This window comes from Ostrea edulis, chromosome 2, assembly GCF_947568905.1.
Source record: "Ostrea edulis chromosome 2, xbOstEdul1.1, whole genome shotgun sequence".
Lineage (NCBI taxonomy): Eukaryota > Metazoa > Mollusca > Bivalvia > Ostreida > Ostreidae > Ostrea > Ostrea edulis.
Window position 1 is genome coordinate 70,984,326 of NC_079165.1, and position 144,179 is coordinate 71,128,504.

Consider the following 144,179-nt stretch of genomic DNA (forward strand, 5'->3'; position numbering starts at 1 on the left):
GCACTCTTTTAATCTGTTTATCCATACTTTATTTGTAATATTACATACCTAGGCCAGTACAGGAAAAAGCGTAGGAGGTTCATTTTATTCATAGATAAATGAAAGTTGTATTGCATTTGATACGTCTTTAAGACTGCAATGTAAAACATTGCTCACAAATGGCTACCCGCCCCCTTCCACATTCCATTATAGAAATCATCCTTGTCGTATACAAATCATTTCTACTCCATAACAACCTTTGAATGTCTTGATGGATGTTAATGAAACTTGGCAACATCGTTCTCCATCATTAGAAGGCGTCTTGTAAACAAGAAGGGGAAAATGTAAATGTAAGATCAAGGTCACAAACTGATAATAACTAGAGGTGCCCTATGGCAGAAAAAATAATTTGTGACAATGCCAACGTGGGGTGTATTCTTTTGTGAGCATTGCTCTTAGTACCTCTATTTTTATTTTCTCAGATATTTATTTTTACAGTTCAAAATGGATAGATCAACAGAATATCCCAAGTAAGTCATGAATTAACAAGAGTTACCAACTCCAGGGTGGCATGGAAAGTATAAACCTTAAATCAAAAGAAAAATGAAACAGACTATTTACAGCAGATAATATATAATAATAATAATAATAAGACCTTTATTTAACCAGGATTACATATTTAGCGATAACGCTAGTTTTCAATATGGTCCTGCATATAACATACATACAGACAGATATTAGTAAAATAAACACAGATTAAAAGAAGTAGAATACATATAAACTTAAGAAATAATTATGAATGTAAGATAAATAGAATACAAAATGAAGCTTAAAAAGTATGGTGATAATCTCTAAGATAATTTCTCTTAAAACACGCAACACTCGTTGAGTTTCTTATGTTTTGACTCAAGGCATTCCACACTGTGCTCCCTGAAATGCTGAAAGATCTTCTATAATATTCTGTTTTTGCCCTGGGTATATACAAAATATTTGAATAAGAATTTCTAGTTTGCCTCTGACTGACTTCTGATACATATTTAAAAACATTTAAATAATCTGGCATTAAACCATGTAAAACTTTATACACTAAAATGACTTTTCTATAGACAAAGTAATCTGATAGAGGCAACCAGTTAAGTTCTGTAAACATGACATTAGATGGTGTTTCAAAATTTCTGATGTTAAGAATTACCCTTGCAGCTCGTTTTTGCAATATAAAAAGCTTATTCACATTTTCAGCATTTCTTGGATTGCTCCATATAGTACAACAATATGTAAAATGTGGAAAAATCATAGTATTAAAAATCTTCAGCAGCGCATCGTTTGACATAAAATATCTTATTCTTCTTAAAATGCCAATTCTCTTGGAAATCTTGTTCATAAGTGATTCTATATGACTTTTCCAGGACAAAGTTTCATCAATAATAATACCAAGTAATTTTGACTCCTGAACACATTCTATGACATGGTTATTTATCACTAAATTTAATTTTCGATACTTTGATAATTTTTGTGCCGATCCAATAAGCATACATTGAGTTTTAGACAGGTTTAAGCTTAATTTATTTTCCTTAATCCACATTATACTGCGCTGAAGATCTTCATACATCTTTGACTCAATATTTTCCACTGACTTATCTGTTTAACAAGTACATGCAACAAATAAGAAACATTGACAGAGAATTGAACAAGCAGGCAGACAGCCTAATTATGTGAAATAAATAAGAAAAATGAAGACAAAATAAAAATGTTACGGTTAGTAATAGCTGATCTCAAGAAAAACAACCAGAAAGAAATAACTGCATAGATGCATTAAACAGGGTTGAAAGTCAACTGAGTATAAAATCAGTGAAATAATGTTGTAAAGTCAACAGTGTTGTCATCATGGTTAACAACATGTATGGAATAGCAATGGGACTGGAACCTATATTTTTCTTATACGTGTATTTTATACAATTTACAAGTCTCCCTTACCCTCACCCTCCCAATTTAGTTTTACAATTGCTGCTGTAAGAGACCTACTAGTAGGTCGTTTACACAGTGACCGTTCATGCACAATCCCAGACACTCGCAGCTCCGCCGTGGTGATCTAGGGGTAGAACGTTTGCCCCACATGCGGAAGATCGGGGTTTGAATCTCGGCCGCGACAGACCTAAGTCGTTAAAACATGCAGTGATAGTTCCATTGCCACACACTCGGCATCAAGTGTAAATGTCACGGGTCCTCGGAGAAGACCTTAAAAACGGATGCCCCGTGTCACAGTAGGTGTGGCACGCTTAAGAGCCCTTACTGCTCAATGGCCGTAAGCGCCGAGCAAAGGTCTACATTTGTTGCCCTTCACCGATCTTGGTGACGTCTCCATATGAGTGAAAATTCTTCTAAGTTCAAGGACCATAACTTAGTGAAAAATCAACGGATCGAGACGAAATTCGAATTTGACCTGTAACTGGTTATGTCAAAACAATGTACAAAATATCAAATGGATATCTGTAAGCACAACAAAAAAGTTTCCGGAAAAAGGATAATTGATGTTATTTTTCTAAGTCCAAGGAACATAACCTAGTGAAAAATCAACGAACCCAAACCAAATTCAAAATTGATCTACAACTTGTTATGGCAAAGCAATGTACCAAATATCAAATGCATATCTGCAAAAACAGAGAAAAAAGTGCGGAAAACTGATAATTCATGTGATTTTTCTAAGTCTAATGGCCATACCTTTGCGAAAAATTAACGGACAAAAACCAAATTCGAACTTAATCTGTAATTTGTTATGGCAAAGCAATGTACCAAATATCAAATGACAAGAAATGTTTGTAAAACATATTTGCCCCCCCCCCCCCCAATGGTGCAAAATAGAAAAAGGTTATATATGCATCATTTAATTGATACATGTAGTAGTGTCAAACTAATTCGAGATATGAAGCAGACAACATCTTCCTATGTCCAGAGTGGATTGACCATGTGACCTGAAAAACAATAAGGGGCATCTACTCCTTATGTTGTACCAGTGTACCAAGTTGGGTGTCAATCAAGCAAATGATTCTTAACATATAGGAGATAATATATTATTATGCCCAGTTTAACCCTTGACTTTTGACCATGTGAACCCAAACTTAATACGGGTTATCTACTCCTTATGTTCTTAAGATATCGAGCAGACAGTATCTTTCTATGTACAGTTTGACCTTAAAATCAATAGAGGTCATCTACTCCTTACGATGTACCAAGTTTGATGTCTTGTCAAGCAAAGGGTTATCAAAATATTGAGTGGACAGTGATGTCCAGTTTGACCATGTGACCTTAAAATCAACAGGGGTCATCTTCTCCTGAAGATGTACCAGTGTACCAAGTTTGATGTCTGCCAGGCAAAGGGTTTTCTAGTCATTGAGCGGTAAGTATATTCCTATGTCCAGTTTGACCTTGACCTTTGCCCATATAACCTCAAAATCAATAGGGGTAATCTACTCCTGAGGATGTACCAGTGTACCAAGTTTGATGTCTGTCTTCTCAAAATATGGTTCTGACGATATTGAGCGGACAACATGTGGTCTACCGACCGACCAACCGAGCGACAGGTGCAAAGCAATATGCCCCTCTTCTTTCAAGGGGAGGGGGCATAAATATCTGCAAGCAAAACAAAAAAGTGCGGAAAATCTGATAATTCATGCGATTTTTCCAAGTCCATGGGCCATAACTTAGTGAAATATCAACGAACCAAAACCAAATTCGAACTTGATCTGTAACTTGTTAAGCAATATACCAAATACTAAATAAATATCTGCAAGAACAGAGAAAAAAGTGGAAAAGCGATTTGCAGGACTGACGGGCAGACGAACGGACGGAGCGCAAACCTCAAGTGACTTCGTCAGTAAGGGACTAAAAATTGAATGATACGTGTTTGAATGAACAGTTATTATTCAGTATGAATGATATAGTGAATTGGCAAAATAATACTTGAAACAAATTTTACTTAGTAGGTCTTTTGGACAAAGATAAAAGTAGAGTATAAAGATTGTAAACGAATGACATAGATATGTTCGTATAAAGCCTTGACAATAGTCCTCCTTCCTGATGACTTGAGAACAGATAAATGATGCTCAAAATTCAAGGGATGATTTTGTCTGGGGATTACTCCGTTTATCTGACCAAAGTGACCGGTTGATAGGGAATGCTTACTCCTCCTAGGCACCTTGTTCCATCTCTGATATTTTCAGGGTCCTGTGTTTACCCAACTCTCTATTTTGTATTCCTTATAAGTGTTGCGAGATTGATCACTGTTCATTATCTTCTCCTTTCATGATACCTAACATTCAAGAGTATAAAACAAGAGATGTTTGCTTATTCGGGTAGCATTTAATCATACTTATAATAACATTCCAAGTCTTACGTACGTGGTTGCAATCTTAGCTATTGATACTGTCTTCTGAAGAACATAACTGATAAACTGTACACAGGAACAAGTGCAAGTGAAGTTGGGATATTGTTTCATATATAAACTACTTTGAGCAAAGAAATATTAAGGAGATACATCACTGCTTGTTCTCAGCAATTTGAAAATGGACACTCTTACAGATATTCCAGATATCAAAGGTAAAGTTGCATGCCTCCATAACATTTCATGCAAAAGCAACCGACAAAGTATTTCAACCTGCATTGTCTGTATTTCAAAACATAAAAGGGGAAAGGAAACAAAATTAGTTACATCGATTTTGTATATGCTAATTAGAAAAGCCAGCTGCTACAATGATTTTAATGAAATTTTTGCAGCAACAGAAACAAAAAGAGGAGTATGGTTCCATACAGAGTTTGTTTGACATGGAAGAATAAAACAGTCCAGAGGGTGTTTGGCTCTGCAGTACTGACTGAGAGCGAGAGAAGTCAACTAAAATAACTATAGTAACCACTCTAACAGATTTCATGGACTATCTTCTTTTTCTTATTTGGAGACGTCTCCCGAAAATATCATGGAAAGATACGATAAGGCAGTTTATATAAAAGATCCTTTACCCTTTTTGCTATATTAGAGAGTGCACAAATTCAAAAAATGGAAATAATCATTATGTTCATTTGACAGTCTCAAATCTTCCGGTAGCTATATATTTATGTCTACAGTAATTTAAAATATCCGAAAATCAATATGTAAACAAAGAGAAACTCCTATTTCTTAAATTAAAAAAAAGCTATGAAATTAATTTTCATTCATTAAATAAGTAAATGCAATGTATTCGGTGTAGGGAAAGTGATAATTGTCACATTTGTACTCCAAAGAATTCACCAACAATTTCATAACCAACACTACAAATGTTTATTGTTATACCTGTGTAAAACAGTCCCTATATAACTCCTTACAAAAAAGTCCAACATTACGACTGTTCTGGCGACTGTTGGACCTGGAACTGTTACAATCGACTGTTTAAAAAGATTGTTGACCGATGACGTCATATGGCGCTAACTCGGGGTTATTTTTTCATGCCGTTTGGATAGAGAGAAATGGCGGATGCACATTTTGCGACAGCAACGGAAGATGAAATTTAATTAATTCTTCAAAGTAGGGACAGAAATAACACAAAAATTATTTGCTCATCATTTTCTAGAATCAATTGTATATTAAGATGAAGTTTACTTATTTTTATTTTATTCGTGTTAAAGCTGTAAGTCAAACGATTCGTGGGTCTGCTGATTGGTTTACGTAATGGCGAGGTTCACTGATTTGACTGATGATGAAACTGGGTCCTCGGACAACAGCTGTTTTGTTTTACCCTCGAACGGATCGGTTGCCCTCAGCCTACGGCTTCGGGCAACAGACCCGTTCTTGGGTCAAACAAAACAGCTGTTGTCCTCGAACCCAGTCAATAACTGTATAATGTTACATTGAAATCAATTTATGACAGAGCAATATCGATATTGTTATTACTGGGCACAGTGGCTTAGTGGTAGAGCGATCGCTTCGTGATCGGGAGGTGACGAGTTGGAGCCCAGCCCGTGTCGCGGCAGGCGTTGGCACGTTATAGAACCCTCATTGCAACGGCCCTGAACGGTAAGCCTTCACCTCAACTGCTGATGTCTCAATATGAGTAAAGAATTCTTGAATGGACGTAAAACAAACATTAATAATAATTTTGTGTGGGCATAAAAAAGGACTACAAGCTGAAATACTTTCATAATGACAATCATACATGTTGTATAATGTTGATAGTATGTAGAATACATTTTTTTATTTTTATGCTACTTTTACTTTTGGGGCTGAGAAATCCTTATAATGAAAGGTGAAGATAACGAACAGTGATCAATCTCATAACTGCTATAAGAAATACAAAATAGATAGTTGGGCAAACACGAACCCTTGGACAAACAAGAGGTGGGATCATGTGCCTAGGAGGAGTAAGCAGCCCTGTCGAACGGTCACACCCGCCTTGAACCCTATATCTTGATCAGGTACACAGAGTTATACGTAGTCAAAATCAGTGTGCCAAGAACGGCTGAAACACGTCAGACAGCATTTGACCCAATGGTAGGTATTGGCAAACTTGATCGTTATAACGACCATATAATTTATATGGACTCACTATTATGTCTACACTCAATAAACAACATGAATATTGACCATCCATATATTTTAGATATTTTAAACCGATACTATCTTTTAACTATACAAGGTAAAATAGTTGAGTTCTGCTGGAGCCCAAGTCACATTGGTATCCATGCCAACACTAAAGCAGATGAAGCGGCAAAAAATGCACTTCAATATGATACTGTAAACTTTAAAATTCCCTACACCGATTTGAAATATTTCATAAAACTGTATGTAAATTCTCTTTGGTAAATCTATTGGGATTTCTATGACACAAGTAAACTTTACTTTCAAAACAAAGTAGACGAACCGTGTAACATCGTAATTTTAAAACACCAAGACGAAATGATTATTTCAAGAATACGCATTGGACATTCAAAATTCACCCATTCTTACTTACTAAACAGAGAACTTCAGCCTGAATGCATATCTTGTGACTGTCCATTAACTTATACATCACATTCTTTTAGAATGAAGTGATTTCACGCCAAAACGAAATATACTTTTTAATAATGTGCGATCAATGAAAGAACTTTTTACAAATATTGACAATTATTATATTATACAATATTTACAAGAATGTGATTTTTACAGGAAAATTTGAAATGTTTTATAATACAACTGTTTATATACACGAAATTACCTTTTTTTTTTTTTTACCTGTCTATGTATTTTTAACTTTTATGTCCGTCGGTTAGGACGTTCAACCGTCTTGGCACGCAAAATTTTCGAAAAAGAGTAGGCTCACTGGGGGCCGTCAGGGAAACTAAAACTCCCACAACCAAACATATTTCAATTAGTTCACAGCCGTAAAATGGCTGAAATATTGCTAAAACGGCGTTAAACCATAATCAATCAATCTTTCTGATCAGTTTGATTCATAATATTGTTAAAATTGCATCACATGACATAAAAGTGAAAATATATAGTTACCGTCAGGCTTCCTCTAAAACATACCAGGAAGCAACTTTGGAGCCATGCTATACAAAACCTTACGTGTATATTGCAGATTTTCATCCTGATAATCTCTTCCATGCAATGAAAATTCAATATTAGTTTTTCATGACAAAAACATCTTATTCAGTAATATTATTTTGAACTCTTTAGCTGATATTTTATCGTATATTTTTGTCTTGTTTCTTTTTAAAATTAATCGATGTCGTTATAGGGAACTGTAGATCGCATGTATTATAAACACTTTCTAAAATCTTCAGCGAACCGTATGCGCATCAGTTTTTGGGGTTTGTTTTTGTTTTGTTTAATATCGCCTTTTGTAAAGTAATGTTAACCGGTCTTTTTTTCTTTTCTTTTTTTTCTGGTTTAATATCGCCTTTTGTAAAGTAATGTTAACCGTTCTTTTTTTTTCTTTTATGGGGTTTAATATCGCCTTTTGTAAAGTAATGTTAACCGTTCTTTTTCTTTCTTTTTTTTTTTTTTTTTTTTTTTTTTTGGTTTAATATCGTCTTTTGTAAAGTAATGTTAACCGTTGTTTTTTTTGTTTTTGTTTTTTTTTTTGTTTAATATCGCCTTTTGTAAAGTAATGTTAACCGTTCTTTTTTGGGGGGGAGGGGGGGAGGGGTAATATCGCCTTTTGTAAAGTAATGTTAACCGTTGGTAGGATGTAGGTTTTATTCCCACAGGAATAATTTGAAATATTTTTCCAGACGTTTCTCGGCAAATCAAATTCCTGTATTTTACATGAAAGTGCACATGACGGCTCTCTGTGTGCAAGTAATTTAACATTGTCCGCCTAAATAAATTTCAATGCCACTATCATTCCTTCGTTCAAATTCACGCGATCGATATCTCCAGCAGAATTTCCTTAATCTTTTTTTCAAAATATTTGATAATTGCCCTTTTCATCGCATTGTTAAGTTTTTGCTATATAGCTGTGATCTTTGTTCGTCCGATGGCGTAAAGGAGGCAGATATCATTGGTATTCATAAATATCATACGTAATAATTGATATATCAGCATCGTAACTGATCTATCAGCTGCTAAACATCAAAGGAAAAACACGCACCAATGAACCATCAAATATACTTCAATGATAAAAAAAAAAAACCACTTTATCGACATCACTCGCGAAATAAAGTTACATTCACTTTTATTTTTCTATTGATAAAATACATGTAAGAACTCTTGATTAACGGACTACACGTGAATTCATGTCCACGCGATTTGACGTATATGAGTCATATTGCCATATTAAGTACTCGCGTAACATAAGAAATCCACAGCACGTTCCCCAGCACCTACGCCAGACTATGTGTAGGAACCCATTCAAATGATTCAAATATATCTCATTGTTACCCGCACTGTCGTGGACTGAGTCTAGACTTTCTATTTTGTATTGCTTATAGGAGTTATGATATTGATCACTGTTCGTCAGGGCCGTAAATTACATGGAGGCGGAGGAGGCAGCTGCCTCCTCCAACTTTTGAGCCAAAAAAAATTAAAATTTAAAGTTCATTAGAATTTATGTTGTTTCCAATAACTAAGAACATGATACCTCCCTTAAAAAGCATTCCAAATCTTTCTTTTAGAATGAGTTAGTCAAGTATCATATTAGAAGGCCCTAGAATCAAGGATTTTGCACGAAACGTGTTCAGTGTGCACAAAATGTGCTCAGCGTTTGGGGGCATGGGCGGCCCCCAGACCCCCGCCTAATTTCCTGCCTCCTCCAAATTGAAGGTTAATTTACGGCCCTGTTCGTTATCTTTACCGTCCATGAGAGGTTTCTCATATAACAATGTGCGTCATGACCCTAAAACAAGGTCATGGATGAACAGTTAAGATTTTCCCATGGTTATCATTTGTGATGGATATACATGTATATTAGAAGTTTATACTCGACATAAAAGTTAACGCTAATGGGTTGACAATAATGAATACTAGTTCTGAACCCAGAACAATGACAAGATCGACGGCTCTGGGCTGTACAGGAACTCAGTGGTCAATTCAGTGTCTTTAAAACTAGGACAGTGTAATGCATTATTTATTCTTTTTATTGTTTGTTACTATTATTCTCATTATCATCATTTATCAAGCACCCGATTCTACAAACAAAAAACAATCATTGACGTCGTACAAAAAACCCATGATACAAATAAATGTAACCCAAACTGAGTCTACAAGCATGAAAAATGACATGTCACTTATTGTTGTAAATCTGTCATCATTATCGGTCTAACAATCATAAATCTAAAAATATGTAGTAGAATGCTTTAAGGTAACGTTTAGAAAACATCAAAATCACTGATTATTTCCATGCTTGCCTGTATTTCATTCCTCGTGTCGGTTCCCGGAAGGCAACATACTTGAAGGCAAATGTTTTCCGTTTGACAGGATCGACGTCTCCTCACTTTTAATATAATGGATGTTGTGTTACAAAGTCCTCAGTGTTTCTTAAGGTACAGCGGATGTTCGTATCACTGTCACTAATGCATTTAAATACTATACAAGCAATTTTAAATTTGATACGATAATGTAGAAATGAAGAGGTAGTCGATGTAAGATCTTAAAAGCTTTTGTAGAACTCTGTCGCTTTTCACTTTAGCCAAGGTTTTGCAGCTCGACTTTGTAATAAATGTAGCCTTTTTGTGGTACATTCTGGTAATCCGTGTAGCATACTGTTCACATAACCCAGATGATAAATTAAATGAGACAACACGAACTACTTGCAAGATATTATACAATAATTGACATTTTTTAGGTCAGTAGGATGCGTTAGCTACCTAAGAAGTGCAATATTCACAGAGCCGGGAGAGTGAGGTGGCTGTTGTACTTCGAGGGTAGCTAAAGTATCCTACTGACCTAAAAAAGTCAATAATTGACTTTGTTATGATGAACAATTCAAAACGGACGGTTTAAAATAACGAAACTGACTACGGTGTACGAGAGCTTTTCAAACGATACCAGATCAGCCATCCTTTGATCAGGTTCGTTGTTACTATAGTTCCATAAATGTTACTCCATTTCGTGATGAATGTCACCATTTCATTACAGGTAGTGTGCAGGACCTAGTCTAAAGATCCCGTGGGGATCCGGGTTAGAATTGGTCCTCTGTGCCCCATGCTTGTCGTAAGAGACGACTAAAGAGGGTGATCCTTCGGATGAGACCAGCTGCAATAATGTAGCCCTATCCCATTTTTTTTTATTCTGACGTTTTCGGGATAAGGCTACAATTCCATAGGATCTCCGAAATGGTGCAAAATAATTTTATTGATAACCGATAAGCTCTGTGTATTAGTCCCAAATGTTGTTTACACCAAAAGGAGTACCAACTTTGTGCTTGGGTATGTCTAATAAAGGTGTTTTTCATTAAACATCATATACAGCATTCAAAATTCTTCGTTTGCTCCGCCATGCTTGTTATCGCGAGATCTCGTTGGTGGATCTACTGAAACATTGACAATCTGCGCGAAAATGTAGTTACTCGAGCCACTCCGACAAAGAAAGGAAATTCATATGGTTGCAGAAAGAATTTACACTCTCGCTGTTCGTTTTTTAACTTGATATTAAATTTAAACCTTTTTAATACAGACGAAATAGCTTTCTCCTCCGTACTTTTCCATTGATGTAAATACTACCATATATGGCATATGCAAATAACTTGACAATCGAAAGTTGAAACTTCAGTACATCAAACATGGCGCACAAATATGAATCGAAAATTGGAATCTATCGAAATGGTTGAAAACCGTAGAATAGAGCCTCACAAATCGTACGTTGCAGGTTGTAAATTTATATATTCACTAAGAAACATATAATATCATTTTATTAATGTAAAGAAAGTCAGCAAATGTTTAGAATGATTGAAAATGTTGCGGGAGTGAATAACTTCCGCTTTTCCACCATTACGGAGATCCTAAGGAGTTGTAGCCCTATAAAATTGTAGATTACTTCCCCCATTGTTGTATTGACAAGATATACACTGTAATTATATGGTAAGAAGGTAAAGTTGGAATCGCAGGGGTATCTTTTATTAGATGCACAAGGATCACGAACCCACTCTCACCTTCGTTTCTGAGTTCATGCAGTATTTTGAGTGGTAAATTTCTTGTTCCCCTATTCCTTCACCATCACCATGTCTGAAATTAGGTGAAGTATATAACGCTCATTCTCGAGATGTACACGAAAAAATATTTTCATGGAAGCATTCTTAGGAAGTGTAAATCTAAGCGTGTTTAAATCATGGTCGTAGAGGTACGGTGAAGCTATGATAGGGAAACGAAATTTTGTATGGGAATATAACGGGAGAAAATATTAATCTTTTTCTAAAGAACAACAGGACCATGCTTAGTCACATTAATATGCAAGCACCATCAAGAAGTGCGGATATAAATTCAATTTGTGGTTCTCAGGGGGTAAGGTGGGGCCACATTACGGGATAAAAGTCATAGTAAAAAGGTCATCGAAATGTTTTCATATGAACCATTAGGCTTTTAGCAGTGATGTTAAAAGGCAAGAATCTTCAGATAATGCAGTACATATGTAAAATCAATATCCCTGGGGCTGCAATAGGGGAGCAACATTTTACATGGGAATATATAGGGCGAACTTCTCCTCAAGAGTAGTAGGGTCGTGGTTTCTCATATCAATATACCAGCATTCTCAGGTAGATTCAAAGTTCAAATCATGTCCGAGCTTCAATAGGTGATCTAAATTTACTGAAGAATAAACAGGAGAAACTTTTAAAAACTTATTCCCAAGAACAGCGAGACCAAGATATCCAAGCATTCTCGGATAGTGCAGATTCAAAACAATGCCCCGGGGTAGGTTTTGGGCCACAAAACGTATTCAAACTTTTACACGAGAATATACTGTGAACAGTTTGAAAATCTTCAGAGGAACAGTGCCGTGATTATTATGATGGCATCATCCTCTGGTAGTGCAGATTAAAGAACAACGCACGCTAACTCTGGAATCCTGCCTACATTTTCAACTCGTTTATTTTTAAAAGTTTTTCATTTTCATTTTAATTTGGTAATGCTATTTTTTTCTAGATGCAAGTGTAATAAATTAGTAATTGATTATTAACTTTGATACCAGTGTTAATGACCTAATTGCTCTTAATTTCAACTTTTGATTCAGGGGTAGAAAATTATGTTCCTTAAAACCGAGCTTTAAAACGTCATATATTTTTTAATGCTAATTGATATAACTGAATAACCATTTCATTTGTAAAATTACTTTATATTATTGAGTAAAAAGTTATTAATCTTCATTTCTCACACTTTAACCTTATTTTCATTTGCAATTGATCACAGAGTGAACATTTTTGTTGTGTATTGGCCTGTAAGAATACCCCCCCCTCCCCCGTGAAACAACAAACGTTCTGGTCTAAATTTGCTAAATGACGATTTATAATACCTGCAAAATAGAAATTTGTGTTTCACGGGGGGGGGGGGGGGATATTTTCCGTTTTCCATTGATTCCTATAGTGAAATACGTGATTTAAACACAAATTACAGAGTTATCTCTAAATCAACTTTTAAGAAAATTCATATAAGTATCTATATTAACATACAAAATCTTATAAAAATTATAACTTTTAAAAATTGACCAGAAGGTATGCGGCGAAACAATACTATCGTTCGCAGTTCTTTGTTTGAAACATTGTCTTGGGAGATGGGGAAAGGCAAATATATGGGAATTAAATTTTATATGAGAATATATATTTGGAATAATCTTAAAAATGTTCTCAAGAACCACTGACCATGACTAAGTCCTATTAAAATGAAAGAATTACAATGTAGTGCAGAGCCATATTTGATGAAACCATGATCCCTGGTGCTAGGGTGTGGTTAAAGTGGGGATTCAAAATTTTACAAGATGATATTTGTAGGGGAAAAAACCAATACAAGAGTAGCAGGGTCAGGCAAAATTATATTTGATAGGCAAACATTCCCAAGCGGTGTAGGTTCTAGTGGCGGACTTTTGGGTTAGAGTGGAGCTTAAATCCGGGGTCAAATTTTTACATGATTGATTGATTGCTTATTGTTTAACGTCCCACTCAAGAATATTTCACTCACATGGAGACGCCACCATTGCCAGTGAAGGGCTGCAAAATTTAGGTCTATGCTCGGCGCTTATGGCCTCTTTATCGTGCCACACCTGCTGTGACAGGGGGCCTCGGTTTTTGCGGTCTCATCCGAAGGACCACCCCATTTAGTCGCCTTTTCCAACAAGCAAGGGGTACTGAGGACCTATTCTAACCCGGATCTCCACGGGACACATGAAACATGAATACTGGGGAAATCATAAGATGGGTTATAAAAGGATTCAATTTTTTTTTTTGTAGGAATAAAGAGTGAACTTTTTTTTAATCTGAAGAACAACAGAATCAGGGTGACTCAAGTGAGCGTTGTGAGCCATGAACCTCTTATTTATTTACTTATTTTTGGGTCACATATATAATACGTGCATGAATTTACATGTTTACTTTTATTTCTAACAGGCAGTATCTACTGTTTCATGTAGATATCACTGCATCAATTGTGAAAAGGCGTTCTTTAATTTTCCAAATTCTTCGAAATCATACAACAATTATTTATGCAATTTGCGTCATTCCTTCCCATACCATGTGACGTATTCATGGAGTACATTTCATCTCGATAGATATACACTAGACTAAGTATCAATATACGAACACGGCAGATGAAATATAATTCATGGAAATTAGATCTAATCAATTTTAGTTTCATAACATTATGAGTGTAAATGATCAGAGATTTACATTTTTCACACATTACGAATTTTTCTGACTTTATGACTAAAAGCATTATTTGATAAATGTCAAATATTCAGGACAGAAAAATTATTCTTCCAATTATCATTACATGTATTCAAGGTTATAGTACAGCTACTGAATAAGATTGAAATTCGTTCTAACTGCACATCTCCGTCCTACATTTACTGTAAATAGGCGATGACTTCATGCGGTTTAGTTTTAAAATACCATGACCGGCCGTTATCTCTTTGATCTTGAGGAAAGTGTATATCGCATATCATCAAAAGAGTGGCATCATATGCGATATCCAACTACTAATTTTCCACCGTTTCACAAAGGAGGCAGGAGGAACCATGCAATGAGACAAAGACAAGATTCAACATTTAATTAAGATAGAATTTGTTGAATTCTTTCACAAGACCAAAAAAAAAAAAAAAAAAAAAAAAACAGAAAAAAAACCCAACAAATAAAAGAAAATGTTACAATATCCATAGCATTGAGTAAATCACATGTTTCAAATATCGAATCATTTTATAGGTGGATGAAAAAGGTGAAGATAACGAACAGTGATCAATCTCACAACTCCTATAATATGCAATACAAAATTGAGAGCTGGGCAAACATGGACCCCTGGATGCAATTTTTTTTTATCAAAATATGGGAAGGGGTCAGTGACAATGTCATGAGATAAATTAGTTACATGATTGACAACTCGATGATGTATATAAAATATCATTTCGTCATTGCACACTCGGGAGGCCCCGCCATTTGCTTTGAGGAGAAATCAACAATAATAGAAATAATTTAGCGAAGACGAATGTCTAAAATACTTCTAAAAAGGTTAGGGTCACCATTTAAACTAAAGTTCAACAATCTAAAAAAAATTCTAAAACATGAAAACTGGACAAATAAAAACTCGGAATCCATCAACCACGTGTTGAAGCATTTGGCACATTGAAAGTCCAAACCTCTGAATAATAGCATCGACACTTATGTTCAAGCTCAGTTCAAAGATATCAGACGTCCTCTAGTAGGTGTAGGACAATTTCGGCTTTCTCAAAATTATAAGCAGTTCCAAGTCAGCAAAACAGTATGGGTAGCGAAAACTGATCTAGAACGTCAGAAATATTTTAATAAATGTAGAAACTTCTGTTTAAAAGATCCAAATATTGTAACTTCCGCCGATGGTACTACCAAAATTGTTGCTCCTCGTGCCCATAGAAAGAAAATAGGACAAGTTTAAAAAAGACGAAATGTAAAGACTAAAACTATTACAAAGAAATGTAAAATTTAAGTTCAGAAACTTATACTCAGGAATTCATGCAGCACCGTTTCCTGTAGTAAGGAAGCCCGAAAGATAGGTCTGTTGAAATTCAATTTTTTAAAGACACATTTTTATGAGCGATATAAATATTTCCTTACAATTTCTTGGGTTTTTGTAATGTTTTATTTTAAATTTACCTTCTACTTACCTTGATATGCATGTAACTAGCATGCTATATGATGACTAGTGCTAGGTTGGTAGGATATGGATATTTGCTGAAATTGTTCATTCATTTACCTATTTATTTTTATAACGAGATTTAATCTAAATAAAAAAGCACCGTTTCCTTAGTAAGGAAGCCCTTTTGGGTAGGTCTGTGGGAATCATGTGTCTCAACACAATTTTATGAGTTGAATAATTGTTACAATGGCTCTATATATTGCGATCATCCAAATTGCTTTTGTTATTTCATGCTACGTCAATGTACATATTTATTGATATATCAGCTTGGAATTATTTGGAATGCATTGCCGATGTTATTAAGTTTTATATCAACAAATATATATCGCCGATTCTTTCTTATATCTGCACTTTGCATATCAAATATGTTTTATATATCGCAGTGATTTATACACTTAAGTGTTATAAATATTAAACAAAATAGTTGTACTCATTTATATATCACAATTTGTAACTTACTGGCTATTTGTAGTTAGCTTACTAAGTACGAGAATTCTCTAAAGGGAAGTAACTCGATCAGATTTACGCTTCACAATAATCGGTTTTATGGAAACTATTCCTTCAAATCGTTACCAATCTTCATGAAATTTAATGAGTAACTCGATGACGTATAGATGAACATATGCTGAGGTAATTTCGGGTCCTTTATTGGTCATTTAATTGGTAATTTCGGTGATTAGCGGTCATTTCAGTGATTCTATGCACCCATTTTCTCCCCTACTTAAATGGAGAGCAGCATTCCGGGAGATAACTCTTTGAAACATTCTAATAATCTAGTAATTAAATATTTTTTCCATTTATGGTATGTACTGTTAATTTTTATGTTTTTCCTTGACTTTATAATATTCATTTACATTAGAATTTGTTTAACACCTATAAAATAAAACTAAATAAACTATATTTATATAAAGATATGAAATAAACAATTATATATTGGTTAAACTCACTGTAGTCGTTATTTCAACCACTTACCTAGTATATTGGATATGAAATGCTGTCAGTGTATTTTATATATTTGTTAAAACCTAAATTGATCCTTATAATTCATATCATTACAAGAAATTCATATCTTCACTTACGCATTACTGCTGCACCCAACTTTAATATTTTATCTGTAATTCCAAAGTTTAACTTACATGTATCTATGGCTTTGTCCTTAATTATAGATACAATCACAGCGAAACATTACTATTCTTTAATTTTAATGTATGTTTAGATGATATAGCAAACAAATATTTTGAAAAAGAATTGCAGTTATTTTATACGGCCTCAAACTTCCATAATTACTGCGATGCATGAATGCCAATTATTGCTATATATACATGTATATATATGAAACCAGGTTTTAATAATAGAAAAACGTGAAGAAATTCCAAAGTACATTTTTCATCTCATGTTACACCCTAGATCATAAAAACATATAACAAAATGGAATGTTCTATGTACCCGTCTGCACGATTTTAGTGATTTGCATGTTTTGCTGATGATCATATCATATTCCATTGTTTATCTATAGAACACTTACCATGATTGTATTTCCTGTATATTATTCTTAATGGCAATTCTATGTTGTAACATGTATTAGATTATAAGGAGAAGAACTCCTTAAGTTGTACGAACTTGCTTCTGATCCTTTTGTATAAATTATATACAATATACATGTAATACGATCAAATCAACTACATAATCGTAAAGAGAGATTAGCAAGTGTTCTTCCCTCTCTACACGGGTTCAAATCATTGGGTCAAATGCTGTCTAACGTGTTACATACCAACTGTTAGGACGGTCTTTACATACTACTTTTGACTACGGATTACTCCGTTTAACTGATCAGATATCAAATTAGCTCGAAAATTTTATCACACCATTGTGGTATATTAAATGATAAAATTTCAATGTTCTTGATGATGGACAATCAGTATTTTTGTTGAATAGGAAAAAAAATATACCGTCAGCTATTCATTTGTTTTGAGCTATAAATTAACATTTTCTTGTCATCTTTACGTAGATAAGATTCTTGCGTAATATTCATCATAAATTTGTGTAAGCCACAGATTTTATTAACGTATAAAAAGGCTCTTTAAAAAGTGGGCGATGTATCGTTCAATTTTTGCCGTTTATTTCAGTGTACATGTATGACAAGGGAAAATGAGACCGACATACTGAACGGAATCTTTTCTGTTAGCAATGAATGAAATCAGCATACCTTCATAATATCTAGAAAATCGCAGTGTTTCACATGTCATGGGATATAGTATATTCATTATAATTATTGCTATTTAAATTGTATTTTCGTCAAATTGACTTGGGTTTATTCATTCATTGTATGAGAGTTAATTTCCTTTGATAGTATTTATCCTTATTGGAATGCCCGGGAGACTAGGGTTTTTGTAGATTTTGTGAGTTAGTGAGTGCACATGTCTAGCGCTAACTGTACTATCGCGCATCTGTTTTTACCAATAGAAATATTGATACCTCCAGAGACGGACCTGAACTCTATTGTTTTTTGTTCATTTGCTGTAAGTACTTACATCTTCAGAATTTTCTACGCGTTCTCACACGGTAAGACTTTACTATTTTAATATAAAACTATTTGATTAATCAATTTATCTATAAAAAAAATGCATAGTAAGATTATTTTCACATTATAATTCCGTGCATGTTTGGACGTATGCGAGTTAATTTCTATACATGTAGACCACCACGTGTATGTGTTTATGCTCATATCTATACCGTAATTCGATTAAACATAACTTCAACATAATTTGCATTAATATATATTCCATGGTATATATATCACTTACTCCATATTTTGTCGACATTTACATGACATAGCTAACAAATTATTCACATGCGTCATCGTCACTCGGAAGTATAGTTATGACATCATCAGTTTACTTTAATTTCAGATTGATCAGACATAGCTGCAATAATGTAGCCCTATCCATTTTTTTTTTAATTCTGACGTTTTCGGGATAGGGCTACAATTCCATAGGATCTCCGTAATGGTGCAAAATAATTTTATGAATAACCGATAATAAACTCTGTGTATTAGTCCCAAATGTTGTTTACACCAAAAGGAGTACCAACTCTGTGCTCGGGCATGTCTAATAAAGGTTAAATACAATGTACAGCATGCAAAATTCTTCGTCTGTTCTGCCATGCTTGTTATCGCGAGATCTCGTAGGTGGATCTAATGAAAAACCTAAACATTGACAATCAGCGCGAAAATGTAGTTACTCGAGCCACTTCGACAAAGAAAGGAAAATCATATTGTTGCAGAAAGAATTTACACTCTGCTGTTCGGTTTTTAACTTGATATTAAATTCAAACCTTTTCAATACCGACGAAATAGCTTTCGCCTCCATACTTGTCCATCGATGTAAATACTACCTTATATGGCATATGCAAATGACTTGACAATCGTAAGTTTATACTTCAGTACATCAAACATGGTGCACAAATATGAATCGAGAAATTGGAATTGATCGAAATTGTTGAAAACGGTAGAATAGAGCCTCACAAATCTTAAGTTGCAGGGTGTAAATTTATATATTGACTAAGAAACATAGAATATCATTTTATTTACGTAAAGAAAGTCAGGAAATGTTTAGAATGAGCGCAAATGTTGCGGGAGTGAATCACTCCCGCATTTGCATCATTACGGAGATCCTAAGGAGTTGTAGCCCTCTCCCTAAAAAAAAAAAAAAAAAAATCAGAGAGGGCTACATTATTGCAGCTGGATCAGACACAAACTACATGACAGCAGCAGGGGTGTGAGTTTTCCTCTTTTCAGAGGAAATCCTCTGATTTGCTCAATTTTCGAAAAAATGAAACACTCTGGATTTGATCTAAAGTGGCAGAAAATAATATTTTTCCAGGTAGGGTGAGGTGTTTTCCTCCCTTTTTGACCAGTTTTCCTCTGATTTCTGAGGAATTCAGTCACATCCCTGCAGCAGTATAATATTTCATATTTCTTTCGATCTAAGTAGCTGCAATTCATTGCGAGAGGGGATATAGTAACAGGACGGCTCGTGTGTACGTGGAGTGAGTGTGTGTCACACTGGACTTGTAGGCCACATCTATTGCTCAATCCCGTGGGGATTCGGATTAGAAATAGGTCCACAGTACCCCTTGCTGACGTACGAGGCGACTAATTGGGGCGGTCATTTTACATTGTAGATTTTGGGGTCCAATGGTCAAGGTCACTACGGGAATTACTAGAATTTTTATTTTTTATTGCCTTCATTGCAAGAGGAAGTCCCGCTTTGCCGAGTTGTGTTGTTAAAATAAGATATATACTCAGTAGTGTAATTATTTTAATTATAACAAAAGAAAGATTTCCATAACCCACTTGGGAACGATCCGCCATGCACCGCTTTATAGCTATGCTGATCCCGCAGATTCTCGCTCTGTCGTGTGCATTACGTCATCTAATATATTTTCGAGAGCGCTGGTTTTTGTGGTATGCAAGTTTTTTGTTATTTCTTGCGTTCATTATATAACGTGATACATGTATAGATTTATTATTTCGACCAGAGGATCACTATAGAAGCATAGTGTGATTTGCATTTAATCGGCTTTGCTTTAAGTGCGGCGACCGGTCGCGCTAGCTCAGTGGTTGGTCATTCGCTTCGTAACCGGGAGGTCGTGAGTTCGAACTCCATTCGTGTCATGGCTGGTTTTAATCAGACTGCAATAAACATAATAGTAATACGTTTTAGAGGTAGCAGAGGAACAATTACGAAGAACAACAGACAATCTCAAACATATGAGAATGAGAAATAAAAACAGAGATTTCTTAATATTTTCATATCTTGAGTTGACAATAGATTAGAAAACTTCAGAACATTTGGTCTTTCATAAAAAGAGTTGTCTATGTATTTTTTCCTTAATTGTGAAAAAGTTGGACACTGTAAAATAAAATGGAAGTTATCTCTTATTTTTCCTTTATTACAAAATGTACATAGTCTTTCATTCAGAGGAATACCATAACATCTTCCTGTCTCTATGGGTAAACGGTGATTTGAAGTGCGAAATTTCATAAATAATTTTCTTAATTTTACAGGCAGAGTAAGTACATATTTCTCTAAACCAAAACAATGTTTAAAAAGATTATAAACCTGGCCCTTAGAAGAGTCATCAACATCAGAAAACCACTTCTGAATAAATTGATCTTTCAAAATCAGATTCACTGTTGTAGATAACCATTTAACATTTACGCAATAACCTTGCTCATTCCAAATATTTAAAAGTCCACACATGTTTAAAAAATTTTGAACACAGTCAATCCAAGGGTTTTTACATCCAACTTTTTCAAATTGGGTACAAAAATATCTATAAACAATATTAACAATTTTATTTTTTGAGTATAACAATTTTGCCCAATATGTAATCATTCTTGAATAAACCTTGATATACTTCGGAAAAAGCCCAGATTCTCCATATATCATCTAATTAAGAGTTGAGCTTTTCAAATTAAAAATAGTTTTCAGAAAGAGGGTTTTGCACCGAAGCGGGAATTTTCACTAATCGGAGCTCTGTGCCAGCACTCGTGATGTAGAACTGACCTTCATTTATATTTATACTCATTGCGTATTTGCCATTTAAATACCTGAAGGATTCCCCAGTACTAGGGACAATCCTAAAACATTTTATGTGTCAATACATTATGCATGTAGTCTAAAGATAATTTTTGAAATCGTGAAAATTAAATTGTCTTCTTTTTTTCTGAGTATCAGATAAAATGTACATGTATACGGTTACATGTTACGAGTGTATCAAATATTTCATATTCTATACTACTACTACAGTCCAGAAGCTAAGTACTCGTATGTATTATTTTCTACAACCAACAATTGGCATCTGTACATGACTGACCAGAAAACAAAATATGGGAATTTAATACGCATTAATAAAGTTCAACATTATTCGAAGTACATGCACCTGTAAAAATTTATTCAATAAGCAATTTGCTACTGGAATACATATAAACTCAAACTGCTTAACGGTTATTTACCTTGTTTGGCCTTAAAGTTTTTCTTCCGAAGCTTTGCATAGTTCACAACGGTTTTTCGTATAAGGCACCATGCCTTTGTCAACAACTTTCATTCAGAATTCAAAAACATACAAGTTCTCGTTAGCAACCTTGACTATTAAAACACAGGTATTGCATGCTGTATTCGGCTTGTTTGTTGAGAGTCCTATTCAGAAACTAAACAGTGTCTAGGTTGGAAGCTTATTTCAAACTCGGCACATGGTAATAAACAGAGATTTGACATGAAACATATATAAAAACTAGAAGCGTGTTTCAATAAAATAAAAAAAAAATCTAGATGGAAAGCGTAACATGAAAAAAAAAAAATGTGCTCGTGAGGCAGTCGAACCCGGTCGTTTTAAAAATAGAATAAGAGTTGACGACCTTACCCACTGGACCACGCAGTAGACCATACATTTCTAAGGAAAATTAACGTACAGGTGAAGTTGAAAATAATACTAGTGAAGTCGTTTCGATTTTTTTTAATTTACAAAAAAATGCCCTCGTGTAACAAAATTTCAAAGCGATAGTTTTTTAGAGGAAAACTCGAAGAACATGTCCATGCTAAATTTATTTTGTTTCACAGAGGCAGTTTTTCTGAAATTCGGGGATACCCCTCCATTTTAACGCTAAAAATCATATAAATCGCTTTTTGATTCATTTAAACTCGAAAGATTTTGGCTAATTTTGCCAATACACGTCTTTTAAACTTATTTTCAAAAATTATTGAATCAAGAGATACGTTCCAATTGGTTTTATCATATATTTGAATAACTTATTTTCGATTTTTCATGCAACACCTTTAGGGAAATTAACATGAGACGTGCAACACCTTTTAAATGTACACGTTCAATTATATCTCAGACGTTGAAATAGGCTCGGCATTTAGAACTGAGATTAAGGTGGCTCACCACACCCAGAAATAGTTTCTCAAATCAGTACGAATTGATTTAATTATAAAAGATATGATGATATACAATAAGTATGTATGCCAAAAACTATACAAATTTGGATGAAAACATGATAAAAAAAATTTCAACACGTATGAATAAAAGACTCCGGGGAATTTGAACTCGAGATCTGCGGTTCACCATCCCAATGCTTTAACCACTAAGCTACGATGATATACAAACAAATCGACCGAAACAAATAATTTCACAAAACATTTAAATCGCCATCTTGTGACGTGGTGTCATACGGAGTATTAGCTTTAGTGTAGTGAGCTACCTTCTTAAAAACGGAGGTCCCGTGTCGCGACAGGGGTTGGCACGATATGAACCCTTACTGCTACGGCCCTGAGCTCTTAACATAGGTTTAAATTTCAGGTTCTTCACATGCAGCTAGTGACGTCTCAATATGTATAGAAATTTTCGTTAAAAAACAATCAATCAATCTTAAGGTTAATCTAGCATCAAAGGAAATATACTTAGTTTCTGATAAGCACAACAACTTTTAGCTATCAACTCTTTCAAGATTTTAGCATATAAGCTGATCATATCTGTACGTCATGCAGACGCACACTGCCTATCTATGCTAAAACACCTGTCAAATACTTAGTTTGGCCTAATCTAGTGTCGACGTTTTGCCCTGGTAACCAGGATTGATAAGCCTATTAATTATTCTCGTTCCGTGTCCCTTGTCGGAAACAAGTTCCGTGTCCTTTCTTTAAGAAAAGATAATGAAAAAATACATTGACTGTTAATCAATCTGAAAATATAGTTCGTACCGTTTTATTCAAACAAGACTACGCTCACGTATACATGTATATTATGTGTATTTAACGAAATTACATTGTGCTGTTAACGTGCATATACAGTGCTAGATGTCTTGTGCCATCATCTGCGAGCCTTTAGAACTAACAAATAAGGGGACACCATTGTAAAATCCTAAAATAACAAAGGGCCCACTGGCCTTATCAGTCATCTGAGTATTAGTTAAAAGGACCACTTTCTCCAAGGGGTACGAAATTTATAATATTAATTGTTCTCAATCTGATTAATATAAAAGGCAAAGATAACGAACAGTGATCAATCAATATCAGCTCCTTTCATCCGCCTACGTAGATCGATAGACAAGGATCTGAAGTAACCAAATCGAAGGTCACGTCCGCATGACCTTTCGTTTGGAATATTAATGAGAACTACCAGCCAATCAGATTCTGTTATAAAGATAAACAATGTCCCAGTTAATTCGTAAACAAGTCACAGTAATCTCTCTCCTACGAAGTTTATTCTACACTATAAAACTGCATGTGCTCGCATATGGCTTTTCAAAAGTTTTATCTAATTTATTCGATTCACACAAACAACAAAACGTACGAGATAAAATACCACAAAATTTGATAAAATTGTCAATTATGGTTCATGTATAGTGATGGTTACAATTTGAATAGTTGTCAAGATGGCTGATGAAGTGGTGTTTCGAAAATCTTCCTTACCAATTGTTGATAATAAGGAAGGAAGCACTTATTCACTGTTTTAGCTCTTTGGATTCTTTAACCTTTTGTACCGACCAAACAAAATTCTGGCACACCTGTATCGATGTCGAGTTTAGAGCGCTGCTAATCGACCGTTTGTTTTTATCTATATTTTTTTCGTCAGTCACTTTTACATTTCTATCCATGAATTTTCTTGATTCCTCTCCATCGGAATTTTTAACAGGACGAATAGAACAAAACTTGCAGGGAATGCAGACATTGTTTACATTGCATGCTTTGACAGATGTGCAGCCTCAGATCATGGGATCAGTCATCTTTAATAACGTATGTAAATTGATACAAGGGATCGCTGGCAGGAATCTGACAGCGTGTATTTGATTGGCTTAACTAAAGCTCATGCGCACATGACCCTCAGATCCTAGTGTAGTGATCTATATGAGCGGATCAAAAGATCCGATTTTAATAAAATTGAATTTTCCTGTTCTGTGTAACTAAGATAAATTCTACTGTTCAGCAGCAGTATTAAAACAAGATGTGTTTTTAAAACACAAATTCATGTGCCCGAAAGTGCCCAAAGACTATATTCATATAATATAATAAACGTTATATGAACACATTATGACCATTTTGGACCCACCCTAGAGTCAGAGCACTGAAGTTGCGAAATTTGAGTTGAAAATGTTCAACTTTTATTCTTCCATTTTTAATGTTTACAATGCTTAAGAAAGGTATTTTTAATGTTTACAATGCTTAACAAAGGTATTTTTAATGTTTACAATGCTTAACAAAGGTATTTTTAATGTTTACAATGCTTAACAAAGGTATTATTAATGTTTACAATGCTTAACAAAGGTATTATTAATGTTTACAATGCTTAACAAAGGTATTATTAATAGTTAGGAAGGTGAAGATAACGAACAGTGATCAATCTCATAACTCCTACAAGCAATACAAAATAGATAGTTGGGCAAACACGGACCCCTGGACACACCAGAGGTGGGATCAGGTGCCTAGGAGGAGTAAGCATCCCTTGTTGACCGGTCACACCCGCCGTGATCCCCATAGGAAACATTTGGTTGGTTGGTTGTGTTTAACGTCCCGCTGAGTTTTTTCCCCCACTCGTATGGAGACGTCACCATTGCCGGCGAAGGGTTGCAAAATTTGGGGGGGGGGTATGACTTTCTTTGCGAGAGTTAAGGCAAATATATCAATATAACAATTAGAGTATGAATTAAGCACATAGCAATTGAAAAAAATCTGACGGCTGATTAATATAAGACACTGGGGAGGGAATCTTTCATTTAGCAAGTAAAAGCTGAAACCGCTGGCTGTTTTATCCCCACACGCGATTGTGATTTTTCTAATAAAGTCCTTCACGGTAACTGTGGACCTGCTGTCAACGCATGCGCATAAATACTTCCGCAGGGCAAATTTCATTTTACGGAAAACGCTGCTTTCGTTTTGATCAACTCATAGATCTTGCAATAGTACGTTGTTGCAGTGTGTACAGGTGTTCTAATCGAGACGATGCGAGAGGAAAAGAGAAGGGGAGACGTTTTTTAAGGTGAATTGAAGGATATTTGCTTCATTTTCATTCAAAATTCATATCAGAAACGTAGCCACATGAAGGAGGGTTGCATGGTTAAATGATCGTTAAATCAATTTCACTTTGTAAAATCAATCTCAGACGAAATTTTTATAGTTGCCACATAAGTACAGATCTTTACATATGATAAATTCTACGCAGGGGAGGTTGCTTCATATTTTTTATCATATAAACAGTGGCTAAGATACACTGTGAAAGTCTGTTGACATGAGTTGAGCGAATGTCTGTATGTATAAATGCAGATTTTAACTTTGTATACATATTTAATTTTAAGATTTCCTAAAGATGCACATAAACGTTGAAATTGGTTGAGGCACTGAATCTGGATGGATTTGTACCCATGCTGAATGAACATTCCTATATATCTATGTGTGTTCTGGGCACTTTGTGGTTTGGCACAGTGATGTCAGATCCCTAGAATGAGAATTATTTTCCCACCATGTTCTCATAAGGATATGTCTGTTGATGCAGAAATGCAGAACCAAGCAACCAGAAGGAATATTCAAAAAGGTAAAAAGTATAGCATTAAAGAAACTAGTCAATTTATAAAAATATTTCATTTGATGGATAATACATGTACATATGCATGTATTTCAAGAATGTCATGATTCAAATTAGCATCTGATTATAATTTAATGATTCTGTACTTTTGTTTATCATAAGACAGTAATTCAAGTAAGTGATTAATTTAGAATTTAAGCTGAAGAAATTCAAATTATTGACTTATTACTTGATTTTTCATTATGCAACACATATTTTATCTATATCTATATATATATATATATATATATATATATAATCCAAATAGAAAGAGTTGATATCACACAGTCAAAATAATTCAATAAAAAAGCAGGAAAATATACAGTTCCAAAATATATTTAAATCACTAGCGCTTTCTGGATTTTAACATCCATCCTCAGGTGAATACAAATTTTAAATTTTAAATTTTAAAATTTGTATTCACCTGAGGATGGATGTTAAAATCCAGAAAGCGCTAGTGATTTTTATATTTTGGAACTGTATATTTTCCTGCTTTTTTTTTATTGAATTTTATATATATATATATATATATATATATATATATATATGTTTATTCACCAACCAAGGACCCTTGAGAGACATGTACAGTTTAAGTAGCAATTAGTTATAACAATATAAATAAATAACAATCATTCAGAAGTACTAATTCTGTCAGATTTCACTTTTCAAAAAAAAAAAAGATTTCACATTTCTGCACTTCACATATCATAATTATATATGAAATACTGACCGAAACAAGATTTGAATTAACAAAATGAAATATACAATAATAAATAACCGAATTCAATTGCTTCAAACATCTAAGGGCAGTACCAGTTTCAGAGACAGTGGATAATGATAATGTTATGTGAATACATATGAAATGGTAATCAATATCAGTATAAGAGTTTAGTAAATACAATATGCAAATAGAATACACATGTAAATGCAGGATCCAGTTGTTCTGAATGTTTTATGCCTACAACTTTTACTATGTATAAACTACCCCAAAATCAGGTGAAATTGTATATTGTTTTAGTCAATTACCTACATTCTTTGAAGAAATATATTTAGAAATTAATTATTATCATATCCATGTATGACTTTTGTATTTATTTGTAATAAAATGTGATCATTTTAAAATTTTACATTATGTCCATTTACGTCTACATACAAATATTACCTTTCGAAAAGAAAAAGATGGGGCATATTGTTTTTCATTTGTCGGTCTGTTTGTAGACCAAGTCTTATCTGCTCAATATCTCAAGAATCCTTGGCTTGGCAAACATCAAACTTTGTGAACAGGTACATCTTAGAGAGTTGATAACTCTATTAATTTTGAGGTCAGATGATCAAAGGTCAATCCACTCTGGATATAGGAAGACATTGTCTGCTCAATATCTCAAATTGTTTTGTCACTACAATTAATAAGTAAGTAAATGATTTATTATAGTGACATGTGTTTTATACATTACAGAATTGAAAAATACATTAAAATGAATAATAGGAATTTAAACACCCGGCCCAATATGTCACTTTTAACAGAAAAAAACCCATTAAATAATAAATACAGTGGTACATGTATTACGCATGACTTTTACTATTATGGTATATGATAGACTCACTGTCTGTAGGTGTATGCGGAGAACAGGAAATTTGCAGTTTGTCTTGGAAAATTTAATAATAAAAATTTTGTTTTGTCTAAATCTGACATATTGATCACAGTGGGGTTAAATCCGATACTGGTAAAAAAGATTACTCTAAGATTTGAATAAGAGGAACAATGAAGTAAAAGGTGACATTCATCTTCTACACTATCTGAAGAACATGAAGTACATAAATGATATATAACCCTGATAAGTTTTGCACCATGTGGAACATACATGTTTCTGAAACATATCTTGTTGAATTTATATCTGCAGTAGAGCTACCTGGTGCCTAAGTGTGAAAAGACGGTGTACTGGATAGGTACTTCTGCTACCCCTGGTGAGAGGGCCTGACCTAAATGTCTGATGTCATTGGAGCATATAGATCAGTTTCTAGCCACATTGGTGAGACGGAAAGTTGGATTGTATGTTTAAGATATTGCTGAATGCTTTGGTATGTGTTTAAATTAGTAGCATTGTCATGGAATTTTTCATTTTTTAAAAGTGTTTTTTTTTTTTTTTTTGCAAAAATAATTAGAAAAGTTTCATACTGTAAACGGAGTTATCCGCAGTCAAAATCAGTGTGCCAAGAACGGCTTAACAATCGGTATGAAACACGTCAGACAGCATTTGACCCAATGCGAGGTTGTATTGACGAACTAGATCGTTATAACGACCATAGAATTTGCGAAATGCTGACTTCAATCGAGACTGTTGAAATCCCTGTACCATCAACTTGTTTATCAGTAGCTTACCTCGATTTAAAAACTGACTATACCCAGAACAAGCTCTTGCATATCGAATCAGTTGAGATATATAAACACCATATGCAGGTGATAATGGAATATTGCTACATAAATGTGGGAAGTTGACGATGGAGAAGCTGAAATCATCCCGTTTGTCATACAGTTGAGTTGTTAGTTTGCCGTTAATGTCTACTTTCAATAAAATATCCAAGTATAAAGCAGAAGTGGACGACTCTGTGGTGTCCTTTATTTCCAGCTCACAGGGATATATCAAATCGACATATGAATGAAAGCTATCATTGTTAATAGACAAAACGTCATCGATATATCTAAAAGTCGAATTGAAGGTCACAGCGAGAGATTTATTCTTCTCACGTAGAAGTTTTTGAATAAATTCTGCTTCATATGAATATAAAAACAGGCCAGCTAACAAAGGAGCACAATTCGTGCCCATGGGAATTCCAACAGACTGTTGGAAGACCTGATCACCAAAGACCACGAAGATATTGTCAATGAGGAACTCTAGCATATTTTTTATTTCAACTCTAGAGTATTTGTGCGTGGAATCAGAGTGGTGTTTAACAAAGTAAGTTTTTGAATGACTGATCACTAGATATGAATATTTCCGTTTTCCGTTTTTGTTGAAGAAGCAACTGTCTATGATGTCAAAAAGTCTAGTCTTTAATTTATCGTGAGGAATGGTCGTGTATAGTGTTGAAAAGTCATAGGTTTTAATGCTATTGATTTGGGAAAAATTCTGTGATTTCAAGTTTACTAAAAGTTCTTTAGAATTTTTTAGAATCCACATTTGATTAACACCACTTCTGGCATATGTAGTCGCACAGTAAGTTTGAAGTTTCTCCTTCACAGCTGTTAACATTTTCGTGAGGAGCAAAGATAGGGGCTTGGTAGAGCACTTACTGGATCCAGCAATGTATCTTTGTTTGTAAGGGTTTTTATGTAGTTTAGGAATCCAGTATAGGTACGGTAACTCATAGTCATTCGACCCATTGACTGGAATATTAAATGTGTCTAAAACTGAAGCATGGTTTTGAAGAATTTCGTCTTTTGAAAGGGCAGTTGGAGTATAAGTATGATTACCAAAAGTGGAATTAATGCCAAGTTCGTTTAAAATACAGTTGTAATAATGAGCCTTACAAACAAAGACAATGTTGTTACTAGCTTTGTCAGCTGGAACCAAAACATATTCCTCATGTAACCTATCTAATTCTTTTATCACTTCTGGTTTACTAAACACAGAAGGATAGATGGTACGTACTTTTGTTTTCATGTGTCTAATGCGGGATTTTAATTGGAACCTATTCAAAGGAACATGTCTGTGTTTTATTTTTTACCAAATTAAGAGTTATTTTAGATTATAAAGAAATATTTGTTAGAAATCAAGCAGTCTTGTTCATCAAATTCTGTCTTTTTCATTCTTGTAAACAGACTTTTCTTCAGATAAGACCAGAGCTTTCATCTTCTTTTTTTTCTACAGGATTCTCAGTCACACCAACTTTCACCTCACTTTCCATGATGTCATGAGCTTTGTCAGTGATATTCCACATCTGAAACATAAACATCCATGAATTATCAATTTTGTGTGCATATGTTTTGCACTTTAAATGATTAAAAGTGTTTGTCATTAAATATCATATGTTTTTAATAAATAAATTTAATAATTAATGTATTGACTTTTTTATGTCAGTGATGCTGAATGAAATTCAAAATAATGGTTACCAGTTTTGGGGAACAACTCATTTTGCAGCTTTCAATGCTGCATGGAGCTAGCCAGATCAAGATTTTTTATTAGGATCTGAGGATGACATATTTTTGATTATTTTCCTCTCCCTGAACTCCACGTCCTATTCATTACTCAGTTTGGTGCATGGCTGCAGGACTGTGCTAGACTATATTGAATCCAAGGAGTTTTAAAAGTTAAATGTACCTGTAAATACCAGTAGAGTTTTAGAACAAAATACATTATAAATAGGTTTGTTGATCCAGATCAAAACTTATCTCTTACCCAAAAGGACATTCATAGTATGCATAGCATACTTTTTTCCTCTCTAGCAAACATGTGCACACTATACCTGGTTTTCTTCATGGAAGCCAAACAGAATATTCTGTCAGATGTAATCCAAGGATTCATATCTTTAAAAAAAATCATGATTAATAGTCTAATTATAGATGTACATGTGTGTTCTGCTCAAATCCCGATATATATGCGAGTGGTTTGTTTATCTTGTTTTTAATTCATTTTCTTTATTCACTTTACTGTGTTTGGCATTTTCTAGGCTATAATTAATATATACTGGGTATGTCTCTGTATATGTGTATATTAATTTATATATAAGTACACATGTGCAGTGTAGATTATTAGTAGTTCATTTATTAGACATGATTTTGTGTAAGTAATCACTAGGCCTATAACATTAAATTAAGGGTGAAATGTTTTCATTGACAAACAGCATTCAAGATAATATAATAAATAATTCTATATTTAGAACATTTATATTGAAGGTTTATTTTTTTCCTTTAATTCACTGCGTGAGTCAATGTATATCTTGTTTGCGCTATAAAAAAAATGGTAGACCTATATGTAAAATTATTATAAAAACATTGATTACTGAAATTGATACCTGTACTGTCATTATTTGTGACAAATCACCAGCTTCAAAGTGTTGTACCACCTTTTCTAGTCTTCTGTGGTTGTCTATCCGTTCCCCTTCTTCCGTTAGTCTCAAAATCATGTGTCTATAAATTTCTTTAAACGACAATATGAGCGTGGCATCAGACAATAGTGTTAAATATGAAGTACAGTGTGTGTGTGTGGGGGGGGGGGTCATTTCCTGAAATATCTGGGATGACTCCTCCACATGCATACATTTTTAACTTTATCTGTATTTCAGCCATAAGAACATTGACGGTTTTCATCTTTTTGTGTTAGAAATCTCCCGGTTTGCCATTTTTGTTGTCAATGTAAACACGGAAATTCCAGTGTATACCTATGGGGTAGCAAGTTCAATGCACATTTCTTAAGTATATTTCTAAAAATATATTACTTAATTGTTATCAGAACGCAACATCAGAACCCCAAAATACATATCAAAGGTAAAACACATACACTTTTACATAAAAACCATTTATTCTCCTCTCTTGAAATATGTACTTCGTACGATAAAAGGGTTAGGGTTAGGGTTACCCATAACCCTAACCCTAACCCCGTACTTAGTTAAATATAGCTTTGCCCTGCGGAAGTAGTTATGCGCATGTGCGAAAGTTATCGTGAAACAGTCTATACACAATTCCTAGCTAGGCCTAATTGGTTTCTTGTGAATTACTAGACTTCCCATAATAATTTGTCTCTGGCATTTTATGCTAAGCTTTACTCATGGCATGCTGCCTTAATGACGATCACAAGTAATTGATTCCAACATGTGGCTAGTAAATAAATGTAAACAAGTATGGGGCCTCCTAATTCAAAAAGATGAAGAAAACATGGGGTCATCAGCCTTAATTTTGTGTCAAAGTGAGCGGAAGTTCACTTTCTAAAAATAGCACATTTTCCGGTTAAAATTGCAAAATTGAACCATACCTTACACAAGTGTTCATAGAAAAAATTCTTGATGTTGGTTTTCAAATATTTTAGTATGAATATACAGTATGATATAGCAATTGTATATTTTAGGGAAAATTTTTATTAATATATACCCAAAACTTGTTCCTATTCTAATTCGAATTTCCTCTGTCTAATTTTAAATTTTTACTTTTTTGAGCCAAAACAATAAAAGTTCTTATGAAAATTATACAATGACCATATATTTACAAATTCCTATAATTTTGCCTAAAGATAGGCTGTTTCTTATAGTTTATTCCTCAAGAAAAAAAATTGCAGGTCATCACCCATTTAAGAAAGTAATTTTACTTAAAATAATGAGATTTATTTCAAATTCAAATTTTAAATTCATTTAAAGCGACTACATTTACAATATCAAAATCTATTAGTGTTACAAGCAAATTATCAGTCATAATTTGCTATGATGCTTTGAAAAATATGATTTTTTTTTTAAAGCAACAATCACAAGCTAGCTGCTTTCGTGGACTAGAATTTTCAAGCAGTCTAATCCGAATTTTCTCCATCAGTTCTTTTTCAACTTATTTTTAATTATAACTTAGTTTGATGCATTTTAATGAATAAAAACACATTGTGTTGAAATTGAATCATTTTCATTTGAAATGAAAATGGAAATTTAATAGGATAATTTCATTTGGTACATGTACATTAATTTATATCAAAATTCAGAGAACAATATCACCACCGTGTACATCATTACTGGTGCAGTTTGCACATAATTTTTGCAGTTACTTTCCAATTCTTGCAATAATCTCTCTTTCTCTCTCTCATAAACAGAACATGTTAAATTGAGTATTATATATAGTATACAATAAACATTCATATTTGTTAACATTCATACATTGCTATTGTAAATGCAGAATTACTTTAGTTTGAAATTTTGAAACAAAATCAAGAGGAGCATCCATTTTCCAAGGATTGACTTCTACATTTTTAATTTTTGCTAAACATATTTCCATTAACATTTTCGATTTCTGTTATTTCTGAGTCTTTTGCTGTTATAGGTATTTTTGGAAAGGTATAGGTGGAAAACTTTTCTTCACCACACACGGCAGCTGTGTAATATGAGAATATCTGGCTGGAAAATGAATTAACACCAAAATATAATACATGTATTCATTTAAGAACTTCTTTTCTCAACTGAACAATCAATTTGAATATTGGGCAGGTAGTAAAAAGTAACAAACCTAGTCCTTTTGATTCCAAGTCAAAGAATACAAGAGGAAACTGTTGTTGGCTGGAGTGCTGTTTGACAGTTGGCTCTGGTGCATGTACCATTGTCATATCAATCTCATCAAATGCAATCTCACACTTGAAATTTTCTCCTTCTTTCATCTCCATCAGTACTGTTGATTGCATCCTAAATTTTGATAGTCGTCATTATCTAGATTTAATGAAATGTTGTGATGAGAAGTCTACATTTTTAATAAAAGAAATGTATAAAGTTTTTTTTATTTGGAAATTAACTCTTCTGCCAGTTCTCCACTGTGAATTTACCCTAGGGTTTTCATATACCTTGTGAAAAAATTAGTTCAATAACTTAAACATGCATAGAATGTTTTAAATATTTTTTTGTTGTTGCAATTTCAAGGTAATAAAACATTGAATACTTATGAGCATCTAAATGCTTATCGTCCTTTATACAGTAATTTAGCCCATCCAAAACAGTGGGCATCTAAGTGACATTGGACACATCTGATCAGTTCACCATAGAGAGAATTGTCATTTCAATATAAAATGAAAAGCATTCTATCCCTTCATTTCATGAATGCATTTTCACATCTCAAAAATATTTATAATAGTTAAAATAATTGATTCTTAAAACAATCACTTATTTTAAAAAAATAAAAATAAAAAAGACTTCTGTAATTTGTTCATGATCAAACCCATTCCATTCAATAAGAGCAATTAAGATTTAATTTTTTTGAAATCCACATCATACATTATAATTTACTAATTTTAGACCTGACTGGGACACCATCCTTTTTCTCTTTAATTATAAACACATTTAATATAGTGCTTTTGTTGATAATGATCAACCCTATTACTTTTAATAAGAGCCAATTCTTAAAAAATCCACATCAGATGATGTACTAATTTTAGACCTGACTGGGACACCATACTTTTTGATCTTGATAGGTTACGGTGATACATCTCTCGACGTTGTTACACCGCGCGAGCGTCAAGTAGCAAATAAATAAATAAATTTACATGGGGCCACACTTCACTATGTCAGCGAAAGTGACTACTGGTTCTTTGGAGGTTTTCAGTTTGTCGATGATATCTGGGGGTACTGCATTCCAGTCTCTGATGGTGTTTGGGAGGAAGCTGTATTTCAAAGTGTCTATTCTTGCATAAATTCTGTTGTATTGATCTTGATGCATACTTTTAGTTTTCCGTTTTGGTTTCGAGAGGAGCTCGGTTGGTATGTTGGCTCGGTTGTGTAGGCCTTTGCAGAATAGCACTAGTCTGTTGTTTTTCCTCCTGTCCTCTAATGGTGGTAACTTCAGGTCGTTTAGTATTTGCGTCATGGTTCCTGGTTCGTATGTATAGTTTGATGATATGAATCTAGCAGATCGTTTTTGCACGGTTTCTAGTTTGTTCTTTAGGTATTCTTGATGTGGGTCCCATGCTGAGCTGGCATATCTAGTAGTGGTCTAATTAATCCTTTGTAGGCTTGTAGTTTTACTTCATGAGGGCATGATGATAGGTTCCTCCTAAGTAATCCTAGGGTCTTATATGCCTTGTTGCAGGTTTCCGTTATATGTTTTCCCCAGTGCAAGTTGTTGGTGATATGTACCCCTAGATATTTTATGGATGTCAAAAATTCTAGGCTTGTGTTTTTCAGGGTATAGTTGTAGTCGATGTTTGTTCTCTTCCTGCTTAACGTCATCATGTTGCACTTGACTGGCTGGAATCTCATTCCCCAAGCTGTTGCCCATTTACCTAATTTGTTGATGTCATCCTGGAGTTTCCTACAATCATCTATGTTGTCTATTTCCCTATAACAGACACAGTCATCTGCGAAAAGTCGGATATTTGATGTTACACCTTCTGAAATGTCATTTATATGGACAAGGAAGAGTATAGGACCCAGAACTGTTCCTTGCGGTACACCTGATTTGACATCTGCTGTTTGCGATTTTTCGCCATTTACCACTACGCACTATTCTCTTCCTGATAAAAATTGGTCAATCCAGTTTAATATGTTGCTTGGAATACCATATCGATGTAGCTTTGTTTTCAGTAATTCGTGAGGCACTGTGTCGAAGGTCTTTTCAAAGTCCAGGATGAAAACGTCAACTTGTGTCCTGTTCTCTAGTGATGTTGCCCAGTCATGTATGATGGAAACTAAATGAGTCTCACAGCTATGGTTTCTCCTAAACGCATGCTGCCTATTGTTGAGGATGTTATACTCTTCAAAGTGTGTCATCATGTTTGAGCATATGATGTGTTCAAGCATCTTACAGCAGATGCAGGTCAATGAGACTGGTCTGTAGTTGCTTGGTATAGATCTATCATTTTTCTTGAAGAGTGGACAGATGTTAGCCTTTTTCCAGTCTGTTGGAATATTTCCACTGTTGATTGACTGCTGGAAAAAGTGTGTGATGATACCTGCTAGTTCGCCCGACAGTTCTTTTAGTACTCTGGGGTTGATTCCATCTGGACCCATTGCTTTTGTAGGATTAAGGTTTTTCATTATCTTTTCTACTCCTTTTGATGTTATGTTGATTTTACTCATGGTTGGTGCTCTAATCTTGTTGTATGTAACTGATTCGTATTCTGTTTTTGTGAATACACTGGAAAATTGTTCGTTTAAAGCTTCTGCTTTCTGAAAATCTGTTTCCGCTGTATTACCAGATTTGGTTTGTAATACTGGAATCCCTTGTTTATCTGCTTTCTGGTTATTTATATATTTCCAGAATGGTTTCGAGTCTTTTCTTACATCACCAGTCATGTTGTTTACGTAGTTATCATGTGATTTCTTCACTTCTTTCTTTATTTCGTTTCTCAGTTCTTTCCACTTTTGCTTAATTCGGGTGTTTCCTGTTTTCTTATAGTTGGCATGTGTCCTGTTCCTCCTTTTGATTAAACATTTGATGTTGTGTATCCAAGGTACTGATTTTCTTCCCTTTCGCCGTTTTCCCTTTTTCTCTCTAGTTATAAACACGTGAGCACTAGAATTGGGTTTTGAGAAAATGTGCATCTTTAATGCACGTAATTATCATTGTTTCATTGACGATGTTTAATTTGGTTGATACATAATTACATCAGTGTACCTGAGTAATAAAAATTCATGTGAATGTGCGTGTACTTACACTGCACTGACTAGTAAAGAGTCATGACGTACAAGCTACGTACATGTAGGTTATACATGTGTACACAAATATTTTGCAGGCCTACGATTTTATAGAGTATATACAGGAGTTGTATTGGCCTTACGGAAGATAATAATTAAAGATTTACTATTCCCAAAACAACAGATGGTGTACATTTCACTTACATGTTCTTCGTGTGCGACAGTATTATTATCATTTGACATGTCGCGTCGCCTGTCAGTGCCAGGTGTGGAACGATGCTGTTGTTGTCTTTATCGGAGGAAAACTCAGAAAATTGCATAATCATGCTGTAAAAGAACAATGTTTTTCTCCCATCCTTTTCACTGGACTTTGGTTCTATCTATTTGCGGTAACAGACTTCATCCTTTTCACTGGACTTTGGTTCTATCTATTTGCGGTAACAGACTTCATCCTTTTCACTGGACTTTGGTTCTATCTATTTGCGGTAACAGACTTCATCCTTTTCACTGGACTTTGGTTCTATCTATTTGCGGTAACAACTTCACAAACTGCCCTTGCCGCCCTGCTTTTTCCATGTTGTTTACGTTCGCAAGAGCTAAGATGGTTGTCGTAAGTTTTTTCGTGCGTTTATCGAAGCATTGAAAATACAATGAATTCTGATAGGAATTAATACAAAATTGCTATTTCTATTTCAATAAAATCATTTATTAATTGTTTATTCTCCAAAAACTAACAACAGAAATTTTACGTCACTCAATCTATGGAGACCCACTTACGTTAAAAAACGCTGACAAGTCTCCATCCTTAAAGTTACTTGAAGAAATGACAAAAGCCAAATATGCAACTAGAGAAGGCTGTCAAAAAGGCACAGTGAACTACAGCTCAGTACAAAAGCAAATCAAATGTCTGTTTCTGTCCCATTTGTATCTGCTTGGAAATTTAACAGCAAATGTGCGTTCTATAACTGTAAGACCGGCCTCAGAGTTGTACCAAAAGACGCGATAACTGATGCCTTTATTATATTTGGTATATTAGTACCAGTATGTTGTAAATGCTGTTTAAAAACATTTGTGAAATTGTCGGGGAAAACTGAATCCAAATCAAAGCATCAATACTGCATCATATAGAAAACATCATTCCACTTTATGGTCCGTATTTGTTTTACACCAAAAGCATCTGATGTGTCTCATTCACATCAGCTAATATGTCAATGCAAATGCGGAGCACGTACTACTCATAGACACTCGACGTTTTAAATATCTTTTGGCCGAAAATTGCAAGTGATGCAACTGGTAAAAAATAAATCAAGACGGCGGCGTGGTTATAACTTGTGGATATTTAGTTTATAGGAAGCAACTTTTCTATTATAGATATTCAAAACGTCAAATGCCTATTTACTATTGGATATTGCGAGCATATATGCAGTGTCATTTGGTACCTTAGGTACTCCAGGCATCGGTGTAATCATGTGTGTATGTAAAACGTATACGGTACCAATTTTGATGCACCAGATGCGCACTTAGACAAATAATGTATCTTCATGTGTGTATAAATACCGCTCAATGTCTGATATACATGATGCTGCCTGTGGAACAAATTCTGATGATGATTGTGATTAAATATTTTTCTTTGAAGTATGATCTACCTTATAAGCTTGTTTTTAATTTTGAATATTTTAGACAGCATTTTAATACGCGGATTTTAAAGGGTTTTTACCACGATTTTTAATGTAATTAAAATCAGAAGGAATAACCTTAATAAAGTACGTTTCTGCTGTTATATTGTTTCATTACTCCCATTAATTGATACAAACATGCATTTTATCTGCATATATTCAAAGCTTCCGCTTCTCAAATCGTCACTAATGAGCTATCTAGTCACGTGATACGTCATGACGTCATACGTGTCAATGTGCTGCAGCAGCTATGTATGTGTGTGTGAATAGATTCTATTGAAAGTCATAAATTATACAGAATGGATAATTAATGTTCCGACATCGATGACATCCCGTTAGTATTTAAGATTCCGCCATACATATTTGAACCTGCCGCTGAGCCAAATCTTTAAGAAATTCCCTCAGCAAACATTTATATTAGCCTAATACGTACATCGGCATTGACGGACTCGGACAGAAAGGATGGAATTTTCAACTTTTGGTATATATTTGAATGACACATTTCGTTTGCAAACATTTTGACTGTGTTCCCTTGTAGATCGTAATATTTTTAAAGCATTAGAGGTCTGTATGTGTAGAGTGTAACACGCATTAGCCAATGATAATCTAATTAAAATCAGTTCTTCTCTAACCGTTACACTGGAGAAGGTAAAGAAGATTTGCTTTTAATTAAATTGATACATTGACCTACAATTTGTCGAAGGAAACAGTCGATTTACTGATATCGATTTAATTTATAATTTTATTTTTCAAAGGGGGAGGGATTTTAAAATTACCAATCTGATGAAAATCTATCGACTTCTTAAATCGTATGGTGTGTGTTTATGAGGGAGAGAGAGAGGGGGGGGAGAGAGATGGGGCCAATATTCGTAACCTCTACCTTATAATCGTCCCTCTCATTACTTTAAAAAAAAAATATAGGGGGAGGGGGGGCTGTCATTCATTATATTGTTGCAATTTTTTTCACTACGTTGGCACGCACCGTCATTTTTTAAAAAATAAAGCCGCCGTATTTCAGCATTTTTGATGATTATTAACTGGCATTTTTTCGACTTTTTCATTTTCTTACTATTTTAATGGGAGGTTGGGGTTAGACCGTGTAATCATTTCGTACACGGTGTCAATACTCAAAACTTCAAGCGTAGGGGCGGGGGGGGGGGGGGCAATATATTGTTGCATATGAAATCAATGGTGCATGTATATAAAAAGTGTATGCTACACAGAAATTTCTGTGGTTACCAGACCCACGGCGACTTCAATGATTACCTCAATACCTGGTAGGCTATAAGAGTTCTCAAACTGAAGGCAGTCTCTGATTATGTCCAGTCTGAAGGACAACGAGTCTATTAATTTATAAACAGAAAAGTCGATATCATGAATTAAATGGGTTAGAATGCAATGTGTAAGTTTGTCATTGAAGATGGTTTTCCGTTGGTTTGAAGTATTTCTAAATTTAGTCCTAAGCTCACAAAATTTCTCCGACTTGCCTCGTTGGTAAAAGTAAAGAAACTCTTCTTTTTTGTGCTGAATATTACAGCTATATACTGTACAGCACAATATAATGGAACTTGTAACTGTTGAATCTCTCCATTTTGTATCAATAGCCTGCTGTATGTGCTGTTCACAACTTGTTTAAATGTTTTCATGCTTGATTGACACGTATGACGTCACATACTATTGGCGCGAAAATCTCTAACGAGAATATGCATATCTGGCTTTTTGCACTTTCGATAAAAAATAATCACTAAAGCACGCTTTATATCGAAAAAATAATAATCAAAACACCACATTTTCATGTAAATTTACAAGCAATAAAAATCGTAGTAAAAACCCTTTAATAATGCGGATTTTAAATTACCGATTCGCACCCGGTGCCCAATCATGAATAGGCTTATTGTTCGTCAAGTTCACCCATCTTCTTTGTACTTTCCTGGTCCAGTGGTTCTTGAGAAGAAGATTTACAAAGATTGTACGTTTAAATTTGCATGTAAAACTTTAGCACCCTATTGTGGCTTCAATTTGCCCCCGGGGTCATGGTTTAAAAAACTTGACTCGGCACTATGTCAGGAACCTTTCATGTTAAATTCAGCTCTTCTGTCCTAGTGGTTCTTGAGTTGATTGATTGTTTTGCTGTTTTCCGCCACACTCAGCATTTTTTATACGCCCGTCATTAGTATTATGTTATGGCGCTGCCCGTGCGTCCGTCCCGGGTCATGTTTTCCGGACTTTTTTCCGTAACCGATGCATATACAACTTTGAAATTAGGTCATAATATCTCCCTCAAGAATTGTAAGAGTGAGTTTGTATTTCAGCTGGATTAGGCCATCGTTGACCTACTTTGGGGCTATAAGTAGGTCATACAGTTTTCCGGACTTTTTTTCGTTACAGATATTGCCCTAAAATTTACACATAAGCTTTCCTTCAGAGAAATACAACTTCAGTTTGCATTTCAGCTGGATTGGTCCGTCCGTGACCTACAATAAGACTAAAATTGGGTCAAACAGTTTTCCGGGGTTTTTTTCATTATGGATACAGATATTGCCCTGAAATTTAGTCGGAGGTTTCCTCTTGGAGGAATACAAGTTCAGTTTAGATTTCAGCTGGATTGGTCCATCCTTGACCTACTTTTTGGAAAAAATAGGTCAGACTTTTTCCGGACTTTTTTTTCATTATGGATAGTTATTGCCCTGAAATTTCGTCGGGGGCTTCCTCTTGGAGGAATACAAGTTCAGTTTGCATTTCAGCGGGATTGGTCCATCCTTGACCTACTTTTTGGAAAAAAATTAGGTCAAACAGTTTCCAGGTTTTTGTTTATTACGGATACAGATATTGCCCTGATATGTAGTCAAAGGCTTCCTCTCAGAGGGATACAAGTTCAGTATGCATTTAAGCTGGATTGATCCATCCTTGACCTACTTTTGGACTTAAAATAGGTCAGACAGTTTTCCGGGCTTTTTTTCATTACGGATACAGATATTGCTCTGATATTTAGTCAAAGGTTCACTGTCCGACAGGCGTATATTGTACTGTTTGCGGTACTCTTGTTCAGTTATATGGTGGCGCCCAGTTTTTATTGGTGGAAGAGAGAACCCAGATACAATGTACCCGGGAGGAGACCAACGACCTTCCGAAAGTAAACTGGGAAACCTTCTCACCGGCGCGAGCGGGATTCGAACCCGCGCCGACCAGAGGTGAGAGGCCGTGAGGTTTTGAGTGCGATGCGCTAACCACTTGGTCACGGACGTCCTTCTGAGAAGAATGTTTTCAAATGACCCCACCCTGTTTTTGCAATTATCTCCCCTTGAAAAGGGACATGGCAATTTCTTTGAATAAACTTTAAAGCCATTCACCCAATGGTGTTTTTTGCCAAGTTTGGTTGGAATTGGCCCAGTGGTTCTAGAGAAGTCAAAAATGTACAAAATTTACAGACGGACGGACAGACAGAGGGACAACAGGCGATCAGAAAGCTAAAAAGGAAACTCGAGCTTTCCAGCCATTTTCTGTTGCTGTTTTTGGAATAAGAGGTAATGATTGTGTAGATAAATGTAATAAATTATCGTAGAAGAGAACCGCAGCGAATACATTTGCATTATACATTTCCAGGAGCGCAAATGACGGGGATTCTCAGGAGTATTATTCCGTGTAATTTCACATTTACAGACGTCATAACTTTATATACAGAATTAGACCTCGTGAACGTATTGAAAAAAACCTATCTCTACAACGGTATGCATTTTAACGAGATACATGATTATTGTTAGTTCCTTTGAACGGGTTACACAATGTAGAAATTCATCCCCTCGGTTGTCCATCCGTGTTCCTGACATCCCTTCCCTCGAATAGACAATCCATGTGCACGGATTAGACTAGTGAGTAAAACAGCAATCCATTCCCTATCAAAAAGTATATAAAGCATTATATAATGGCCAAAGACAACAATTTTGAAACAAACTGTCCCTTCCTCAGGACAAACGAAAAGGCTTTACGTAAGTAAATGTTAAGATGCACGAAAAAGCATTGTTTGGCTTACTAATCGATACATTTTCTAGGCAGCAAACTAGGAGACGTCTTATCGTCCAATGCGCGAAGTGAATGAGTGACGCAAGTATTCTCAAAATAGGACAAGTTAATAAATGGTGGTAATCAGTGCAAAAATTTAACTTATACCCGGTGAGATTTCTTATTGGGCAATGTTAACCCCTCCCCAAAAATTAACCAGAACCAAACAAAGTGGACCAACTCATAAAACAAAGGATTAGCGGTCTAAAAAGTAAATTAATCATTAGGCATCCACGCACTGTTCATATGTTAGGAGGATGTAGAATCACAAAAGACCTGATTATAGAGTTTTATTTTTATTCTAATAATTGCCTAAGTCCATTTATGGATTATTCCGTTATGTAATGCGTAGGAAAACTAGTATTATGTAATCTATTAGATTAGCGTATAAAACTCACAGGGTTTTAAAGTTTGAAGTAAAATACGAAGTTGTGGACATGATCAAACGAGTAAATGGAGCTCAGATTCTGGTAAAGGTTTCGCCCATATTCATCCTGGTGAAGTCAGTGGGTTTGTTGATACGTATCTTGAGGGCCAAATAACTTTCGTCTGTGAATCCAGAATTTTTCCGTTCGCAGTCTCTCGGTATCTGACCACTTGGGCTATGATCAATAACCCTTTATTGTACTTTTCATTTCAAGTAAAAATACGACTTACTCTTCCATGTGTTCACCGATGTCCTTAAAATTCAACATTAAGGACGATACCATGCACATTTTCTCATTTCTGACCCCATTGATTTCGTCTCTGTAACTCGAGGGGAGTACTTAGTTGTGTCCCCCTTTTTCGGGGATTTGTCTTTAAATAGTTATAAGATTGATCACTGTTCGTTATCTTCACCTTTCATTCAGGTCGTAATTTTTCTGTTTTCAAAAGTTGATCCCGTAATGCATGTAGAAATACTCCTTATGTATCCAACTGATGACTTCAAAGTTTTCTGAAATGTATAGGTGGTCCCTGAATTAGCATATGTTTCATAAATTACCTTATTGTACAATGAATGCTATATATTCCTCATTGTACACCCCACCTCCACCCACACCAACACATCCCGAGCATAAGTAGAGAAGCTAAATGAAGAAGTGTTAAGGTGGCTCACTACACCGTGAAATAGTTTCTCAAATCAGTACGAATTGATTAATCATAAAAGATATGAAGATATATTATAAAGTATACATATCAAAAAGGCAGAAAATATGCAAAATTGGATTTAAAAAAAACCATGCTTTTCAAAACTTTATTTCAACACATATGAAGAAAAGACTCTGGCGGATTTGAAGTTGAGATCTGCAGTTCACCAAACCAATGCTTTAACCACTGAGCTACGATGATCGACAAACAAAACGATCGATACAAATAATTTCACACCAAAAAAAAAAAAACAAGATGTGTTTGTGAAACACAAATGCCCCCGATAATGGCCAATTCCGAAGATGGCTAAGGTCACAGGGGCAAATATCTTGGTACCTGTAGAGAGATTTTGTCAAAAGAAATGCTCATGTACACTATTAAAGCTCTAATATTTACCATTTAGAAGTTATGATAAATGTAAAAAAAAAAAAAAAAAAAAAAAAAAAAAAAAAAAAAAGTAGGTCAAATGTCAAGGTCAAAAGGTAACGGAAAGGTCTTGTCACAAGAAATACTCATGTGAAATATCAAAGCTCTATCACTTACTGTTCAAAAGTTATTAGCAAGGTTAAAGTTTCAGACAGAATGACAGAATTACAGAATGACAGACAGGACAAAAACAATATGCCCCCCGATCTTCGATCTCGCGGGCATAAAAACAAACAGGGCTATGAAATCTAGAAAAAAAAATTCTGTTTTGAATATCTAAGCTAAATTCTAATATTCAGCAACAGTATAAAACAAGATGTGTTCTTAAAACTTCACTTCCATTGAAAAGTGCATCCACTGATGAAAGGCTTTAAATAATAGGTGTATTAACATTAAAACATCAAAAGATATGACTAATTTGAACTCATCCTAAAGTCATAACCCTGGGTTTTGATTGAAATTCACCATTTTTTTTTTGTATATCCTTTTCTGTTATTCCTAATTGTGCATTTAGATTTTATACAGTATCAGCAAACTTACATATAAATTCTATATACTAAGTTTGGCCCCACCCTGGGGTCAGAACCCTTACTCTGGGGATCATCAAATTTACAATTTTGGTAAAAGACTATCTGCTCTATCCATTTAGTTTCAACAGTACTAAAGATGTTATTTAAGTGTTTTACACATAAACACTATATAACAAGTTTGGCCCCACCCTGGGGTCAGAACCCCTACCCCGGGGATCATGACATTTTCAATTTTGGTAGAGGCCTTTCTGCTCGCCATTACCATTTATTTAGTTTTTCTTACACGTGTGCGGTTCTTGAGAAAAATATTTTTGAAAATCGGTCAATTTTGGGCAGTTTTAATAATAAATCCACTATCATATCAGGGGCTGGTTCACGATTTTTGATAAAACTATTTTTCATTTTTGATGGTAAACATTAAAAATATAACTCATTTAATATTGACAGCCAAAATTTTGACCTTCTGAATGCAAGAATTAAAGCAATATTTTAGCCTTAAATCTGTGTCATGTAAACAAAGACTCGAGTCTTTTTATGTATACAAACAAACAAGTGAAATATTGATTTTGAAATATAAAGCATCTTTATTTTGCATAGTCACAAATTTAAACTTTTAGATGACACATTTACCCCAAAACTGCTACGAAATGTGAAAGATATAATAAACTTAGATCGATATCCATTTCTTTTGAAAATTGCATAAACAATAACATACCACAATCTTTGTTTACAAAACAAATAATAAACTCTCTAAAATGAGCTTCTTTGATAATGTATAACCTTAATTTTTATGTGAACTCTTTTAAACGCATTAGACAGTAGATTTTGATCATTAAAAGTAAAAAAGAAAATTTTGGGGAAAATCGTGAATCAGTTCATCAAAATTAGAATAACATCAAAACCCATCGTCTAAGTATATTAGTGCATTCTTGCCTTCTGACCTTCATGTATGTAACATGCTGAACATTACACTAAGACCTGAAATACATGTACTTGCGTCTGCTATCGATTTACCACGAGAAACCCAAAGTTTGTGTATGAAAGGTGAAGATAACGAACTCTTGTAAGCAATACATAATAGAGAGTTGGGCAAACACGGACCCTGAATATACCAGAGCCGAGATCAGGTACTTAGTAGGAATAATCAACTCCTGTCGACCGGTCACACCTGCCGAGCCCTATATCTTGATCAGGTAAACGGAGTTATCCGTAGTCAAAATCAGTGTGCCAGTTTTTAAAAAATTGCATAATTATACATAATTGGTCTTCCCTTCGTAGGCGGGTGGGTATACGTCTGACTGCAGTGATCGAGAAACTTTCGAATGCGGGAAAATGTTACGCACGCCAGAGCTTGTGAATATATTTACATACATGTACCTGTCTGACAGGTATTTAGATATAAATACACTTCACTTGACATTACTAGGTCCGGTGTAAATAAACACGTGTTCGATGGAAACACGTGTTGGTATATAACTATAATGTACTGTCCGGCGTTTTGAAGAATAGCAGGAAAACGTATGTTAGGAACGTGTTCGATTGCCTATGCGCAGTAAGACACGTACAAGGCGTGGTCATAGGAAGGCCTATATAAAATATCGATGTCATTAGTATAGTTATTCTAAACCAGTACCTAATATCAATGTAAGAGAGTTTACACCGAATGGGGCACATAATTAAAATACACAGGGTCTGCTCAGTAGGCAATGAGCATACCCCAAGTGAGGGAATCTAAATTGACAAGTGGAAATTGTAATTATTATGATGCTTATTTCATTTCTTTTGAAGGTGTTAAAGAAAGGACGGGAGCTCAGCCTGATGACTCATGATGACTAATTTACTACCATTATTGATTTTAATTATATTCAAATTATTTTCATTAAATTTTTATACTATTTATCCAGCTTTCTATTTGAAATACTTGTACGTTTTGCAGTATTTGCAAAAAACATTGCGAATTAGCTTGAATTTTAATGATAATTTTTATATACATCAACTCTTGCTTGTAGTATTTTGTTTCTTCCTCTAAATCTTATGCTTTCGTATCTGTATATTCTTGCATGAAATGTGTTGTTTTTATTTTGTATTCTTTTGTTAATCTGTGATACATGTATGTTTGTGTATATGTGTACATGCGTGCTATGTGTCTTTCATATATGTGGTAGTCAGTTAAAAGCTCTACAGAGCTTTTTAATTTGTTGATGTATATAGTGCCGACTTTAAATAAAATTTACTTTACCTTTACTTTACATGGACCCAAGGTCACTTAAATGGGGATAATGTTATGGAAGTCATTATAGCGAAGGGGGCGGATGAAATGAGGAAGTCGCAGATCTGGCTGAGGAGAGCTCTTGTGTTAGAGGTTCAGGTACAGTTGAGATGAAGGACTCGGGGAATCAAGATCATTCCAGAGGGCATAACGGAAAAGAAGTCATTATCACAGAAATATCGAATGAAGTGGGTCAAGGAGAAGGGATCCAAGATCAGGAACTAGACGTTTTACCTGACAGAGCCACGGTGCCAGAGAGTTGCGTCCAAGCTGCGAAACTTCCTTTCAATAGACTGAAATAATTTATCTAAGGGGTGTTTTAGAGACTGTAAAGATGTTTACAATAAGTTTTTCAACAAGTTTTGCCTGGACATTGAGTCTCAGTTATCAAAATAAAGAGCGATATTCCAATCGAAGACATGGTTGGCCTTTATAATAAGGATATCCGTGATGTGATCAATGACCACGCACTATTGCGATCGTTAGGCATAATTCACAGTGGTTTACAGAGGAACTTTATATGCTAAAACGAACTAAGCGAAAAACAGAACGCACATGGCGACAAACACGTTTGAATGTACACCATCAAATATATATGGAGTCAGTTCGAACATACAGCAAATCCTTAACTCAGTTTAAAAAGGAATATTATTCACACAAAATTCTCAACACACCAGCAAACTTCAGAGGGCACAAAACAGCTGCAAGATTAATAACACGCTAAAAACAATCCGACCATATTACTCCTGTTCTGATAGATCTTCACTGGCTCCCAGTTAAATACAGAATTCAATATAAGATCCTTCTTCATACTTTTAAATCTCTCAACAACCTATCTCCAGTTTACATAAAGGATATCCTTACAGTTTACAATCTCACACGATCACTAAGATCAGAATATCTGCATCATCTCCAGATACCACCTCGGACACGTACGAAAACATATGGGTATCGACGTTTGTCAACTTTGGAAAGGATCTGTTCAATATTAAACGTAATAGTGTTGAATTGTGTTTTGAGTTTATAGTTGAAGATATTTAGGATGATGGGTTGCTTAGAATTGATTTCCTTATAAACAACGGCATAGGAGAAGCAGCAATCTATTTGAATGCAAGTACAATAGAACTAGGACTTGACACATTGCAGTGTATTCTATATAGAGTCGACCTCATCAATGCTAGCTAATGATTCCACCACTCAGTGAGAAGATAATAGATGTCTTATGTACAGCGCGATGAGATGGGAAGCAACTCGCCCCAATGACTTTTAGAACCTGGTCTACATTTCTTGGAGAAAGATTCACTAATAATGGCTAATGCATAGTGGACACTACAGAAGAGGTTGCTAGTAAGGTAAGAATAATGAATCCCTTTAACAAGACCGTCCAAATTTACCAAGAGACATGGATTGACAGATCCGAAGACTTAGAAAAGAGATAAGTCTTTGGACCTCACTACTGAATCGACCCTTCGACAAGTAAGCACCATTTGAAGATACTTCAAGCATCATTCCAGAACATTTACAAGACCTGTTTGCCAATGCAGCTAACGATAAGAACCCAGAAGAAAAACAGATAATCAAGGATACTAGTATTTTATTGAAATTTTCTCTAGGTCCGATTCTAATCGGATTTAGGTTTAACTGATGGTAGTTAAATACAACATAGATACGGGAGACACAAAACCAATCAATCAGCCACCAAGAAGGGTACCCCTTGCCTTTGCAAAATAAAGGAGAGAAAATTATATCCCAGATGGAGGAAAGCGGGATCATTAGGAAATCTGTCAAGATGTCAAATTTGTCAGATCGAGGTAGGTGTTATGACATTTTGTTATTTAATTCAGTACTTGCATAAGCTTGTTCAAGTCAGTTGTCATGTAGTGTATTTGTTACAAAACTATTAAACGCCGGCTGCCAGACAAGCTGTCTGGCTTATACCAAAGTTACGTTTGTTGTCTTGTAAGCAAAAGGGTCGCATTCACGAAAGTGTATATTAGACTAAATACATTGCCACTGTTCTGTACTGATATAGTAAGCGGATTAACCCAGTATGTCTACTCGAACACTCCACGGTATAATTAAACCTCCGATCAACAAGCCATATATATATAGAGCGACCTCCGAGAAATCGCCATGCAGGGTGAAGATCGATTGTTGGTAAAGAGGCCTCAGGTGGGGGTCGAGTAGAATGATATTTTGTAGCCGTTTTCTATAATATCAAGTATGAAAGGAGCCGTTCCTAGCAAAAAGGACCCTTATCCAAAAAAAATTTTTTTTCAAAAACGTCATAATGAAAAAATGTGATCATTTTTTTCCTGCATACTTGTAAAGAAAAAGGTCATGATTACCAATCACGAGTTGGTTGTCATCTTTGATTGACTAATATTTCAACGACAATCAACATTGCTCTATTTTGAGGGATTTTATCTATAGTTCATACTTTAGAACTAATATACTTAAGGGCCCTTTTTGCTAGGAACGGCTCATTAAGGATATTAAGCATTCATATTTCTCCAACTGTGGATAACTCTTAAGCCTGTTTTTAATAAGTATGTCAGCAGTACCTTGTTCATATTGAAAATACTCATCATTTACATATTCAGTTACTCTTGGCCTTTGCTGCTGTTGATGAAGTGTTAGATACTTACTGCTTGACGGTGGGACAATTGGTTCTCCAGCAGTGACTAAATAAGCCACAGGCAAAGCAAGCTCCGGGACCTCCCCGGATCCCCGAGAAGCTATTGGATAGGCAGCGAACTGTTGCATTGTGTTGAACTGTGGGGAACAAAAACAAACTGCGTACCAGGAGCAGTAGCTTGAATATTACCAACATTCATTTTTTGGCTCCGTTCATTCTCTTGCCGAGCTTCCATTTCTTTAAGGCACGATTTTCAGCTCTGTTATTGCGACTCTCGTCCTCGGAATCGCTTGCAACGGGTATTTGATTCGTAATTTCGCAAAGAATCCGAACACCTTTCATATGTGTCATCAATTTTTACCAATTTATTTCTACGCTTTACTTTGTCAGACAAAAAGGATAGAAGCTCTATAGCGTAGTCCTGCTTATTATTGTCAATAGGGATATTAATTCATTTCATTGGGATTTTCTTTATTAGATTTTTTTTTATACATTTACCTAACCCTAACCCTAACTTGGGTTATTCCCGAACTCTATAAATACTATGTATAACTGAAAGTAATATTGTAAGTACGGCAGGCCTGGTAAGATCGGGTAATTCCTGATCTTACTTAGGATTTATGTTAAGAAATTACAATTGACTGAGGGTTATTCTCTTGGTCTATTTGTAATATAAATAAGGTTTGTTCAATAACTTTATACATTTGAAGGAAATCTTATGGGATTTTATAGTAGCTGATCAGTAAATAATTGGGGGAAAGTCTGCTATTCTAGCTTAATTGACAATTCCTAAATAATTCCATTATTTTATTTATCAGAATATTTTAGTTAGACTTTCTTTTAAGTTAGTAGTACATTCTGGTAATTCTAGAGTGTTTACACTAGACGGATTATTTCTATCTAGTGTTAGTCAAGTCCCCCCCCCCCCCCCCCCCTTATTTAATACTGTCAAAGGTTGAGCTTTATGTATGAGTCTGGATGATTCCCGTCTCATGTAGTTATTTATATCAATTAATTACGAGCTATCTGTTTGTAGTTATTCTCGCTAATTTACAGAGTAATTACGCGGGTAATTTCCGTTTCGCTAATTACCAATGTGCGGGTTATTCTCGCAAATTAACAGAGTAATTACGCGGGTAATTCCCGCTTCGCTAATTACCAACGAACTTGTGTAGAAACCATCAACTCGGGTCCGTTACAGAAGTTTAAGTCTGACGCTTTCGTAAAGTGGCGTTTTGAAGGTAACCGAATTCAATTCACACTCGATTCTGAAATAGATCTGTCCTCAAATTCCCAGGGCTATTTCACTGATAAAACAACATTCTGATAAAATAAACGCGTGATAAAAGCAACGCTGACTTAAAAACATTATTGTTCATAGGTCAAAATTAATATCGAATGAGAAAACAACACACAAACTTCATATAGTTATACATGTTAAAAGTAGGGCAAGTGTCAAAAGCATACACTCGATCACATACAAATACGATCCTCTCAACTCAAAAATAGGTATCCAAAATACGACATATAACCTAACATTATTTTGACTTACACATGTTTACAATAAAAAAAAAAGTAACAGTAAATATTCAACATTCAAACGCAAAAAGTGTAACAGTAAATATTTAACATTAACATCGGATACAGCTCCGATAAATTTTCACACTTCTTCGCTTGCGCCACCTCTTTTTCTAAATCGGACATTTCACTGGTCACATGAGTTTTCAGTTCATGAATGAAATCGATGGTCAATCTCTACCCAGAGTTATCGTTCCTTACACTCACATCTACCTCTGTCACCGCTTCAAAATCAGAAATGTTATTCCACATGTAAATCCACATTTTTACAGCTATTAAAACTAAGAACTATGTACTTTATATAATATTGGGAAATGTAGGACAAGCAACTATTTGTAGTTTTCCCCATTACTATGCATTCTACATGTACCTATCTATAGGCCTGGTGCAATAGAACAACCCAATATCCGCGTTTCAACCCATGCTTCTTGTGTCCCAAATAGACTTAACATCTGCTCAGTATTTATTTATTTACGTATATTTTTGTAACTGAAGTCGAAACCTTACTTTATTTGCGCATACGTGCCATTTTACAAGAATCTTGTAAAACCCTCGAGACGTTGACAGAGGTGTGTGTGAGAGCAAGGAACGACAAATCTGGGTAGAGATTCATTGATGGTATCAAGAATTTGTTTCAAAAGATACTTCGTCGGGTCGAGACCCCTTTCACAATTACGTATTCACTGATTGAGCGCTAACACATCGAATGACCCAAACAAAAACAAAAGCGCGAAAAGCTCCATAGTATCTCAATTCAAGAGGAAATAATTCTATTCTAATTCACCAATTCAAACGAATAGAAATGCACTAGTATACTGTAGAACGCCATTTGTTTATTATATAATATACACGCTGTACAGTCACTATAGATGTGGTAATTATAACAATGTACATTTGTCATTCCGTAGTTACATTATATGTGGTACTGTAATTACATTATAACGATAATTAAGGAAGTCAGCGAAATACCAGTTCCACAAGAGCAAGTATATTTCCCAAAGCAAAGCCATATTGAAGCATTACAGATGTAATATACGACATTGATAAACTGAACGACTGATAAACAAAGACTAACACTTCATCTAGCTCTGTCTGAAATACCGTATGCTACGCTTACTGTCGTGTAACGCAACCGGATATTTCGTCTAAGCGCTACCTATGATATATTTATCAGAGCAGCATATCGGTCCTTTATGACCTATAGTGTTTATTTTAAAAGCATGTAATGTAGATGTTGCTCACTGAACAAAGAGCCACACCCCTTATAAAAACCTTTGATTTACGGCGCAGAAAAAATGCGCACGGTTGAGGCCTTATATCGCTGCATTGTTGCATCGCCGTCTCATAAATTTAATATCAAAATACTCCTAACACATTTTCTCACTATATGGCTGTCCAAATATGCCTTCGAATATTTCATTAAACTCCGTACGACCCGAAAACTCACAGCTTCACATGATTTCGTTTGTTGACGTAGCCATGTTTTAAAGTAGCCGGGGCTTTAGAGACGGAGCAAAAACTGTCAATGGTTGACAAATTTTCAAAATCTTCTTCTAAGAAAAACTACTTGTAAATTAAATGAGAGGTTCTGATTATGCTTGCATACATGTGATAATTTTTCAACCGCGAATCTGTACAGTGCTTTAAAAAGTAACTTGGCATATAGTGTTTTGTGTAAAAATTTATAAAAACCATTTTCTTTAATGCTATTGAAACTAAATGAATATTTAGAAGCAGCTGGTAACCCTTTACCAAAATTCTAAATTTCCTAATCCCAGGCAGGGATGGGGTAATTGAAAAATGTATTATAATTAGCTGAATTTAAATAAAGTAATTGGATGTATTGGTAATTAACTTTGCTTTCAATTACAATTAAATGAATGTATTTAAATACATTCCAAAAAGTCGATTATTGAAATTGGTGGAAGGATAATAATGGTGTTAGACTGTTTGTCACTGTTATTTACGCAATGCCTACAAAATGTAGATGTCTCATCATGTCTATATGCTTGCTGCATCATGGCCACAGTACCCAGGGCTATATATAAAATTAAGGGCTAATTTTGTTTATGTGTGAACTTCTAAATATGCACAGGTAGATAAAAAAAAAAAGGACACCAGTAAGTGTTCACTTCATTCGATATTACATTCAGAACTAACCATGGCCTGAATGTACTGGATGAATTTCATGTCCCAGAAAATGCATCTGGAAATTTCAAAGTTAAATTTTTATCAGAATTCCTAAAACGTTTGAAAATGAATCCAAGCAGGCTTCGCGGCCAAGTCTCCCAAGACATTTTGAAATAAACTTCAGTAATTGTGCCATACTCGGAGTTTTATCTGATACAAAGTTAAAATGTGAATTCATTTCCATTCATTAGAGTTAAAACTAACAAATTATCAAATAAAATACATAGGTCATCACACTTTTTAAGATATGAGACGTACATAAACAGAATCATATATCGCCGTCAGAAAATTGCAAATTTCCTTGAATAGCGTTATTAAAATTTCATACAAACTGGTTATGATGATATAGTAACATTCATAACAATTTCATGAAACTGTATCTTCACAAAAATATACAAAATATCTGTAAGAAATAAAGGAAATCATCGCATAATAGACTTGATAAAGAAATCAATAGAAACTGAGTTATTGCCCTTGGATTCAATATTTTGAAACGTATCATTGATTATTCATCTATAACTTAGACTTTTGAAATATTTCATTTTTAGCAAGATTTTTTACAATAACTATAGGAAAAGACTCCAACAAAATTTATGTTCCTATCATGCATAAATCGAAATAAATCTTTGATTTTGCAAAATCTTATGACATCCAGGAGGGTGGAATTACTTTGACCCCATCCCTGATCCCAGGGGTAGGTGTTTTTTCGTATCAGGGTGGGGCCAAAATGATCATAGTGATTAAATGTCTTTAAGAAAATGAGATGGTTCAAGTTTTGAGTCAAAAAAAAAATTTAATAAGTTACATATTGAAACTGGGAAGTGGGTCAATGTATATAGAAATGGAAGAAAATGTCAGATTCGTTACAAATACTGTAAATGTATTACATTTGGCTGTGTATTCTATTTAGTGCTTTTGGCGGAACGCAGTTTCCGCTAAATCAAGTACATCGCTAAATGCCATCCCTAAATCTAGATGTTTAAAGTAATTCAGGAATGCGCTAAATCAAATCTACGCTAACTTGTTAAAAAACGATTTCCGCCAAATATCGTACACGCCAAATATAATACGTTTACAGTATGCTGTTAAGGTGTTTCATTATATGTGAGTGAATGTGTTAGTTTGAGCGAGGTCTGATAAGCACCCTTATTCTTACATAATTAATAGTGTACTCACTTATAAATTAACTTGATTGAGTGTATAATGTACATTGCTTAACGTCCCTCTCGAGAATCTTTCACTCATGTGGAGACGTCGCCATTGCCGGTTAAAGGGCTGCGAAATCTAGGCCTATGCACGGGCTTATGGCCATTGTGCAGGGAGTCGTTTTTTGCGATCTCATCCGAAAGATCGCCCCATTTAGTCACCTATTACGACAAGTGACTCATTCTAACCCGGATCTAAAAATTAATTAGATGAAAATATATTTAACAAACATAAAGACTGTTTAAACGTGAGCAATGTTTATAAAACAGACTGCAAAAGCAGTCTGTTCTTTCAAATGTTATACATTGTAAATATCTCCTTTGTATTTCATAATCAAACAAACATCAAGACATATATTTGTATACTGTGGTCAATAATCAATTAATGGAGGATATTCAATGCTTTGTAGTTGGATATGGAATTTATTTCACGAATAAGACAGTCAGTTTTTCTTATATTTTCCCCGAGACGAGTGCAAAGCACAAGTGAAAATATTTTTTAAATCCTGTCTTACGAGTGAAATAAATTCCAGATCCAACTGCAAAGCATTGGAGTTTCTGTTTATTACATTTTCTTTGCTTATTTCAAGTCTTAAAGGTTCACAACATGACGTCACTATCAGTTGAAATATCCTTTTTATCCAATGGATGAATAATAGTAAAGCACTGTTGAAAATGTAATAAAGACATACATATATATATATATATATATATATATATACACGTTCTACACAGCTGTCGACTGTAAATGTCACTTCTCTCTCTCTCTCTCTCTCTCTCTCTCTCTCTCTCTCTCTCTCTCTATCATGTTCACAGTTCATCGGGATTCTTCTTTTTTTTCCCTCTCCGTATCTTTAAAATAAGCCGGGTAACGGTTTTCGGGTCAATCTATACATTGATTAGTCAAAGTAACAGGGTATTTTATTTAAGTGGCAGATGGTACATTGCCTTTCAAGCAGTTTTTGTATTTCAACTGCACCCCTATTTAACCGAGTATGTCTGCATCTAGCTGGAGAATATTCTTACGTGGTTTGATTATAACGTCGGTGGGTGTAGTTATTTTCGTGGGTTCATATTTTCGGAAGTATGATGTAACCTCACCAGGTTAGTTACTATATTATATGATCTATCCATACAGATATTAACCACCTCAGTTTTAGTATTATTTTATGCCCTTTTCTAAATATTTATTGTTCTTTTTTAAAAGTTTGTTTTACACTTAAAGCACTTTAGGGTAATTGTCTTAATTAGATACAGCGCTTTATAAATGTACAATAATAACAATATACACATTGTTTATTAGTCCCACTGGATGTCGTACAAGTGATTATGCCCTGTCAGCTTAGAACAAAAGTTTTGGCTGTCGTTGATATACAATAGTCACTTATAGCTCAAATGGTGAACTATTATGTGAAATACTTAACTTGTTTGTGAACTTCATAATTTATTTCGATTTTTGGCTTTCAAAGAAACTTTTAAAGATATCAATTGATAATTTCATTTTTAAACAAATCAATGAATTTAAAACCTTTTGTTGAATGAAACATACGACTCGTTTAACATTACTACAAATTCGTTATGGTTTGCAACTGAAAAATAACAGCATTAACTATGAAACACCATTTTTTATGATAATTTGATTAATGAAATACCATAATCATTCTGAAAATCTAAAAAAGAAATGAAATATCAGAATTGCATTCATACCACCTAAAATGTCTACAATACTTGACGATTTTGAAGGTCATTTTGCCCCATCAGCCCATTAAATTTTTATCACCCCTTCCTCCCCTACAGAAAGAAAGTACGGAGAGAAATCAATTTGAGCCTAGCTATAGACGTCTTATTACTTTATTTCAACATCGTTAAAAGAATTTTGGGCTATAAATCTTTAAGGCCCGACAGGCAGTCTCTCCCCCAGAGGGCGCGTTACAGAAACGAGACTTGCACCTCTGCTAACACTTCTACATCACGTGGATCTACAATATGCCCGACACGTCATTGAAAACAAACGAGTCCAGTGTTTTAAGTGAAAAATGTAAGATAACGGTTTTGAGTTAAAACCTACTGATGATATTACGTGCAGCTAATTTGCTTGAGTTGTCTGTATGAACCAGAAGTGTCCCAGCGGGACTAATGTCTCCAGCACATTCAATGGATGGTGGGAAATAGGAATTTGTGCTCATTGAAGAATAAACACATCCTTTTTACGTGAAGAAGAATTCTGCTTTCTTGAGAGCAATTGATGTAAATGATGTAAACTTATAGGAGTTATGAGATTGATCACTGTTCGTTATCTTCACCTTGCATGTAAATGCAATAATACATATTCTGCAGTAGATTGTTACTCAGAATATTAAGATATCTATTATATAACTTTTGAATATTTCTTCACGAATAACTACTATTCAACATACAATGACAATGATTTATTTGCACAATAACAATTACTAACAAAGACACATATATTACAGATTATATCATAGAAACAATAATATTCAAATTACAATCAGTGATTTGAATGCATGAATATGGCACCAGACAAAATCATGAACCAGTGAAGGAAACATCTTTTATTAATAAAATTATCAACAGACAGATGGGCACACAGACAAATGGGCTGATGCTTCCATTATACCCTCTCCTATACTTATGCAGTAGTCTGTGAGGGGAAAAAAATCATTTCAAAATGTAAAAGAAAATGACTAAATTAATGAAGTTGATTGATTGATTATTAGAAAACTCAGGTGACCTATTGTATTTGTCTGCGTCGTCCGTCAACAATTGAACATTTTTAACCTCTTCTTGATAACTACCATTCCAATTCTTTTCAATTTGGTATGAAGCATTTTTGGACAAGGGGGACATGTGGCCTTAGGGACGGGGCAAAACCTGCCAAAAATTGACAAATTTTCAAAAATCTTCACTACACTCGCACATGTGTAAGAAAAAATACATGCAGAGTGATGTAGAGCAAGTAGGTCTCTACAAAAGTTGTAAATGTTAGGATCCCTGGGGTAGAGTTTCTGACCCCAGGGTGGGGCCAAAACTTAGTATTATATATGTGTAAAATATCTAAATATCTTGTTTAATGCTATTGATACTAAATTCAAACTAAATAGATATTTAGAAGGAGGTCGACCTTTACCAAAATTGTAAATTTCATGATCCCAGACGGTAACAGTTTTGGTTTCAGGGTGGGACCAAAATCATTATATTGTGATTATTGTCTTTATCATTGAAAAACTGTTATGGTATAAAAACTAACAGCATATCTAGGAAAAGTGGGATAGGATGTACCAAAATTATGAATGCTGCAACCTTAGGGATTTGTCTCGAGGACGGGTCCAAATTAGTCATATCGTGTTAATGTTCTATATATTACATTATGTAATGCCTTTAGGGCATTTCAGTTTTAAGAACACATCTTGTTTTATACTGTTGCTAAATATTAGAATTTAGCTTAGATATGCAGAACAGAATTTAATAGCCCTTGGCACTACTAACCAGATGGCCGAAAAGGCCTGTGGGCCTCTTGTATATTTTGTAGGCGTTCGCATGATTACTACAGTAATCAGGATTACGTCTCGTTGTCAGACGCGGCTCATCAGATCTGTCAACGAGACGTGGCCCAACTCACTATAATAAATATAAATCTATCATACATTTTAGTAAGATAAGATTGATTGATTGAATATTGTTTAACGTCCCTCTCGAGAATATTAAACGATCGTTACTATCATCAGTTTAATACCAGTGATTGTTTAACGTCCCTCTCGAGAATATTTCACTCATATGGAGACGTCACCACTGCCGGTGAAGGGCTGCAAAATTTAGGTCTATGCTCGGTGCTTATAGCCATTGAGCAGAGAGGGATCTTTATCGTGCCACACCTGCTGTGACACAGGACCTCGGTTATTGCGGTCTCATCCGAAGGACCGCCCCATTTAGTCGCCTCTAACGACAAGCAAGGAGGTGCTGAGGACCTATTCTAACCCGGACCCCCACGGAATAAAATGATAAGAGAAATCAACGTGGTTTGATAAACATAACAACAGTTTCTATATTACATGCATATTGGTTTCAACATACTCGTATTTTATTCTTTACAACAAAAGGAATGGCACAAGAGAAATTAATCCAATATAAATTTAGTTACCAATTTCTATCAAACAAATTATACCGGGTTATTTCAAGAATATTGGCTTGATAAATTTCCAATCTAATTGAAATCAGATCCTAGGATACGCTCACAATCGCTATATAAGAAGTCTGATGTTAATTAGATTGGATAAATTTCTAAACTGGTTTTATAAAGTTAATTCCAAACTGTACCGAATTACCGGAACTGTTCATGAGCGATGATAATTAATCAAAGAGAACATGAAGGGAGAAAAAAAGTTGCAATGAGAAAAGAATTGTCCTTTGAATTTAAGCTACACGCATAAATATATTTATCATCAGTTATTGTTAGAAGTGATATAAAACCAATCAAGAATTTGAGTATATAATTTTAGTACTATAAATTATACTTCTTGTTTGAAGTAAATGTAAATAGTGGTATAGGTTTATAATTTTTTTTCTTTTTATAGGTAGTCTAAGGGAAGTTTTATGGGATGTAAAGGCGATTCAGTCAAGGAACTGCTTCATGCGAAAACATTGTTTGACGATCTGGGAAAGAAATTCTCATTTGCGACGGCAGTGTAGTTTGTTGAATCAATCTAGAGGACCTGCAGATAAAACAAAGCTCTACCACTGGAAAAATCTCAATTATTGCAAGGTTCCCAAGGGAGGTAGCACTTATTGGATGCAGATATTCTTAGCTCTGAACAACGTAAAAAACATAACTGATCTATTTGGCAAAAAACGATCTCTACAGCATTCCTATACCATGGCTACAATTTCATGGAGAAATACAGCTGTTACCGACGTCATATTTCACGTCACAAGAAACCCGTACTCTCGTTTATTTTCGGCATACATTGATAAAATATTTCTTCCTGGATTTTGGCAACTTGCCATGGATATCAATAAAAGAAATGGGAAACGTTGCAACCAACCCGTCAGTTTCGAAGAATTTTTGAAATTTATTTTGGTCTATTACTTGAATGAACCACACTGGCAGCCGATATCTGCTCTGTGTTCCTCGTGCACAGTTCCGTATAACGTCATCAGCAAACAGGAAACATTCAACCAGGATGCTCATTTTATTCTTGATCAGTTGAACATTTCGCAAAATTTAAAACAATATTTCTTGAAAAATCTTCAGGAAAAACATACAGAAAACTCAATCAAAGAGATAACCAAGGTCATGTCTGAATATGCTAGAAAAGCCTCGTGTATATCATTTTTACAATTTATCAAAAGATTATGGAAATCTTTCCAGATTCAAGGATATATATCTGATTCCATTCCGTGTCCAGTGCATGAATTTAGGTCTCTAAACTTTTATCAAATTGACGGCATTGTGAGGGCATGTTTGAAAGCCACTAGAAAAATTCATATGACGGAGACAATGTCAGACAAGCAACGACAGAGGCATCTGGCGAGGGCATTTACATCTGTGAGCTCCAAAACCATAGACGTCATTAGGATGACATACAAAAACGACTTTGAAATATTCGGTTATTCATACGAGTTACCGACTGGATAACGATTGTTAAAGTGATACCTGAATGATAAGATTTTTATATTCATGTAATGATATTGAGACTTAAGTATACATCAAGCGAAAATTAATTCATATTAATAAATGCATATACGTACATACATGTATGGTTGTTTGCCTTCGAGAGTTTTTCCACTCATATTGAGCTGTAGATGAAGGGCCACAGTTTTATTCTCCGCCTGTCGCGATTTGTAAAAGTCTCAACAGAACTAGCCGCGACTCTTGCTTTTAAGGAGGTATTCTACATCGTCATAATGGCCGACTTCCTTTTAAAACATGGATAGAAATATAAATATCAGCAATATTTGTTGAGTAGCTCAGTAGGTTAGCACGTCGACTGCTGAACTGTAGATCGTGTGTTTGAGTCCAGCAGGGGTTTTAAATTTTTTCCAGACTGTTTTCCACTAAAACTGCATTTTTTGACTAAATAAAGTAAATTTGAAAGTTTGCAATTTCAAACTATTCTTGTACATATTTTCTACATTTCATCCATATCAAATTTCTCTGATGTATCATACATCCTTAAATACCAAGCGTTTCACTAAGGTTGACGCGGCCGAGACACGAGCGAAATCCCAGCCCACGACCTCCCACGAAGGAAACTTTAACAACTGAGCTACGGCGACATAATGTAGGTACGCCTGTGTATATGTACACGTGTATGTACGTATATATGGTATAATGACACATTATCTTAAGACGTAAAATCATGTATAGAGTGCATAGGTGATCAAACAGCTTACATTGCTGACTAGAAAGTTCCAGAAGTTGATTGATATTATGTGATCTGAAAATATATCTAACTTAGCGAAGGTATAACAGCTAGCAGTTCAATATCTTAGCATGTTCTTGAGTTAATCTGTAAAGTTTCAATTGACAAACCGGCACCAGCCTTTCTCATTCTTTTACTAAATTGTCACCAAATAGTCTATCATCTACTGCCTAAAAACCACCTTTGTCACAGGTGAATCTCCTGATAAATGAGAAATACACCTTTGAAAAATATCCTGTGGAAAAATAATTTTTTTAAAATCCCATCGAAAACTTACAATAGAGAATTATCTTAGAAATGCAAATACCAACAAGACCTTTACGCTTGTCTTCGCTTCGTTATCAGAAGTATGTTCCATTACATTAGGACCTACAACCTGTGGTCACGGCTGATGTTGACACCATTAAAAACGGTACATTTTTGTACGTAGAGCGCCTAACATGAGCCGGAATTTGTAGCCCTTACATAGAGGTGGTAAAACCCCAAACAATTGAAAGCGAGGATGTTTGTTTTTAAACAGCAAGTGAATACACAAAACGTCGTGTATAGTTGAAAATGTCATATTTATAGGATTTTCCATGGTTTATGGCTGGATATGATTATCAAACTCGTTGTATGTTTTCTATTCCCTTGCCAATGCTCGGTGATAGAAAAACACAAATCGTAATCATTTTCAACCACAAACCATGGGGGTTCTTTTTATCACACATCTTATCCCAACAGACCATTGAATTCGTATTTCCAAAATATCCTGTTTTGTTTATCTTCACCCGAACTACATTCGCAACGATAACATCACGCCGCTAAAAATCGTTCGTTTGGAAATATAAATAAAAATGAATATTTACTGCCACAATGTTAAATTCATGAAAGGTGAAGATAACGAACATTGATCAATCTCATAACTCCTATAAGCAATACAAAATATAGAGTTGGGTAAACAAGGACCCTGGATATACCAGAGGTGGGATCAGGTGTCTAGGAGGAGTAAGCATCCCCTGTGGACCGGTCACACCCGCCGTGAGCCCTATATATTGATCAGGTAAACGGAGTTATCCGTAGTCAAAATAAGTGTGCCAAAAACAGCCTAACAATCGGCATGATACACGTCAGACAGCATTTGATCCAATGATAGGTTGTATTGGCAAACTAGATCGTTATAACGACCATAGAATTTGCAAAATGCTGACTTTAAACAAGACCCCTGCACCATCATCTTGTTTGTCAGTAGCCTGCCTCGATTTAAAAACTCACCATACACAAAATAAGCCCTTGCGTATCGAATCAATTTGCGAAATGCTGACTTCAATCGAGACTGTTGAAACCCCTGTACCATCAACTGGTTTGTCAGTAGCTTGCCTCGATTTAAAAAATGACCATACGCAGTACAAGCTCTTGCGTATCGAATCAGTTGAGATATATAAACACCATATGCAGGTCATAATGGAATGTTGCTACATAAATATGGGAAGTTGACGATGGAGAAGCTGAAATCATCCCGTTTGTCATAAAGTTGAGTTGTTAGTTTGCCGTTAATATCTTCTTTCAATAAAATATCTAAGTATGAAACAGAAGTGAACGACTCTGTGGTGTCTTTTATTTCGAGTTCACTGGGATATATTGAATCGACTGTGATATGAATGAAAATTATTATTGTCAATAGATAATACGTCGTCGATATATCTAAATGTCGAATTGAACGCCACAGCAAGAGAGTTTTCTTCTCACGTAGACGTTTTTGAATAGATTCTGCTGCATAGGAATATAAAAACAGGTCAGCTAACAAAGGAACACAATTCGTGCCCATAGGGATTCCAACAGACTGTTGGAAGACATGATCACTAAAGACCATAAAGATATTGTCAAAGAGGAACTCCAGTATATTTTTTATTTCAACTTTAGAGTACTTGTGCGTGGAATCAGAGTGGTGTTTAACAAAATAATTGTTTGGATTACTGATCACTAGATGGGAATATTTGAGTTTTCCATTTTTGTTAAAGAAGCAGCTGTCTATGATGTAAAAAAAAAAGTAGTCTTTAATTTATCGTGAGGAATGGTCGTGTAAAGTGTTGAAAAGTCATACGTTTTGATAATGATTTGAGAACAGTTTTGTGATTTCAAGTGTACTAAAAGTTCTTTAGAATTTATTTTAGAATCCACAATTGATTTACACCACATCTGGCATATGTAGTCGCACAGTACGTTTGAAGTTTCTCCTTCACAACTGTTAATATTTTCGTAAGATCATTTTTAAATAAGAAAAAAATTACATTTTAGAACGTTTTACTTTGAAGTTGTGTGATTACTCATAAATATGTCAGTCATCCGAATCTGTGTCATAAACAGAGTACGCGCGGTCTTTCTTTGGATTTCATGTGAGAATGTTGACAATGAATTTTCCACCATGTATATCGTAATTCAGAGAATTTTTATGTTTTCTGCGACATGGAGGGTCGTGGAGCTTCCATTGTTAGATGTGCTGTTTCTTACATCTGTATAATTAAATTAAAACAGTAATTTGTTATGTATAAATATAAATGGATTAGACAACAGGCATTGCCTATATAAACTGTATTTATGATGAAATCGTTTTGTGTGCAGTTGAATGTGGCGTTTATCCTTTGTTCATTTGGTGCATGGAGTTGGAAAGTTGATATCCACTAGATAAAGGGGTAAATATGTGAAAAAGGATCTTAGTGTTTTCGCTTCCTAACTAATGTGGACTATGGAGTTTTCTGACTCTCAGAAAAAATCACACAGTAAGATATGATCAGTTATGACAAGGGGGTGGGGTCAATAAAACGGTTTTCATTTTGAGTTTTAAGAAACGCGATTTCAGTTCATGTCACCTAATGTGGGTTTTTTGCTTTCAATGTAGTTTTTCCCTTGATCATTAAGATTATACGATCGATACAAACATGATCATCCTGATCCAGTTTATATGCGCATTATGTCACACTTTGTAGGAACACCTACTTTGGGATACGAATAATTTACCGTATGAGTGATATCCACTGAATATGATTGATTGTACATGTATATTGTTTAAAGGGAAAGGCAACCCCAATTTTTTTTTTACATAATAAATGATAAGATTTATTAGTCATATTGTTCTGTTGATACATGGCCTAGATAAGCCTCAGTACTAATTTTAAAACGTTAAAAATTTAATTCCCGCCATCTATAGAGGCTGCCATGAAGCGGAACTCTTTTGTATTCAAGACCAAAAAAAAAAATCAATAATTTTGACGTCACACCGTCTATTCCGGTTTGGATGAGATTCTAAGATCATCAAAGATGTGGTAGATTTTAAGAATACATTGTAAATAGGTGGATGTCGTCCTGTCAAGCAGTTAATCGCACTAATGCGAAGGGGAGATGTGAAACAAGGTTTTTTTCCCGAAATTCCTGACCCAACAAGGTTATTTGAAAAGAAAATACTATGTAAACTGTGGATCCATCATTTGCGTAATGACAAGTTGAGGTTTGAGACATGTACATGTATGAAGAAACGAGTACCATCTGCCTGGCCTGCGACTCGACTGAACGTCTTCTTTTCTTAAATTCCTCTTGCGAAATAACGGGCTCAAATCTATACGACTCCAAAATTAACTGTTCGTGACTTGTCATGTTTACAGTGCTGCTGATGAAATAAACCGGAACCGACGGTGTGACGTAATAAATTAAACTTCAATGGCCGCTCTCATAGCGGCGGGTAATTTGAAATATAAGATATATTAATATTGATTTAATTGTTAAGCAAGGATTTTTGTTGTTAAAGACTGTCATTTACGATATCAGTAAGCAATACTTTATTCATAAAGGCAACAATGTGGTTAGGGTTGCCTTTCCCTTTAAAGGGACTTTCGAGAATATTTCACTCATATGGAGACGTCACCATTCCCGGTGAAGGGCTGCAAAATTTAGGCCTATGCTCGGCACTTACGGCTTTTGAGCAGGGAGGGATCTTCATCGTGCCACACCTGCTGTGACACGGGACCTCGTTTTTGCGGTCTCAGCCGAAGGACCGTCCCATTTAGTCGCCTTTTACGATAAGCAAGGGATACTAAGAACATATTCTAACCCGAATCCCCACGGGATCCACTGAATAAAACGGTAAATATGTGACAAAAGGAAATAACAGAAAATGTACACAAATATGTAGGTCAGTGATGAGTGGAGAAAATGATAAAAAGCAACTTTCACCCTCCTGTGACGTCATAAGATATTTAAAAAAAATCAATGATTTATTAAGATTTATGCATGATATTACCATAGATTTTGATGGAGTCTTTTCTAATTGTTATTGCAAAAAATCGTGTTAAACATAAAATATTTCAAAAGTCTCAGATATAAAAGGTCGGTAATATGTTTCAAAATATTGAATCTAAGGGGAATAACTGTTTTCATTGAATCCTTTATCAAGTTAATTACGCAGTGGAATTTCCTTATTTTTTTAACAGATATATTGAATATTTTGTAAAGAAACAGTTTCATAAAATTATCATGAATACTTTTATATCGTTTTAATCAGTTTTTGTAAAATTTAATGATGCTGTTGAAGAAAAATTGCAGTTTTCTGACATTGACATATGATTTTGTATATGTATGTCTCGCATCTTAAAAAGTGTGATGACCTATAAATTTTATTTGATAATTTATAAGTTTTAACTCTGATAAATTTAAATAAATACACATTTTAAACTTTTATCAGATGATAATACGAGTATGGATTTACCTTAAGATGTATTTCTTGACATTTAGGTGATCTATTTTCTGTAAAGTGAAGACGTGGCAGAGCCGAAGATGCCATGTTGATCTTTTTAAACACGTTCATTTAAAAACGCTTTTTTGTTTTTGTTTCAGTATTGAATTATTATTCGCAATTCCACAAATGAATTATTTATAGAATATACACTGAGCATGCGTCATTTGCAGAATGTCCCTGTGAGAGAAAGGTTGTTGGTCTGACCAATACACATACCACTACCTTTGCATGTTTAAACTATGTAGTTAATATATCATTATAATATATTATTATTGTTTGTATATGTCTTGGTATTCCAGCCGCAGAGGATACTTCTTTGACATGCGTTAATTTGATCTTATTAAAAGTAATGTTAAATAGATGTGTTGCGTAGCAAAACAATTCGCTTTGAAGTCTTCTGTTTGGGAGCATTAAGATCATGCAAACTGATTGTATTATCTCAATTCAACCACTGAGTTTTTATTCCGTCCTCATTCGGCGTCACTTTGCACCCCCTCCCATAACCATCAACGTTCCGTTTTCTGTTTGTCGTTCCTTCGAGATGTTAACTTTTATCAGTCGGGAAGTTCATCGAAAGAATGATGTCCATAATAGTTTCTGAAGATTTACTTAGGATTATACTCTGGTTTCCGCTGGTTGGGCGGGGTTATCGCGTTATGACTCACGAAAAGCCTGCTTGTTTTTGTTTTCGTATGAATTATTATGAAGGAAAGGTGCACGATTTGCTGTAGCCCCTTCGTTACGTAGGTTCAACCCCTCTTATCTCGAGGAGGAATTATTGACTCGTAGATACCAGTGTATTATACGTAGGATTTATTACCTTTAATTAGACTTTGGTTCCTCGTGTAAAGATATATAAACGCATCACTTTGAAATTGAATCTCATAATTAAGAGTTGTCCTGTGGAAGATTACATGTATTCGCATGTAGACCATCAAACGAAGTTTCCAAATTAGAAATATCCCACCAAAGTTTCGACAATTAGAGCCATGCTCACTTTAAGGATTGTCGCATTAGCAATTTCACTTTTGGTCGGCATCACTGTGGCAGGGAAAGAGGTGAGGTTTTATTTTGGGGAAAACTTTACTTAACTAGCTTGCCTTCTTAATGATAAGGTATGCTGAACACCTCTTCACAAGAACAGTTATTTTATCTCCTACCAGCCATTTAAAGAATTCAAATTTCAAAGAAGTTCCGTTTGTAATTTGAGAATAGTTGAAAGAATAAGGACTTTCATTGTAATGTAAATGCTTATTAAATGATATGAACTGAACCATCTCTGTGATACAAATAGAAAGCAAGCACTGCCAAGAAAGACTGAAATAGTAATGTGCTCATTGTTTGATCGTCCATTGCTTCAAAGCCTACAATTGTACATGTCTATAGATTCTTTGAGGTGCAGCAATGTGTTTATGCTTTTAATTAAGGTGAATAGGTACTACCTCATTTTAAGTTATAGACCTGTTCTTTGTGTCTTATCATGACTAACAGATCAGAAATAATTATGACATCAATTAGGCATAAATATACATGCATTCATAATGGCACTGGTACATGTAACAACTTTAATATATTTCATGTTTTATATCGGAATATTTGGAAGTCTATTTTTGTTTTTCGAACGAATGTGCTTACAATGTTCATAAATCGATTTTGCCCATGTCTAAGCTTTATTATGAAACCTTAATTAATATATGGCACATAACGAGTTCCAATTTCAAGAGATGGAGATGTCAAGGATAGGAAGGGAATCGTCAATGAAACTGAAAATTTCAAAATGGCCATCAAAACGCGTGAATTTTTCAGTGTTGTTCGATCTCAACAAAATGTGGTATGTAGGGGTAGTTGAAGATTGCGAATAAAATGGTGAACTTGCCATTTTTAAAATGACCGCCAAAAACGCGTCAAACATTTTCTAAATAAAATTGTAATGTACATGTAATGGGGAACCCCTGTCCAAATTTTTACAGGGGTTCTGAAAATGCTTTAAAGGCATTTCCAGCATTTCACAGTTACAATTACATGTCAAAATCAGACAACATTTTTTCCCGTACATATGAAAATCCACCATTTGAGAGACTGATGGGAGGGAGCTCAGTAAACCTGGTTATACAGTTATGACTTCTGAAAAAGCATGCTTGTATGTAAGAAGCAGCAAAAACTAGAAACTTGTGTATAACCACCATTGTATTCTGTAAGCGATCTGCTTTGACATACTTGACTGTAATGAGTAGTTTAGAAATAAACTCAGACAACGCATTTTCGTCAGCATTCTTTAATTTTCAGCCTTTGCCGACTGCGCAGTTTTTCAATAATTTTTTCTACTAATTTGTCGATAGCTGCACAATCAATCACGTTTATTCCAAAGGAAGAAAACCATATTAAATTATGATATATCACAAGGAGGACTTTGTCATCTGTGGATAAGAGAAGTCGATTTTTCAAAAACAATTATTATCGTTTACTTTCAGAATTCAACAGCTTGTAATAATTACATTAAATGCCTGTCTATTTCTAGACGGTATATCAACCAAAGTCCGATGGTAAATTGTTGCATTGTACATGAGAAGAGGAATATGTTTAGAATAATCAAGGCTGTATTGTCGTATTTCTTTAAGTTACTTGATAATCCCATTATCGACATGTATAATTCTTGGTTCTCATAATTACCGTTGTTTTAACTCCAGTGAACTATTGTATAACATACTAGTATACCGTTGTTTTAAATTAACAGGTACGCGAGCTTCATTAACAGGTACGCGAGCTTCCGTGGTAAAAATTAATCGACACATGAAATTGTAACTTCTTTTGTAATTTCATTTATACAGATAATTCTGAATACGCACTATAAATGTTCACTACCACTCATATTTTTATAACTTTAATATGTGACCAAATCCATATGTATGGTTCTGTGTAATTCATTTCAGAATCAAAATCCTTGGGTGTTCAGGCGAAAGTTTATATAACAATTTATAAATGTCTAATACTTTACTTTAAAAAAGGACAGGCCCTGCCATGAAGGACAAACGATATGAGAAAAATTACTTCCACGTGGGACAGGAACAAAAGTTCTATAAGTTCATTAGCATTACTTAGATATAATGTCCAGTTCCTGGTGACGTTAAGATTGCAATGTTTACCCAATTTAGTTAAATTGATAAAAACAAACAAATCCAGCATGTTACATACCTTGACAGCTAGATACAGGATGGTGAGAGACACGAGTGTTTGTTTGATCTTTCACATATTTTCACCAAGGACAATAATACGATATTTAAATATGCGTATTTTATTGTTAAACACATATTGGACATCTTTTTATCTTGATTTAACCTTTTTAAATAGATATGTCAATCTAATTTAGCAACAGGACTTCATTTGCTCTTGGAAACCATGTATGTGTCAAGTATTCTGAATAAAGAAGAGTTTATCTTGACCATTTAATGGAATATAAATTTTCGTGAACCAACTTTCAAAAGTAATCATCTCCCTGACCCTCTATAATGACTTTTGTAACAAAGATGACGTCACAATCAAGATTCATAACACAATATCAAACAATAATCACGAATGGGTCACTTTCTGCACTTAAAAAAACTCTACAAACGTCAAACTCTAGGGGAATTAATATTTCAAACTGAAAATAAATGATCTCACAATTAAGTTTGTTTTCAATGATAGTAATTCTGTTGTTTCAAGATAACGGAAGATGTGAGAAGAAATAAACGTTTGCGGACAGCAGTTTACGTGTATAAATTATCTACTTTTACAATGAGTTTGCTTTCGATATCTTTGCCAATTGAAATGACAACCATTACCCAATGAATGTGAACAAGGTGCGTATGGATCGCAATGTATGTATTGATGTTGATAAATATATTTTAACAGCTGAGAACTCTTAACAGAAATGAAAATAAAATATAAATATGAAATAATAAATTTCATTTTTGAAAAATACATGAGGGTATGATCAGCAACGCTTCACGCCAGCATACATTTAATATAGTGCTAACGCGCTTCACAAAGTACGCTGGCGTAAAGCGTCGTAGATCATGTCCTTGTGTATTTTCAAAAATTAAAATTATATCTTAAATGGAAGAACACATAGCAGCGATATACTGTAGAAATTATAACACTGCAGCCAGTATCTGTTCGTATTATAGTTTTACTGTTAAGTTTTAGTATATGTGTTGTATTTTCCATTTGACTTAAAACGATACCCGAATCAAATTGAATTCAAAGGTCAATTATGTTCGTGATGTTTTCATTTCAGTTTCATTTCACTCTAACCAAGGAGGAACTTTCACATTACTTTGGAACCACTTTAGTAGAGCAAGGTAAGATAATTGAATTTCTTTCATTCAATTTAGATTCTTGACATCAGAACATATACTGTACCCCTTCCTTGAAAGAAAAACTGGATAAAGTATTCTGCAACAAATATGTATTCATTGTCGAGGATGACAGTAATTACAAAAGAAATATAGGAGAAGAGATTCAGTGATTGTAAATATGCCATAATGAAGGGAATACATTTATGAAACTTTATTTATCCATAAACACGAGTGGATGTAGGTAACTCCTTATCCATAATCGAAAATGTATGCTTCTATGCAATTAAAGTGATCTACTTGTTGTTGAAAAAGAAATAGAATTAAAATAGAAATTTGCACATTATGTAATTTTTTATCGGACCCAAATACAGTAATGCAAGGTGAAGATAACGAACAGTGATCAATCTCATAACTATTATAAGCAATACAAAATAGATAGTTGGGCAAACACGGACCCCTGGATACACCAGAGGTGGGATCAGGTGCCTAGGAGGAGAGTATCCCATGTTGACCGGTCACACCCGCCGTGAGCCCTATATCCTGATCAGGTAAACGGAGTTATCCGCAGTCAAAATCAGTGTGCAAAGAACGGCTTAACAGTCGGTATGAAACACGTCAGACAGCATTTGACAGAATGATAGGTTGTATTGACGAACTAGATCGTTAATTTGCGAAATGCTGACTTCAATCAAGACTGTTGAAACTTCTGTACCATCAACTTGTTTGTCAGTAGCTTACCTTGATTTAAAAACTGACTATACGCAGAACAAGCTCTTGCATATCGAATCAGTTGAGATATATATAAACACTATATGCAGGTGATAATGGAATATTGCTACATAAATATGGGAAGTTGGCGATGGAGAAGCTGAAATTATCCCGTTTGTCATACAGTTGAGTTGTCAGTTTGCGGTTAATGTCTACTTTCAATAAAATATCTAAGTATGAAGCAGAAGTGGACGACTCTGTGGTGTCCTTTATTTCGAGCTCACAGGGATATATCAAATCGACATATGAATGAAAGTTATCATTGTTGATAGACAAAAGAGTCATCGATATATCGATCTTGAATAGATGGTATGCACTGATCGAATATTTTAAAAATATCATATCCTATAGGACGATAGGTTTTTCGTGGATGAATACGGTAGTTGAAATCATGTATCACTCTTCGGAAACGATCATTCAAACAAATTCCATGTTTCTTTTAAATGAGAGATTACATTACACATATAATAAAGATTGTTGGATTCATTTTCATACTTATATTGAACTTCAAAACTATTTAATAACATATTTTAATTCCAACATGATTTTCCTAATAAGACTTTTAAAAATTGTCAGAATCAAATCAAATTATTCATTTGAATTTCATCACCACATAAGTGACATTACAATGGTTTATACTTCTATGCAGAGGTATGAACTTAAGACACAAAGATGGTCCATACAGAATATTTGTCAAGTATGGCATGCTTGCGAAACAAAATCTACGAAATAGTGTGTTACTATAAAGTGAAATTTGGAGAGTCTTGGGAGCAACAATCCTGTGAATATCCCAGTACCGACATAGTCGATTACTTCTATGTTAAAACATCACGATTGATTAGGATATCTTGGTCAGGATATAGGGCTTAGGGCGGGAGTACCGGTCGACAGGGGATGCTTACTCCTCCTCCTAGGCACCTGTTCCCACCTCTGGTGCATGTGTCCAGGGGTCCGTGCTTGCCCAACTATCTGTTTTGTATTGCTTGTGGGAATTATGAGATCGATCACTGTTCGTTATCTTCACCTTTCATTCAAGGTAACCTGCAACATTGCATCTCTGTTTGTTTTATATTTGTAAAATTTGTTTTAATGACGAAATAAGAGGTCCACAAGTCTTATCGGTCACCTGAGCATCAGATTAAAATGTCACTAGCCCCAACGGCTATGAAATATGTTCATGTAAATAACTTTCTTGTTCTACATATTTTAGCTATAAATTCTAATATTATAAACAAGATGTGTTCTTGAAAAATAAATTCCCCCGAAAGTCCCCACACTGTTGAAAAACTTTACATGATATGTAATATTAACACTATTTGGACCCGCCTTAGAGTCAAGACCCTGGGTTTGAAATTCACAATTTTGGTACATTCTTTCTTTCTTTTTCTAGATATACATTTAGGTGGGGTTTTTTTTTTTTTTACAGTATCTGCAAAATTGAATAAGAAGTCTTCCAAATGATAAAGACAATAATCACTATAAAAAATTTAAACCATGCTGGTACCTTATCCTCTAACCCTGAGATTATGAAATTTACAATTTTGGTAGAGGGTTTCCTGTTCTACATGACTTTTATATTAGTTTTTCTTACAGATGTGGCGTTGTAGAATTTCAAACTTGGTCAATTTTTGCCGCACCCCTAAAGCCCCGGGAATGCAAGAGTCCTGAAATTTACAATTTATTTCCCCCTTCTCCGAAAGATGCTTCATATCAAAATTGAAAAGAATTTGAAGGGTGGTTGTCAAGATGAAATTTAAAATGTTCAATTGTTAACAGACACACATTTAAATCACTATGACCATTTATGTCTAACCCTAGTTTCAAAACCCCTACCCTTGAGATACTGAAATCTACAATTTTGACTGTCTTCTTCTAAATATCCATTTAGTTTGAATTCAGTATCAATTAAAGGGTTTACTGCACTACATGACTATGAAAGGTGAAGATAACGAACAGTGATCAATCTCATAACTCCTATAAGCAATACAAAATAGAGAGTTGGGCAAACAAGTCCCGAAATTTACAAGTTATGTCTCTCTTGTCCCATATATGCTTCATACCAATTTGAAAAGAATTGCAAAGGTAGTGATCAAGAAGTTAGAAATGTTCAATTGTTGACGGATGACGGTGGACACAAAACAATAGTAACTCAGGTAACCTAAAAACGTAAGTCAAAGAAAACATTGGCTGGGAGACATACCAGCATCAAGAGAAGTTTGTTGACATATGAACTGTTTGTTGACTAGAAAAGCGGGGTATTAATAGCGGTCTCCCAGCCACAATATTGTAATGCGATAAAATACAATAACAATCTTTCCTGGAAACAAACGTGGTGCATAAAATTACATTGAAGTAAACAGCTTTCCACGCACTTCCTGTTGTCCGAAAGGCACTGAACTTTCCGGAAATTTATAATTACATATACAAAGATGTTTTTACAATATCAATAACTTTAACTTTTTTAATATAATTCGTATTTTGCTACTTCCATTTCGTGCTCAATTTGTTTGGACGCCGCTGTAGTAATTTCACATTACATGTATTTTATATTGAATATCAATTAGTGGAAACATTGTTTGTTACAGAGGCGTTCGGTGTTTAGTGTGAATACATGTATATGGAAACGTTTTGAAACAGGTCAATTTAGTGTCAAGGACTAGTTCGGTAACTAAACAGAGCACTGGATCATGTTTGTTTCAAATGTCATGTACATGCAGTTTTACATCTAAAAGTTCCAGATTATGACTTCATTCCCGCACACACAATAATAGAAAGAGGGGCAACGGCAGATTCCCGAAACATCACGCTGACGGCCTTCGGACAGGAGTACCAACTGTACCTCACAAAGAATAAAAATCTCATGTCGCCAGGTAAACAGCCCTCTTCTGTGTAATGCATTTGTGTGTAGTTCTGAGCTATTGAAGTTTTATCAGAATTCATGTCTTACCCCCAACAACCTGATAAGAACGGGTGCACCAATGATAGGTTTTTCAAATAGAAATGAAATTTAATCCCCTTTCGAACGCAAGTATATTGCCCAAATTGAAAATTCCCTTTTTGATATTAATTAGTATTACATTATTCACAACGGACAGAATGCTTCATACGGTGTACTAATCTAAAGCTGCTGCAAATTCAAGAGTAAACATAAAGACTCTGGGAATGATCACGGCGTATATATACATCTCAGGAACTACATTTATGTGCAACATTCAGCACTTTCAGGCGTTAATTCCTACAACACTATGACGTATAATAGGCGCATGATATACAAAACAACCAGAAATACTACTACACTGAATGTAAATATCGTGATATCTTTCAGATCTTCAAATAGGACAAATAAGTCAATATTCAAAATAGTACCCAATATAACTACATCAACGCTTATGGTTTTCCTCTTTAGGGTGTACAATTAACCAAATATACTCAAATGGAACCAAAGACAGCGTCCCGTGTAGTGTGGTGGAAAATTGCCACTACATTGGACATTCAGAATCTCATCCAGGGTCCACAGTCGCTGTCAGTACCTGTGACGGATTGGTAAATACATATATTTAATATGCTTGTCCACAAAATGCACGTAGATCCTGGAGAATGGAATATTTTTAGTTTAAAAAACCCAACAGAACTATCTTGCTAAATGACTTTCATATTGATCTTTTCTGAAATAATTTCACGTCAAGTCACTGGTTTGACTTAGGCGAAACAATGGCGCACAGACGCTGAAAATACGTCACAATTAAAAAATGTGTCTGTACTTAACAATCCCTGAAATAATGTAAAATAGAAAAATACCCAGTAGTGGAACTGAACAAAGGAGAATACTAATTAATGAGGTAGTGGAACTGAACAAAGGAGAATACTAATTAATGAGTAATTTAAAAAAAATTCTTTACAGCACGGTGTGATTAGTGCGTTAGACCATGATGTGTACATTCATCCTCAACTACGTGTTCACCAGGGTGGTGGATCAAGCGGAGGCGATCACTTAGTAGTCAGACGTTCAGCACAAAGAGAGAAAATCTTATTAGGTATGCATCAAACAACACGTGTGACCTTTAGTACAACAGATGTATTTAATCAATGCGATTTGTATCGGATTTGTTTATATAGAACAAAAGAATTTGTTATTATTGTATTTCCCTGATTCTAGAAAACAATGCACGACAAATGCGTTGATGTTGAAACATTTGTGTCTATTGTGTACTTTTGAACAGCGACTGGAGAAAAGAATTCCCTCGATAAAAGTTACTTTTTCCTAATTAACCAAACGAAAGGCTGTCTTAAAACTCGAATTGCCCTCAATAGATTAAACATTCGATCCAATATTTCAAACAGATAAGATCTACAATATCTCTATGTCATTTTGTTTTCGCAAAATGTAGAAAAAAGTCATTGTTGTTTATAGATGAAGACAGATTGATCATTAGGCGATCACCAAGACGCTATTTGGAGAGTAGAGTTGTGGTTGCGCATGACAGTCAGCTTTTCCATGGCAGCGACACGACAAGATTTGTTACCACGATAATGAACATGGTAAAAACTTTATTGCCTTTCCCAGAATAATGACAATCCTTTAAGGGCAAAGTAATCTGTAGAAGGCTGTGATGTAACAAATAAATGCCACAACACCCTGACAAACCCAGATAAGCAACCTGATGCATACAATCCTCAATGGTCACTAAAGTAAAACTTGATTGTTATCGACAACTCGATCAATGCTATCAATTTTCACATATACTATGTTGTTTAAATCTATTTGTTGAAATTAGGTCTATTGATCTGCCCTCCCGGTAGACTTTGAACGAAATTTAGAAAACAGTATTATAGATTTAGTGATATTACACACAAAGGCATTCGAGAACTGTTTCATGTGGTTGTACTTGGAACACATATTTGATGCCCCCGCATTTCATGATGTGATTTTTTCCCCAGACTGATCCTTTTCAAAGTTAAAAGGAGTTAACAAAAATGTGCAGCTCAATATATAGTCATTTACGAATGATTTGAAGAAAAACGAAATCCTGACAATTTGCACATCCTTATCATACATATGCATGTAAGTACTAATATAAAGTTCTACTTTGAAAACGATAAAAAGAGTTAATTGAAAGCAGCAGTATATTGCCATTTCATTTCTCCAAAAGTAGCTTTTTCATTTCTGAAGGAACAAACTTTTCATTTCCGATTTTAATAAAAAAAAAAAAAAAAAAAAATATGCCACCCCTAAGTATTTCATTTGCGAAATTGTACCTCTTCCATTAGCCAAGCAACACCTGTTGTCCCTTACTCGGTGGGAGTGGGATTTTGGAGAAGGATAAAAGTCTTAATAGCAATAGAATATCAAAATGAAAGTCTGCTGTTTTTCAATTATAGAAACACAACCATTATTCTTAATGTTTTATGGATATTTTTCATTTAAAACACAAACACTATTCACATTGTTTTATGGCTATCTCGACATCAACATGAATAGGACTTGGTTTCAGTTTCAAGTCCTCAGGTGGCAAAAATCGTTAACAAAACCACATCTTTCTGTACATGTAAGTTTAACACTCCTCCGCGTTGCTAGGTCACAAAATAATACTAAAGGAACATAATTCTATATTTGTACCATATATTGGGTAAAGTTGATAGAAATACTTAAGATGATAGTAAAAAAAAAGCATCAACGACAAACGATCATGCTTGTCACTGCAGTTGTATTATTACTGGAAACGATCTTGTGAGATTCTGTCATTCACTAGGCCTGATACTTGAGTTTATCTTTGTTGGTTATCAATCATGCAAAAAAAAAAAGCTTCATGAGTTTTCTCTACCTTCTTTGGCTATAGGTTCCCCCTACTTTTCCTATACATGGCCAATGCAACATTTTTGGTTCCGTTGAAGACTTATTCTCTTCCAGTTGTCTAAATTTTGACCTGGTTACTAGTTGTGGGCGTTGTGTGAGAATCCCAGACGGTTTCCTAAGCCGAACTCGCAAATGATCAGCCTAGGATTTCAAATCTTTATAGGTAAATTACTTCGATTTTTTTCGGAAATGAAACAGGGCATTGATTTCGAATTGAAAATAAAAAACTTTCAATCTGATCAAATGTCTGAAGTGTTGTAAGATATCAAGGTTCTACGCTCGCCTAAGTGGTAAAAACATATTGCATAGAATATTGAAAACTCATAAAAATCTAATTTAATTAATTACTTTTAGCAAAGTAATTGTAATTAAATTAATTACAGTTGTAGACGGCAGAAATTGTCATTGTACTTTAATAGAAAATTTTGCCAAAGTAATTATATTTCAGTTCATTTCTTTTGTATGATAATTGATCGTCCCTCTGGAATCCCCACAACTGTGCAATATAATTAAGTACACAACATAGAAATATAAAAAAGCATTGATATTTGCGTTTCAGTGCTCATACAAAAAATACACAATTTGTTAAAAAGAGCAAACTATGCTTTCTACTCTACTATCTATTTCTGCGTTATATTTTACTTTAAGATTAAGAAGCACTCTGAACGAAATTAGATTTTCCCACCCTCTCATTGCAAGACAGGAGACTCTTTAATCGCGTTCGTCAAAAGAACTTCTACCTTTATGATTACAAATCAGACGTTTTACAAATACTATCATTAGTACTCTAACGACAATAACAAATGTATTAGCTTTACAAGAATACACGGCATTCTATAATTATTACTGTTGGTATTTCATTATTCAGACGTCTGCACGGAAGGAGAAAATCGCCCCTTTTTGTATGAAATGCAAATCATGCTCTGTTGAATTGATACAGATACTGTTTTTAAAGGATTATGAGCATTTTGATTAAGACCAGGTTTTAGATGCCATTCATGATTAAATACATGTACGTGCACTTCATTTACATACTAGTATTCCGATCCGGGTGGCTCATTGGTTTATATAGAGGTCGCATCGTATAAGATAAAATTGTGTGTAGGTCATGGTTTCGCGCCCCCTCACGTACCTTGGCCACGTCAAACCTTAACCGTAAAAGTAGGTACATAATCATATCGTTACGGTGGCGAATCATGTGACTTTGATATGATCAATTACACGGGAAAATGGCGATGAAAGTCAACACAAGGGTAAATTCAAACGAGGAAGTTACACCTTTATCATTGACAGATTGTCACATAACTTATATCAACATTTGCAGAATTTTCCCGGGAACAAATCTATACTAAATTGGTAGTTCTGTGTGCGACAGAAGCAGAGAACATTAATACAGTTTTTTGGGCGGTCGGAAAGTTATTGACTAAAAAAACTGTGACAGTGTTTTCTGTTTCTGATGTACGTAGAACTACTAATCTAGAATCGATATATTCCCGAGAAAATTCGTCAAATATTGATATAAGTTATGTGACAATTCGTTATTGAATAAGGCTGAAAATGATGTAATAGAAGTTTCTAACATCAAGAACTATCCATATTAATTTAGTTTATTTAAAATATTTACGTAATATACTATATATCCATACATGCATATACTATGATGTTAAGTATAAGATAGTTAAACGTTTATAAGTACTTCACAATGTGTGGATATCCTGACCAACGTAGGCTGATGCAAGTCATTTGTGACGTCACACCAAACAATTTTAAACAAGAGTTTGTAAATATAAGTACTAACTGTATAATATTGTTATGGGGTAGAACATTTGTAAATATAAGTACTAACTGTATAATATTGTTATGGGGTAGAACATTTGTAAATATAAGTACTAACTGTATAATATTGTTATGGGGTAGAACATTTGTAAATATAAGTACTAACTGTATAATATTGTTATGGGGTAGAACATTTGTAAATATAAGTACTAACTGTATAATATTGTTATGGGGTAGAACATTTGTAAATATAAGTACTAACTGTATAATATTGTTATGGGGAGAACATTTGAAGCAAGTAGTCAATCATATTTCGGCTGACGAAAAGGCAAAACAATATCTTGAATCACCCTCGATCTCGACCTCGATTTTTTTTTTTAAAAATGAAACGGAACCAACAACACAAGATCCTTGTATCAAAATGAATATTTTGCATTTCAGGCAGCAAAGATTTTTCTGGACCCTTCCTTAGGTAGCAGTAAACTATATTTAGCCCTGGTGGATTTAACGATTTTAATGGATGATACGGTAAGATTGATTGATTGATTGAATATTGTTTAACGTCTCTCTCGAGAATATTTCCCTCATATGGAGACGTCACCATTGCCGGTGAAGGGCTGCAAAAAAGTCTGTGCTCGGCACTTACGGTCTTAGAGCCGAGAGGGATCTTTATCGTGCCACACCTGCTGTGACACGGGGTCTCGGTTTTTGCGGTCTCATCCGAAGGACCACCCCATTTAGTCGCCTCTTACGACAAGCAAGAGGTACTGAGGACCTATTCTAATCCGGATCTCCACGGGATTGATGAGGTAAGACATCTGTTCTTATTTTTCATGAAGGCGTTGTAGCAGCATACCTCAAAAATCACATGTTATAAAACAACTTGAAGTTGCAAAAACTTGCCGACAAGTAAGGTGAGTATATATTGATCAACGAATGGTTATGACCAGTCCTGTTAATTTTTCTGAAACTATTTCAATTCCCTGTAACGTCACTGAAATTACTCCAGGGGAATTCTCTCGTAAGTCAAACACGCATTTCAGATTATTCTTGCTTTTTAAAATCTTTAGAGACCAGAAATAATTATATTGCATAGCCGGGACATTTGATTTGTTCAAGACAACAAAACAAGTACAATTTGAAGACTGTGTGTTGGCTGGTTTAGAACAGCTGAAAGATGTTTTTTTACGAAGTTCCAACGAAATAATTTTTGTTCCCACGAATTTAATTTCAAACCCATGAAATTGAATTTGTTCTCACGAAATTAATTTTGTTCCTACAAAATAAAATTTGTTCCCACCAGATAGTTCCCTCGAAATAGAATTTGTTCCCATTATATTTTTGAAATTAAAAGCCGTTACGTATCGCCGATTAACGTAATCCCCGCCAGCTAATGTAATCCGATTACATTATCTGTGCAATTAATCCCCTAAACTAAGTTTGGGACATCCTTTGTTACTCAGTTTCTTTAGAGTATGATTCACTTTATAATGATGATTGTTATCATCCATCGGTATTTATCATTGATACTATTCAGGAAGGATTAGATTACGAACAGTGATCAATCTCATAACTCCTATAAGCAATACAAAATAGAGAGTTGGGCAAACACGGACCCCTAAATGTACAAGAGGTGGGATCAGATGCCTAGGAGGAGTAAGCATTCCCTGTCGACCGGTCACACCCGCCGTGAGCCCTATATCTTTACCAGGTAAACGAAGTTATCCGTAGTCAAAATCAGTGTGCCAAGAACGGCTTAACAATGGGCATGAAACACGTCAGACAGCATTGACCCAATGATAGATTGTATTGGCATCGTTATAACGACCATAGAATTTGCGAAATGCTGACTTAAAACGAGACTGTTGAAACCTATACACCATCAACTTGTTTGTCAGTAGCCTGTCTCGATTTAAACACTGATCATATACAAGACAAACTCTTCCGTATGGAATCAGTTGAAAGATATAAACACCATATGCAGGTGATAATGGAATATTGCTAAATAACTATGGGAAGTTGACGACGGAGAAACTGAAGTCATAAAATCATAAAATTGAGTTTTTAGTTTGCCATTAATATCTATTTTCAATAAAATATCCAAGTATGAAGCAAAAGTTGAAGACTCTGTGGTGTCTTTTATTTCGAACTCACATGGATATATCAAAACGACACATGACTGAAAATTACTATTGTCAATAGATAAAACGTCATCGATATACCTAAAGCCACAACTAACGATTTTTCCTTCGCACGTAGAAGTTTTTAATGAATTCTGCTTCATACGTATATAGAAACAGGTCAGTTAACAAAGGAGCACAATTCGTGCCCATAGGAAAGGGATTACATTAGCGGATACATTCACAACCGTTAACGTAATCAGGATTACATTAGCTGTGCGACTCGTACAGGTAATGTAATCGGATTACATGAACTGGAGGGGATTACATTAGCCGGTGTTACAATATGTTTACATTAGCTTCCATTACCTGTGGGTAAACAAAAACTCATTATCAATTTCATCTTATCTAACACTCGTTATGTCTTGCAATTATGCAATCCACAATAAATTTGTTGCAAGTTTAGTAACTTTAGTATACACACACAGAGAGAGAGAGATATGTATATTATATAAATATACATTATATATATAAATTTTATTTCGAGGGAACGAATTTTATTTTGTGGGAACGGATTTTATTTGTGGGGGGAAAAAATTAGGGGGAAAATCCACCTTTTCTAAACGAGCCCCTGTAGGAGTGTCTTTTACCTGCTGTGTTATCAATGTCTAGTGTACGTAATAAATTATGTAGTCGGAAAGTACAGGTATCTCATCAGTTTTTATTGTTGCAAAACTTGACTTTGAATATGATCCGTCTAGGCTCATTACATTACTTACTCCTCCTAGACACCTGATCCCACCTCTGGTACAAGTTTATCCAGGGGTCCGTGTTTGCCCAGCTCTCTGTTTTGTATTGTTTGTAGGAGTTATGAGATTGATTGCTGTTCGTTACCTTCGCCTTTCATTAGAATTGATACTTTTTAGAGGCGTTTTTTCCCCGACTCCATAAAAATAGTCCCGAGTCTACATTAAATTGTCAAATACTGAATATACCTGTTTAAAAAATATTAAGCTACGTTATGGAATGCGAAGTAATGTGCGCGACAATGTGTTGGAATCGTAAAATATTTTCACTCAATAATTTTGTCTTCTTTTGGAGTTTCGAGTTTGCGTAACAGAATGGGCCATGTGTATCTCTCGAAACTTGCCGTTAAGCATCCTTGGGTAAAGGGGACTTAAAGTTGTTTGAAATGTCACACCCTTTTTAAAAGGGGAGATGATTCAGAAATAGGGGCATCTTATATTCAAATCATGGCCCCGGGAGTAGGGTTGGGTCACCATAGAGGATCAACGTTTTTCATGGGTGTATATAGGAAATATCTTTTTAAAAATATTCTTCTCAAGAACTGCAGGACCATGATTTGTTATATTGATATGCAAATACATTGTATGTAAATTCAAGTTTGTTAAAATTATGGTTGCGGGGGTAATGTAGGGCAACAATAGGGGAACAGTTTTATATGGGGAAAATTGTTTTCTCTTTCTCTAGAGCAACAGTTCCTTGATATTGATAAGCAAGCACCCCAGGTATACAGATATAAGTTTGATCAGAGCATGGTCCCGGAGTTTTATAGGATGACATCCCACTAAGGGATTAACATTTTACATGGTAATATATGGGGTGAAATCTTCTCAAGACCATCAGGATCATGAATAGTCATATCAGAAGCCAAGCATCGCCAGTTAGTGAAGATTTCTTCCTGTTTATTCAAATCATTGCCAGGGGGTGTCAATCTAATTAAAATCAGATCCTAGGATACGCTCACAATCGCTTACGCAGAGTATACGGCGCGGATTTATGAAGTCTGATATTAATTAGATGGGGGGGGGGGCTTCTTTTACATGACAATATATGAAGGCATTTTCAAAAATATTCATCTCATGACCAGCTGGTCCACGATTAGTCATAAACATCCTCAAATACTGCTTGAAGTTTCTCCAAATCGTGGCTTCGCGGGGAGGATGCTATTTCTATAGGGTATCAAAATTTGACATTGGAATATATATAATCTTTGAACATTTTCTTATCAAACACTACATATTTATCAATATGCAAACATTGCAGATTTACATTATCTATATTTATATGACCTACAGTTTACTTGCGCTTTAATATTTGCATAAAAATATATAAGGAATTGGAATCAAAATTCTTTACAAGAGTAGTAGGGCCACTCTAAATCATAATATTATCAATGTACAATGGTTCTCACGTTGTGAGAATTCAATGTTTTTCATGGACCCCGAGGTTAAGTTGGGGCTGAAATCAGGAATGAGATTTTACATAATAGATGAATGTCGGGGAAATCTTGAAAATCTTTTCAAAAACTCTTCTCTAGAACATCAAGACCAAGTTAGTCATATTGATACTGAAACATCCCCATTTTGTGTGGATTCAAGTTTGGTAAAATCATAATCCTATTGAGTTAGGTGGGGGTCTTCATATAGGATAAAATTTTGTCATGGAGGGTAAAAATCTTCTGAAGAATAGCAGGACCAAGGTGACTAAGGTGAGCGTTGTCGCCCATCTGGGCCTCTTGTTTTCATGTTCTTATTGATTTGAAAAATATCAATATATTATGGGAAGATATACTTCATTTTGTTACTTGAATAATTTTGAAAACGCACATAATTTCCCAAAGACATGGTTTTCTCTGTTGGCAGTGCCCAAGAGAGTCTTAAAGAAAGATTGAATGTGCAGGATTCACAGAGGATTTTCTTGTATCGTTCACCAATGTATAAGGTGTACTATAGTCTTTGCTATGATCAGTCTCTTTAGTCCCTGCTTTGCGATGCTTCAAATATTGAAACGAAATCTGTATCAAAAGGTTAATGATCTATGTTGTTCAACAGTCTGGCTTAAAGATTGTGGCAGACTCCGGGGACCTCTTGGAAACCTTTTGTCGATGGCAAAGAAATAACGACGTGGCCGACGAATCTGATCCCAAACACCCAGATGTGTCAATTCTAATCACAAAGTACGTACAACTCCCATTCCTAATAGCTATTTATTGAAATTCCATATTGGAGAATATTCGATGAAGAGAGATATTCATTCTGATTCGACTCTAAGCTGTAAATGTTTTATGTACTATTCCAAATTCATTAAATTTCCTCGTAAACATTACAATAATATTCGAGCTATTTACAGAAAAACTTTAAGGAAAAGGTCAGAACCAGAAATGTTCTTAAATGACGTCAGGCACCACGATCACGAAACTACTTTTAAAAAGACTTATGTCAAAATCTGATTACTGCGCTGAAGTCTCGTTGTAATCGATCAATCTCTATCACCAGAGGGCTTTATTAATTGAGTTTGAGCTTTAATGTTGCAAAGCATCTTCCATGATCTCAGGACCCGTTTCTCTGTAACCTTTTTACACTCTATTGTAACATTTAATATCAGATAGGAATTTGAGCAGATCGAGTCATTCGACAGGATAAGGAACATAGTGATATAATTTGAATCTTTGAAGAGAACGAAAAGATGGTAAACAGTGAGCTTTTCTGATCAAATTTTTCCGTCACCCGTCGTTGTTGTAAACTTTTCACATTTTCATCTTCTTCCCCACAACCATTGGACCAATTTCAACCAAACTTGGCACAAAGCATCCCTATGTAAAGGGAATTCAAATTTATTCAAATGAAGGGGTTAAAGGGGAGATAATCACAAAAATGCAAAAAATAGGGTCGGGTCATTTAAAAATATTCTTCTTAAGAACCATTGGGCCAGAAAAGCTTAAATGTACACGAAATCTTCCTGACATATTGGAGATTCAAGTTTGATAAAACCATGACCCCTGGGGTAGGTTGGGGCCAAAATAAGGGATTAAAGTTTTACATGCGAATATATAGGGAAAATCTTCTCAAGAACCACTGAGCCAGAAAAGCTGACATTTACATGAAAACTTCCTGACAAAATGGAGATTCAAGTTTGTAAGAATCATGACCCCTGGGTTAGGGTGGGGCCACAATAGGGGATCAAAGTTATACATGCGAATGTATAGGGAGCCAAACTTTGCAAAAAGCATCTTTAGATGAAAGCTATTAATACAAAAGTCTACATGGGCATATGATAATTCGCATATGATAATTAATGAATTTGTAGTCAAGTTTAATAATTACATTGTAAGTTTGATGATTAAGAATGTTTAGTCGTTACCTTTGAAAAGTTTTTTTCTGAACCAAGCTGCTTGTATAATGATAGTTTTGCTCTAGCTTGTTTATTGTTAGGAACTGCTGCTCAGGTGAGTGATGTGGTCCATGGACCTTTTATTTTTATTTTCTGTCATACAACTACTACTTGTTCTACTGGAGACTAAATTTAGTACTTTCTCAATATTTTTTTTCAAATAAGAGGTTGAAGTGAATTTTACTATGACGTTGATTCGTAGAAAATATAGACATTACAGTCCCCATAATGATTCAGATTTGAGAGTTCAGTGTTAGATGTACAACTGCAAGTAAGAAAGAGTGATTTGGCTCCATAACTGTAGAAAATACAGGCATATATATATATATATATATATATATATATATATATATATATATATCACATATCACATATCATCGGATTTGTCTGAATGATGACAAGAACCTATTCTCAAGGATTTCCACAATATTAAACTGGAATATTGCATATCATGTAATTAAATGAGAAAAACATGATGCAAATTCGTTATATATGTGCAGAACCCAGTCCGGAGATCACGAATGTTTGGGTAGTCCATGAAAATGAAGCAGCAAATGTTTATCTCTAGAAAGAGTATCAGTAATGTGAATAATAGTATCTAATAGGCACTTGGATTATAGAGAAATGAATATTGTATAATAAATTTAAAACAACAACTAGCATCAATGTTCAAGATGTGTTTGTGAAACAAAGATGCCCCGCATGACAGCAAAATAATGACAATTGTATATTGTATAAAGGTCTTGTCGCAAAACATACACGGTGAAATATGAAAGCCATATCAATAGCCATTCAAAGGTTATAACCTAGATTAAAGTTTGTAAAAAGTAGGTCAAACTCCCAGGTCAAGGTCACGAGGTCAAAAACGTTGGTACTAAAGGAAAGGTCTTGTCAAAAAGGATATACATATGAAATATGAAAGCCTTATCACTATCCATTTTAAAAATTATGGCCAAGTTTAAAGTTTTTCAAAAGTAGGTTAAACTCCAGGGTCATGAGGTAAAAGAATCTGTTAACTAAAATAAGGTCTTGTCACATGGAATGCACATATGAAATATGAAATCCCTATCATCATCTGTTCAAATGTTATGCGCAAGGTTAAAGTTTTTGTGGACAGACAGACGGACAGACCAAAAACTATATATGCCCCCCCCCCCTCCCGGATCTCCGATTACTGGGGCATCATAAAAAGGACATTTTTGTACAAGTTTTCTTGCATTAACCATTTTATCCCAGACTTCTTAGTGTAATACATGAAATTGATACATAATTATGTTACAATTAATCAGGACAATGAGATTAATGGCAAACCATGGATATACTGAAGAACTGTACTGCATGTCTGGATTCAGTGTTTCTGTGTTTAAACTTTTATATCAAATTATACAAACGCAGTGAATGTCATCAAGTGTTAATTCAGAGTTTGAACGTGTCAATTTCTATCACGTGGAGGTCGACCTTACAGAGACGTGGACGGTATTGTTTATGGAATAGTGACACTAACTAGGGAAGGCAGTAGATCAATCATGTCATTTCCACTGCGCAGTATCTGTTGTGTAGGTTTCCGCTCTGACAATATGCAGCAAAACGAGATATCAAATCCCACTACAGATTTTCAAAACACATTAATTACAAGAGTTCTTCAGATGTAAAATGAATCCATCGGCTTAGTCATCCTCCCTATAAATCATGTAAAGCAAATTTGTCCTGAAAGACATGTAGGCATGTCGTCCTTATACAGCGCACAATAGAACAGTATCTGGACCAATATTGCATTTATATTAGGAGTGACTGTCTATTCTTAATATCATCTTTTTAAGGTTATTGTTTTAACACGTCGATTTGATCACATGGAAATTGGCATGAAGGCGTTTTAGCATAAAATGACCACGCATTCAGATTGAAATATATTTTGTATTGGCCTCAAGAAAAAAAACCAACAAGAACAACAAAATTCCAAACACTTATAATTATATTATTACATATTTTTATGATTATAAATGAATAAAGAATTGGAAATAGTAATGTTTATCGTAATATTCATTCATGCGTATACAAGGCCCGCTCAACAAGTGAGTACATCACTTGACACATTTTACATTCAATCAGCAATGCAGGATTCAGTTCCGGGCGCATGCCCCCTCCTCTTTACATATATGATCCATTTAAAAAAAAATTAAAAACCCAGAAAAATGGAGTTATGTCCAAGACATGGTGTTATGTCGATATCGATATCAAATCGATGTCGAATCATGATTGTCAACAAAGTATCCGTTGGAAACATTGTTTAACAATTCTTTATGACTGTCCTAGATACTATTTTCTTTACACTTGTGTATAAATTTCGCTATGTTGCACTAAATGAGTTCCCCTTACTGTCGATATCGACGATATCGTATCAATATCGAATTGTTACCGTTTCAAGATTTTGTTGTGACATTCTACCAACTATATTTCTTTATTGTTGTTTGTCTGTTTATAAATTTAACACTGACTGAGATTCCCTTGTTGTCGATATCGACGATATCGTGTCGATATCGAATCATGATTGTAAAACAAATGGTTGTGCATGTCCTTGCCTGCATCATTCTGATAATTGTGCAGATGTTTAGGTAATCTGCATTAACAAAGTATCCCTTGCTGTCGATATCGACGATATCATGTTGATATCGAACCATGATATTTATAAGTTTTTTATGACCATCCTTGCCACTTTTTTTTTTTTTAGATGTGCATGTGTTTAAGCATTCTAAATTGATTAAGTTTCTATTACTGTCGATATCGACGATATCATGTCGATATCGAATCAGGATTGGTAAGCAGTTGGTTGTGAAGTTTTTTGCTACTGTCCTTCTTTAAACTTGTGCTTATGATTAGAAATATCGCATTGCCCAAGTTTTCCTTATTGTCGATATCGTCCATTGTGTGCGTTCCCGACAGCTTCAATGATCATGGCCAATCTGTGTACCTGTCCTTTTGCTTTTCCAATCAGCCCTATAAAATCATATATACATATGATTCGACATCGATTTGATGGCAGAATTCTTAATAAATTCACGAAACACGATCGATATCGATACAATATCGGAACAGTTTTGTCGATATCGACGATATCGACAAAGCACCCAGTGTCATTTATGATGATTGACTTCAACAACAAAATCCATACAACTATCGATATCGATACGATATCGAACTGATATTGCCGATATCGTCGATATCGACATGATAGTTAGTCTGTGGTAAATTTTCAATATTAATTATTTCACAAATTTCAGTCAATTACAAACACTCCATATGGTTGATATCGAAACGATATCGACACGACATTGTCGATGTCGTCGATATCGACATTACACTCGGTCTTGGACATGTATGGAAAAATGCCCCCAAATACTAAGATACACATGTCTTATTTTGTCAGAACTCAGAAGTTCGTTGGATAAAGCATGCTCAACGCTGGCTTTGTAGTATCTTTAATCATCAGTCACAGAGATTCTGTGGAACGTCATGCAGTTTGGATACATCCAATTTGTTTGATTTTTCAGAAAGGACCTAGAGAAAAATGGTGATCAAACGAACGTGGGTCTAGGAACTATGGGTGGAGTATGTTACACTGACCGGAAGTGCACCGTTAATCAGGACTCGGGTCTGGACACAGCTTTCACCATTGTGCATGAACTGGGACATACGTAAGGCGTTATTTACATATTAATGTACAAAATCAACTGATAGAAAGAAACCGAAGGGAACAAATAAAGAACTTTGATGTAACAAATTAAAAAATATCTCTGTTGATAATTTTCATGATCCTTTTAAACAAAGTTTGTATATTTTCCCCAAACTATTAAGCTTCGAACTGATGTTATCTGCATCTTTATACAGCCATTAAATGGTAAATGTCATCTTTATACAACAATGGTAAATGTCATCTTTATACAGCCATTAAATGGTAAATGTCATCTTTATACAGCCATTAAATGGTAAATGTCATCCTTATACAGCCATTAAATGGTAAATGTCATCTTTATACAGCCATTAAATGGTAAATGTCATCTTTATACAGCCATTAAATGGTAAATGTCATCTTTATACAGCCATTAAATGGTAAATGTCATCCTTATACAGCCATTAGATGGTAAATGTCATCTTTATACAGCCATTAAATGGTAAATGTCATCTTTATACAGCCATTAAATGGTAAATGTCATTTCTGAGTGAGGTGTAACATGGACTAGTTTACATGGACTTTTTAAGAATATATATTTATCATATCTGAACCTTGCTTTGAGGTATCAGTATGTTGACGTATTATATAATACTAAATCTCTTTCAGATGCGAAAACAATTTTAGAGTTCTACTTGTTTGATAAATTTCCACAAAATATTATCTCTTCTAAATATTGTATGAAGTGCCTGCAATTCGTGTTTTAAATTTGATTTGGAATCTTAAATCAATGTTTTTGAGCCTAGAATTGATACAATATGTTGTTTTCATGAAGTTCTGATAAAGACTTTTCAAAACGTTAAGCCTTACGTAATGAACAAGAAAAATTAACGAACAGTGATCAATCTCATAAATACAAAATTAAGAGAAAGGCAAACATAGACCCCTGGACATACCAGAGATGAAGTCGGGCACCTAGGAAGAGTAAATATCCTTTGTTGACCGGTCACATCCGTCGAGATCTCTGTATCTTTATCACGTAAACAGAATAATCCGTAGTTAAAATTAGTAAGTAAAGAACGGTCCAACAATTGGTGCATGTATGAAACACGTCACACAGCAATTGACCCAGTGATAGGTTACATGAAACACGTCACGCAGCATTTGACCCAGTGATAGGTTATATGAAACACGTCACGCAGCATTTGACCCAGTGATAGGTTACATGAAACACGTCACGCAGCATTTGACCCAGTGATAGGTTACATGAAACACGTCACGCAGCATTTGACCCAGTGATAGGTTATATTTGCAAATCTGATCATTATAACGACACACACACAAATTCAGAAAATTCTGACCGTTGAAACCCTTGAAACATCAACTTGTTTATCTGAAGCCTGTCTCGAGTTAAAATTGATCACACCTAGAACATGTTCTCGCGAATCAGTTAAAACTATATGTCAGTGATAGTGGAAATTGGTACACAAATATAGAAGTCATCTCGTTTGTCATAAAGTTATGTTGTTAGTTTACCGTTGATAATTATGTTCAATAAAATATTCAAATATGAATCAGATATGGAACACTCTTTAGTGTATCTGATTTCGACTTCACTGGGACGTATCGAATCGACATATGAATGAAAATTAGTATTGTTAATAGATAAAACGTCATCGATATATATCTAAATTCTAAATGTCGAATTGCAGGTCACATTAAGATATTTTTTCGTATCATGTAGAAGCTTTTGAATTAATTATGTTTTATACAATACAAAAAACGTCTTTGGAAATGGTACATGGAGTATAAGATGGATTAACAAACGTGTAATTTCAGCCAAGTTCGTTTAAAATATAGCTGTGATACTGAACCTTACTAGGACGTTGTGACAAGCCTTTTCAGCTGGAATTCTTTCATCACTTCTGGTTTACTAAACACAGGAGGATAGCTGGTATTACGTAATTGTAGATGTCTAAGAACGTAACATGTTGTTAATCACCCCCAGTATAGAGACCCACATATTTTAACATTAAATAGGGAATCTGATCAATTGATGTTTCTAGTATGACAGGCATAATCCTCGCCATATTCCACATATATGGCTACATTTGATATCATATCAGGTATACAACACTTACTAAAAAGTATTCCTTTCAGTCAATATTTAATATCAATTGTTGACTGTATTTGAGGCAACAGACTTTACATGTACATGTATATGAGTCACCGAGGAACAATTTTTGCCCGACACTAAACAGGAAATTCAGAGCGACATCTTTGCAGCGTCAATTTAAAAAGGGGGAATTATTGTTCTACATGGAGCTGAAAACCCAAACTGACGCCTTCGCAGTAGTATTTTAAAAAAAATAGTGACCGATGGTCAGTTATAGCATTCGATGGGTGGGCAGTGCATGTATGGACTGTATAGCTATGTTGAGAGTATAAACTACTGAATAAAAGTTTCTTAAGGCTTATTTTCTTTTCAACTGCAGGTTAGGTATGAAACATGATGGCGATGGCAACCAGTGTCCTGAAAATAAGTTCATCATGTCACCATATGGCTCCGCAACCTCCAACACTGCAAGATGGTCTACTTGCAGCGAGCAGTATCTAAGAGCCTATCTTACGTAAGTCTTTCTATAAGAACCGGTAATTATACCCCACGCAACGAAGTTGCGGAGGGTATAATGTTTATGACTCGTCCATTAGTCTGTCAGTCCCTTTTTTGTCAACGCAACTCCTCTGAGATCGCTCAACAGAATTTCGTGAAATTTGTACTTAATAAGGACACACCGTGAAGATGTGCATATTCCCAGGAATTTTTTCTGGGAGTTATGCCCCTTTTGAATTTAGAATTCCAAGCCCGTCTGTCCTGTTCTTGTCAGCGCAACTCCTCTAAGACCGCTCAACAGAATTTCGTGAAATTTGTAGTTATTAAGGACACACCGTGAAGATGTGCATATTCCCAGGAAATTCTAATTCAATAATTTTTATGGGAGTTATGCCCCTTTAGAACTTAGAATTTCGAGTCCATCTGTCCTGTTCTTGTCAGCGCAACTCCTCTGAGACCGCTCAAAAGAATTTTCGTGAAATTTTGTAGTTCATAAGGACACACTGTGTAGATATGCATGTTCCCAGGAAATTCTGATTCAATAATTTTTTTGAGAGTTATGCCCTTTTCAACTTATAATTTCGAGCCCGTCTGTCCTGTTCTTGCAGTAATGCATAGCATTACCATTATTTATGTGAGTCATTGTCTAGCAATGTTGGAGCATGGGGTATGTGAGCTTGCTCACTTTTGCTTTCTTTCATTTTATCTGTAATAATGATATTAGAGGTCTATACTATTCCATCTTCAGTGATTTCAATAGGGTGGTATAGTATAAACCTGATATCGTTATTACAGGCATATTTACTGGTTCATGTGGTATTTGAGCCTTGGCGAGGGGATAGGAAACACAAAACGAGTTGTATATAAATCATATAAATCCACAAACCATGGGAGATTCTTTTTATCACACGTTACATAATGCAAATCCCCCCCTCCACACATACACACACACACACGGTTATTCATTTGCGGTTCTGTATTGTTGGGAATTTTACTTCCTGGTATTTTATAAACAAACTACGTAAAATTTCTTACTTTTTCAAATCTACGTATTGTTTGCTCTTAATTATCTTGTACTTGGTGGATAGTTCCTACGCATTTAGATAATGTCCACTTATGTATTATTTAATAATGCAATGTTAGAAATATTTTCACACTAAACATGCATATGCATGGAGTCGGGGAACAATTAGAATTATTTCTTTTTACTCGTCCTTTAAAATTCAATATGATAAACACCTCATTAGCTTTGGTCGATTTTTTTCAGTGGTGTGAGCTGTCTATCGGATGTGCCCAGCCGATCCGCTGTGAAAGTCTATGAAAACATCGAAGAAAACCCTGGGATCAAATACTCTGCTAATGCACAATGTACCCTGTTTTTCGGTAGAACATCAGAGACTTGTGTCAGGAAAAAGGTTAGTTCGTAATATTCTCACTGTTGTGTTATCAAGTTGTGTATACGGTAGTGATGAATCTACCCAGTGGAATCTAGACGGAAGTTTTCAGAATTTCCGTTTTTTGTTGGACCCCCCCCCCCCCCCTAATTTCGATGATTAATTACAATTCTTTCTATAACTGATATATAAAACCAGGAAGTACTTGACTTTTGTGAATAAAAAGCGTCATTTTTAATACGTGTATTTTTTTTTAATCAGTTTATTTCCAGAATCCCTAATACAAAGCATACAAATCTCGAATAACTATTTGAAAAAGTGAGCTGCCATGGTTTGGCCCCTAGTCAAGCTCTTTCTTACATTGTTAATAATAAAAATGCTAGATGTTTTCGTTTGTTTGATTTTTTAAATTCCCATTCGAGATTTTTTCACTCGTGTAGAGACGTCACCAGCTTGAAATGAAGTGCCACAATATTTGACGTAAGCACGGCGCTTACGGCGGTAGCGGTAAGGATTCTTTACCGCCTCAATACATAGCGTGATATGGTGCATAGCAAAATTTGGACTCTAGAGTATCTTATTTGCAAACAAAGTACCTTTTTAGCTCACCTGAGCAGAAGGATCAAGTGAGCTTTTCTGATCAAAATTTGTCCGTTGTCTGTCGGCGTCGTTGTAAACTTTTCACATTTCCATCTTGTTCTTCAGAACCACTGGGTCAATTTCAACCACACTTGGCACAAAGCATCCTTGGGTGAAGGGCTTTCAAGTTTGTTCAAATGAAGGGTAAGATAAGGGGAGATAATCACAAAAATGCAAAATTAGGGTAGGGTCATTTAAAAAGCTTCTTCTTAAGAACCACTGGGCCAAAGGAGCTGACAGTTACATAAAAGCTTCTAGACATAGTGCAGATTCAGGTTTGTTCAAATCATGGCCCCTGGGAGTAGGATGGGGCCACAATAGGGGATCAAAGTTTTACATAGAAATATATAGGGAAAATCTTTAAATATCTTCTTCTTAAGAACCAATGGGCCAGAAGAGCTGACATTTACTTGAAAGCTTTCTGACATGGTGCAGATTCAAGTATGTTCAAATCATGGCCTCCGGGAGTAGGTTGGGGCCAGAATACGGGATCAAAGTTTTAAAAATCTTTAAAAATTTTCTCAAGAACCATTGGGCCAAAGAAGTTGACGTTTACATGAAAGCTTTCTGACATAGTGCAGATTCAAGTTTTTATTGGCCTATTGTTTATCATTCCGGGATAAATCACAAAAAAATTATAGAAAATACTTGAGAACTTGTATCACTTTTTCGATGGTGAAATCATACTTCATAAGATGTGTTTTAACAAGCCATTAAATAAAAATTTAGTGTAATGAGTTACCTTAACAATTCCACTTACCACTTTGTAAAAAAGTTAGTCACACACAATTACATGTACATTCAAATTCTTTTTCGCAATCAGTGTTGATCCATTAACCTTTCGACGCTGACCTTTCTTGAGAGGAGAGTAACTCCATCTGGAGTCATCGTTCGTCATTCTGTAAAGATAAAGTCTTTTAAAATTTATTACTAAAACATCTCTTTTTTCTTTTCTGTTTGCAGAATCCTTGTCGTGCAGACTGCATTAACCCCTCCACAAAGCAATGTATAACTTATGCAGCCTCTTTTGTTGACGGAACAGAATGCGGTGGGAGGAATGTAAGAACATGGCTTTGTCCTTTGGAATGACATTTCAGAATATTTACATTTCCAATGTTTTTGCCTTCGATATCTTTACCAAGTGAAATGATAGCCATCGTGAATGTGATCGATGTGCGTATGAATCTTGATAAATATAGTACGATCATTTCAAAGACTGGGAATTCTACCCTAGAAATGAAAACATAATGTGTATATATCGATAAAAAATACTTGATGGCCAGAACAGCAACGCTTCACGCCGGCATACTGTTAATGACGCGCTAATATTTAACGCGCTTCTTAAATACGTACATTCCCAGTGTTTTTGCCTTCTATATCTTTACAAATTGCAATGGTGGCCATTTTCTCTTGAATGCGATGCAGTTGTGAATATTGCATGTATGAATCTTAACGGCTGGAAATTCCGACAGAAACGAAAATAAAATGAAAATATTTTTTTTTAAAATACATGTACCTGTTGGTGTGAACTGCAACGCTTCATGCAAGCATATTTTTCATGAAGCATTTATGAAGTTTTCTGGTGTGAAGCATCGCAGTTCAGACCCTCTTGTATTTTATTCCTCAACTGCGAATGAAGCTTCTTTTGAAAACGGGACAAATTTACTTAGATACAAATATGTGTTGTGTGGTGTTTAATTTGAAAGTAAACATACCACAACACATACTGGTCTCTAAGTAATTATAGTCATTCACCGTTGAATGAATGAATTTTCAATTATATGAAATTACTAAATAAATACTACTGTAAGCGTGGTGGGTAACGATAAATGACGTGTCACGCATGTTTATATATGTACCTAACACACGTGAAGAGTTGACACAAACGTCGGCATGAGATAAGCAGGGATTCTGGATAAATAAGGTTGATCCATGATAGTCCAGTATTTATTTAAGCCATCAACTGTCATAGCATTTTACAAAATTAAACTTGTAATTATTTATGTGGGGGGTTCATATGAATTACAAGTAGTTGGGTTTTTTTCGAATTAAACACGACCAGTGAAGCGTACCTATCACTATACAGTATATATCATATTTAAGTGGTGGATCCAGCAATCATCGGACTCTTTCATTAATATACACGGGGAATGTGTTTCAGATCCTATGGCTTATAAGTATAAAGCTACAGCATAAAGCCAGAGTTTACAATAGTTCAGTTGAATGAAGAGATATTGTCTAGATGCATTTTACGGTTGTGGGACTCGGCGTTGTAGTCTAGATGCATTTTACGGTTGTGGGACTCGGCGTTGTTCCACTGGCTGTTCGGTTGATAGAGGGAAACTCTTTCAATTATTTCACGGTGCATGTATTCTAACAAGCACTGACACTTTTAATACATGCTCGATTTAGTGGAAAATGTGTTGTTTAACGTTTTTGTCGATGATTCTCGTAACCGGACATTTATTAAATCTAGAGAGAGAAATAACGGAAAAAGTAACAGTAGACGTACAGTGTATATGCACTCTTTCTAATGTCTTTAAAAATATCTATGATGAAATATATATTCATGATGAAAAGCATAACCTATGTAGTTGTCACGATAAAATTGGTTCACTTTTTCTTTTCTTTTTAAGAAAAATCTTAAAAATCAGAGAGCGGAGAATTGATTTACTCATTTATCTTCCTAACTTGTTCAAATTATTGTAGTCTAATGCTGTTAGTTCTCAAAACATCAACTATTTACCGAAAAGCCATTGCCGCTAAGTTAGTGACGTTCTTATTATAGATGACACAGAGTTCGTATAACATGCGTTATTTATTGTAATCGTGGTCTGTATACACGCAATTTCTCTATCATTATAGTGGTGTATAAATGGACAGTGTGTATCAATGACACAGAACGCCCCACGCCAAGTAGATGGCGGTTGGTCATCATGGGACTCTCAGTGGTCAAGCTGTTCACGAAGCTGTGGTGGAGGAGTAACGTTAAAGAAACGAACATGCACCAATCCGGAGTAAGCAATCCCTTCTGGCTGATCTAACTAATTATGTTAACTCGTTCTTAAAGGCATGAACTTCATGAGTGTTCTATTTTAACTAGACCAAGATTTGGTGGTCGTCCATGCCCAGGAAAACCATACCAGGCGAAAATGTGCAACCTCCAGGTATCATGATATTTCATGTGTCCGGCTTTACTAGGATAATCTACGTTATTGTTATTAATGGAATTGGAAATAAGAAATGTTCACGACTCGCCTTATCATTAATTATTGTTTGGAATCATTGTTTTATTCCAGCCCTGTGTAACCAGTCAACATCAGTTTTTGGAGGAGCAATGTGCTAGCACAAATAAGAATCTAGTGCACGGAAAACACTACCATTTTGCGCCGCCGTTGATTGGTGAATCAGGTAGTGAGAAGTTGACGATTGTACCATATTCAGTATTGAATAATGCCGGTTGTTCTGATTGGCTGAGATTCAACAAACTAGAAAATATATAATGTTATATTTACCTCTACCTGTCTGTGAATAACTGAATGGAGTATTTAACATCGGACCAAAAATAGTTTTCAATTGGTTATTATTTTTTGGTCTGTTGGTGAAAGATCGCATCTCTATAATCACCTTCGACTAGGTCTTTTGTTGAAAGTTTCAAATACAATAAATGTGAAGTTATTCAATCATATGAAAAAAACATTATTGACATGTATAAGTCAATACGTTGATTATTTGAGCTACTATTTAGTACATGTTGTAATATTGTACTTCTCGTGTATCTAAATCATCATATTAACGTCAGAAATGTCAATGACTTCACCTGTTGCACAATTGATAATAATCAATGTTTGCATTGATGTATTTTCATGCAAGGTGAAGATAACGAACAGTGATCAATCTCATAACTCCTATAAGCACTACAAAATAGATAGTTGGGCAAACACGGTCCCCTGGACTCACCTGTTCATGACATTCTCAGTTGACTTTCTAATGAATGTTACAGTAACTTTCGATTCATTTTGCAAGAGGTCCGTCTTAAGTTTTTTTTTTTTGTTTTTTTTTGTTTGTTTTTTTTTGAAAAACAAGAATTACATGTATAATATGATTATATAGTATTTGATTTTTTTCCAGCATCGGACCAAAATAGATTTCACAAACTGATACCATTGTTTATTATTATTATCATTATTATTATTATTTTGATTATCCAATGAAAAGTCGGGTCTCTAACCATGTTCGACTAGCGTCATGCAATCGGAACTACTCGAATGTACGAGACATTTAAGGAGTTCCAATTGTATCGTCAGGTGATCTCTAGTAGTTGACTTCCGTATTTTAAATTATTCAATCACATATAGATAAAAACTCGCAGATTTAGCCAGTTTCAATTAGGTCTTGCATTCTAGATGTAAAAGATGGCCAACCAGATATTGTATCCTAGGCTCAAGTTGCCGGGTTAGATGTTCTGAAATATTCAATCATATGATGAACAAATACTGACATTTTCTTGGTCAATACGATGATGTAGCTACATTCAAAGTAACAATATTCACCTCGCCCTCCGGATGTAGTGACTATATTTGCACTTCTCGGGTAGCTAAAGCATGTAGTGACTTCTCTTTTGAAAATGTCGATAATTGTGTACATTGTAGTATGCTTCAAATTTTTACCAATTATAACCAAAGTATGTTAATTAGATTGTAGACTGGAATGTGAAGCTGCGGAGGACAAACTGATATATACGCGAGCGGAAGCGTCTGCAGATGGCACTGTATGTCATGTTAGTTCTGCAGCTTTCGAATCAAGATGTGTTCAGGGAACGTGCGAGGTATTTTGCTTAATTTGTTTGTTACAATGGGGATTCTTTTCTGCAGAAGTACTTCACCATATGCTTGTTGTCAACATAATTAATTGCTTAGTTAATACATGCATGAATTGAAAGTTGCAGCGGAATGGAATAAGTGTACTTTTCTTGATAAGTGTACTTTTCTTGATCCTTATAATTAAATCATCTCAATTTCAAGGGATTTGGTTGTGACGGTGTTTTGGGATCACAGGCAAAGTTCGATAACTGTGGAGATTGTAATGGTTCTGGCAATAGATGCACAGCTCATCCTGGAAAGTACACAGAAAATCATCCGGGCGGTAAAACAACTTCTTTCGATTACATTCACTATGATTATCACAATGATACTGTGGCAGAAATAGCGGCGGGTCTTGATTATTAGTACTAAAATAAACATACTGCTACTTCGTCCGAATTATCAGCATTGAATCACAGTCCTACTTCATTGCTATAATTTTGACACCTTCCCCCTATTATGTCTGTGAATAATACTGCACAGTGGTAATGGAGTTGTGGACTGTTATCAATGGTCATCTTGACCAGCCAACTGCAAGGGTTACAATCCTCTATTCTCGTGCCCCTTGGCTAACAAAGTTGATCAATGGTACATTTGAATTGAAAATACAATGGCATGTATTTGTGATTGTGACTAATTTTGCATATTTTAAGAATATTGAATGCAATGATACACTTTCGTCATGCCTCTTCTTTTAGAGTACCATACTATATTGACAATCCCTGTAGGAAGTACGGGGATAACGGTGACAAATAATAATGGGTACAACTACTTAGGTAAGTACACTATTACGTACATAACACACGCGCACGCACACACACACACACACACACACACACACACACACACACACACACACACGCACGCACGCACGCACGCACGCACGCACGCACATTAACAAATGAGAGGAACTGAAAGAAAAAAGATCGAAACAAAATACTGTGCATGCTTCTTTAGAGCTAAAAATTAAAACTCAAATGTTCTCTGATAATTAGGTGTAAAGATAAATGTTCTCTGATAATTAGGTGTGAAGATAAATGGACGTGGTGTATTGGGGCAGAATAAGCAAAAGGCGTCCTCGGGAACGTACGGCCGATCGAGGGTGGTGATAGAGTACCGTGCTACCCCTGAGAGGGTCGAAATTGTGGGTCCCACCACTGCAATTGTGGAGGTCGACGTAGGTCACGCTCATTTAAAATGAAACTTTAGTTTGAGCTTGTAAGTGATAAAAGGAAAAGCAATCTATTACAGACTTCAAAATGTGTTAATATAGGTATATCAACAATACGATGCTACAAAATATATGGGGGTAACTCCAGATGTTTCCTTTGTTTATCACACCCCAAATGGTGGGACCTCTGACCAAGCTAACTTCAAATGGCACGTCACCACTGGACAGTGCAGCGCCTCTTGTGGAACAGGTACAATGCAAACGAAATAAAATCAAGTTTTATAGGATATAAAAGAAATAAAGTTAGATTCATGTATATTGATTTTGTTTCCGTGATGAAATCTCACTCAAGAATGGATGCCTGGGTACTAGTATTTTAAAGAGTGAAAATATTTCTTAGGAACACAAATGAGGACTGCCAAATGTGCCAGAAAAAGTGACAACGTAGAGGTGGAAGATTACCACTGTGACATATATCAGAAGCCTTCGGAAATATCAGTTTTCTGTAACATCCACCCCTGTTCCCCGGAGTAAGCTCTATAATTAGAAAATCGTCTTCTAAAACGTTAAGTGTCTGTTAAAATGTAGTTATTGTACAGTAAAACTTAGCAACAGAAGAATTTTGAGACGAATATTAGTTTCGAGTACATATCTGAAAAATAAAAAGAAACGTTATTTGATTTGTAGCTTTTTAAAATTCGAAGACCTAACCTGAATGTTTCTGGATCTAACATTATACATGTAATAATTAATTTTCTATAATTTAAATGAAATCCTTCAGTATATATATTTTGAAAATAAGTCAGGTAAAGTGTGGATTCACGAATTTAAAAAAAAACTATTCAGGTAATTCGTCCTTTGAGTCTAGTTTTATTTTACCTCAGATGGCATGCCTCATCATGGGGAAATTGCAGCAAAAAATGTGGGGGTGGCACACACACCCGGACAGTTCAGTGTGTTACCGTACAAGGAAGCAATTACACCGCGGTATCAGATAGCCGGTGTAATGCAGCGAGGAAACCCACTACTGCTAAAGCGTGTAACCCACTGGCGTGCGAAGCTACCGGTAAGATTTAGCATAAAGAATATCAGTGTTTCTATCTTTGTTTAGTTTGCATTGGCGGATTTAAAAGGGGAGATTACAGGTTTTTGGAGGAATATTTGCTTTTTCAAAGCTGAAATGCATTTTGTTTTACCCTTTTTCGGTCTGCCCCCCCCCCCTCTCTCTCTCTTCCTTGAGCGAAAAAGACGCAAACTTAGGTCGCAATCCCTATTTGAATTTTTCCTGGACCCGCCACTGAATTGTATTTTTTTAAAAATAAAATCATTTTTTGGTAAAGGACTTCATTGGCAACCAGGAATTTTCTGGCTTTATATTCTGTGGTCGTGTCAAACCCAAGGCGGTTAGAATAGGAAGTGACTGTTCCTTGTCCAAGCCCCAGGTGTTGGAAGAGAAAGTCACGGACGTTTCGGATTCATGAGACCTTTTACCTAGGTTTTGTGTCAATGATGGCGCTGGCATGATAACGATCCCGCACAGCTACGACCTTGATCGCTATGCATAGGTCAAAGTTTGTGGTACTTCACCTACAGCAGGTGACGTCCCTGAATGATTGAAAGGATGTCGAATGAGAAGCGAAAATAAACAAACAAACAAAACAAAAAGGAAAAAATCCAAATAAAAGACTTTCAATTTTTAGTATCAAGATTTACTTTGAAGATGTACTTTAAGTATAAAGAATGCAGGGTTGTTTCTTTTATATCTTTTGGTAATTTGATTAAATGCATAGAATATATAGAACATTATCAACGTTTTGTAGTTCAATATGATTTTTTCCTGGGACAGGGATCCTGATTTTAGAATATTCTCACTAGTAGGAAGGGCGTTTAACAAATTCTGTGTCACGAGAATTTTACTCCACATTGAACAGCAGATCGTTGAATTGCTGTTGCATTTTCCCGTATTAGTTGTCTCTTTTGCGTAGTACAATTATTACAATATGGAAATGTTACGTGTATTTAATGGAAAATGATGATAAGATTAAAGTACGAGTATTTCACAGTTGAAATTGAGATAAAAGTTATTCTAAAAATTAAAAAAAAAATTATTTATGCATGTATATATTGGTACGTTTAGGTGATTGCTCAGATAAGTTGGACTGTCGGGAATATGGGAATCAGGTGTGCTCCAACTATCCAGAATGGTCGAAACTGAACTGTCCCAAACATTGTAACTTGTGTCCTGAAGGTAATTGTCTTTGGTTTGTATTAATGTTATTATGCATTTATATATAATATGCACATGTACATGTACCTTTCACCTTTGTGCTCAAAGCTTACATTTCTGACGAATTTGTAGAATTAAAACAAACTCATGAATTTCTTCCTCTTTTTCCGCTATCTTTTTTCACGTGTGTTCAAACCTTCAATACCATAAAAAATAATGATGTTAGTTAAACAATGAACAGTGATCAATCTCATACCTCCCATATACAATACAAAATAGAGAGTTAGGCAAACACGGACCCTTGGATATATCAGATCAGGTGCCTAGGAGGAGTAAGCATCCCTTGTCGACCGGTCACACCCGCCGTGAACCCTATATCTTGGTCAGGTAAACGGAGTTATCCGTAGTCAAAATCAGTGTGCCAAGAACGGCCTAACAATCGGTATGAAACACGTCAGGCAGCATTTGACCCAATGATAGGTTGTATTGACGAACTAGATCGTTATAACGACCATAGAATTTGCGAAATGCTGACTTTAAACGAGACTGTTGGAACCCATCCACCACCATCAACTTCTTTGTCAGTATCCTGCCTCGATTTAAAAACTGGTTCATATACAGAGCAAGCTTTTGCGTATCGAATCAGTAGGGAGATATAAACACCATATGCAGGTGATAATGGAATATTGCTACATAAATATGGGAAGTTGACGATGCCTAGAAGCTGAAATCATCCCGTTTATCATAAAGTTGAGTTGTTAGTTTGCCGTTAATAAGTATTTTCAATACAATATATCAGAATGAAGCAGAAGTGGACGACAGTAGCCTACATGTACTTCGATTTAAAAACTGATCATACGCAGAACAAGCTCTTTCGTAACGAATCAGTTGAGATAAATACACACCATATGCAGGTAGTAAAGAAATATTACTACATAAATATGGGACGTTGACAATGGAGAAGTTGAAATCAACTCCCGTTTGAATCCACTCCCTTGGTTCAAAATTATGAAAACGATCGGTACAATTGATGCCAAAATGTATATCGTTTTAGTATGAATTCTCACGCAAACTTTGTCCGGGTCATAACTTTTTTTCGTCTTTTGAAATAGGCCTTTGATATTTGGTATGTTGGTACACCATGATAAGACAGTAAGACAGTATGACGCGTACCATATTTGATGACCTTTAACCATGACCTTTTATGTAAAGGTCAACTAATAGAATTTTTTTTTAAAAATTGTCGAGACCATAACTTTTTTGTCTTTTGTCATAGGCCTTTGACTTTCTGGTATGTGGGTATATCATTATAAGACAGTGTGTTGTGTGCAATTCTTGATGACCTTTGACTTTGATCTTTTATGTAAAGGTCAAATAATAGATTTGTTGACATTTTTGTCTGAACCATAACGGGTTTTTTTTTTTTAGCTCACCTGAGCTGAAAGCTCAAATGAGCTTTTCTGATCACTCGTAGTCCGGCGTCCGTCCGTCTGTAAACTTTTAACATTTTTGACTTCTCAAAAACCACTGGGCCAATTTCAACCGAAGTTGGCACAAAGCATCCTTAGGTAAAGGGAATTCTAAATTGTTAAAATAAAGGGCCAGACTACCTTCCAAGGTGAGATAATCAAGAGAAGGTAAAAATAGAGTAGGGTCATTAAAAAAAATTCTTCTCAAGAACCACTGAGCCAGAAAAGATGTTTATAGATAAACTTTATTAGGTAGTGCATATTCTAAATTGTTAAAATCATGGCCCCCGGGGGTAGGATGGGATCACAAGGGGGGATCAAAGTTTTACATACAAATATATAGGGAAAATCTTTAAACATCTTCCTCTCAAGAACCACTGAACCAGAAAAGCTGAGATTTATATGAAAACTTCCTGATATAATGCAGATTCAAGTTTGTTAAAATCATGGCCCCTGGGGGTAGGATGGGGCCACAAGGGGGATCAAAGTTTTACATACAAATATATAGGGAAAATCTTTTAAAATCTTCTTCTCAAGAACCACTACGCCAGAAAAGCTGATATTTACATGAAAGCTTTCTGACATAATTCAGATTCACGTTGATTAAAATCCTGGCCCCCAGGGGTCGAATGGGGCCACAATAGGGGATCAAAGTTTTACATACAAATATATAGGGACAATCTTTAAAACTCTTCTTCTCAAGAACCATTGGGCCAAAGAAGTTCACATTTACATGAAAGCTTTCTGACATAGTGTAGATTCAAGTTTGCAAAAACCATGACCTCCAGGGGTAGGTTGGGACCATAATAGGGACTATGGTTTTACATGCAAATATATATGGAAAGTCGTCTGATATGGACCAAGGTGACTCATGTGAGCGATGTGGCCCATGGGCCTCTTGTTTTCTTTTGACTTAGGCCTTTGATATTTGGTAGGTCGGTAAGTTTAATTTACTATCATATGTTCACAACACTGTTCCTTGGTTGAAGCACATACATGTATACTTATAGGTAACTGTTAGGTACCTTGACTCTTAATTTTCCACTTTATAGATGATCCCAAAAGATGTCTTTAAAAAACTATGGAGAATGGAGGGGGAGACATCAGTTTTAGTGTGTTTAAAGAATTCTTTCTAGTTTATCGTATGATTCAGGAGATTATCCTCACTTTTTTTGTTTGTTTTGTTGTTATTTGTCTTTTTTTGTCTGCTATGATGGTATATATTTTTCTTCGTCTTATTTTGACTATCCTGCTTTGCCTTCTGTATACGTCACACTGACAATAATTATACATGTTTGTACAAATCATTTCATATTTGTTACATATATGAACGTGTGAACTGTATGGTATAGGATACAATTCAACTGCGTTTGTATTACACAGGCAAGCCGTGTGAGGACTTGGAGGACTGTACAGCTTATGGGGATGGTGTATGTACTGGGTACAGAGGGTGGGCACAGATTAACTGTAGAAAGCATTGTGGCTTCTGTACATCAGGTAAAGTACTCTCATAAAACAGACAGTGCACTAATGAACTGCAGAATTTGGAATGGGATTAGTTATACATACTTAGCAGTGGCGTAGCTTCCATTGAGGCAACCGAGGCAGCTGCCTCGGTAAAAAAAAAAACCCACCTTTTACGTTGTTAAAATGTCGATAGCTTCTGGGGGGCCCAGCCCCCCAGACCCCCTGCCTCGGTAATATTCGAACCCAAGCTACGCCTATGCTTAGTTAATCTGATTTAACATTTTAATGACTTAGTTTAAATTCTTATCAGATTTAGTATGTGTTTTATCATAAGGTAGTTTAATGTTAAACTTGTCCTCACTGGACTGATGAGTAAATGAAGTACTTAGAAACCCAGCTACTGATCACTGTTTTAATCAAAATACATGTTACATGTATTTGTGATGATGCTGAAAATTGAATCGTGTGATTAGAACAAAACACCAATGTCGGCGTTCTGTTGAAGGTGGTTCTGGTGTGATTGTAAATGGTGGAAGTTGTGTAGACCAAGTGAACTGTGGGGATTATCAAGACGATATATGCACAAACCCCACCTATGCACAATGGTCCCGAGAACACTGCCCCAAATGGTGCAATTTGTGCGGTAAGTATGACAAAAAATAGCTTCTATCTGTATGTTTATCAAAACTTTGGACATGCTTTTAAGGGACATGGACACGATTTGAGCTGAAAAGTATCAAATTTTATTTTTCCATTTCTAATGTTTACAATGTTTAACTACGGTATTTTTATTGGTAAGTGAAAATTTGAATGTCAGATGTCGAGTTACCAGAGAGATACAGAGCTCACAATACTTTGTTACGTAAACAAGACTCGTGCCATGATTTTGTTTACATACATGTAAGTTAAATGTACTAGTAAAAGTTTCGTTTAATGCAGAGTTTTCAATTTACAATCTCATTTGGAACACAATTAAACAGTTTCTAGAATTTTTTACATCTCATTTTGTTTTAAACATGCTATTTTCTATTAAGCAATCTAGTATATGTAAACAAAAATATGTCACGGACCTTATTTATATACATGTAACAAAGAATTGTGAATACAGTAACTCACTTGTAACTTAACAACTGATACTTTACTGATCATAACGAATACCTTTTCCGCTCAAATCATATCCATGCCCCTTTAAAGAATAGAGAAGTTCTTGATTGCAACTTCACTCATATCAAGCATAACTGTTCTATATTTAGACAAAAGTATTTCGCATGGGTCCAGCAATACGCACACACAGGCGAAAAACGATTCCTGTCAAGACACGGCGAACTGTGGTGAGTATGCTGATTGTATCTGGACAACTGAACAAACACACCAAAACAGCGCACATCGCCGCTACTGTGTGAACACATGCTGCTTTTACATTAATAAGATGAGTTCCTGAACGCAGCATCTTTTAGCAAATTTTGTATGGGGGTGGGGGTGTCTGAAAACCTCTTAACAAGCAACAATTAAAAACTTCAAAATCTATAATCGTGACGTGCATTTACGAAAAGTAAAAAAAAAACTAACCTTTTTTAAAAACTTTAAATCATGGGGTAGTCAGGTGGTTCTATCATTCTCATCATTCAATACAATACTCTTACAAGACAATTGGGTTGGGGGGGGGGGGGGCAGTCACCATCTGTCTTATCCTGAAGGGAAATGCTGAAAATATTTTTTAACATTTAAAATATCTCCATGTTTGCATTGTTTCAGCTTGCACAGACGCCCTGTCAGATTGTGCTGATTATGGGAGGAGTGCATGCACCGGAGACTATGAACCGTGGGCAAGGACGAACTGTAAACTCTACTGCAACTACTGTGACGGTTAGTAGGCAAAGTTTACCTCGATCTAGACAAACTCTATCCTATATCGTCGGTGATGGCGTTGAAATAGATATGCAATTTTGGACCTTTGGTTATGATTTATTTTTCTACGTAGCTGTACATGTGAGCACGAACAGTGGTTCCTCGCAGCAGGGAGGTTCAAATCATGGGACCAGCGGTAGCGGTAGTAATGTCCAATCGTCTTCCACTAACGTTGTTAGTAGTGACCCCTGCCGGGATATAGAGAAGTGTAACGAGTACAGCGATAATGTCTGCACGGAATATCAACCATGGGCAAGAAAAAATTGCGCACGTCACTGCAAATTCTGTGAACGTTAGTTGTTCTCGTATTACTCTGTTGTGCTTCTATAGAATAATATAAGTAGTACATACATGTACTTGATTCTCATATTGCCCTGTTCTGATTCTACAATATACAATACGGAGAAAACATCTTAAAGATACCACTACCTTGTTCTTATATCAACTACATTATAACTTCAAGTATAGCTCGCTCTTGAAATTATATAATACAAAAGTAATAGGGATGTTTTAATGAATTTGTAGCATGTAAAGATGCCATCACTGACTGTTCAGCGTATGGAAGGAGTTCTTGTATAGGTGTCTATGAACCATGGGCAAGACAGAAATGCAAACTGTTTTGTAATTATTGTGGAGGTTTGTATCTGTTCAGATCTACATGTTTTGGAGTATAAATCGATATGTTGTTTTCTTTTTGTTTCCCAAGAATAAAAAGCAACCGTTGACCTGAAACTGCATTGTAATTTCTCTCCTGTTGATATTTCCTATACAGTCGCTATTTAGATGAACCTTTTACCAATCTCTTTTTCTTTATTGTTTTATAATAGGCAATTCCACGACAGTTACACGCAGAACAACACAAGCAATTACGACTACTCATCGAACCACTCCTGCTGCGTTGGGGACTACCATTGTAGTCACCAGCGATCCCTGCCAGGACCTTGAACGATGCGTTGAGTATGGAGGGGATGTGTGCACTGCATATGCAGCATGGTCCAAGATAAACTGTCGGCGTCATTGCAAATTCTGCCAACGTAATTTTTTTGTTCATTTTCATCATATTGTTAAAGCGGCTCAGCTCTCTCGATTCAAAAGAAGATACTATTTTTTTAACAGACCCCCACGAGTAGTCGAAAAATAGAACTTGAAATACATGTATGTGTCACTGGAAAGTGAATAATAATGATAACATGAATATTGAACTACCATGTGATATTGAAATACAATTTGTCTTGAGAACACTTTTCAGTAAACAGCACAACTTCACGCCGGCATATTTCACTTAGTTTGCCGGCGTGAAGCGTCGCCGTTCATACTCTCATGTATTTCCAAAACTGAAATTCCTGTTTAATATTTACAATTTGCTTCCATTTCTGTCGGAATTCGCAGGCTTTAAAATAGACTAATGATTTATATTGGTCACGATTCGTTTTATTTATAACTACAACACATACTTGAGGAATGACTCTCATTACAATTAGTAAATACATTTGTATATCAAAGGCAAAAAAAAATTCGGAAATGTCAATAATTTTAGATCAATCACAAAAAACTGCATGCGTTTTTCTTTTCTATTAGATTTACATCGTTTCACTAGTATATATTATACGCGGATGTAAATTAGTATAATACGCGAACAAAGACATTTTTGTAAGAAATAGTACATCAGATCTGTAGTTCCGTAGTGTAACCGTGCATGGGACGGAGATTGGCAAATGGTAACAGTGGCGCCTTTATGTAATCTATTCTAGTAGTTAAATTCTCATTTCACAGCATGCAAAGACGCAATATCAGACTGTGCAGATTATGGAAAACAAGCCTGCACTGGTAGCTACGTACCGTGGGCTAAGCAGAACTGTCGGCTATACTGTAACCTTTGTGGCATGGAGGGCACAAGTAAGTCCACGTCCAGTTACAATGGTCACCTATTATTGCAGATATTGTCACATGAAATTGAATGAAGTATCTGTAAGTATGAACATGTTATTCCGTCTCTGAATTCTTTTTTGATGTGGGAGGGTATTTAAAAAAGGTGGTTACAATGCAGAATTCAGTTTTCATGCATGTAGACAAAAACTCCATGTGAAAGGTGAAGATAACGAACAGTGATCAATCTCATAAATCCCATAAGCAATACAAAATAGATGGTTAAGCAAACACGGACCCCTGGACACACCAGAGGTGGGAGCAGGTGCCTAGGAGGAGTTAACTTCCCCTGTCGAACAGACACAGCCGTGAGCCCTATATCTTGATCAGGTAAATGGAGTTATCCGTAGTCAAAATCAGGGTACCACGAACGGTCTAACAATCGGTATGAAACAAGTTAGACAGCATTTGACCCAATGATAGGTTGTATCATAAGGGTGAATTGTTAAGGTATACCCGATTGCATGAATTCGTGTACATTTCTATCCATAATTAACCCTTATCCAAATAGGAAAAAAAACCTAACTATTCCAACGTACGGAAAGAACAAATTTAATTAACAAGTATATTTTTTGTTTAAAATTCACACCAAGAATGAATGAATGCATATATAATTACAGCAGTTTTAATATTTTCATGTACACTTGAAAAAATTAAATTTCTGTTTTGGTTGGTTTAAGATTGCGAATCAACTCGGATATTAACGTCGTGTCACAAAAAATACATATCGGGTGTGTATTTTATCTCCCTTTGCCATCTTCTGCTGCGCCAGTTCCATGAAATGGTACATGTGTGCTGCATCAGGACCCAGCTTCAATTCGTTTGTTTTTTCTCCCTCTTCTGCGTCTTCATCTTTTCCAGATAAAGCAACTTTGTACCCTATAACTCCAGCCACAGTACAGAATAACAAAATTCCTCCAAAAACGAGAATGCCTTGCCATAAGTTGAAACGTGGTCCTACCTTCCCATGAACATTTTCACTCAGAAATTTGTTTTCCTTGACGACGACCTTTCTGGAATAGTTTCTGTTATTTAGGTTCTCCAGTCTTGGTGTTTTTGATAGTGTGTCGCTATCCGAGATCTTTTGTATGTTTGATAGATGATCTAGATTCATGCCTGTCGTCAGTGGTCTACATGAACAAAACGACAAGATCAGCATTGCTCCAAGGACAAAAACATTGTACTTCATTATTGATAATTCATTGACCTCATTGTGACGTCATAATAGTAGTAGTCGTCAAATGTAATTGTGACGTCACAGTAATACAAGCAACGTCACTATCAACGCTGGTTCGAGGCAATCGGATCACGCGCTCGTCCTTTTCCGTAACCGGTAAGATTATTTGTGGTTACGGAAATAGTCGAGTAGTTACGATTGGATTCGAGGCTGTCGACGTTTTGAATGAGATAGTGAGCAAGGCTGTATGGAGCACCAAATTAACATTAACTCAAATAATGGAGGATATCTTCAATTATTTGAAGATATCATCAATTCATTTGATGCGCGCAACAATTTAAAGGGAAAGGCAACCCTAACCACATATTTGCTTTTATGAATAAAGTATTTCTTACTGATATCGTAATTGACAGTCTTTAACTACAAAAATCCTTGCTTAACAATTAAATCAATATTAATCTATCGTGTATTTTAAATTACCCACCGCTAAGAGAGTGACCATTGAAGTTTAATTTATGACGTCACATCGTTTATTCCGGTTTATTTCATCAGCAGCACTGTAAACATGACAAGTCACGAACAGTTAGGTTTGGAGCCGTATAGATTTGAGCGCGTTCTTTCGCAAGAAGAAATTGAGAAAAGAAGACGTTCAGTCGAGTCCCAGACAAGGCAGACGGTAAACTTTCTTCATAAAAATGACTTGAACCTCAACTTGTAATTACGCACATGATGGATCCATAGTTTATGTAGTCTTTTTTTTTTTCAAATGACTTGGTTTGGTCGGGAATTTCGAAAGAAAAAAACAACAACCTTTTTTCATATCTACCATTTGCATTAGTGTAATTAACTGCTTGCCAGGAAGGCATCAACCTATTTATTCGTAAGATCTACTACATGCACATCTTTAATGATATCACAGGTGCTTGGGTTCAGGACCCCCCCCCCCCCCCTCCAAATAAGCTACATGAGTTAATTTAATTAATTGTTTTGTGGAAAATATTTTTAATGCATGTCAACGTCTTGCATACCCATAACGTCCAAAATACATATAATTCAAAATAAGCCCTTTTTTAAAAAAATACCCTCACTAGTTATTATAAGTGCTGTTATAATAACCAATGAGTGTATTTTCTTAAAGGGCTTATTTTGAATTATTTTGGACTTTATGGGTGTGCAAGATGTTGTTGACATGGACTAGAAATATTTTCAAGAAAAAATAAAATTAACTCGTGTAGCTTATTCGGGGGGGGGGGGGGGGGGGGGGGGTGGGGGTCCTGAACCCAAGCACTTGTGGATGACCTTAAAATCTCATCAAAACCGGAACAAACGGTGTGACCTTAAAATTGTTGATTTTTGTGGTCTTGAATACAAAAGAGTTACACATCATGGCAGCCTCTATAGATAGCGGGAATGTCAATTTATGACGTTTTCAAATTAGTACCGAAGCTTACAGTGTATCTAGGCCATATATCAACAGGATTATATGACAAATCTTTATCATATGATTAATCCTATCATTTATCATGTAAAAATCGTTTGGGTTGCCTTTCCCTTTAAAGATCTCTTCAAATAATTAATGATATCTTCAATTCTGAATTATTGCGCGCATTAATTGAATTGATGATAGCATTAATTCTTCAGCTGAATTGATGCGCGCTTTAATTGAATTATTGCTCTCTTCAAATGAATTAAAGATATCATTAATTCAATTGAAGAGAACATTAATTGACATAATGCGCGCATTAAATCAGTTGATGAGAGTAGTAATTGAATTAATGCGCGCGTTAATTCATTGGATGAGAGCAATAATTTAATGTGCGTATTGATTCAATTATTGCTCTCTTTTAATTGAATTAATGATATCTTTAATTCATTTGAAGAGAGCAATAATTCTTTTAGAGAGAGAGAGCAACTATATAATCAAAGATATTTTCAATTCAATATTTCCACAATTGAATTAATGATCTCTTTAATTGAATCGTTGCTCTCTAAAAAAGAATTGATGCGCGCATTAATTCCTTATACAAAAGCATTGTAAATAATTAAAGATATCTTCAATTGAATTAAAGAGATCATCAAATTATTTATACAGATCTCTAAATTAAATATTGCGAGCAATATTTCTACGAATTGAAGAGAGCAATACATGTAATTGAATTAAAGCGCGTATCAAATCTATTATTGCTCTCATCAGTTGAATGGATGAGAGCAATAATTGAATTGAAGCGCGCATTAATTCATTTGATGAGAGCAATAATTGATTTAATGCGCGCATTAATTCAATTAAAGAGAGCAAGAATTGAATTTATGATATCTTCAAATAATTGAAGATATCTTCAATTATTTGAGTTTATGTTAATTTGGCGCTCCATAAGGCTGTAGATATGTTTCTGTTGTTGCTCTACAAATTGTATTTTGATGAACGATGTGAAAATTAATTTGCAGAGGCGACAAATTAATTGTACATGCCACGGATGGGAATCGTGGTCAGATAGGTTGGATATAGGATTCATTGAACTTTGGGTGTTTTAGGGGGACATGATTTACATGAATAAATGTCTAACTAATTAATTAATGTCTAATTAATGTGAATGTTTCGAAAGATCAGGATACGAATATGGACAGCTAGATTTCACGGATTGTGAAAGTCACAGATCTTTAATCATAAACACACCGATTTAATGATTTATAATACATTGTATCTATATTAAAAAATGATGTGTCAGTAGTAAATTGTTGCTGTTTCACTGCATTATATATTTTTATACAAACACTCTGACGCGCTACATGTGTGATATAGAAGCAAGTCGTGTGTCAGATATAAATACATGTATAAGGAATAAACAAACCTTGATATTTATTTCCTTAAAAGCCCTTCTTTATTTAAAATTCAACGGTCCCTGAACTCTGACAGTAACATCCAGGTTTCTGATATCTCGAGTGCCGGCCATGCCGATGACAAATATTCTGAAAATATGAAGAATCACACTTTCTCTTTATATTCTTTGATACAGCAACGACCACCACTTCTACAACTACAACGACGCCGCCACCGACAACAGTGCTTGCGAGCAGTGATCGGTGTCGCGACAAAATTAACGACTGCAGCTCTTATGGCAGTAACATGTGCACAACTTACGCTCCATGGGCCAAGATTAACTGTCGACGACACTGCAAATTCTGCCACCGTAAGATAGCTTTTGATAGCAGTACACGTTTACTCTTAATTGATTTTAAAAATGGATTGAGCGGCGAAAAACTTCATTTTCTTTTCTTCTGTTTTAGCCTGTGCTGACAAACTGTCTGACTGCGCAAGTTATGGGAAAAACGCTTGTACGGGTCAATATCGAGCCTGGGCACAGCTAAACTGCCCTCTATATTGCAACTTGTGCGGCTCTAGGAAGAAACGTGAGCCAATGTTACATTTAGAACTTGACTACTGTGTACATATTTGAAGTTGTAGTTATATTATAATTATGTATGAGATTGCTTTGTAAATATTATGTCATGAAAAGGACACTTGGCAATTGATTTCAGGTTCTACACGGGAGGAAAGGGCACCGGAGAAAGTGGGTCCTCTTGGAAGAGACGTTGCGGAGATAAACAGAATGGATAGAACAGATCGTTTAGAGATGAATTTAATGAACACGGCTGGCAACAATGGAATTGTTTTGGTTCCCAGTAAAATTGCCAACAGCTCTGAAGCAAGGATACCAGAACCACAGTCACAATCTCAGATTTTGGTCCCCTCCAAAGCCCATCGTGTTCCTGAGATCGTCCACACAAACTCCGTCGGGGAAGTTCCGGACGAAGTGGGAGGGGTCCTTCTTCAGCCTATTGAGGAGTATTCAGAGGGCCGTGTTCCGACTGGAGTGAGCAGTATGAATGAGATGGGAAAGATCCCACCGGAGGAAATAGGCAGCAAGGAAGAAAACTTGTTAGATGAACTTAAAAAACTGAAGAATTTGGTGGACGGCAACTTAAAAATGTGAATCATTGATGCAAGAATCTCTGTTTTAGGAAAATTAATGACGTATTTTCATACGTTGTGTAAACTTCATTTATCTCAATGACAGTAGTAAACTTAGCATGCCATTATTTTTATTTAATGTTGTCTCGAGATTAAATTTGTTTTGCTTACAATGAATTCAGTTTTAGGTTTTTATACGCCTGTCGTAAGACGGAACGTAATATGTTAAGGCGCCGTCCATGCGTCAGTCTATCTTTTTCTGTAACGGATGCATGTACGGCTTTGAAATTTAATCACAATATCTCCCTCAAGAAGCGTAAGAGTGAGTTTGCATTTCAGCTGGATTGGTGCACCTTGACCTACTTTAGGGCTAAAAGTAGGTCAAACAGTTTTCAGGACTTTTTTTCAATATGGATACATATATTGCCCTGGAATTAAGTTACAGGCTTCCTGTTGAAGGAATACACATTCATTTTGCATTTCAGCTGGATTGGGCCAATGGGCCAAACGTGTACATTAGGCTAAAACTAGGTCAAAGTTTTTCGTACTTTCTTTCCTTATGTACAGATATTGCCCTGAAATTTAGTCACAGACTTCCTCTTGGAGGAATACAAGTTCAATTTGCATTTCAGCTGGATTGGTTCGTTTTTGACCTACGTGTACTTTCGAGCTAAAATAGGTCAAACAGTTTTTCCGGACTGTCTTCATTACGGATATAGATATTGCTGCCCTCAAATTTATTCACAGGAATACAAGTTCAGTGTACATTTCAGTTGAATTGGTCCGTCTTTGACCTACCCTCTTGTTAAAGGTAGGGCAAACAGTTTTCCCGACTTTTAGGGTCACCTGAACAAACTCATGTGACCTATTGCAATTGGTCTGCGACCGTCGTCGTCCATTAACAATTGAACATTTTTAACTTTTCCATAACTACCAAGTTTGGCGCCGCCCTGGGGTCAAAACCCCTAACACCGTGTACAATATTGGTAGAAGCCTTCCTGCTGTACATCATTATGCCTTTAGTTTTTGTTACAAATTTGCGATTACAGAGAGGAAGATGTTTGAAAATTGGCCGATTTTTGCCCCCACCCTCATGGTTCCAGAGATGCAGGAGTCCTGAAATTTACAATAGATGCCCCCTTGTCCCAAAGATGCTTCATACCAAATTTGAAAAGAATTGGGTTGGAAAGTAGTTATCAAGAAGTTAAAAATTTCCATTATTCAAACATTTAATAACTGACCATCTGGCCCCACCCTAATACCGGAATCCCTACTCCTGGGATCATCAAAACAATTTTGGTAATTAAGAACTATCTGCTCTTTCCAAACATCCACTTAGTTTCAATTTAGTATCAATAGCACTAAAGAAGATGCTATATAAGTGTTTTACACATAAACTAAAATACCATATACCAAGTTTGCCACCGCCCTGGTATCATGAAATGTACAATTTTAGTAGAGGCCTCCCTGCTCTACATCACTATGCCGTTAGTTTTTCTTACAATGCTGCAGTTGTAGAGAGGAAGATTTTAAAAAATTGGTCAATTTTTGTCCTGCCCCTTAGGCCCCAGGGGTACAGGAGTCCTGAAATTTACAATTGATGCCCCCTTCTCCCAAAGATGTCTCATACCAAATATTAAAAGAATTGGAATAGTAGTTATTTTAAAAGAAGTTAAAAATGTTCAGTTGTTAACTCACGACAATCAATTGTAAACAATAGGTGACCTAAAAATTCATTAATTATCAAACTTAGTTATTAAACTTGATTGCAAATTCATTAATTACCATATGCCCTTGTAGATGGGTATGAACTTCCATATTAACAAATTTCATTTAAGGATGCTCTTTGCTAAGTTTTGATTACCTATATACATTCGCATGAAAGGTGAAGATAACCAACAGTGATCAATATCATAACTCCTATAAGCAATACAAAATAAGATAGTTGGGCAAACACGGACCCCTGGACACAAGAGAGGTGGGATCAAGTGCCTAGGAGGGGTAAGCATCCCCTGTCAACCGGTTACATCCGCCGTGAGCCCTATCTCCTGTTCAGGTAAACGGAGTCATTCGTAGTCAAAATCAGTGTGCCAAAAACGACCTAACAATCAGTATGAAACACGTCAGACAGCATTTACCCAATGATAGGTTGTATTGACGAACCAGATCGTTATAACGACCATAGAATTTGCGAAATGCTGACTTCAATCGAGAATGTTGAAACCCCTGTACCATCAACTTGTTTGTCAGTAGCAAGCCTTGATTTAAAAACTGTATGACCACACGCAAAGCAAGCTCTTGCATATCGAATCTGTTGAGAGATATAAACACTATATGCAGGTGATAATGGAATATTGCTACATAAATATGCATGGGAAGTTGACGATGGAGAAGCTGAAATCATCCCGTTGTCATACAGTTGAGTTGTCAGTTTGTCGTTAATGTCTACTTTCAATGAAATATCTAAGTCTGAAGCAGAAGTGGACGACTCTGTGGTGTCTTTTATTTCGAGCTCACAGGGATATATCGTATCGACGTATGAATGAAAGTTATTATTGTTAATAGACAAAACGTCGTCGATATATCTAAATGTCGAATTGAAGGCCACAACAAGAGATTTTTTCTTCTCACGTAGACGTTTTTGAATAAATTCTGCTTCATATGAATATAGAAACAGGTCAGCTAAGAAAGGAGCACAATTTGTGTCCATGGGAATTCCAACAGACTGTTGGAAGACCTGATTACCAAAGACCACGAAGATATTGTCAATGAGGAACTCTATCATATTTTTTATTTCAACTTCAGAGTACTTGTGCGTGGAATCAGAGAGGTATTTAATAAAGTAATTTTTGTGCTGACCGATCACTAGATATGAATATTTCTTTTTTCCATTTTTGTTGAAGAAGCAACTGTACATGTAAAACTTTGATCCACTATTATGGCCCCAACCTAACTCCAGGGGTCATGATATTTACAAACTTGAATCTCCACTTTATCAGGGAGATTTCATGTACATATAAGCTTTTCTGGCCCAGTGGTTCTCGAGAAGATTTTTAAATGATCCTTTGTGATTATCTCCCCTTTGAAGTGGCATGGCCCTTCATTTCAACAAACTTAAATCCCTTCACTCAAGGATGATTTGTATCAAGTTTGATTGAAAATGGACCAGTGTTTCTGGCGAAGGTTTTCCTATATATCAGCATGTAAGACTTTGATTCCCTATCGCAGTCCCACCCTACCCTCGGGGGCCATGATCTGAACAAATTTGAATGTACTCTATATCAGAAAACTTTCACTTTTAAAATATCCGCTCTAATGGCCCGATGGTTCATGAGAACAAGATTTTCCCTATATATTCGCATGTAAAATTTCATCCCCCACCCTAACCCCAGGGGTACATGATTTGAACACACTTGAATCTACACATGTCAGGAAGCTTTCATGCAAATTTAACTTTTCTGGTCCAGAGGTTCTCGAGAAGATTTTTAAATGACCCCACCCTAATTCTGCATTTTTGTGGTTATCTCCCTTTAAAGGGGGCATGGTCCTTCATTTCAACAAATTTGAATACCCTTCAACCAAGGATGGTTTGTTCGAAGTTCGATTAAAATTGGCCAGTGGTTCTGGAGAAGATTTTCCTATATATATCTGTATGTAAAACTTTGATACCCGATTGTGGCCCACCCTACCCTCGGGAACCATGATGTGAACAGATTTGAATCTAATTTACATCAGGAAGCTTTCAGGCAAATCTCCACTCTTCTGGTCCAGTGGTTCTAGAGAAGATTTTCTTTATATATTCGCATGTATTACTTTGATCCCCTATTGTGGCCCCGACATACCCCCGGGGGTTCATGATTTAAACAAACTTGAATATCCACTATGTCAGGAAGCTTTCATGTAAATTTCAGGTTTTCTGGCCCAGTGATTCTTAAGAAGATCTTTAAATGACGATATCCTATTTTTGCGATTATCTCCCTTTTGAAGAGGGCATGGCCCCTCAATTCACCAAACTTGAATTCCCTTCACCCAAGGATGATTTATGCCAAGTTTGGTTGAAATTAGCGCTGTGGTTTTGGGGAAGAAGATGAAAATTTGAAAAGTTTACGACGGCACCGACTGACAACGGACACATTTCGATTAGAAAAACTCACTTAAGCCTTTGGATTAGGTGAACTAAAAAGTAAAGGAACTTGAAATGTACACAGCATGTGGATTCTTCAATACCGATATGACTAGCATGACCTTGCTGGTCTGGAAAAGGTCATTGATCACAGTATAAAATGAAAGGTATTGTCACAAGAAATCTATATACATGTACGAAAACTGAAAGATCTACATGTACCTTAAATTGTTCAGGAAATATCAAAAATATTATGTTTTCTTTAAAATAGGTCAATCTCCGAGGTCAAGGTCACAAGCTTAAAAACTTTGGTATCATAAAAAGGCCGCGTCAAAAGGAATGCACATATGAAATACAAGAGCTCTATCACTCACCACTCACAGATACGACAAAAACAATAAGCCTCCCAGGGGCATTTGAACACACACAACTTGGGGACATTTGAATTTCGATATGATTTATTAAATATGACAAACCACGGTAATGCTGTTGTCGAGATGAAGATCTTTAAAGACATTGTCCTACATATTCCCATGTAACACTTTGATTCTCTGTGGTCTCATCCTACTTCCGAGGATCACAATCTGAACAAACTTAAATTTAATTTATATAAAGAAGCTTTCATGTATATGTATTTCAACTTTTCTGACCCGGTTCTTTAAAAGATTTATAATTTATCCCACCCTATTTTTGCCTTTTCTTGATTATCTCCCCTTTGGAGGGTACATGGTCCTTCAGTTGAACAAATTCGAACCCACTTTACCCAAGGATGCGTTACTAGTATACCAAGTTTGATTGTAATTTGCCCAGTGGTTCTCAAGAAGATTTCTCGAATATGTCACAAACTTTCAACCGATTCTTTTAAAATTATCTCCACTTAAAAAATTATGTGGCAGTTTATTTTAACAAACTTTTTTTTTTTTTACCCAAACATGCTTTGTAATAGTTTGGCTGAACTTTGTGGTTCATAATTTCAAAATGTTAAGTTTGGTTTGTTTTACTTCCCGTCGAAAATGTTCACTCATATTGAGACGTCACCAGCTGTAGGTGAAATACCACAAATTTATACCCATGCTTAGCGCTTACGGTTGTGACAGTGTGGTTCTTTAACGTGCAAACGCCTGTCGCGATATAGGGCGTTTTAAGGTCATATCCGAAAGACCCGTGATACCGAGCGTTTGGTGGAGCAACCAAGGTCCTTAACTTTTTCAAAAGTAGGTAGACAGGCCCAAGCCCATCGATATAAATTCATGTATTAATCCAGTCTATAGCTGCAGAGAACGCAGAAAAGAAAAAAAAATGCTCCAAGAAGAAAAAAACCACCATAGAAAACTTAAATTCCCGACATTTGCCGAGTCCAACATCCACGGCTCTTTTAAAAATAGGTCAACATATAGTCCAAACACCAACACCCATTGATATTAGTTACAAAAAATTCAAATCAATAGCTGCAGGGATAGAACAAAAAATCTGGAAAACAGTCAACGCGCGGATACAAAGGCTGATCAATACAGAGCTACCGCCCATTGGCGGGGCTCTATAATTAAGGACTTTTTCCAAAATGTCAATATTTAAACCTCTGTTGTGGGGTCATAGTTTGAACTTAAATCTATATTACTAGTATACAAGAATACATAAATAGCTCTCGAAAGCCACAAAAGCGTTGTCAGATTAATAATTTTATCACCGATATTGTGACTATTAAAAAAAACACAAAACATATCTATAATCTATATAGCTTTATATTCATTACACTGAGTACAATATCCATATACTATAATTGTCACTTCATAAAGATAAAACTATCATTATTATTCAGTTTATATCATGAGACGAGATGCAGTGGATACTTGATCGTTCGTTCGACAATAACGCCGAAAAACATTTTACACCCATTACCATCTTTCGGGTGGGGATCTCTTAGGGTCATACACAATATTTCGCTATAAAACACAACTTTCCGTGACATTTCATGTACAATTCACTCGCGTCCTACAAAAAATGTCAATTACCAGTACCCAGTTGTACATAAGTCAGTGAACACTGTAGATGCGGGAGATAATAATAATGTAACACTGTAGATGCAAGAGATAATAATAATGTACAGTTAACTAACCTTGTATAAGAGATAATAATGTAGTTAACTAACCTTGTATAAGAGATAATAATACTGTAAAGTTAAAGTTAACTAACCTTCGTGCAACTGGGTCCTGGTCCGTTTTAGAGTTCGCATATTTATCAATCTATTTAAAATTAGCTGTTTTGAATCCGCTACCGTTACAGAATCGGTAGCGGATCCAAAACAGTTTATTTTAATTAGATTGCATATTTGTACAGTTCCTAGTTGTGACAAGTAAAATTATACAGTAAACTCATTATGCATGGACATTACAAAGTTATTGTAGCAAATGGGGAGAAAAAAAATCTTCGGATCAATCGGGAGACCCTTGCATTACTAGTTACAGTGTACATGCATGTGATCTAACCACTGAACTAACCATACCATGCCGATACACTAATTATAGTAATATTATCTGACTTTACACCATAGGCACTCGACATTTTGAATATCTATAATACAAAAATTGTCTTCAAATAAACCAACTTTTCTCAATATATACCTTGTAAATATTTTGTTTATAGGAAGACTATTTTTTTTAAATTATAGATATTCAAAACGTCGAGTGTCTGTGCTTTAAAATTATATTTCGGAAATCATACAAGAGCTCTCCATATCAAGTAGATGAAAAAATAGTTTCAGAAAAATGGTAGAAAAGTCGCGTATGACCCAAGTGCAATTTATTATACCATTCACATTTTAGTGCCTATTGACTGTATATTCTAGAATCAACTTCAAAATAGTATATATAACCTAACAGGACTCATAACCCCCGCAGGATACACCCAAATGTGGGTACATGTACAAAACTTATCCGTGAACACCACCACCTTTCTAATTAACATCTGATGCAATCTAATTGAAATTAGATGTTGGATCCGCTTGTATACTCGCTACTAGCGAGTATGCGAGCGGATCCATCATCTAATTTTAATTAGATTGCATCTGATGCAGCCTGATGATAAAGAACTTGCAAAATTCATGCTCCTACTAAACAATTCTTACGTCTGAAGCATTCTAAATTACTTATGTAACTTCCACTGATAAGAAATTTTAAAACAAGATCGAAATAGACATAAACGCACTGAACAGAGCACTCGTAACCAAGGGCGAATTTCACCGATATATCACTTGCAATAAGCTTGGAAGAGACAAATACTAGAAGCACAATATGTTGGTCAGTTGCAGTATCCGCACCAAAAATTAAAAGAAGCCTCTCAAGATGTGTTATATGAGCATGTTTGTTTTCTATTACACTTGAAAATAAGGCGAGAACAAACTAAATGCCATCTTTAACCCGAATCACAAAATTCAAGAAAAATGCTGCTTTCAGACGAGTTGGAGGAAGTATCCCAAAATGTTCCATATCAAAGCAAGTTTGGTTGTATTCTACATGTCATAAACTGAGAACATCCTTTAATACCAATAGTAAGCTCATGTCTACCTACATACGGACGTACGGACATGGTAACTCCAGTACATGCACAACCTCCCACCAATTCGGTGTGGATGATAACTGCATGCCACAAAGTATGGTGGGAAGTGAAAACCTTGTACAAAAAAAAAACTGCCTTAATTCTGGTACTCCACTTTGCACACAAGCCCAAGAATGACCCACTTTCTCTGTGTTAATAAAGGGTGCATGCATCTACACTGGAAACACAATGTTGCTCTAATTAATGACCAATTACATGGAATGTTAATTTCAAAACAGAAAGCAAATGGACCTGTAAAACGGTTAGTTTATTCAAACTGTAAAAACAAACAAATCAAATATGTTGTAGATGTTTTGACTATAACTATATTGCACTGTTAATAATTAAAACAAATCATAAATATATATATATAATAATTAGTGTGATTAGTGACACAACACAGTAATGCATGCTGGGAAATAAAAACAAATTATGAATATTCATGAGGATATGCAGAGACAAAGTATGACATGGGCGCTATTATTTTTTTTATCAGTGGCAATTGGGAAAGAAGCTTGCTGGTGGTTCATCATGGACTGCAAAGCATTCCCACTACATTTCTGCTGCAACAGAATCAGAAAATGAAATATCATGACTAGAGTTTTATGACTGGCGTCAAAATAATCATAGTTGCCAAATTTTCCCAATAATCAGAATACATGTTGTACATGTTCATTAATTAGAATACATGTTGTTCATGTTCATTAATTAGAATACATGTTGTGCATGCTCAAGCCAAGATAATGCCTGCTGAACATGTTTGGAATGGAAAGTTTTTCAAAACCATTCAAATTGCAAATGCAACCAAAATGTCCAGAACAGATAATAATCTTCAGGACGGATGTATATACATATTACAGTATAGAAAAAAATATTTAAATACCTAAATGATAGACAATGAAATCTTTGTAACAATTCATACATGCAACTTTCAGATTTCTTTCAAGAAAATCAAAATTATTTCAGTAAGAGCAATACATAAAAATACTTTTCACAAAATAATAAGACTATCAAAAAAGGAATGTACACGTGCTTACACTGGAATGACTTTAAGTGTAAAACATGCAATGTTTATCAAGACTCTACTGTTAAACATATTTCATTAAGACAAGATTAGTGGCACACAAGTTAAAAAGCATATCTGTCTAAAATGGCACCATATTAGTATAAATATTTGTATCAATGCGTAGGAAAAATTATTTTATATAGACATCATATGGTACTGAAAGCACTTCAGAAAATATTGAAAATGTATTCAAACTGTAAAAAAACAGAAAACATACACGTACATTAAAATTTTGTCACCAACTGCATTTACATGAAATTCTTGACAATTCCTTCTTCAAATTTCAAGTAAAATTAAAAAAATTGAAAAAGATCAATGGCAAATCTAGCACTCCTTGTGACAATTGTTAGTAAATTGTTTGCTGTACTTGAGAGGTGACAACAAAATGACGTCTTCTTTAGTGGCTCCAGCTGACACAGAAAATGCACATAATACTTATTATGGACAAATGGTCATTGACGGAAACAATTATCTTAAATCAGAAAAAAACACATTAGGATCTACAGGGGAAAAAATTCATAAAATTCATGACTAGGACAGCACATTACAATATTTCTAAAATACTGTTACTCTCACACTGGAATGGTTGAGGGAAATAAATAACTGTGTACACTACATGTAACAACACACACACACCAAAAAGCTGACCTCTGCTACATAGAATAACAAAAATATAGCCATTCAAACACCAACAAAACTTACAAAAAACACAATGTAAAGTCATTTTAATGTTAACTTAATCCTGAATCTTTACATTATTTTGGATTAATATTGGATCATTACCATTACAACATCCTCAAGATCTTTTCAAAAAACAGTCATGAAGACAAAATGAAATACCTCCCCCCCCCCCCCCCCTTTTCCTTTCTAAATTAATTCAGTATTGTATATTGTATCCCTAACATTCATTCACTATCAGACTCATTCAGACTATCATTCAAGCTCTTTAACGAATCAGGACATTCACAATCAGACTCGAAGAGAATCACTCTAGCTCTTTGACGATATCAGACTAATACAGAGTATCACTCAAGCTCTTTAACGATCTGGACTTTCTTCTTCCAGTGGAAAAAAGAGTTTTCTCTCTTGACAGAATTTCTTGTGTGTTGGCCAGTCTCTTTGTTGACAATATGTACCACAATACCTGAAAACATATACATGTATATACAATTTGATATCACTGTAACAATGATCTCCTTATGTTCAAAAGCATTTGATTAATCTAATGGTAATGTTCTAATCTCATATCTATGAAAGGTGAAGATAACAAACAGTGATCAATCTCATAAATCCCATAAGCAATACAAAGTAGATAGCTGGGCAAACATGGACCCCTGGACACACCAGAGTATGATTTTGGTAACCCTTTCCAATTTCATACAATTGTACATGATATTGTTTATCTTTTTTACCTTAAACTTTTGTTTCTATCTTGTGATTGTATCTGATCTTGCAACTTGTATATCTCTTTTTTTTTTCACAACCCCTGACAAGCATAAGCAGGGGAACGATTACTGTCGACTGAGTAATAATGAAACTATGATTACTGCTATGACTTCCGGTGATGTAGTAGTGATTTATTTAGTGCAGACACGAGGCATGGAGGTAAGTAAATTGTCAAATTTAATTACTATGCATTAAAATCACTCCACTTTTAAATTCAACGAGTGACCATCCAACAACATGTTTCATTGCATAGAAACAGAATCTAGAATGGAACACGGGTGGACTGTTTCTGTAGACATTCACGAAAACTACAGATGGTTGTACCCACAGATTTGTAAACATTCCTTTTTTTTGGGCACATATCAATTCAGTAAAGGGAGTTAGAAGAAAGGATACTTTCAGCTTTAGAGATACAAGGATAATTTTCATATTCAGTAATCACAAGACACATTTCATTGAACATTTGACTGTTTTCTTGAATAAAACGCAATTTTAAACCCTGATTACTTCGTGTAACTTTGCGTACAACCATCAATGAATTCATAAATTGATGGTTGTACACAAAGTAATCTTTTCCAGCCCTACCACTTGGTTGCAGTAATCATCTAGTCACATTAAAGCCATCTGCTTGTCAAACTATCAATGATTTTGCATTGTCAAAACATGACATCAAAAGTGATTCTTGGAGGGAAGAATCATTACTCCATTAATGGGGGTATATTGTGTATAGCTAATAATTCTTTAATAATAAAATGTTCCTGAATTCTAGCATGCAATACATCAGCTATTATTAAACACCAACTTTTCATGAAATAACAGAATCCTCACTGATACACTCCCGAGTACGAGTTACCGTTATTTCAGGCTTCGTTGTAAACAAAGATCAGCTATTGTTTGGTAAGCTCTGGTAGCCGGTTTCGATATTTTGTCAATTAAGTATCAATCAATTCTTACAACATTTCAACCCAGATTTACTGTTAAGAAGAAGTAAATATTATCATTCATAGTTTGCAACATTCCAAAAGCTTTAATGGATGCCTTTGGATGAATGTTGAAAATGTGCACAACTGTGATATTGCACACATTCATATCAGAGCTAATAATGCTTCAGTTTCTAACTTGATGACAAAATGTATAAATCATCATCATAAAACAATTGAAATATAGTTCAGCTATATTGAACTTTTAAGTGAAAACTGGCACTCCTTGAGTTTGAAAAATCCACTCACAAGTTAGTGAATTTTTCAAACCCAACTCAGTCAATGTTCACCACCATAAGTTCAATAATATTGGAACATCTACAGCAGATGCAGGTAAGCTGCTGTGGATGGACTTAAAGAGGTATGGGGGTGGGGGTGGGGAATTAACCCTGCTAAATAAGGGGCTCTAATTATTGAAACAACTTTCTACTTCTGCAACAAAATAATGTTAACAATGATTTGTTGGCTGAAAACATTCCTTATAATCAAAATAAACTGTACAGTGTTCTTGCATACCCATTTCACTGCATATTAGGGTAACCTAAAACTGTTTGTCTTGATATGGGATCACTTAGTTCTAAGTTACAGAGTATAACATGTACTTGTGTGGTTAACTGGATTACATACCTGACTTCCTGACATCTCCCACAGATGCTGAATTCCCGGACTCTCTTCTCCATGTTTGTACAAGGAGGGTAGTGGCACTCATAATACACACAGACTTCATCTAAATTGCAAACTTTTGTTTTAATGTAATCTTAAAATGGGACGAGTTTGTCCAAAGAAAGATACACTACTGTTCTTTGATATAAAAAAAATTCCAGTTCGATTTCAAAAGTGAATAAACTTACCATGGTCTATGTGAACGTCTTCTCCATTGGGACTGAATTGTTTTGTGTAGACATGTGAAGATGGATAATGCTAAAGAAAAAGCATAACACCTTAAAACTTACAATATGGGCATCAATTTACTGTCTTTTCTAATATAATTATAAAACAAGAGGCCCACAGGCCATATCAGTCAAATAAATATTAGCCCTAAGGGCTTCAAAATCTATAATAATTTTCCTGTTCTTCATATCTAGCAAATAAATTCTAATATTCAGCAGCAGCATAAAACAAGATGTGATCTTTAACACAAATGCTTCCCAAAGTGCCCATATTGATGACAGACTTTACATAATATAATATGTTATATTAATACAAAATGACTATTTTGGATCTGCCCTAGAGTCAAAACTCGGGGGTTGCAAAATTCACAATTCTGGTACATTTGTGCATCCCATTCTGCTTTTCCTTGATATATACAATTAGTTTTTCACATAGCATCAGCACAATTAAGAAGTTTTTCAAATGATAAAGAAATTTAATAACTGTGACTATTCCTGCCCCACCCTGGTACTAAAACCCCAACCCCTGGGATCATGAAATTTAAAATTTTAGTAAAGGGCTACCTGCTTGTTCTAAATTTTTATGTAGATTTAATTAACCCCTGGTAATGCCAATAACATTAATCAAAAGATGTTATTCAAATGTTTTACACATAAAAAAGTATAAATATGCCAAGCTTGGCCTTAAGCTTGAGTCATAACCTCTACCCTGGGGATCATGAAATTGACAATTTGGTAGATGCCTCCCTGCTCTACACGACTATGTAATTAGTTTCCTTACAGCTGTGCAGTGGTTGAGAAGATGTTTACAAACTGATCCTTTTTTTTTTGCCTTGCCCCAAAGGCCCACGGGATGTAGGAGTACGGTTTAAAAAAAAAAAAACAACTACAAGAACTACTTACTGGTACTCCTTCTAAAGATCTATTTATTTTTGATTTAGTATCAATAAAATTAAACAAGATGCTATTTACATACTTCACACTATATATCAAGTTTGGCCCCAAGGGTCATGAAATTTACAATTTTGATAGAGAACTTCCTGCTCTTATGCATTTAGTAAAAAATTTTTTTTACAGACATGTGGTTATAGAGCAGATTTAGGAAAATTGGTCTATGATGGCAGTTTTTGCCCTGTCCCTCTAGCCATAGGGGTGCAGGAGTCCTCAATTTTACAATCTATACACCCTTGTCCCAAGCATACTTCATATCAAGTTTTAAAAGAATTGGAAAGGTAGTTATCAAGAAGTTAAAAATGTTCAATATTGTTAACACACACATTTAATCACTCTGACCATTCACGTCCCACTTTAGATATCAAATCTCTACCCCTGAGATCATGAAATTTACAATTTTGGTACAGACCGTCCTGCTCTACACGACTATGGATTTAGTTTTTCTTACAGATGTGTGGTTGCATATAGGAAGAATTTTGAAAATCAATTTGTGGCCGCTTTAAGGCCCCAGGGGTGCAGGAGTCCTGAAATTTATAATTTATGTCCCCCTTGTCTCATAGATACTTCATACCAAATTTGAAAAGAATTGATCCAGGAATGGTAGTTATAAAGAAAAAGTTAGAAATGTTTTAAAATTCTAAACACACACCACTTTGGCCTTACAATGGTACCAAAAACCTCTACCCCTGGTTCATGAAATTTACAATTTTGGTGAAGGACTACCTGCTCCTTTTAAATATCCCTTAGTTTCAATTCAGTGTCAACAGCATTTAATAACATGTTATTTTAATGAAATGTTTACACATACACCCTTTGTGACAAGTTTTGCCACATCCTGGAGTACAACCTCTACCCTGAGGATTATGATATTCAAAACTTTGGTAAAGACCTTCCTGCTTCACGTAACTATGCATTTTTAAAAAAAAAAATTTAACAGATGTGCAGTTGTAAAAAGGAAAATGTTTGCAAATTGGTCAATTTTCTATTGTGACTTAAATCAGTGAGTGATACTTTTGTGACTTAAATCAGGGAGTGATTCTATTGTGACTAAAATCAGCATAGATTGACAAGCCTAAAAACCAACATGTAGTCTGCGGTGTAAATATGTTTGTAGATTAGTGTAGTTTTATGTTGTCCAGAAAAATCTGACAATCTGGTTGTTCATGTCATTGGTCAGTTTAGTGATTTGTATATTTTTTTTGTATTTGACTGGGTATCTGACATTTCTAGGTATCAGGTGTTGTTGGAACTTTTTTGGTGCTTATATACATGTATATACAGTATAGTTTGTCCAAACCGGCCTCTGAGTACTCCAGCGCTCTGTCAATTCTGGCCACAAAATATAGTCCCTAACATTTCTTTAACAAATCCTTTATTAATAATTCCCTGTACTCCGTATTCTGTATACCGGCCAGCTTACACAGTCCCAACTGCTATCAATTAACTTTAACTATCCTGTGTAAACCGGCCGCTCGATGATACACCACCCTAATTGTATTCGGTGTACACAAGGTCCCAACTGCTCGTAATTAGCTCTAATTATCACATTCAAACCAGCGCCACCCCACGGTGACCAACCTGTCGGTATTCGGTCGATCACACGCGGTGTACACAAAGGGTGTCTCAAGGGAAGCCACAGGTAAGTAAAAGATTGAAACTGGCGATGAGTCGCGATCAGTTTAAAATAAAACCTGATTTTTAGGGGGTGCATTTTTCAATTATGACAGCACCACGCACGAGGTAATGGCGCCCTCCCCCTAACGACAGAGACGAGAACTGACATTAAAATACAAAGTTCAATTAATCAATGAATTCGATACATTCTTGGAATGAAACAAAATCGGCAACAATCCCGTTATGTTTTCAAAAAGCAGGGTTTCTCCTCGTGGACTTCTCGGAGCTCTACGGAGAATCAGACAGTGATGATATGCAGTTAGTTAGCTCAACTCCCCATGTCCGGTCGATCACTCGGCATTACATCAGTTTCCGTTTCACAAATTGAGACAGTTGAAAGCGATACATTTACAATGAACGCTGGGAAAGACAAATTTTAGACGAACACAACACAAACTTGACGAACGCACATAATGTAGCACTTGATAACGGCAATGATGTAGACGAAATTGACAATTTACCAACAGAAAATTGCACGAATAATTCCCAGATTTTAAACTGTTTAATAAAAATTGAAACCTTTTCAAATGAGCACGACAATAAAACACTGACATTTATATTTTTACATTTTGAATTCTTTTGTGATATAATAAAACGTTAGCAATCATTACACACGTATGAATAGATAGTGAATACAATGGAAACAACTCTCATTATTGTCGACATTCTGCACTCCGGACTCTGTGCAAACCGGCCAATTTCTTTGGAACCACACATGGCCGGTTTAGACAGATTATACTGTATATATAAAAGCATATATATATATATATATATATATATATATGTGTGTGTGTGTGTGTGAACTTACACATTCTAATGGAGCAACTTGGAGTTGCTGAACAGCCATCCAATACAGAGAATGTTCCCTGTTTTTTGTAGAAGGAAGATCATCATATACCAGCTGCATATCCATGGGAACCAACACCAGATTCTCCAACCGATTGTCTACAGTCACCCCATTATTATGCACCACCTTCCAACCAGCAGCAATACCTCCTCTATGTCTCTCCCTGAAAATATCAGTAAAAACCCTATATTTAACAGAGTTCCAAATTACCTATGTCCGTAAGTCCGAGACTAGTAAAAAACATGTTGGACTAGTAAATTCTCTATGGCACTAGACCATACGGACTAGTAAAAATTCGGATATCAATCTTGAGTTGGTTAAGATTTTAGCCAATTTGTCTGAGATGTTTGAACTTATGGTCGATTACATATAAGTGTTTGTGTGACAATGACATGCCGACCTTCACAACACATGGACATTTATGAAAGGGGTTATGTCAGTATGCTTTTGAAGATCATCATCGCGAGATCAAAATAAAGTATGGTTGTCTTTTTCTACCGAAGTGTCAGAAACTGAAGTGTTTGCAGCTATGAAGTGTTTGGTTTGATTAAATACTATTGCATAAAATGAATTTATGTGATCATTTTATATGATATACTGGAAGGACTAGTGAAATGCTTTGGAGACTAGTGAACATCAATGGTCCCTAGTCCGTACGGACTAATGCTTGAAAAAGTTAATTTCGATTCACCCTGTTTAATAATTAAATAATGCAAATACAAACATATACATACATTATATGCATGATCTATTCTTGCTAAAGTTAATTACCTTCCAGCATCCTCTACTTCTTTTAGCAGAACTCTACTATTAGTTAAGTATTTTGTTAGTGATAGCGCATGGAAATATATGTCACAGACCACACTCATACTTGGCAGCTTGTAAAGTGTATATTTCCATATGGTAGCCCTAGAAAATTATGAAACAAATTTATCCAATCCAAGACTCTCCTGTAGTCGATAATTTATTAATCATTTGAAAAGATCCTTAACTGAATTGTTGCGCACATCAAATGAAGTGATCAATAATTTGAGTTTATGTTAAATTGAAGCTCCATAGTTCAATATTTGTATCAGATCTACTCTTTTCAAAATATGGATGTGGATAGTTTATTTTTCAATTACCAGATGTATGTTTAGAGGGTAATCATAACTTTGGTATGGATGATCAACAAATAGAGATATTCACATTTCCAATGTTTTCTGTCTTCGATATCTTTACCTATTGTAATGATAGCATAAATGCAAAGCAGAAGAACAATATGCGTATGAATCTTGTTAAATATAGTACATCTATTTCAGTGGTTAAAAGGAGAATACGAAAAATAAAACGCAGGCGGGTATGAACTGGAATGCTTATTCACACCGACCTACCTTTACATGAAATGCTTCGTGAAGACTGTTGGCCTGAAGTGTTGCAATTCATGCGCTCATGTATTTTTAAAAAATGAAATTTATTCATCTAATGATGATCATTATCCAGTATATGCATTTACAGAAGATTTGACCATCTAAAACCTGAAAAGCAAGGCACACCCAAAAAACAATTTATGTGTCATGTCTACTGGTAATTTGACTTCCACACCTATACATGAAAAGTTAAAACTCCTACCACCACTCCTGAATTAAACAATGGTTTGATTGAGGATCTCTCAAACCTAGCCCATTATCTTAATTGATCTATGACAATAGCTTCTCTATAGGCACACTAATTTAACACAGGGATGGAGAGACAGCTATAAATGCTTATTGATCCCAAATTGAAGTGTCTCCCATGATCTTAATTGATTAAAACAAAGTGTTTTCTGTATTGAGCTCATGAACAACTGCTGCACAAATATGGGCCCCACATTCACAAGCTTCAGTTTGATGAAAAAACGTAGACACTGGGAAGTAGCTCTGATTTTTTCCATCAAACTTCCTTACTAATTGTTATTTTTGGTGCGTGTGCAATCGTACGATTTAGGATATACACACTTGTACACCAGAGTAATCACCAACTGCATCTGAAGCAGATAAAGGCTTATCCTATATATAAACATTACCAAATAAATAAGCTTGTCTTCATTTCCCAGTACATGTAAAAGTATGGTTCCTAGTTATAATTACTTCTTCATAATAGTATCACATTTACAAATTTTAATCAAAGGCTTCAAGGGCCTCACAGAATCGATTCGTCTGCGATTTCCAACAAGGGGTGGGGGTATACAACACCGTCTTATAAGCATTTAATTCCGAATCTTTAAAGTATGGTAAAACATGCGAAATTATGCTTAACTAGATATTTATGAAAACGCAAAGTCACAAACTAGGAACACAACACATCGGCTGGAGGAATTTACCCATAAAAGCTTCAAAAATTGTGTGAACATAAAAGTTCAAGATCAAAGGTCATTATTCATGATAACCAGCACATCTACATGAGATGACCACTTATCGGTACTTGTATGTCAAATATCAAAAGCCTACAACAAAACAGTAACAGCCCAGACACAATTTGTAGCAGCTATCAATACAAATTATTATCTTGGGTCTCTTCCTTTGTTCTGCTTACATGAAGTATTCCTGCAAAAATGTACCATGTGTGTACGTAAATGATGTTAACTCATTCATTGTTTATCTATTCCTTAATTCATGTCAAATATATTTAAGAATTCTGGATTTACATGTGGAATAACACTGCTGTTGTGAGTGTAAGGAACGATAACTCTGGGTAGAGACTGAACAGTGTACATGACGTATTCATGCACGTTCACATCAAATGATAAAGAAAATATTATTGTAATTAGGTAACACTGCTTCAAATGCAAGAACACAATAACCAATACTTTGTTTAATCCAACCACTTTGATATGCACATTATTTCCCATATTTTGCCGAAATTTCTAGGACCATGCAGAGATTAAGAACTATTTGCATTATCTTGCGTATGTATCAACAAAGGTTTGTACTAAAAATCCAAAGTGCAGTGACAGTGATAACAAGGGTCTTCTCGCTGTTGCGAGCCGACTGAAAAATTGCATAATATATATATAAGAGCACTAACAGTGAATGTTTTATATGATCAATAAATCCAAAAATGTGATGTACTCATGCATGCTTGAAAACAAATAACACAATTTACAGAGACTCGGAGGGGAAACTTAAATTTTATGAAATTGTTAATGCAATGAATGAACTGGAATTATAAGAATCAAACATTCTTTTTGAGAAATTCTTCAATGTGTAAACTCCAAACATTTTACTAACAAACTAACATAAATGTGTTTCACACTTTTATTCAGTTCGTGAGTAAATTGTCCAGAGTTTACACATCGATAAATTTTTCTAAAAGAATGTTTAATTCTATCATATATATTAAATATTTATATATAACTATTTTATATAAGTATATACAAACAATTACTGACATTCTTGACTTTTTGTATTCTTAATCACATTTTTTAACATTTGTCTTTCCTTTTGAATACATCTTTACAATCTGTATGCTACAGATAACAAATAAAGCAATCAGAGACACACTGTCAGTCAGAGAAATAGTTATGAAGCAGATTATATCAAGGAAGTACGACCATCAGCTACTGTGTATGTGTACGTGTGTGTGTGCATGAGTGTGTGTGCATGTGTATAAAGTATGTGTATAACAAATGCCTATGTTGAGTAGCATAAATTAATATACTGCTGTGAATAATGATACGATAAAAAATACATGAATGGGTATTTGGCTGCATGCAAGAAAACAATGATTTTAACCTTTTTTCCAAACATGGACCTAATCTAATTACTAGGGCTGAAACGATGCATCGCGATGTAGTGGTCCCGATTCGATATTCGATTTATTCGGGGTCTGTTTCGGTTCGATATGGTTCTAAAATCATAGTACACATTGCTCTTGATAACACGGTTTCTGAATAGCCAATGGAATTGAAAATTGCCCAATCAACATACAAGTGAACTTTGCTGTATCAAAATGGACACAGTCGAGTTGAAAAATGCACCCCCAATGTTCAAATCCTGGGTATGGCGACATTTCGGCTTTAGGACAAGACTGTGATAAGTGTGTTGCTTAATGTTAAACGTTTTTACATTATGTAGAATTTATTTGCAGAGAGCAATAAATACAACGAAACATAAGAAAATTTTAGCATTATAAAGAATTTGGTATATGCTATTGTATCGAATCGAGACTAAAGTATCGAAAATCGAATCGAGAAGGTACTGTATCGTTTCACCCCTACTAATTACCATAAGAAATCATGTAGAAATTGCCCAGACTCCCTCCCCTTAATCATGTTGTATGTGTAGGCATAAATATGGGCACCATTTCCATCAGGATCAACTTCGACTTTGGCCTGAAAAGAAAAAGCAAGGATTTGGAATATATTTATTAACAATTATGTTCCAACATTAAATAAAAGGCCCAAGAACTTTTAACAGTGGGGATCATATATGAAAACATGAAATGTATATAGGAAGTGTAGCATGTAGATGATGCAATGCATGCATCATTCAAACTCCGAGAACACAGCGGGCTTCAAATTTTGTGATTGATCATTACAAATCAACTGGTCATAAGCCACCTTTACACCAAGTAATGTCTCTGCATTATAACATTGTTGTCTTGATACAAAGTGGGAGGAAGGACATGTAGACAGATATGACAATTCCTAATATACTTCCTAATGTACTATCTAACTTTGTTTGCAGGGGCCATTGCTATGAACTTATTTTGCTGTATGTTCAGGACTCTATAAATTTCAATGCCCCCCCCCCCCCAAATTTTAGTAGATGCTGCAACCCATTATAACTATTATATGTCAGTCTCTATACTAGACGTTCAGTTTAGTTGCTTTGAGTCCAACACATTGTAAGAAGAATTTAAAAGAATTATTACATATTTACTTTAAGAACCAGATCGAGTCCTGTAGCATTAAAATCTCTGAGACCCAGGGGACATGGATGATAGAGGCTTCTCATTATTACTGTATTAAGTTTGATATCCAGGAGTTAAGAAGTTTTTCACAGAAATGAAACATTTTCAGTATATCAGACGTAAAGCTGTACCCTTACTCCTGATCATGAAGTCATGAATTTCACAATTTTGGTAGAGGCTTTGCTCCTTATTGTAATTGTTACAATATATACTCAGTTTTGGCTGTTTGATGTCCAAGAGTCGAAAAGAAGATTTGTAATTAAAAAAAAAAACTCCTTTTCACTACATATTAACCATATAGAGCTAGCCCAGTATTACTCTGGAGTCAGAACACCTGACAAGGGCCTATGAATTTCACATTTGTAGTTGAGGCTCCTTATAATTACATACACATATTCAGTTTGGTTGTTTCATGTCCAGGGGTAAACAAAGGAAAATAAAAGGCTCATGGGCCATACCGCTCACCTGAACAGGAGTTCCTAGCAATAAACAAGCTTAAGCAAAACTATTTTGGTTCAGAACAAGAGGCCCACAAGCCTTATCAGTCACCTGAATACTAGTGAAAAAGTATCACTACTTCCATGGGCTATGAAATCTAGAAAATAATTACTGTTCTGAATATATTTAAGCTAAATTCTAATGTTTAGCAACAGTATAAAACAAGATGTGTTCTTAAAACTTCACTGCCCGCAAAAGTGCATACACTGATGAAAGGCTTTAAATAATAGGTGTATTAACATTAAAACATCAAAATATATGACTAATTTGGACTCATCCTAAAGTCATAACCCTGGGTTGTGAAATTCACCATTTTTTGTACATCCTTTTCTGCTATTTCTAAGTATGCATTTAGATTTTATACAATATCAGCAAACTTACACATAAATACTATATATACTAAGTTTGGCCCCACGCTGGGGTCAAAACCCTTACTCTGGGGAAAATCAACTTTACAATTTTGGTAAAAGACTAACTGCTCTATCCATTTAGTTTCAATTTAGTTTCAATAGCACTAAAGAAAATGTTATTTAAGTGTTTTACACATGAACACTATATAACAAGTTTGGCCCCGCCTTGGGGTCAGAACCCCTACCCTGGGGATCATGAAATTTACAATTTTGGTAGAGGCCTTTCTGCTCTACATCACTATGCATTTAGTTTTTCTTACATGTGTGTGGTCATTGAGAAGAAGATTTTTGAAAATTTGTCATTTTGGGACAGTTTTTGCCCTGCCCCATAGACACAAGGAATCCTAGAATTTACAATTGATGTTCCCTTTGTTCCAAATGTTTCCTACCAAATTTGAAAAGAATTGGAATGATAGTTATCAAGAAGAAGTTAAAAATGTCTATTGTTCACACATTTAATAACTGACCATTTTGGCCCCACCCTGATACCAAAACCCCTACCCCTGGGATCATCAAATTTACAATTCTGGTAAAGGACCACCTGTTCTTCCTAAATATCTATTTACTTTCAATTTAGTATCAATAGCATTAAAGAAGATGTAATATAAGTGTTTTCCACATAAACACAATATAACAAGTTTGGCCCCGCCTTGGGGTCAGAATTCCTACCACCCCAGGGATCATGAAATTTACAATTTTGGTAGAGGCCTTCCTGCTCTACATCACCATGCATTTAGTATTTCTTACATGTGTGTGGTTCTTGAGAAGAAGATTTTTGAAAAATGGTCAATTTTGGGCAGTTTTGCCCTGCCCCTAGGGGTGCTGGAGTCCTGAAATTTACAATTTACGTCTTCCTTGTCCCAATGATGTTTCATACCAAATTTGAAAAGAATTGGACTGGCAGTTATTAAGAAGAAGTTAAAAATGTTCAATTGTTAATGCACGACGACGGACAAAAACCAATTGCAACACCTTTTCAAAGGTAGCAACTAAAAATTTATTAATTATCAATCTTAATTATTAAACTTGACTACAAATTCATTAATTATCATGTCCTTGTAGATTCTAACCCCCAAAGGATGTGTTGTGTCATTTAGTTTGGTTAGGGCCCTATCCATTTGCATGTATACTTTGATGCCCTATTGTGGCCCCAACATAACCTCAGGGGTCATGACTTTCACAAACTTAAATTTCCACTTTGTCTGAAAGCTTTCATGTAAATTTCAGCTTTTCTGGCCCAGTGGTTCTTGAGAAGATTCTTAAATGACCCCACCATATTTTTGTAATTCTGTGATTATCTCCCCTTTGAACAAACTTGAATCTGATCTATATCAGGAAGCTTTCATGCAAGTTTCAACTTTCTGGCCCAGTGGTTCTTGAGAAGATTTTTAAAGATTTTCCCTATATACTCGCATGTTAAACTTTGATCCCCTATTGTGGCCCTTCCCCTTCCCCCGGGGAACATGATTTTAACACACTTGAATTTACACATGTCAGGAAGCTTTCATGTAAATTTTAACTTTTCTGGCCCTGTGGTTCTTGAGGAGAAGATTTTTAAAGATTTTCCCTATATAATCACATGTAAAACTTTGATTCCCTATTGTGACCCCACCTTACCCTTGGGGGTCATGATTTGTACAAACTTGAACCTGCACTATGTAAGGAAGTTTTCATGTAAATTTAAACTTTTATGGCCCAGTGGTTCTTGAGAAGATTTTTAAATGACCCCACCCTATTTTTGCGTTTCCATGATTATCTCCCCTTTGATGAGAACGTGGCCTTTCATTTCAACAAACTTGAATCCCCTTCACCCATTGAGGCTTTGTGCCAAGTTGGTTTCATGTAAATTTCAACTTTTCTGGCCCAGTGGTTCTGGAGAAGAAGATGGAAATGTGAAGACATATTTTGACCAGAAAAGCTTTGGCTCAGTTGACCTAAAAACAGTACCTCTTATGATTGGAGAGATATGGCTTATATTCAAATTTTCTAAAAGTGGGTCAAAGGTCAATGTGGAGGCCACCAGTTCAAGGGTTTTGTGTCAATGGAAAGGTCTTGCCACAAAGACACATACCAAATATGAAAGGTTTACCTCTAATGGTGTAAAAGATATGACCAAGGTTAAAAGTTTTTTGCCACAGACAGAGAGATAGATGCAAAGACAATCTAAAAACTATATGCCCACGAATCTTCGATTTCGGGGGGCATAAAACGTTTAATACTGACTAGTCAATTGGAAATAAATAACTACCTTTTTGCACTTGATATATATCTGGGCAAATTCATGATATAAAATTGGACAGTTTAATAGAACATATTAGGAGTATTGTCAATTTTTAAAATTGCACCTAAATCACAATCTTGCTTTAAAATCTAAAATGTAGTTGAAAAAAGTGGGGTTTTAGATCAAACATTTGAATTATTCGCCGAAATACTAAACTTTTATACAAAATTTAAGGTAAATTAATTCAAGACTTTTATCAGAATCCGTGCTCTGTAAATGGAAATCCATATCACCAAACATTTGAATCAGTTCCCAAATCTCTACTATTTGTATCATAAATTACAAAATAGAAAGGCATGAATATTGGGTAAAACAGCTAGAAACTGTACAATCAGGCAAATTTAGAACTTTTTGACTAAACAATCCTTCCACCACAAAATGTAGTCCCTGTCGAATCCTTTCGAAATTTAAATGGATACAAAACTCTTTCATCTGAACAGGGTTAGATAATATATATATAAAGTATTTGGACCAATGAAATAAGTACTGAGCCAGTTCCTACACAGTGATAGCATCCTGTGCAGTTGTGCTCAAAAGTTGAGGATCTTACTTCCTTTTAAAGGATGATTTTTCAAAGATACCAGGGCAATTTGTACAGAAAAAACTTCATATGAGTTTTAATAACAAAAAACAACCCCACCCATTCCCTAATGATGTAATAATTCAATAATCAGGACCTTGGAGTAACAACTATTGTAATCTGTTCCAGGTTTAAAGCTGTATAGAAAAGCAGATAACTATAGTACTGTTCAAACAGATCCTTCGAGATTTTTCGTGTTTATACTTCTTATCAATGAAATATTACTTGTTTGGAATTGACATGGGTGCTTTTAATAAAAAGCAATCTTGCTTTTCTTAAATTAAGTACATCATGTTTTTATTACCTCAAATGCATAATGGTTGATCAGACCAATATCTCTTTCATCCAGCAGTGCAAATTTAACCTGAAATGCAATAAAAACTTTATATACACATTAATTATCACCAATCACAAGAATAATAAGTCTACAACCTAAACTGGGAAGAAAATGAGAGAATCCAACATATTAATTTTCTTATATTGCAGCTTAGATGTCAAATGACACTTTCTAAGTGTTTTATCACGCATACATTTATTAACAAAAAAGTAGATACCTAACCCAAAATGTTACAATCCAATCAGTTATCTGCAACCTTTAGAGACTTGCTAACAGTCGATCATGTTGTTCATGCAAAACCGTGACAACATCATTAGCACCTCAAAAACACATTCTCATTTATAAATCCTGCCTCCTAATAGGACAGGTGCAGGTAATAATACTCCACGTACTACAAACATATCACCCCTATGATTATGATAATTACAACACTGGTAATATTATTTTTGAAAAAAATCATCAGTGAGACTTTATTCATATATATCATATGCAAAAATATATTGAATAAATATTATCTGTGTGTACATTACTTTCAACAGCATATTTAATTTCTGAAGGGGGAGACTAAAAGGGTGTGTGTGCATGTGTGTGATCATATAATATCCACGAGTCCTAATGTTGAGAACATTATTTTCACTGTATTCAGTAACTTTTGTAATGAATATGTTTTCCCTGAACTGTAATTTCATTGTGAAGTCCATCATCAAAGAAATGACCCTAAGTCCAGACCTTCAGTACTAATTCTGTACTTTCTATCTGGATAGTTGGTAAAATGGGTAGTAAAAACCGGGCCGGGCCGGGTCAGATCACCTTCGTAATCCAATTTTTTTAGTTTTCATCGTTATTTTATTTTCGTTTGGTGTGAAACTTCTTAATCATAATCTGGATGATACATTGGATCTTCGCTACAAAAATTACCGCATAATTTTGCTTCACTGTGAAAATATCAATGTTTGTTTATTTCAGGTTGGTAAAATGGGTAGCGAGGGAAAATACACATTTTTCTGCGATTACGGTTGAACTATGTGACACAACAATGAAACTACACATGATTTAGATAAATATTATGATAATTCATCACCAAAATGCTATAGCACTTGTTATGCGAGTCTTATATATTTAATATTCACGATTTATTAAAACCCGGGCCAAAAGGAAACCGGATACGGTAACCCAGGCCAGATATTAAAATTCCGAATAAAATGAGGATGTTAGCTATTACTAGGGGTGGGACGATACATCGGTGCACCGATGCATCGCGATATTTTTTCTGACGATCTACGTATCGATACACCCACTGAAATAACGATACTTCCATTTAATCCAAAAAAATCCGAACGGAAGAATTCAGTTATTTTACACTCGAAAGTGAAAGTAAAAGTACGATATGATTGTCAAAATTGGCGGCGAAGCAGGACTTCGTCAAATTAGTAATACCAACTGGCGCTAAATCTGCGGTTTGGGACTCATTCGGGCTACCCGTTTATGAGAAAAATGGGGTTCGAACCACAGATAAATCAAAGGTAGTCAAGTAACTATGGTGCTATTTCATTTCTAGTCAAAACTATGATGTGAATTTGTTTTTCCCTTATTAAATTTGAAAGTTTGAAACTCTTTTTACAGTCTTTTACTAACATGAAAAGTATCGCGATATATATCGTATCGTGTCTATGGTATCGTGATACGTATCGGATCGGCTTTATGCTGTATCGTCCCACCCCTAGCTATTACGTGCACGATCTCATAAAGCCTGACATTGCACGGTTCTTACCACTTGGAGGTATCCTCATAAGAACCATCTTTTTAATTTAAATTTTAACCTAACTATCATTAAGTTACTTATGACGGTGTATTCGTGTCAATTTAACCTAGCAGAAAAAATAAAAATAATCGTTTCTACGATTTATTAAATGGTAGAAACGATGTAAAAAGTCGTTTCTACGATTTATTAAATGGTAGAAACGATGTAAAAAGTCGTTTCTACGATTTAGAAAGACGTTTCTACGATTTTTAAGGTCTCAGGTGACATTGCAATTGCTTGTCGTCTGTCTTTGTGCGTTAATCAAATTTTTAACTTTTTGATAAGTATGATCATTCCAATTCCTTTCAAATTTGGTATGAAGCATCTTTGGGACATAAAAGGTAAATTTCAGGACTGGCCTTAAAGGCAGGGCAAAAACTGCCACAGAATTGAATAATTTTCAACAATCTTCTTCTCTACCACCACATATATGTAAGAAAAATTAAATGCATGGTGATGTAGAGCAGGAAGGCCTACCAAAATTGCTATTTCATGATCCTCAAATTTAACTTAAAATTTAACAAGCATATGCAGACTTACTTGAGTGCCATTTTGAAAATAAAATTTATTTACATATACTGTGTTGTTAATTGTTTCATTTAAAAATTAGATATATAATACCATCATTTTATATTATGAATATGCACACTTCATATCTTGATATTTTAAGATGTTTTTAAATATAATATATCATTTATTTATGAAGAAATGAATACTAGCACTATAAATACAATGTTTTAAGTCATTATTATACAGATCATAATCAGTATGGTTAAAATGATTTTAATTTTTAATAAATTACCATTTTTTATTATTTTCATTTTAATCAGGCAGGGTATACATAGTAATTAATTGCTCTCCATATAATCCTCTTTAAACTCTATCTTCAGTTTAAATATTCATAAAGTAGGCATAATTTATCAGTCGGTGATATTTTTTTAGGACCATTATTATTGGTTAATTAATCAAAGCATTAGCAATTAAATCGGAATAAATAATGCCGGCCCGGGTTGACCGCATCCGGTTTCCTTTTGGCCTGGGTTTGGAAAAATCGCCGATAATTAAGATAAAAGGCATTTAAATGGTCAAATAATGCATTAAGTATCAAATCCAACTCTATGTGAATTGAAAAAATGCTAGGTTTTCAGCAGCAGATGCATATTATACGGGAAATATGCAATAATGTGTGTTTTGGTCTCGCTACCCATTTTACCAACCAGATTTCATACAATCATTGAAATCCTTACCTATAGGTAATATTATGTGCTAAAATTTGTGGCGAAGACTAAATGTATCATTGAGAATATATTCCGTAAGTTTCAAAGGAAACAATGACATATCAAAGAAGAAAACTAAACAATTCGGATTACGAAGGTGATCTGACCCGGCCCGGTTTTTACTACCCATTTTACCAACTATCTTCTATCTGATACAATTTTGTTTCACATTGGTAGATAACAAGAAATGGGCCATATGTTACCCACAAATCTGGAAGGTTGGCCTGCACCTGTTGGACAAATTTAATAATTCACCAGCTTTATCAGCAAATGAGGCTTTAGATAAGTTTACAATGGACACAGATTAAGTCTCCAGGCATCCGGACTGTTATATCATCTGGGCGATAGTAATAAGCCTGCTTTTGATAATATGTAAAGACTGTCCTCTCTCACACACATACACACAGAAAGAGAGAGAGAGAGAGAGAGAGTAAGCTTGCTTTTGATAATATGTAAAGACTGTCCTCACACACACACACAGAGAGAGAGAGAGAGAGAGAGAGAGAGAGAGAGAGAGAAAGCCTGCTTTTGATAAGATGTAAAGAGAGAGAGAGAGAGAGAGAGCCTGCTTTTGATAAGATGTAAAGTCTGTCCTCTCTCACACACATACACACAGAAAGAGAGAGAGAGAGAGAGAGAAAGCCTGCTTTTGATAAGATGTAAAGTCTGTCCTCTCTCACACACAGAAAGAAAGAAAGAGAGAGAGAGTAAGCCTGCTTTTGATAAGATGTAAAGACTGTCCTCTCACACACACACACACACACACACACAGAGAGAGAGAGAGAGAGAGAGAGAGAGAGAGAGAGAGAGAGAGAGATCATTACTTATACTTCTTATCATGATATCATGTATAAAGTTTAATTTCACTTGTACTCCTGTGATCAATACATGTCTTTTTCCAGTTCATTTGCCAAAATTTCATTTATCACACATCTATAACTGATAAACATATCTAAAATCAGATTGTATGCAAGTATCCTACTTTTATGGGGTACTAAAATTAAACATAAAAATGTTAAACTTTTCTTTCCACCAACTAACATTTCCCAGTTTCCTCTACTTTACTGCCTCTTAGAATTGATAATATTCTACATTTGTCACCAATCCATAAATTGTCTTTGTAATGTGTACCAGCATGAACATAACTTCCAGAGAATTTTGTCACCAAACAAAAGCAATTGTTTGGGATATAGAACGTTTTCTCTTGTTCAATAGACTGGGAGAGTTTTGTTGGCAATATCATTTAATCTGTCGATATAATGTACGTGGAGTGCAGTCATCGAATCTGCCACAGACTTTTAAAACAAGAACAATTTTCACTCCCTTGTTGAGCACAATAGACACTCCATTAGGGTGTAATAAGTACCACCAGAAAGTAAACACAATCTGGGGATCAATCTTATTTTTACAATGTCAAGTTTTAATTTGATCTACCCAGTACATACTTTTGAGAACATGTTTGAATGCGGTATATTTTCAATCAATATTTTCATTTGTATACACCCTTCTAAATTAATTAAAATTTGTCCACCCAAAGATTCTTTTATCTTTAAAACAGTATCCCCATAATATTAACAACAACAAAATATTAGACTTAGATTTCCAGCCTTTGAGCAAATAGTTGGTATTCTATTGCAGCAAATTGGCTCAACATAAATGTAATTATGCCTTATGTGAAAGTGGCAGATGTTTTTCCCAAGGTTTCAGTATACTACTAATTTGCATTGTGTGAGCTATAGATGGTAAATGGGGGCAGCTGTCACCATATGCCAACTGCTAAAATTACAGAAGGGCCCTTTTTTTCAAACAAATTTGTCCATCAGCTGTTACAAAATTCACACCCTTTTCATTGAAGATCAAATTTGAACAAAGGATATGTGCAAAGCACAGTCTTCACCAATTACACCCCCCCTTTTTTTTTTAAACAAAGAGAGATCCAGAGAGAGATCTAATTATTGTCTTTCATTGAATATTATTTAATTTGTTTAATGTAAAACATGTTACTTTGATTTCCACAAATTTAAAGCTGCATAAAATATTCAAAATATGGCAATATGTTGGATTAAATAAGAATTAAGGACCCCCTCATGCCAATCATAGTACAAGTCCTGATGTTCCTCTGTGGGCCCAAATCGGTTGAATAAAATATTCTATTCTATATATTCTAGCAGAATAAGGACATTGTTAGAATCTAACTTTATCATGGGTATCCTGGTATCTACAGGTACCAAAGCCAAATAAACTTATTTAATTCTTATGAATCTGAACACTTAGAATGGAAAGAAGAAATAATCAATATTGGCAAAAAAGAGGGATGTTATTTTGTATAATATATATATGCAATAATAGATAATTAGGCCTAAATGCTACACCATAATGTTGCTGTGATGACACGAATTTTATCAATTATGCAAATGCTTTGAATCTTCACCAGATGCTGTAAATCATTTTTTTTTTCTTCCTTCATATAATGCACGCCATCAAATATCAAGTAAGAAATGTCAGTAAAATTAATTAAATACTGCAATCAAGCTGTAACAAAAACATGTACTTTCGATAGAGGTCTATATTGACAAAAATGAAACGAGAGCGCCATGTTGTTTACTTTCACCACAGGCGCTCTTTTAAATGTATTGTAATTTTCTCACCTTTCCCGCGGCTTTCCCTAAACTGACGATTCCGAGTTTTTGACCAGACATTATATCGTTTATTTTCTCCTGATCAGAAGCTCTCTGGTCCAAATCCTTCTGCCGTGTGCAGAACAACGTGCGTCTGTCACACCGACTCCATTCTCCCTTTCAGCTATTGTTATCGCAGTGTACCACGTGCTAAACGAAACGCGATTTTCTTCCAATGATCGTTTCGCGATGTACGTTTTCCACTAGAGGTCAAAGGTTATGTTTACATTCTACACGGAAATTTCTTATAGAATGAAAACATCAAAAAAAATATATATAAGCATATATATGACTTGATTTAAATGACAATCTATAAATAGTTAAGTATTTCGTTTGTCAAGAAAATTTGATGACATTAAACATTTGCTGATGAAGGTATCTGACAGTATACATTAAAGGGACTGATTCATGATTTTTTTTAGGTTTCACAAAAAAATTAAGGTTATTCATCACGACAGAAGCTCAATATAGAGAGTTTATAATTTGTATTGAAAACAAAGATATATTGAGATGTGTTATTGTTTACGAAGTTTTCAAAATAAATGGATATTGATCCATGCAAATTAATTTATTATATATATTACATCTCGCGCATACTTTAGGTAAAACGTGTCATTTAAAAGTTAAAATTTGTGATTGCA

General features: G+C 35.1%; 3 protein-coding genes and 2 long non-coding RNA genes across 6 annotated transcripts; 3 read left to right on the forward strand and 2 right to left on the reverse strand.

The window, feature by feature from the left end:
* The first annotated feature begins 25,633 nt into the window (after positions 1 to 25,633).
* On the forward strand, positions 25,634 to 30,468 carry LOC125680459 (uncharacterized). The gene is made up of 4 exons (XR_007371961.2): positions 25,634 to 25,830; positions 26,147 to 26,382; positions 28,314 to 28,491; positions 30,282 to 30,468. It is a non-coding gene; the product is annotated as an uncharacterized LOC125680459 (long non-coding RNA).
* Positions 30,469 to 33,282: 2,814 nt separating this feature from the next.
* Positions 33,283 to 34,477, reverse strand: LOC130052379 (uncharacterized). The gene is made up of 2 exons (XR_008800707.1): positions 33,608 to 34,477; positions 33,283 to 33,498 (listed from the first exon to the last, which is right to left on the reverse strand). It is a non-coding gene; the product is annotated as an uncharacterized LOC130052379 (long non-coding RNA).
* A 12,349-nt stretch (positions 34,478 to 46,826) lies between these two features.
* Positions 46,827 to 60,175, forward strand: LOC125680044 (uncharacterized). Its single transcript, XM_048919487.2, has 3 exons — positions 46,827 to 46,910; positions 48,478 to 48,622; positions 59,015 to 60,175. The coding sequence occupies exons 1-3, from the start codon at positions 46,827 to 46,829 to the stop codon at positions 60,073 to 60,075; spliced, it is 1,290 nt and encodes a 429-aa protein (XP_048775444.1). The 3' UTR covers positions 60,076 to 60,175.
* Positions 60,176 to 66,514: 6,339 nt separating this feature from the next.
* On the forward strand, positions 66,515 to 113,343 carry LOC125681661 (A disintegrin and metalloproteinase with thrombospondin motifs 6-like). The gene is made up of 34 exons (XM_048921835.2): positions 66,515 to 66,688; positions 69,907 to 69,970; positions 73,468 to 73,605; positions 74,142 to 74,278; positions 74,637 to 74,769; positions 75,147 to 75,274; positions 78,807 to 78,893; positions 83,341 to 83,465; positions 88,228 to 88,371; positions 90,842 to 90,976; positions 92,228 to 92,375; positions 93,957 to 94,052; positions 95,859 to 96,010; positions 96,097 to 96,160; positions 96,293 to 96,404; positions 97,691 to 97,821; positions 98,018 to 98,138; positions 98,554 to 98,631; positions 98,881 to 99,032; positions 99,129 to 99,276; positions 99,427 to 99,556; positions 99,911 to 100,092; positions 101,164 to 101,274; positions 104,106 to 104,219; positions 104,695 to 104,832; positions 105,443 to 105,520; positions 105,945 to 106,055; positions 106,171 to 106,389; positions 106,623 to 106,733; positions 106,925 to 107,131; positions 107,871 to 107,993; positions 112,215 to 112,388; positions 112,486 to 112,608; positions 112,738 to 113,343. The coding sequence occupies exons 1-34, from the start codon at positions 66,620 to 66,622 to the stop codon at positions 113,190 to 113,192; spliced, it is 4,638 nt and encodes a 1,545-aa protein (XP_048777792.1). The 5' UTR covers positions 66,515 to 66,619; the 3' UTR covers positions 113,193 to 113,343.
* Positions 113,344 to 121,136: 7,793 nt separating this feature from the next.
* Positions 121,137 to 143,709, reverse strand: LOC125680337 (zinc finger MYND domain-containing protein 19-like). 2 transcript variants are annotated; one of them, XM_056157146.1, is made up of 8 exons: positions 143,509 to 143,687; positions 137,750 to 137,809; positions 132,989 to 133,095; positions 129,516 to 129,653; positions 128,706 to 128,907; positions 125,231 to 125,300; positions 125,007 to 125,106; positions 121,137 to 123,097 (listed from the first exon to the last, which is right to left on the reverse strand). In XM_056157146.1, the coding sequence occupies exons 1-8, from the start codon at positions 143,557 to 143,559 to the stop codon at positions 122,992 to 122,994; spliced, it is 834 nt and encodes a 277-aa protein (XP_056013121.1). In that variant the 5' UTR covers positions 143,560 to 143,687; the 3' UTR covers positions 121,137 to 122,991. The 2 variants fall into 2 exon arrangements, with proteins under 2 accessions (XP_056013121.1, XP_048775779.1); XM_048919822.2 differs by lacking the exon at positions 129,516 to 129,653 and having other exon boundaries at positions 143,509 to 143,709.
* Between the last annotated feature and the right edge of the window lie 470 nt (positions 143,710 to 144,179).

Coding starts and splice junctions, on each gene's coding strand:
- LOC125681661 (XM_048921835.2), top strand. CDS start 66,620: ATGCTCACTTTAAGGATTGTCGCATTAGCAATTTCACTTTTGGTCGGC. Junction 88,372..90,841: donor GTGCATGAACTGGGACATAC/GTAAGGCGTTAT, acceptor TTTCAACTGCAG/GTTAGGTATGAAACATGATG. Junction 96,161..96,292: donor CGAAAATGTGCAACCTCCAG/GTATCATGATAT, acceptor GTTTTATTCCAG/CCCTGTGTAACCAGTCAACA.
- LOC125680044 (XM_048919487.2), top strand. CDS start 46,827: ATGGAAGTCATTATAGCGAAGGGGGCGGATGAAATGAGGAAGTCGCAG. Junction 46,911..48,477: donor CTCTTGTGTTAGAGGTTCAG/GTACAGTTGAGA, acceptor AATACAACATAG/ATACGGGAGACACAAAACCA. Junction 48,623..59,014: donor GTCAAATTTGTCAGATCGAG/GTAGGTGTTATG, acceptor TTCTTTTTATAG/GTAGTCTAAGGGAAGTTTTA.
- LOC125680337 (XM_056157146.1), bottom strand. CDS start 143,559: ATGTCTGGTCAAAAACTCGGAATCGTCAGTTTAGGGAAAGCCGCGGGA. Junction 129,654..132,988: donor TTTCTACATGATTTCTTATG/GTAATTAGTAGG, acceptor ATAATTTTCTAG/GGCTACCATATGGAAATATA. Junction 128,908..129,515: donor GAAGTAGAGGATGCTGGAAG/GTAATTAACTTT, acceptor TGATATTTTCAG/GGAGAGACATAGAGGAGGTA.